The sequence below is a fragment of the Perna viridis genome, chromosome 4, assembly GCF_037379345.1.
Source record: "Perna viridis isolate PV_CMFRI_1.1 ecotype Kerala chromosome 4, ASM3737934v1, whole genome shotgun sequence".
NCBI lineage: Eukaryota > Metazoa > Mollusca > Bivalvia > Mytilida > Mytilidae > Perna > Perna viridis.
Window position 1 is genome coordinate 50,217,533 of NC_142448.1, and position 139,606 is coordinate 50,357,138.

Sequence of the window (139,606 nt, forward strand, 5' to 3'; positions counted from 1 at the left end):
ACGTATTAACTTTATCAACACCCCCTTTTCTTTGAAAGAACAAAATGTGTGTGTTTTTTTTTTCATTAAACTTAAAATAAACGATCAGATTAATTTTTAGCCACAAAGTAAATATGTAAAAAAAAATTTGTCCGCTAGTCAGTAAAAATATAGAACAGGTTTTGTTTAATAGAGGAGTATGCCCCTGACTTCCAAATGTACACATGTATTTTCACCAGATGTGAATAAAGTTGTATATAGTGAACTGGGACTTTGCAATTATTGCATCTCATACCGTCAACCGTCAATTATAGACCATATGCATAAAGACTGTGTAACCCGCCAATTTAAAGGGTTATACATGTACACAACTGTATGTGTATGCAATAACTGTGATATATTTGTAATTTGTAATACAATAATTATAATATATATTTGTCTTCTTTCAAAAGAAAAAAAAAAGTCAGATATAAAACAAAAAATAATAATATTACTGTGATCAAACAAACAAAAAATCGATAAAGTATTTTACTTAGTTAAAAAAGGTAAAATGCAGGTAAATTTAAACTATCAAACCCTTTTGAGGACCCCCATAATCCCTAATCTTAATTGAAGATGTTTTTGTCTACTAATTAAATGTTGGAGAAACATAAATAAACCGGACTTCGTCCTCTGTAATTGATACATTGTCATGACTTGTCAAAATAAATATCCATTTCTAATCAATGAAATACTGAATTATGCAAAATACAACGTCGGGCGCAAAGTGAAAAAGTATAAATGAACGAACTGTGGAGAGCAGAAATGAAATTTACATTTAACTCATAATTTTCAAATCCATTTTAATTTGAGAACTTCGATTACTATATAGCATTTGACTTTTAACCAGTTTGTCCTATCTTAGAGAGTACATTTTACTGTTACAGTAGTTAAAATCTACTTAACGCCCTCGGGTCGATTCCTTTTAAAAATTACATTTTCTGAACTCATTATATACCTAACTGTAAATGAGTGTCAATGACCGATTCGTAAAACAACTGCCAGCCCCACCCCCATCTCACCCATCAGAATCAAATAGTCGTCCCCTGCAACTTTTTTTCCAAGATCAACATCACAGCTACATGAACTTTGTACTGAATAATATGATTTCTCCTTTTCTCGATAATACTTATACATTTTGTCCTCAAGTGGCTCATAATAAGACAGTTTGTCAATAATAACGATATTTTCTATAGATACGCACAATCGATCGAAACTCGGAGAATCCTGAAGAAACACAATAAAAAATAAAGGTTTGAACACTATGCAACTGTACAATCGTTATAACTAGTTAAACAACACCTATAGGTGTAGAACCACTATTAAAATCCCCATTACTTTCTATAGCACTTTGAAAATCCACAACTTTTTTATTGTTTGATAAAATGAAATGATAGTGGTATCATTGTAAAGAGCAACATTTTCAGAAACTCTGCTAAAAATATCATCTTACCCGCAATGGCTTCTAAGAGATAACGCAAAGTAAAAGTAGAATGGGGCTGAAAAGTCACTCCCTTAACAAAATTATGCCAAATCATGGTGCCCCATAGTATGGTCAATTTTGTATTTTTGTTCTATACATCAAATACGTGTGATCAAGAAATATTCCTTAGACATTAAGCTTTCAGATGATACCGAACATTTTGCCATAGGTCAGTTCTCAACAAAAATACAACTCCTCAAATAGGAACTGTTTTGTTATTACGGACGATTTTCTGAGGCTAGGTTTCTGAGCACTATTTAGTCGCCTTTTACGACAAGCTTAGCGCTGCTGCAGGCTTATTCTTTTGACACCCGGACCTGCACGGGACTTTGTGCTCTAAGTTTGTCGATTTAATCGATCGAAGAACACACATAGGTTAATGTGACTAACATTGAAATTCACGCTCTATTTCATCTTGAACAATCTTGATCAACCGAAAAGGTTAAATATTGGGCTCTACAATTATTAATCTCCTTTAGTACGTAAATATATTCGCAATGTCGTGGTAGAAAAAGAAAGTGGTTAAAAGAAGTTTACAAAAGGGGATTGTTTAAACTGGTTATTGGAATAAATTCAATAAAGTCAGGTAAGGCCTACTGAGAATACTTTCAATGTGACCAGTTCGTGTGTAGTTAAATGAAATTTTAAATGCACATGTGAGAACAAATTAAAATGAAGGATTTTTGCCGTTATTCAGGTTTGGGTGAAAACTGTACTCGCATTATCTAGATTGGTTTTTTTATTATTATTATTGGTTCAAAACTTGAACAAATGAATAAGTTCAAAAACCAAATGCCAGACATTGTAGCGTCACTGTTTGTACCACCAGAAAATGAATAACTGTCATATCACTCAATTAAATCAGTAATGAATTAATTTAAATACTGTATATTGCCAATTTTGACTTCTTTTTACTTTAACACTATCAAATGGCATGGTTGTTGAAGCTACATTGTAAGTTACAAAAAAACATAGATACGGTTCTATTTTTCATTTTTAAGATTAAAGCAATTTTACTTCATCAAAGAAATATTTTAATCACGCTCTGGTAACTTTCACAAATTCCATTTCTCACAAAATTTTAGCATTTTGATTATTAAGTGGTTTGGGGGTGTTTTCAACATGGTTTGCCTATTCAACCTCCAAGTTTTGGGGGAAAATCCAGAAATTAAGCGTTGAATACGAACTTAGATTTAGCCCTTATTTCGTTATACTTGCTAAATAAAATGTTTGCCTGCGTTTTCCATTCTTGAAACTCACAAATTGATAAACTTTCTTAAATTTGTACAAAATTTGGTAAAAAAATGGCATCCTGGAACCCACTTTTGTAATTTCCTCGTTTCTGTGATAGAAGCGAAGAATCCGATAAGAACACTCATTTTAAGCTAGACGGTGAAGCGATACGTTTATATTTTCTTCCGAGAAGTAGAGTGATTTCATTAAATAATTACCCATACCTAGACAATGGGATTTACAAACATGACTACCCATCTTGAAAAAAATGTCTACTAATTCTTTTGGGTTATTTTTTGTAATATATTCAAGTTAGGTTCGAATGCTGGGGTCTAATGCTGTTCGAGTTAGGCAATAAGAGCGCACTATGGTGGACATTCAAATTTTATAATGATTAAAACCTCTCCATTAATTTCCACATGGACAGTAAATCGCTTAAATAAACGTGTCAGAGCGAATGAAATTTCACAACTATTTTGACATTTTATCAGGCGCGTAGCTGAGGCCAAATTGAAGTGTAGGCAAAATTACGGCAGGGGGTCTAGGGGGCGAAGCTACCCCCCGAAACTCCGCGGAGATAGCGTTTTTGAGCATCATTTATGCCTCTCCTGGATGTATTTTATCTATAAAAAAAAGGCAAAATTAAGTGCAGGCAAAAGCTTTCTTGCCTAACGGCAGCTACGCGCCTGTTTATTATTTCTCTTTAAAGATAGCTGTATCTATTGGATCGTTTAAAAACAGAGAGGTTATCAAATGTTTATTTGGTCATGGTACTGTTTGTATAATACTAAATGTCTTTATTTACTCATGCTTAGTTTAAGATCTATTATTACTTAAAAAACCGAATCTTCATTACAGTAATCAATACGAATTTAACACGTAAAACCAAGGATTCTGGATTCTTCTGTTCTCGGAGAGTTTGATTTTGGTCAACTTGGAAGTAAATGTTGTCTGCGCATTCGCAACGATAAAAAAAAAAATAGAAAAAAAGAACAGGTGTCTATATATAGGACTTAGAATATTTATTTAATGTAAAAAAAGTGGAAGTCATCCTCCATAATCCAACGAGAGCACCAAGCCAGACAACCTCTAACATTGCTGGAGTAGTACTGGAGCTGTTTCGTCATCTCATGCAGGAGTAGAAAATTGTGCCTTGGTAACCAGGGTACAGCATGATTTGACCATGATTACTCTCTGTCGAAATTTAATAGATTTTCCATCTGGACAAACAAATAAGAAAAGAAACAAAATGGTCTTCGAATTAATATCGATTTTCACGGTCTCTGAAAACGTAAGATATTAAAAAAACTGTTTTGTTCACAGAATCTGGAACTTATTCCTGTGTTTTTTATTTAGTCCTTTGTGAACATATCGAGGGTACTAATATACCACAAATCCTTTTTTTAATTTACAACGTATCTCTAAAAGCTGTAGGGTGAGTAATCAAGGAACCAAGATTCTATCGGAAATCAAAAGAATGTAACCCAGAGACAAAGACCAGACAGGAAAAACAGACACACACAACAATGTACATAAAATAACAAAAATAAAACATACAAAGCAACTAAAAAGTCCAATAACGACACGAAGACACAATGACCAACATTGACATTAAAGTGAAATCATTCATTTCTAACCAAGTATTATGCTGCAAGCGCAGCAGACGTCTTGTAAATATATTGAAGTTGATTGTAAGGTCATCCGACCCTAAAAAAAAAAGGTTTTTTTTGTTTGTTTGTTTTTGCGTCCTTCATTTATTTATCTGTTTAAATATGTTTTTACATATTTTGTGCGATCAGTCTTACAATGTAAGTCGTAGGAGAATGTAAAAAAAAATGGGTTTTTTTTTGTAAAAAAGTGGATGTTGTTGCCATTATTTTTTTGCAAATTTAACTGTTGTTCCCTCCCTTCCACTGCCCTTCATTCTGACGTTTCTCCCCAGAACACCATAATTTCTTTTGACATGTATAGCCAGCACTCCACAGTTTAGTTTAGTTTCGCACTTTTGTCTAGGATGAAAAATGACATAAATGGAAACCGGTGGTTGCTATAGTGATTAAAAATGAAGAATCTATTGTTGATAAAACATTTTCTGAAAAAGGGGACTTTTAAAAGTATTTTGCAAAGTTTTATATTTTTTCAATGTTGAAGGGGCTTTTTTTCAATGACAATTTGACTTCATTGTGAAAGTGAAAGTTAGTCAATTTTTTACCATGCTAAATTTAATAAGTGGATCACAAAGTGAAATAGCTCAAAATCTAACCGGCGATGCCCATATTAGGAAGGGGTTTTCGAAGGAAAAAGTTTGAACAGTTTCAGGGGATGAAATAAAAATTTAAGATATTTTGCGATAAATTTGATATTTTTAAACCTGATTTTATGAATTTTTGTTTTTGCAAATTTTCGCTTATTTTTGCATGGTTTCTATGGTAACCCTATATGCTGTGCGTAATTTTTTTTCCAGAAAATTTTTACTGCACCCTGAAGGCCTTGGCTTGAGCTATTTCTAGGTATATAGATTTACAGGTGCTTGGCAATTTTTAAAGTGATAAATGTTACAAAGCATCAGATTACAAGACCAAAATTAGGCAGTTCTACAATACTGTGGAGTGCTGACTATACTTTTCTTTATCATCAGATGCCCTCTTTTTCTTTTAAACCTTTATTTAATTCTGAAGAATTTAAGTTGTTCAGATATGCTAAGATTTGCCATGCAGAGCTTATTAATCAATAAATCCACCAAAAGACACTTTTATTCTGGATACTATCTTGACCATTTTAGCCATATGGTAAACCATTTTAGCACTATAATAATCCGTTGTTGTTGCATCCACGTGAAGAATGTTAATTGTTATTTTCAAAAAGCCTTTACATGCCTTTTCACTACGACATATACGAACTTGACATTGAATGCTACGCTCTGTTTCCTAAGTGTATCGAACAAAGCAAAAATTAAATGCAAGGTGAAAAACTATATACGGGATTGTGCAAAACTCATATTTCGTAAAAGATGCAAATTTTTTATAAGAGGATTGTCGTAATTTTGCATGTGACAGTATTAGATATATTTCAAACCTGATAGAAATATCAGTTTTGTTGGATTATTATAAAAAAAAATCACCTGAAAGGTAAGACAAATAATATCAAAATATATAGATTTGAATTTATGACTTTATATGCAATATACATTTTGTAAACCAAAAAACTATTTGATCAAATGAACACAGTAAAAGATCCAGAGGACCACCTAAGGGGGCCGGGGGGGGGGGACACAAAATATTTTGTTTAACACAAGATGTGTTATTTTCATAAATTTTCAAATTTATAACCCCTCTCCCCAATGGGATCCGCCTATGGAAACAATAAATTGCCATGTTACCAAATTAATTCTACGCTGTCAGTTCCTACCCTTAAACAAATACATTTTAACGAAGCACAGTTTTCAATTCTATTCCATTTTTAATGCATATATTACTCAAAGCTTTAGCAAGAAAATAACATAAACAATGCCAATAAGTATAGGGTGTACATCTGTATAAGGCATACAGTTCTTTAAGAGTTTATCGTTAGGCAAAGAAAAAATTGAAAATACCTCTGTTTCTGCTATATCTTGTTCTTAAAGCCTAGGGTTGGTAGGTAGGAAAAACTTAATTGTTTTTTTTTGGGTTTATTGTTTTGTTTTGTTTTGTTTTTGGACCCACACTTTAAAAATTGCCAAAACATGTTAAGGAGAGGCACAAAACATTATGGTCAGTAGTTTAAGCGGAATTGCAGGTAATTTTTAGGTCTAATATCAAAAATATAAGTACATATACGTTAATGTGACACATCTGCTCTACAAAATAGCTTACTAAGGCTTAAACCCCAAAATTGTTAAAAAAATCTGCAATCCTGTACTTGTACTAGCTGATACATGATAATTTGTTCAGTAATGTTTTAGTTGTAGTTTTTTGTTGTTTGTTTGTATGTTTTGCTTTTGTTTTGTTTTTGTTTTTTGTTTTGTTGCTGTTGGGTTGTTTTCTTTGGTGTTGGAAGTAGTTTGTATGGATAAAGTTGAGAAAGACCTTGAAATTTTGAATTAACTTAAACCATCGGACCTGTCAGAAAACGTCTAAATACAGATTTTTTTAGGAATTAATATAAGGAATTACCAAAATCATACTTCACTTGTACAAAACTTAATTATTTTATACTTATTAGCCATCGTATTGTGACAACCTATATTACCATTAGGATGGTGGTTGTATACATGATAATGCCGCTTTTGAATTTTAAATCTGTAGCCTAAGGATTTCTCCATAGAAACCGATGATTTCTATTCTACCAGTTTTACCACTCGTGCACTAGACCGTTACCAGGAGAAACACGCACCGTGACACACACTTTGATTTCCCAAGGACAGATCTGAGGAGATATATCTGGATCTGTATGTAAAATGCGTATTTTATGCTATGAAATTGGTCCGTATCGTTAGGGACTTTTGTTTTGATTATGTTGAAGGTTAACAATGAATCTTTATGAACTGAAATAATCAGATTTTCTAAAATATGTTTTGCACAGGATTTTTTACTTTTTTAATTGTTTTTTTTAATTGTTTTTTTGTTTTTTGTTTTGTCTTTTGTTGTTATTTTTATTTATCTTTTAAAAGTTAGTTCATGCCGGAAATTCCATATGTTTAATCGAGGTCCCTACACTCCCTTCCATTTTAAAAAAGATTTTTAGCTGCATACCTGAATTTCATAAAATGATAAAACACTGTAATGCAAAACTAACGAACTGACAAAAAGTGCGAGTTATAATATTAGAAAGAAGTTCACTTTCATTCCCTTGAAAGACGTGTACTTTAAAACGCAATTCTTAATCCATACACATTTGCTCTTCTTTCATAAACATCGTATAAAGGTTTATTTATTCGTATATTAGTACTTATTACAGTTAGTTTCGCACAGAGTTCAGCCAGCCTTAAACATTCCCAAGTAACCGTTCTTTCATTATGATCGACCAAGTAAAATCTTTTGATCAATAAAAGGAGTATAGGTGTGTTATCCGTTAGGTGTAAATACTGATGAGGATAAAAACTTGTTACATGCATATACAATGTGGTCGAGTTAAGTAAGGGCTTTCAATGTCCGATGTTTATAAACGTATGACATGGATGATCCAGACACATACTTCATGACAACAAAACATTGACCAGTAAAAACATGCTTGCCAACATATAAATAATGAAAATCCTGATAAAATCAGCGAGGGGTCTAGGGACTGTTCAAGGTCCTCTATGGGTCCAAAGCAGTGCCTTGGCGGGGAGACCGGGGCACCCCACCAGGCTGAAAACGATAATTAAGAATTTGGAGGAGAAAAGATTTTGTTTCCAAGGATCTGGGCAACCATTTTTTCTGTTAGTTAGCCTCTTATTGGGGAAAGGGATGGAATATTTTTCCCTGACAATTTCTAAAAACCCTGAAAATATTTTTCTTACCCCTGAACCCTGAAATATGGCCAAAATCCCTGAGGATCAAAGCGTTGGCATGTATGTAAAAAAGCAATCCAAAATACATGAACACCTCATAGAACAACAATATTGGTACCTTTATCGTACAAAACAGTCCATACAAATTCTACTTAGCGATCAGCGAAGGTCCACGTGTAATTCTGGGAGTCTGTGTTTGTTCATTTTCATCTTGCAGTATATTGTACTAATACAGTGATGAGAAGGAGTAATCAAGGGAACCAAGGTTATAGCGGTAATCAAAAGAATGTAATCCAGGGACAAAGACCAGACATGGAAAACAGACATATACAACAAAGAACATAAAGTAACTAAAATCATATATACAAAGTAACAAAAGCAAATGAACAACTCGGACTCCACTAAAAACTGGGAGCATGGACCAGGTGCATCGGTAGGGTAAGTATCCTTGGCTTTTCTAGAAGCACCCGCCCTGTTGCTCATAAAAAGTCAAGTCCGGGGTAGACAAACGAGGAAAGGAAAACTATGACCCGTTGAATAAATCAGTTTTCATGGTGCAGATGGATTCACCATAACGATCCACGAGTTCATGATGACGACCGAGAACAGAGGAACATGACACAAAAAAATTCAAAAGGGAGCTATCCTGGAGCTCAAGTATTTTCCCTCTTGCCTTGAACAATTTAGTCGTATTGTTTTTGCACATCTACTTTTTTAATCATTGTAATCATTGTATATTTTTTCTATCCACGAGAGTCCACAATTGGTGAATAAAACTGTCTTGTCTCATCTGATCTTAAAACCTAGTTTACTTTGTGAAAGGACACAACTAAAACTCAAACATTAAAAAAAGTACCAACTGAGCAGTCGTTTTAGAAGCTACTAGATTATCCCCCTGGATTATTTATAGTAACTACGTACGTCTCTCGGTTTAATATTATTTTTTTTACTTAAGAAATATTGTAATAGAAGACTATAAAAATCCTTGATAAAAATTCTTTATTCAAACTTTTCTTGTTTTCTTTTTCTAATTTTGATGATGAGAACACGCTTCAAATGCCTAAAAGGGATTTTGTACCTGCACAATCATTTTTTTTTATTAAAAAAAAATATATTGTTCTGTCTTTTTGTCATCAAGTAAACTGAATATACCCCCCATCCTTGATCCTTTGTTTCTATGTGGCAAATATGCTGTACTAGTTAACTACGGAAGCCGATTAGTGTCAAGTGGAGAATTTGTTTTACTGAGGTAACTGGTTAAATCCACTTACTAACTGGCTATATCGACTTAGCTAACTAGTTCTATTGACTTAGCCAAGTGGCTATAACCAGTAACTGGATATAACCAGCTAGCTAGCTGGATATAACCAGTTAGGAAGTGGATATAACCGGTAAGTAGTTGTATATAACCAGTTAGCTAAGTGGATATAACCAGAAACCAGTTAGCTCAGTAAAAAAACTAGAAGGCCTGTTTATTACAGGAGACCCCGCCTCATTTGTTACTAGTGATTTTGTTTTAGTAAATCAAATGTGTCCGTAAGACACTAATGATGCCCCCGCTCGCTAGATTTCCCAAATTATGAACATGTTTATGTTTGTATAAAGACATGGTTTGCAGATTCAGAAATCCTTCCAAGACTTGTGTTACTCATGGCCTGGGGATCAGAAATTCCTAAATATATGCATATCTACATATTGTATCCTGGCCACATAGTGTTATGAAATTCTGTTTGTTAGTGTCAGTTGCGATGAGAAAAAGAGGACCGATGGACGTATTAATGGACACATAAAAAATGTTAATACCCTCCATAACAAATCCCTAACTTTGTTGCTTGGGGTATATTTCTGACAACAATAACAAAGTCTATCACCCAGTTCCGTAATATTTCATAAAAATCAAGATCCTATGACCTTGCACACCATCATTATGTGTAGAAACATCTTGCAAAAATATTTTAGATGTAGTTCAAAAACTACAGAAAGAGATAGCCATACAAGTTATATAGCCCTATTTTTGACCAAAAAAGTAAGTTTAACTTTCACCAATTTCTGTAATATTTCACGAAAATCAAAATCCTATGGCCCTGCACACCTTCATCATGTGTAGAAATATTCTGTATAATATCTTAGATGTAGTTCAAAAACTGTACGAGGAGATAGCTGGACAAGCCATGATCATGTGTAATCCGAACGGACAGACGAACGGACGGACAGGGGTAAATTAATATGCCCCCCGACAGTTTGTCGCGTGGGCATAAAATATTCTCCACCTGACACTAATTGGCTTCCGTAGTCAACAACTTCGGTTTAGATATGGAGTACACACCTGATGGTGTCCTTAGATTAAGACTCTCAATGAGAATTTAAAAAGAAGTTTGGAAAGTTAATGGAAGATCTTTCAATCAAACCTCGAATACATTGATATTATGCATTAATATTGTTACGTTTATAGACAGACATACAAGGTCACATAGGATACTATAATTATGTAGTGCGTGAATTGAATATGTAATGAGATAAATACATGCACTAAAAGTCCGTGTGATACCCAACCCCTTTTCAGCTCACCTGGCCCGCTATTGCAATCCCTTGGTGTCCACCGTCGTGGTCATCGCATGTCGTCTTCGTCTGAAAGGCCATGTGAGCTGTTATCATCATTTGTCGTCCGTCGTTAATTTTTCTTTATAAACTTCTCCTCAGAAACCAATGAAAAGAATTTGATGGAACTTGCTGACAATCATCCTTGGCATGGCTACTCCCCATATTGTCCCCATTATAAACTAAATAAACGTGGCCGCTGTTACTGAAAAAAAACATAGGAGAATCACCATATATTTTTGTATATATCTCAAAAACTATAACAGATTGGAGAAATCTGAGACATCTCAAGCTTTTCGGCTCTTCCCTGACTATCGATTTACCGATCCTTTTATGCGGGTTTTACCTTATTGGCAGGTTTTGGTCCTTTATTTGAAAAGGGAAACAGCTAGCTTCACAAATAAAACCGTACTATCAACATAAAGACAAGATCCATCAATGGTGCAAATTAAAAAAAAACAAAACAGTAGCTTATTCTTGGAGTTAAGGCCCCTGAAATTGTCATTTTTGAGGATTTTTCCAGTTTTGCCTATCACTTGGAAAACAGTTAACGTTAATTGATAAAATGTCCAGTACAATGTATATCAATATCTATTTTGGGGCAAATTTCACAAAAATGTGTTGACCTTTCTTGGAGTTACGGCTCTTGAAAGTGTTATTTTGACGTTTTTATCAGTTTTTGCTTATTATTTAGAAAACGAAAGCAGATTGATGGTTAATGTAAATTGATCAAATGTTCACTATTGCAATATCTACTTTTTTTTCAAATTTAAAAAAAAATGGGGAGCGATTCAGGCTCTTGAGAAGCTCTTGTTCAAAACTCTTCACCTCTGACACTACTGGACTAATAAGAACCAAACTTGGTATGTTTCTAGAATGTGGCTTATCAAGCCAGGCGAGAATTCAAGCTCTTCTGAGCAAGTTCAATAATTACGAAAAGAATTGAAATATGAAAGAGAGTATCATTTTATAACTACCTGCATTATTCCGGAAAACGACACTACTGAAATCCACTGATTCGTTTTCAGTTATTGTAGGACATGTGGACGGATAGACAGACGACAGACAGCTTTCATGATACTGCATCAAACGGTATAGAAATGTAAAAAGTAAATAGAAGCAATAATTTTCAGTAACTTTTCAGCTAAGGCTTGTAAATTATAGCTGTAATTCGAAAGCTTTATATGTAAACATGTTGTTATTTGTTTTCAGGGAAATTATTTTTAATAGTTTCTGTGATATACACCATCATTTATCATTGTAAACATTGCCGTATTCTATGTATTGTGAAAGTATTTCGTACGTGTAAACACACTGTATTAAATGTATTTAAGGTAAAAACATTATTGTATGCTCTATTTCAACATTAAGTGTTAACTATCCTATGTGACAAGCAAATATCAAATGAAATATTTATTACTTAGGCGGACCCGGAAGGGGAGGGTTTCGGGGCTTTGATCCCCTTTGTTATTATGCAATTTAGGAACAATGAGTAAGCCAATTTATTTTCTTGAATCACTCCCCCGTTTCAAAATTTCTGGACCAGCCATTGTATAGATATAGAATTTGAACTTTTCATCAAACTGGGCGAATGCAACCAGAAATTGCTTTTATTCTGCAGAATATCGTCTCGCGCTTTATAAGGGTAGAGATTTTGAAAAGGGGGAGTCCAGAGTGTTCTGTAAAAAGGTGGGTTCAGGCTATTATTTGCTCATGTTTGTCCAAATTTTGCGATATTTAACAAAATTTTCAAGTAAAACGGGATGATTTCGACAACTAGAATCCACCATTATCCGTGTATATGTTACTTACTGGTACGTGTATGCTTTAGATGTATTTATGTCCGCAAGCTTGTTCTATAACACCTGTGGGTCGATAGTTGGGAAATTATTAAGTATCTTTTTTTTCTTCTTTTTCTGGTCTTCTGTCGCTCATGCTTAAAAGCAAATGAGCAACTCAAAATCTGGGAGCAGGTGCACCGGTACGATAAGTGTCCTTAGACGTTGGTTAATGCACAGACCTTTTTTTTTTATCCTGGGATTTTATGTTGAGTAAGATTTGTTTTCGCACAAGCGCGAAAATGATATTTTTCACCATCAACCGGAGTTATTAATTTTGTTTGAAAATCTACATTGTAAAAAAGTAATGGAGAGGATTTTTTTCTGTCCATGACTGAGTGAAAAACATTTTGGGCTCAAATTTGGAAAAAACATTTTTTTAATAAATCCCAGCACACGCCCAATCCTCAGCTATAAAATGGTTGGTACATAAAGATAAAAAAAGAATAGCTATGAGGGGCCTTAACAGTTCGATATCTAAGTTCAATGACAATCGCTCTCTTAAGTGAACGATGCGTGTTTATTTTTATTTTAAACAAATATTTGTTTGGTAATCTGTTCGCTTTTCAGATAAACCTACTTTTACCAAATGAACTACATGTTATTCTTGTATCTTTTTTTAAATTAGTGTTTAAAGTATGAATGCTTAATCAACATAATTATCTTTATTTTTGTACCTTTTCATTAATCATTATATTGTAACCAACGTACAATGTATATGGGCTTACATGTAGCTGGTTGTAAACAATAGAATATTTGGTTTGTTTATTAGAGTCCCTCCCACCGAGTCCTTGTCCACGGGAAAATAAAATACGCGAAAGCGACCATACTTAAGAGTATAAACAGGAGTTGAAATTATTAAATGTAGACGCGAATCAATGCATTATACACAAACATGATCCATAATATATAAAATTAGACGATTTATTATGCATCCATATGGACCAGTACAAGTTCGCTCATCCAGGTAGATTTACAAACCAATAAACTACTGTAGGCGGTTTCTCATAACAAAAATGTTTCGCAATACATCGAACCCGTGATTTTGATTTCACCTCGATATGTGTCTATATATTCACCCTCAATTTCTCCCTCCATCAGTCCGGCATTGAATTCCAAAGTAAGAAGACAATATTTTTATTTCACAGTAAAATATGTCACTATGATGACGCGACCGAATTCGCACTAGAGCAAGTAATTAAGGGGGATATTCATGAGACAACCGCCGCTGTTCACTTTCGTGCTTTTTTTGCAACAAAAAGCAGATGTCATTTCCGCTTCTGTTATTGAATGGAGTTTAGAAAGTGTAGCTATGATAATTGTATTTACCAGTGAATAATTATTTTGCAAATCGATATGTTTAGAAGGTAGACACTACCTTGAATAACTTGTATTTATTTTCTTATTCTTTTAGCAGCTTAGAAGTAACATCGTGATACATATACAAAGATGGGAATTTTGAGACAGATTGGGCAGTTGTTTTGGAAGAATTTATTACTCAGAAAACGAGAACCTGTAAGTTCAAGTTATATATTAAAGCTGCTTAATTAGCTGTCAAATTTGTTCAGTTTTGATTCTACTGAATTTTGCAGATTCAATGAAATAAGTTTGTAGTATTGCAATTGAAGCAATCAATGTCGATAATACCTACAGAATATTGTGAAAATAACGTTTTTTTTTAATCCGAGAAGATCGATAGCTCTGATCTGATTATTTTTTGCCATTACTTCCGAAGATTGCCGACAGGACATACACGTGGGTTAAAAATACTTTAACCTTGGTTAAAAAAACCATTTCATTTCATCTATTTCTTGATTAGTTTTCAAATGAATAATGACAATATTTGAGCCACATTATATCACAATACATAAATTTCAAAAGGATCCTTGCATTATTTTCTAACCTTTTTCTTATAAGGCTTGAGTCCGTCGGTCTTCCTTACCGTTGAATAACCACTTTCGCTTCACAATCAGATTTGTTGCTAAAGAAGCGACCGTTACAGCACATGCGCAGATTAAGGTCACCAGAAGTCACATGCATACGAGGTTATCTAGGTCGATAATAATAGACAATAGATAATAGACAATAAATATATAGACACCTATTTCATGTATTTAATGCATTTTATGTGTGGATATCAAATGAAATTATACAGGAAAAGTACAAATTATAGTCGGCGTCACGTAAATAACATACTGTTAAAATTTGAATAAAAATATTTTCTACGACTTTATTGACACCTACCGTCGTTTAAATTGTCTTAAATGACTTGCTCATTCGTTTAGCCAAACGGCTTCTCCCTAAACATTGAATCGTTAAATTCCGGTCAGATTTTAATTCTAGGTGGCAATATTTACATTGTAAAAAGTCGGCCATGTTTACAGTGATCGGGTTGCTAGGAGATGTTGTTTACGTTTAAATGGTTTGTCCAAAAACCGAAGAACCCAGAATGCAATTCGGCGTTATTTCGGATATCTCGGATTTATTTTACGCGAACAACGTATAATACCGAGAAGTTGATCAAGCAGACGATTGTCACCGGAGTTCGACGGGAACTTACGCACTTCCGTTTGTAAACAAATCGTCCCGTAAAAACCAACATGGCGGATATTAGTATGGGATTTTCCCGTAAGGATTTGTTACGCATGATTTAAGCTAATAAGCGACTTGTTTTTGAGAAGCTGTTTGGCTAAACGAATGAGCAAGTCATTTAAGACAATTTAAACGATGGTTGGTGTCAATAAAGTCGTAGAAAATATTTTTATTCAAATTTTAACAGTATGTTATTTATGTGACGCCGAGTATAGTAGAAATAATTCAAAGTTAAGGTATATTTAAGGTAGTTTTATGGTCGTCATCATGAAATCGTAGATCGTTATGGTGTATCCATCTGCAGCATGAAAACTGATTTATTCAACGGGTCATAGTTTTTCTTTCCTCGTTTGTCTACCCTGGTCTTGACTTTTTATGAGCAACTCGGCGGGTGTTTCTAGAAAAGGAGAGGACGCTTACCCTACCGGTGCACCTGGTCCATGCTCCCAGTTTTTAGTGGAGTCCGAGTTGCTCATTTACTTTTGTTACTTTGTATGTATGATTTTAGTTACTTCATGTTGTTTGTTGTGTATGTCTGTTTTTCATGTCTGGTCTTTGTCCCTGGATTGCATTCTTTTGATTACCTCTATAACCTTGGTTCCCTTAATTACTCTTTCAACAGAAAACAAAATACGAATTTGACAGCTAATGCGGCTTTAAAGTTACCAAGATGTTTGTCAAAAAATATCAAACAAATGAAGAAATACGGTATACTGGAAACTGTATAACAATTGTAATTTGTTTTTCATTATGTTTTTTTATAATTATATACTTAGTACATGTGTTTGGTACTGTAAATTGGAATTTTATTGCGATCTTTTATAATTGCGAAAATTTCCGACTGGAATGAGTTCGCAATAATTGAAGTTGATTTTTTTTATTTTCATCAAATACTATAAACTAAGGGTGTTTTTTTTTAATTATTGTTTGTACAGTATTTAAAAAATATACATAATTACATCACTGAATGTTAATTTGACTTTTTTATTGCCACATAGATAGAAAGAACTGTATTGCTACGATAACTTATAAAACATAGCTATCTAATTAAGTCAAATAATTTTTGCAGACTGAACAAATCGAATATGCTTTTTTACAAATGTAAGACAAATTAGTATAATCTTCGATACAACCGTATGCGTATTCGGTCAGGGTTCAATGTTCTTGACCTTACAATTACGTGCATCTAGCCCATATACATGTATTTTGATCTTTTCTACAATTGTCTCCAAGTAACTTACTACTGAATACAATTTTTCTTTGTTATTTGAAATAAAGACATCTACTGAAAAGTGTAAGTATTTGTAAGAATCAGGCAAAATGGGAAAAATCAGAAACATGCAGGTCAAAACCCCACCGATCTAACAATCTAACACCACTCAAGGGTACATTCTCTATTTAAAAACACGATTATTTGATCTCTGCATCATTGGATTTGCTCGTAAATTTTTCAATAGAATGTTAAAAAATGAGGTTTTTGACAGAGTTTTCTGCCCTTTAAATGTTCATTTATAGTGCATTTTAATGAAACGATGTCTCAATTCACCAACATGATGTGGAAAATCTTGATTCTGATGATGCACATAGTCAAACTGGTGGGTTTTTTTTTCATACCATGTTTCACCCACTGCCTGATTCTTACAGAGACTGGCACTAATTGCGAAATAAAAATACAATACTCTGTAGTTTTGTTATTTAGAGTTGTATATAGCAATGAGAGCAAAACCCTTGGTGTTTAAAACCCAATGATATCTCGAGAAAATGTCATCTTCATTCTGTCGAAAGAAAATAGTTATATAGATTGTACATGTATATTAAATCCTGTTTTAAGTACCGTTCTGTGTACGAATCGACTATGTGTGGCACATCATTTTTCTCAGTTTGGGTTTTTTTTGCCTCAAATATTTACAATACACCTAGAAAACAACCGAAAAGCTATTTAAATTCACCCTGAAGCATCTGTGATGTAAATATTTTTTACCGCATATATAGGGAAATAGTGTGGGAAAATTCTCCCGCTATGTTATAATAGTGCATATCAACTAAATTTGAACTACCAATATCTTTAAGTAAAAAGGCAAACTTTACTAACAGTTTGGTGGTTATTTCTAGAGGTTATGTGGTATAAATACTTGGATAATTTAATAATATTTTAGCGTTTATTATCTTCATGTACCAAACATTATACACAATTTGCCAGATTCTTAGACAGAGAAGTCATCAAACCAACTTTCACAATTTTCGTAAGAACGGCTGGTTATGTTTCCGGGAATCGGTATGGCATTTCGAGGAAAATTATGTTTCCGGGATTTACGTTTCAAGAAAAAAATTTCCTATGTTTCCGAAAAATGAAAGGTTTTCCGGGAATAAAAAAAATAAGGTCATTCAATAATAATGTATGTTTAAAGTTACAAGAAATGCCTCCTCCTTTCATCAAACTGCTCACCAAAGGGTATTAATTATTTTATTAAATTTAAAAGTTTCAAACACCTCGAATATGATAAAATAAATTATAACTTAATATATTTAAAACTGTTCGTAAATACCAGTCCTAGCAAAGTTTTCGAATTGGACGCGCCATACAAAAATCAAAAGTCATCCAGGCGTGGTTCCTAGGAGGGACATGCCGGGCGAAGGTCCCCTAAAATTGTAATAAAAAAACTTAAAAATTAATAACTGATTATATTTTGTAAATTTTACTTAAAATGATAGGTATGTCCAAATGCAGAAAGGTCCTGGGAACAATATTACACATCTTTTAGAGTTCACAATATCGAGTTCACCGCCCGTAATCCTCACTAGAATTTTTAAGTATGACAAAACAAATATTTAATTAACTATTCAAAATTTCAAAAATTAAGTATAGAACTTGGCTGTGATTCTAGCCAAGAAAAATTCGATATTTTTTTGTTTAAAACATCGTGATATTTTGAATGGGATATATTTGTCTTTTTTCTCGCCTAAGTTTGCTAAGGGTTTTCGAAAGATAAATAATATTGATATCAAGTCTTGCGATGTTTACCTTTGAAAATATAAGTACATGTATTTGTATATAGCAACCTTAAGCTTGTATAATATAAAGTACAAGCAAAAACATATTAAAAAAAACACTATTTTGAGACTTAGAAATGTGCAAACGAATTATAATTGCTTTTTTAGATGTGTTGTATATCTGTCCGGCGTCTGTTTGAAATACTTTTAAAACATCTATAGGATCAACATCATTCAACCGAGTTTGCTAAAACTTGATATAAAGCAATCCTATTTGTAATCCTTATCATTTTCATAAAGCACTCTATACTATGGAATAGCAATATAGTGGTCCACGTCGGTCAAGAATTCTCCGCTACATCTAGACGTGTAGTGTTATCTCCTTTGCAATTTCTATTTGGTTTTTAAAGATCTTTCCCGCATGGAAAATATCTTATTGTTTTTCGTGTGTTTATTTCATTTTTTGCCCCTTGGTCATTCCTAAATATATCATTACCTAATGGCCACATTAAGAACTTTTACAGGATGAGGCTGCCATCATTCCTTATAAATGTTATATCTCCCTTTTATGGACAGTTTTCCAAGACAGTCCCCTTCTTCATTTTTCAAGATGTTCTGACCTTACGTTGTCAACATGTATAGGTCATCATATACTGTATTCATTTTTTATCGCCATTTGCATGACCCATATGGGTGTAATTTTACAAAAATATAAATAAATTTATTAATGCCGAAGTGAGTGTATCATTGACCTATGTTGACGTTTATTTTATTTAATTTCAGTACATTCTACTGTTGGAACTAGTATGGCCTGTATTTATTTTCGTCATAGTCGCCGTTATCCGCACAGCCGTCCCTCCATCAGACAAACCGACATGTAAGTTCAAAATCTTATACAACTGTAATCGGTTATCTTTACATATAAACGCAAAATACTACCGGTACATTTAGATCAGTAACATATCCACTGTGACAGATCCTACCGCGGGATACCAATTTTTTTTCTCGCAAAAGTATGCGAAAAATATGCATCATATTCTATTTTTATAATACATGTCAAATTTCCAGATAACGAATTTATTTGCTTGTTTATTGAACTATATTGCTTCCTCAGTATATTTCAATGTTTCAACTTAAAATGAATAACATTCAAACACATTTTCAAATCCATTAGGGATCAGGGACACACTCCCGACTTGGATCCGCATTTGGCGATTCACTTTTTGTACGCAGTTTGTGCGAATCAGGATAAAATATATCTGCACATGGTTAAAGATTTGTTGCTCTCTACGTAGTAAATCTTTGCTAGAATTAGATTCTCCTCTTTTTAAAAAAAGATGTGTATTTTCAACCTTCAAAAAGGAGAGGAATTGTATATGTACAGCAAAGGCGTAGCATTTTTTTTTTAATTTTAAAATCGTATGATACGTTTTGCTCTATGAGTGGGGATACTAAATAGCGGGGTAGTTCTCGGGTGTATGTAGACGATAAGATAAGGCAAGTGTCTCATTTTACTGTAATAACAAAACAGTGGGGTACAGTCGAGGGTGTACCAATTCATTAGTTCCAGGTGCTTCGACGGAGTACAGGAATGCCTGTGACAACAGAGACGTTGCTCATTACAAGGGTAGGTTTCAATGGATGCAATGACAACATCAAAAGTATAGGAAACCTTTCAAGCCAATATAACAATAGCGTAAATGGGATGAATTTATTTGACAAAAATCCAAGACGGGAAAGGAGTCATGGCCATCGCCACTATACGTCACCTAAGTTACATGATGTTTCCATAGACGGTCTCCTTCCTTTCATACAAAAATCTCTTGGACTTCATCACATTAGAACCAAACTTTATTCTATACCTCTTACTCTTCTACACTCCCTTTACAAAAAAAGTCTTGACACTCCTGTTTCTGACCCCACCTCATCATTATACAGACTTGTTACCATCATTTTGGATATTGGTTTCGACAGACTCTTTAAACCAGTTTGTGTGAAAAATCAAGATGAAGAAAAACAATCATTTCTTCCACTACCTTTGTCAACAAAGGTATAGATGCAATTAATTTGGCTAACATCCTCCATCACAAAAACGTTACCAACAAAATTCCCCTATATTTCAAGGACAAATCCATACCAATTATTTCATATTCCTATACTTCACCCATTGCATCCAAAATTTTCAATTATTAAAGGCTATTCCAGAACCTCCAGATTGAGGACTTCAAGCCAAAACAACCTGACTGTTCTTGCAAAAACTCTCCATTCAAATATGGTCCTTCTAGTCACGTCGTTACGAGAGATTTAACCATCATCGAAAACGAATCTTTGCGTAATATCCTTTCTAAAGGTCCCAAGTACCGTTAACCACGCTCCATAAATTGGAATTATAACTTTAAAGTTCTTATGGATGCCGTCGAGGACTATGCAAGAGTAATCAAGGGAACCAAGGTTATAGCGGTAGTCAAAAGAATGTTATCCAGGGACAAAGACCAGACATGGAAAACAGACACACACAACAAATAACATAAAGTAACTAAAATAATACATACAAAGTAACAAAAGCAAATGAGCAAATGGATAAAACGAGAACAAGAAGACGTTGATTCTCTGTCAGAGTGGTTAAAGGCCGTGAGGTCTTTAATTTTGAAACGAATGAAAGTTGTATATAGGTCAATGAGTGCCAAGGCTACATCAATTTTCAAAGATCACGATGTAGCAAAAACATTTTCTACAATACATGACAAATATGTTGTCGTACAGCAGACAAAGCCCAAAACAACATTGTTTTTGTCTGCAAAACGTTTTACATCCAATGTTTATTATCAGAGGTAGACGTAGAAAATAATGGCAATGATAAGACCTATACTGCTACCACACTCTCCAAAGAAGAGATTGTGGAAAACCATAATTCTGTGCTATCCTCTTTTGGTCTCTCTACCAAGGACGATGATTGTGATTTACCGTCTATGTACTGGATTCCTAAACTCCACAAGAATCCATCGCTCGATCTGCAAAATGTACCACCAAACCTTTTTCAAAACGTTTAACTTCTACACTCACAACTGTCAAAGAGGGTCTGCACTCCTACCACAACACTTGTTACTCCCGTAGTGGTATTAATTCAATGTGGATCCTGAAAAATTCGAAAGATCTTTTGGAGGCAATCAGTTCAAGACATACCTGAATATAATCGCATTAAAACCTATGATTTTTCAACACTGTATACTTTTATTCCCCATACTCAGTTAAAATTCCGTGAAAACTGACTTATTCAACGGTTCATATCTTTCCTTTCCTCGTTTGTCTTCCCCGGACTTGACTTTTTATGAGCAACTCGGCGGGTGTTTCTAGAAAAGGAGAGGACGCTTACCCTGCCGGTGCACCTGGTCCATGCTCCCAGTTTTTAGTGGAGTCCGAGTTGCTCATTTACTTTTGTTACTTTGTATGTATCATTTTAGTTACTTTATGTTCTTTGTTGTGTGTGTCTGTTTTCCATGTCTGGTCTTTGTCCCTGGATTACATTCTTTTGATTACCGCTATAACCTTGGTTCCCTTGATTACTCTTCCATGTCTGGTCTTTGTCCCTGGATTACATTCTTTTGATTACTCTTTCACTGATGCAAGTAAATGATTACAAAGATTTTTTAAAGAGGCGTCTCGTGGGCGGGATCCTGAAACTAAAAAAAGGAGTTGCGGGATATTATTAAATAATTTTGCTCAAATTTTACCTAAGTATATCTGGGTTATGTGTACAATATTATTCTATCCGAAATAAAGGGACTTAAGAACATGGTTATCGTTTACCGATGAATTTCAATTTAAAATGTAGCTGAAATCGACATTGACATTGTCTCTTAGTACATGTATATCACAATGATTATATACATGACTTCAAATAGTAAGTATTGATATATACAATTGCAACTCCATTAAAACGTCCATTAGATACATTTCTTGCTTTGAGATTGTACAATAACATATGGTCGTACGTATTTACGAAATTGTTTGAAAATTTATCTTTTTAACTAGATTTTTGTAATGTGACACCGTTCACACACCTTTGAATGGATCAAGACGTCATTGTGCATGCTATACGTTTCACTTTGTCATTGTCGAAAATACGTATAAATTGTGTCCCAACTTAAAAAGATTAAATTGTTATCTAATATCTCTTGGTGTATTTTTGACTTCTAAACATATATGTCTTGAGTCATTGTCCCAGGTTTGCGTAATTTCTTCATAAGAATGTCTTGAAATTAGAACAAAACTAAAGAAGATGGTAGAAATTGTATTACACCGAGTATTACACTCACAATGTTCGTAGTTTTTTTTTTTTTTTATTGAAATGCTTATAATCAGGTTTGAAAATTACACTTGAATTGGAAATCTAAATATTTTACCATATGATTTCAAAGGGCAGCAAATTTAATATGCACATTTGTATATAACTGTTATTTTTGCAGAAAGGGAGAAAAAACTACTCTTAATTGCCTCGACCAGTCTCGCACATACTACATAGTCTAACGTGTATCTTCTTCTCCACATATATATGCCCTAACTGCACATGTATATGCTTTGTAAAATGTGCTTAGTGGCCACTCGTTATAACATTTTTGTTTTTTAGGTTCATATGCTCCCCACGCCATGCCAAGTGCCGGACTGGTGCCATTTTTACAGTCTTCCATATGTAATATAGATAACAAATGTGAAGCCAAAGATTCTATAGACGAAAGGCTTTCAAAGGCTAATAAGTAAGTACGAAAGCAAACGAAAAATGGGGGAGAATAAATGTAGAACTTTAATTTTCATTGTTAATGTTTTAATTATAAAGATCACTTGTCTTGAAAATTAAAGAAAGATAAAAGCTGGACTTACAAAGAAAATGTTGAAACATTTCTATATTTCTTTTTCAACTTGTATTATTTTGTGCTCTTTATCACGGGTGTTCAATTTTAAAAGCGCCTTGGAATTTGTTACTGTTATGTAAATTCAGGCTCATGCATATATACCGCCTCCTCTTTTGTTTGAACCCAGGCAGAACTGATATCATATGATCAATTTTGGTGGATGATTCTATATACATGTAATATGCTGAGGACGCTTACCATACTGGTGTAACGGGCCAAATGGTCCTGACCAAGAAAACTTTCTGTACTTCATTCTAAACATTGTCTCTATCGTTATCTAAATTTTGTCAGACGATACTAGTATATGTTTTTACAAACGATTCTTCACTATGAAAATAATTTCAGTTTCTATTTTAATTTCTTCTTTTATTCAGACTATCGAAATTAGTATCAGATGTTGAACCATTCATTAAACAGGAGAGTACTCTGAAAGCACTTAGTTCTATAGAAACAGCTAAAGATCTAGCCAATGCTCTTGTCGATCCAGCAAATAACATTTCAACTTCAAGTTTTCTTGGTAAGTAACTTTAGTTTTAGATATAATTTATCATAAATATACATGTATAGTATGACAAATTCATGTTATAATTAGGAGGTGTTTGTGGTTCATATCCAAAAAGACAGTCAAATTCTGTTATTTAAAGATTTATTTAATATATTGGTCATAAAGTAGATCTCGCCATTTTCAAGATAGAAGTACTTCTCGCTAATCTGCTCACCAAAATTATACCTCATCAAAAATCGTTGTATGATAGCGCAGAAAGAAAAATATCAGCAATCTGTTAAGCGTTTTGTCTATAAATTTCGGACATGAACTTGTTTCACAGTAGAGGAAGAAAAATCGGTAGACCAGTATCTTCGCTTTTTAGGACGAAAATTATGATTTTGTTTAAAGTTCCCACTGCCCAGTTTCTCATTGCATTTATGTATTTCTTTACGTATACGGTACAATTTTGTTTTAGTATTTGAAAGTATTGAAAAATTCTGTATTTTTCAGGAAATGATACTTTAAAACTTAGAAGCTTTTTCAAAGACCCGGGAAAAGTGAAACAGATATTGGTGGATGGTTTAAGTGTCATGAGTTCAGATGTCGCTGATTCATTTTTAGATTCGACTGTAAATGTTTTAGAAGTAAGTTGCAGAGACCATACTGGTATAAATGATAACTATGAAAGTCATAATATAGTGTTCCACGAATCCGTATTTCATTGTTATAATATATAAGAAATCAAATAAATAAAACACTTCAAAAATTCAATTTCAAAAGTGGAGCATGTTGTGTTTGTACATTTAACAAAAAACAAACAAACAAACAAACAAAAAACAAACAAAAACAAACAACAAAAAACAAACGAAAAACAAACGAAAAAAACACACAAAAAAACAAAAGAAAAACCAAAAACAATGAAACAAAACCAAAAAAATGGGACGATACGAAAATGTGGACAAGTTTCTTTGAAACCTAAAATTAAAATTTCTCCTTTTCAGTTGTTGAGTTCATTAACAACGGGTTACATTGATTTCCGTGGAATAGTATGTGATCCAACAAAGTTGAAAAGCTATATGTTTTTCCCAAAAAGTACAAACGTCTCAGTGGTTTCCAAAGAACTTTGTGATATCCCTGATAGTGCCATTCCTGGAATCACGGAACTTGTTCAACAGCAGATAGACATTGCTTCGATTTTAAGAGTGGTGAGTTATGCCATGAAGCTTTTATTCTTAAAAGGGTTTTTAGACCTATAACTTAAAATTATTGATAGAAGCAAGTTTTTTTAGTATACTATACAGGTTTTTACCCTCTTGATACATTTAATCAATGAGTTAAATATAGTCTACTAGAAAAATCCTAAATTTAATAGAGGGTCAAAGTATAAGTCACAGTAAAAAGCCTACATTCCATTCTGATTTTTTCGAGATAACTTGACAATTGCTGTCTTATTCTTCTTCTATCAATCTTATGCAAAATGAAAATTACTTTTAAAGACATGGTATTATCGGAAACTGTTGACCCGACAGACAATTTTAACTGATGAACGGCATTAGTATATTTTTATTTGATTTTCTATCTTTATTTTATTATGTTATACGCATATATTATTTACTTCAATATTAATATTGATAGATCATATTTAATTTTGTTTCACGTTAATTCACTGATGCGCGGTTATTTGAATGTGACATCGGGATTGCATCACGCTTTTAGAGAAATTAGCTCGGGATATACTTCATTATTTTTTTTTCAAGAAAAACCCGCGATCTTTCAAACTGCAGACGATTTTATCATATGATTTAAAACTTGTCAAATATGACTGGTTAATTTTTTTGTTATATTAATTCCAGGCTAAGTCCTTCACAACTTTGACAAATGATTACGTTCTGAACGATGCGATAGACGATATTGCTACAATGATTGATTTGTTATCCGGGACGTCGAGTCTTGGTGGATTGTTTGGTGCCGATATTGAAGGGATAAAAGCAATGCTTAACAATATCCCAATGTATTTGAATACCTTGAACACATTGAACAAGGTGGACACGAAAAGGTGAGACAAAAATGGGGAAGTTAACCGATGAGTGATGTAGTCTCAACAACACTACAACATAGCTGTGAAACGTAGCTCTAACAATTTTTTTGTATTTTGTTAATGTTAGATCGCAGAATCCAAAAAAAAAAAAAGGATCAAGAGCTACGATTTCGCAGCTACACTACAACAGGACAATGCTTACATGTATATTTGCTTGATTGACTACTACATTCAATATGGATTAGGCAATGCCTAAATCAGCAAGCACCGTGAGCTTTACCACACATGTACCGTCTGTGCTAGACATGACAAAGGAGGGTGGGGGGGTCGACACGGATGTAAATTTTTGCTTCACATGTGTAATGTTTTTATTTGTATTCAAGCAGCAACCGAAATCAATATTTTATTTGAAAATCTGCCTTGTTAATTAAGGGGGAGTTTTTTTCATTAAATGAATAACTTTAATTCCCCCCCCCCCCAAAAAAAAAAAAAAAAAAAATTCCAACCCTATACTCCCCTTTTCCCTTGCTTTCAAAATTTAACTTTATATAGCACTTTATATTTTCTATCCCTTAAGGGCATCTCTAGCAACATCCATTTCAGTTTTGCAAAGAAAATGATTGCCTTTCCTATCTTAGAAAAGCTATGCTTCGATTTGGATAATACAAACAGAGTTTAATTTTTTCCAAGGCGGGTTAAGTTCTTGACAACAGCAACAGTGGAACAGCGGAGATACATGTACGTACATCCATGTGTTTCCTGAAGTTTTTAAAAACATCACAGCTGCTTCTTTAAATAAGTAAAACAAATGGAAAAAGACTTGAAAAGTATCAGAAATTTATTTTTACTGAAATGTAACCTATATTTTTTTATTAGTTTGATTGAAGGAAATGATGAATTTTCTCCGTAAGGACAGTCACTTTTTTGTTACTTCTGGGATATGACTTTTTTTGTTAGTATATTTGGGAACCTTAAGGGAAATTTAGAAAGTACATGTAATAACCGTAGAGTTCACAGCGCTTTGCGGGGCTCGCTATTATTAATTATCATGCTGAGCAACGCAATTCAGTATCCGGAGCTGTTTTCTGATTTGACCGCCTACTGGGATGGCCAAATGGGAAAACAGCTCCAAACACTGAATCCCAAAAGGGATTAAGAGTAGACCTGTTACCTGCAGGGTAATTACCAAGCATGTGTGACATTGAATAATGCAAGGTAAAGGGGTTAGAGTAGAGCAAAAGAAGAGTACATGTTTTTAGCTCTAAGCATGCTTTTTGACTATGCCACAGTTTCATTATGGTTCTTGATAAGGCACGTACACGCGTCCTGGATGCAAAAAAAAACTTGCAGGACACGTCTTCACAATATCAGCTGTGTCCTAACATCAGTAATTCATTTAAAAATCATTAAAACTATTTTAAAAATCGTTGAAAAAGTCTTGCTTTTTGACAACCCGGACAACCGGAAGTTTACAAAGTTAATTACACATGATGTTCATCCTACGATTTTTTTACAAAACAAAATTAAGTTATGTAGTATATGTTAAAAAAATGTGACAAATAATTTCAATCTTGTTTCTTTAATTGGAAGAATCATAAATCTAACAAAAGGTGTTAATTGCTGTCTTAACAGGTAAGGGTAGGTTTTATGATGGGTAAATAATCTCTGAGGAGCAATCACCTGACTAGGGTTTGACAATTAGAAAATGAATCATGATTGGATATACCTCTATTATATGAACATTCAATCATTTTCTAAAGATTAATTTCTACTCCACAATTAATTTGACAATACTGTCATTTTAACAGGTCTCAAATTTGTAGAACCACACATGTAAACAAATTTAAAAATATCACTATTAATTCCAAATGAGTTACTTCCCCTGCAGTTTTCACATTTCCTGTAATTTCAACAGCACATTATTTTTCCTTGAAGTTTTATTTGCAATAATTTAAAGAAGTCCTATTCATTTGAAATGGTGATGAATTAAGAAATTCATTGTCAATATTCTTGAATATTTATTACAATTCCTCATATACTGCACCTCATGGTTTGCTTTTTAATGCAAAGTAAGAGTTGCTCAGGTTTCCTTCTATCTATCCTCTAAAAACTACATGTATACAGCATAACACTGTCACATAATCTGAGTTAAGCTTACATGTATACATACAATAAACTTGCTGAACTGTAATTCTTGGATGTCAAAACTTGAATACTAACCCCCTTTCAACTGACATCAAGGGGAAGAAGGAAGTGTTTGCTCAAGCTTCAATGTATTCTCAAATAGTAGAAATTAACTTGAATATAAATAAAAGTTTTCTCATATTTTTTTAATTTGATAAAACTTAGGAATTTTAATTCGGTTTGGAGGAATCCAACACAAAAAGGGGGCTTACAAACTTCAATCTATTATTAATTAGTGCATGCACTTGTAGTTCAACTGAAAAAGGCACTATAATGCTATAGTGATTGTCTCATTCAAACATTACTGCAGTAAAACCCATGCAATTTGCAAAACATTCCTGGTGAGAACCCTGGTTAATGTATCACAAATGGGACAGTTGTAATTTTGAACTCTTTCTCCATTAAATTTTCATCTGAAGGAGAATTTGATCAACATTTAAACATTAAGAAAATGTTTGACTGACATTTCAAAAAGAACTTTTTTTTACAGTTACTGTAATTTACCTATTGGTCTAAGAGTAACTTTTTCCTGAGCCTATGTTAAAATGTTAATATTTATTGTTGAAATTGTTGTTGCCACAACTAAATACTCTCAATCATTTTTATTATTGAACTTTTACTTGGGAACATGAATAAAAGGAAAACACTTACATATAAAGACAATTATGCTCTTGTTTAGGAACAGTATTAAAGTAATTTATTATTGTCAAGCACAATTTGTTATCAAGCACTGTTCTGGGGGTTCTAGCAGGTTCCTATTAATAACATCTTAAATTAAAATTAAGTTTGTTTCCCTTTTGCCAACCTGAAAAAAGCCACCAGGTCAAAAAATTATTTTGGGAGAATCTGTCTATTCAATCAGGGGATTTTTTCCTTGTGTTCCAGCAATAAATATGGAGGTGTTACCATTTTGTACAGATAGAGACATACCAAGTCAGGTCACTCTGATAGACTAGATTTTTCAATGATTTGAACTTGTCTCTTTTTTTTTTACTTTTTCTTGGCTTTCCACATTTTCGGCCGCAGGTTGAACCTGATGAAGGTCAATCCAGAAAAGTGCTTCAGACGCAGTCAAATTTAGAGGCATCTGTTTTTTTATTTATTTATTCCCTCTGTTATAAATATTGAAAAAAGTTTTTAGAATAGGAGTAATAGATAGAAAGCTGTAAACCTGAAGTAGCATGTTATGTCTTTCAATTGCCAGTCATGATATGTCTCTATTTGTACTGTCAGAACATCACATTTTCAAAACCACAAAAAAAAAAAAAAACACCTGCATGCCTGGTCTGTCTCAAAATCATGACCGGGACAAAGGGAAAACAAAGATTCTTTTAATAGTGGCATTACCCCAACTTCCTGATTTTACAGCAGCACAATTAATCATTTTGAAAATAAATCCATGCATACATATAGCCCAGCTTAGGTTTTTTTTCACATGTGACTACATATTCATTGCAAACGTACATGTAGATTTTTATATTTTCAGTTTTGATGATGTATTAAACTGGGTTGACCCACTTGTTACAAGATACACTGATGACAAAGCAGCTTGGAATGAAACAAAGGCATTGTTTTCTTACCTGAAAGACATGACTGATGCAGTAGGCTCTGGTAAGGTCACTCTTTAAAACATCTTTGTTTACCAATGCCTATCCTACTTGGGGTAATTTTATGTTAGGTAGGTACATACATGTACATGTCCTGTATTCTTCTATGTATAGTAAGCACAGGGTTCTCAATTAGTTTTAAAGTAGGTGGGAGAAAATCATTTTGCTTAAAAATTTGAAAATTTATGTGATTTTTTTATGTGAAGCAAGAGTTCAGCCTGATCACACCTAAAAAATGATGTAAAGTCATGGAAAGATGTTGGCATTTGTTTATACACACCATCTATCGCTTTTTTAGTAAAAATAAGATGATATTTTTCTGTACTTGCACTGTGACATGCTTTGGTCAATGATGGCCGGAACTGTTGAATTGATTCTAAAACTTCCCACATACGGAATCCGTGATATGGAATCAGGACTGTGTTTGAAAAAAAAGGATCATGTACATTATAAAAGCGCCGAATTAACCACAATTAAATTTGTTTATTCATTCGTACTGTAGTGATCAAAGGTTTCTGACACATTTTTTTTTATGTATGAAATGTGAAATAACCAAACATTTTTTTTTCAATTTTATTTTTTTTTTTGAGCAACAAAATAGCCGGTGCCAATGTCAAAGAAGACGGCAAAATTGCCAGTCGCCGGTTCTTATTGAGAACTCTGCAAGCATACATTTTTGTATGTAAATGTACTTATTTAAAGTGTATTTATTTATATTGATACTCCCCTTTTCTTGGGAAAGGAAATTAGCAAAAAAAAGAAATATAGAAAATGATGACCATTGCTCAGGTGGAGACCAATACATGAACAGGATCAGAATACATTCCATGAAAATTGAAATATGTACATGTTCATGTACAGTGTATTACTTTACATTGAAAATGTTATCACAAGTACTTGTAATGCAGTGTACTTGTACATGATTCACTGCACACATACAGAAAGTAATATAGAATTGTTGCATGTGTATCAAAAACAAAAATGCAGGAGGTCAAAATTTTCATAGAAATTATTTGACATGGAAAGACGCTGAAACCTAGTTTTGATGTACAGCTGGTACCCCCATCTGGAACTTGGAAAATAGTTGACAGAATATGCATTGAAATCCCTTAGATAGTTTCCATTTCAAGATCTCAGAAGATGTGTGAGAGGTTGGACAAATGGTGCGGTAGACAGTAGTTTACTAAAATGAGATGCAAGACAGTAAGCATACCCAAGAGACTTTTTATTACTATGGTATATGCAAATGTACTCTAGTAAGTTCAGTTTCTTCTGCTTTACAAGAAAAAAATATACATACATGCTTTGTTTTTGAAAATTTCACTTTTTTATTAATACAGGTACCACAGCTAACTGGACTGCCCTTTTAAAATCCACCTCATCATTACTGAGTATAGTGGGTACCAACATGTCATTCCTGGAAAGTCTTAAAGAAATTCCTATTACCGATATTACAAACATGACCATGGAGTTGATACAGGGAGACATGTCATCTCTAGAGAGATTGTAAGTTAACAGGGTCTAAATCACTCTGAGGAATCTCTGTAACAACATTCCATGTTATTGAAAACTGAATTACACAGGGAATGTTAGTTGACTCCATGTAGTAACTAGCTTAGCCAAAGATCAAGGATTAAGTTTCTGATGCAGGTGACACTAAGAGTTAAGATATAGAAAACCTACATATAAACTAGTAAAAGTCTTTTTTGTCACTTCGAATTGATATGGACTTAATCATTTAGGTCATTAGTTTTTACTTTATTTTTGAAGGTTTACAAATGTATGTTTTAATTTCTTGTATCATATAACAAGAATAGGTATGGTGTATATGTCAAAGAGATAACAACCCCAAAGGGATGAAAATGTCAGCCCAAGGCCGCCATTGGTCTTCAATGAGTACTTAGGAAACACTCATACAACGTGGCAGGTTACAGCTGGCCCAAAAACATCATTACAGATAGGTACAGCGAAAGAGTTGTGCCTATATACTCAAATAACATAAAAAAAGGAAATAAAGATGAAAATGAAATAAGAATTACTGAGGTCACCTTGTTTTAAAAAATTCAATGCATCAGTATTTTCATGTTTATACAGTCTCATCACTGATGTAGAAAAAGGAAAACTTTATTTTTAAAAATTTGCTACCTTTTGCCATGATTTATTCTTAGATCCAGCCTGTCCTCTATGGAGATGCTCCAGAACATGCTAAATCAAATCTTTGGTGTACCGACAACACAGATGATGCTTGGTCTGGCTGACACATTTGCAGACATGGCTATGTTGGCCATGCAGTATGTACAAGGTACGACTACAAAGTAGTAGCCTCCATCTTTACAAGGGAGACATCAGTCTTGTCTCATCAATTTGTCTGTCAAAAACACAAAAATATCTTCATAAATAATTTACATGAATGGATTGATATTCAATACAGTACTCCCATTAATGTTCAAGAAAGATCTGTATTTTTTATATTTTGGGTATTTATTACAGCAAATAAGGGTAACAACAAAATTACTGAAACACTAATCAGATGCATAATTAATTCAAGTCCAAAATTAATCTCACACAATAGGTATGACACCACCGGATTAGCTGGCACCACAATGGTCCTGACTTGGTACAGGCATTTCAAACAAAATGGTGGGTTAAATCTAGGTTTTATAGCATGCCAAATCTCCCTCTTCTACAGGTGGTGCTTAAAGAGCATTTGCATGCTATGTTGTCATAATTGGTAAATCAGTGGTCAAATCTGCACAGATAAGAATTTGCAACCATTAATTTACTCATAGTTTAAGAAGAAAAAATTTGAAAAGAGTATTTTCAGCCAAGGACTGATATCTGTAAAAAAAAAAAACATTGACATGTACTCAAGTTTGAAAATAATATTTTGTGTTAGATTTTTATTTTTTATCTTGGGAACCTTCTTTATGTAGATTGTTGTTTAGACTTTCTTTTTCTTTTGTATTTTGTGTTTTCAAATTTGAACTCAGTCTGGTGCAGTCTTTAAAGGAAGGGGGAAAACATAGACTCAACCATTTAACTGGTGTTTAGTTGCATGGGAAATCACTAGAGTAGCATTTACTGACACAAACTTGGCCATAGATTTACTGGTGATAGGGGTTTCATTATAATTAGAATCTCTATTTCATATGTATTGACAATTGTTTCCCTATCTACATGAAATTTGGGTGTGGATCCCTGAGGATGAGCATGTTGGGTGTATGCCCCTGAAATTGTGAAGGAAAAACATTTTTTGCAGAAAATCTTGACTTTTCACAAATTTATTATCCAAAATTTTCTTGCCTTGCTACATTATTTTAATTTTATTTACATCCCCCATTAACCTGAAATCCTGTTATCTCCCCTGAAATTAGCCTCTACTATGCCATTCTGTATACAATACGTGCTTGTATTGTAGGTATGGAAACGAGCAATTAATATGTACTTAGAAATGATATTAATCTTGTCCTTATCTTCTTACAATTAGATACTCTTACCTCAATGGAAACTATGATGAAGAGTGACTCTGCAGTTTTGAATGCAATGAATAAGCTGGTTAACTATGGACCTAATGTTACCATGGAGGTCCTTGTGAGATTGCTTCATGTTGAAAATATCATGGTGAGATGTTTAGTTTGATATATATAAAAATGTCTAAATATGTTTCACATCACCAGAAGATGGTAAAATTTACATTGAATATTACGGAAAACTGATATCCTTCTTCAGCATAAAACTCGTAAAACCTTATGAGCATAAAACTCACAAAGTTCAAGATCAAAAAGGATTCAGTTGAATCACGTACGCTGTGGGTGATTGTATCTTTATCAAGGGCACACATAAGCAAATGATAAGGAGCCTGAATGAAAAAGCGGCATACCACATCCGCATACATTTACTAGGCAATCAGTAGGGGGTCCAAAATATCTCGTGATTCTCAAGCTTCTCTGCAGGCTTGTATACCATCATCATGTGGGATATTAGTATAGAGTGAAGTGACATTAATGGAGACCAGAAGTGTTTCAGGAGATAAAGGATTCATTGATTCCATTTTCCTCAGATAGTCTGTGGTGTCTTTTAAATATGACGGGAGCTTTTGAACAAGGGGTCGGAGATGGTAATCAACAAATTCAGAAATTTTTTTCGGTGGGGTGACTATTAGCAGAAACTATGGGCTGTCCAGGGATATTTTTTTGTGAATTGTAGACAGAAGGTAAAAACGTCCGGGTCTTGGATCATCTGGTTTTAAGTATTCTGTAACTGTTCTTCAGAAATGCTGTCATCCTTGAACATTTTGGTTCAATTCTGAAGTGATTTTTTCACTAAAAGATTTAGTAGGGTCGCTGGGTAGCTTTTTGTAAAATCTTTCATCTGAAAGTTGACGCATTGCTTCTGAGATGTAGTTATTTTTATCCATAACTACTATGGCACTGCCTTTGTCTGCTGGTTTTATAACTATATCATCATGGTTTTTTAACGACTGTATTGGTTTTTTCTCATCGGGCGTGATGTTGAAGAAAGATAGAATGTAGTTGTTGGATAAGTGTTTGACATCTGATTTTATTTTGTCATTGGCATTTTCTAGCGTGCAACATTTATTCGATTTAGGAGCCCATGGATTTTTCTTTTTTTTTTAGGCGTAGTTTTGTCCTGTGACAAATGTTATGTGTTCTGTATTGTCCGAGGTGTTTACACTGTCCCGTGTGCATTTGTGAAGTTGTTTACTTCTTAATTTCTTGGATTTAATAGCTTGGTGCTCTCATAATGTATTTTAACTACATTTATATCAGAATTTAAAGTAATTTTTTAACAGTAGACCAAAACCATATCCATATGCTTTTAAGTACTGTTTTATCATGGAGATTTGAATATGAATAATCCTTTAATTATATGAATCTTGACTTTAAAGCTTTTAAATGCATGATTAATTGGTACACTTAATTTTTCATTGACCTGTTTCAGTTTAAAAAAAAACACCCAAAAAATGTATTGTGCAATGTAAAAAATAAACATGCAATCCTTCTGCACAAAGCAAAAGAACTGTTTTTAGTCTTATTTTTAAGGTGGTTACTTTTTTACAGACTCTGTACAATAACACTAACAGTTATGTCACTGTATGTCATGGTGCAATAGCTAAAGTAAAAGATATAGACCCTACAACAAGGTCAACACTAGAAGGTGCTCTGTGCATTGAAACTGTTACCACTGCTGTCAATCAGATGGTGGCCACCATTGGTACTCAAGACTCTCAGAAAAAGGTATTTCATGTTAAAATAGTTTGTTGTCAATGTGTCTTATATTTACATACATTGCAAATATTGTTCTTGGTCAATTGATTAAAATGAGTTTCGTGTGAAATTCACATCAGCTTGTCACAAATGTATTGGCTTAATTCAGCTGAAAATCATGTGAAGGAATTTTGTCTGCATAAAGATGAATGGACAATTTAAAAAAAAAGAAACAAAAATCCTTTCTCTTGATAATTGCTATTGTAGCAATTTTTTAGTGGTTGATTTTACAAGAAAAAAAACTCCAATAGTAATAGGGAAGATGTTCAAAGGTGGAGAAATCACTAATAATTATTCCTACATAAAGAACCATCTTGTAGCGTTGGGTAAAGAAGTTTTGTTTTACGTTTTATACTTTATCTAAGAACTAAGTCAGGAATAATCTTCCAAGATTCTTCCACAATTTTGCTTAAAGTAAAAAGCCAGTATACAGAGGAATATATTTGAAAACAAAAACTGACCTCAAAAACCAGTGGCAACAGCTTCTAAGTGAAGGAGTATTATTAAGTATCAGTCTTTGTAAGAATCATACATATTCTGTAATATGTGATACATCCCCAAAAAGGCTACACATATTTATTGTTTTTATTAAGTTGCTTTATATGTCTATATGAGGAAATGTACACTCATTAATTCCAATCTGCCTGCTCTTTGGAGACAATTAACAATGGTTTATAGTTAGTGTCATTTACAGTAATCTCCCTTAATTTTGAATTCTACAGTACATTTTATGTGTTTATCTCCGACAAACAAAGGTTAATTGAAAAACCACATGTTAATTTATGTTTACTATGACATTTTAAACAAAATATGTAGGCTTTCCAACCATGAATCACATTTTGCATGATTCTTATCTGGAGTGCTACTGAACTTGATTCATAGTTATCATACTATTTGTTATATGCTTGTTTGAAATAATTATGTAAAAAGTTATAGGTGTGTACAAATGAAGTAAATATGTCGGTATTAATGCAATATATTTCAACTGTAGGTAACAAGACAAGCTAATAAAAGGTACAACTGCTACAATGTATTGCCAACCATAACTTGACTTTAGACTGTCTTGGGAATATTTACCTATAGTAATAGAAAATTATATTGGTGGGCAATAGCTCCTTAAGCATATCATGGGTAAATAATGATGCCAGAAGTTAATTCTTGCAGTACCTAGAACACAGCTTAATGTGGTGCAGTACTTGGAACATGGCTAAATGTTATTGTTCTTTTTGTAGATGGAGTCATACTTGACGCAGATGGACAAGATTCTAAGTTCTACTACAGTTCCTACTGATATGAAACTTAGTGATGTTTACCTAAAAGTTATGAATGTGACAATAATTTTTCAATCTATGATCAATTCTTCATGGTTTGGAAATGTTGCATCAGCTACAGGAATAGACACCCATGCTTCTGAGTGGACAAAGATTGCTATTGCAGTGTCTAACATGATGAACACACAAGTCAGGTACTATGAAAAAAATATTGTTTGTGTGGTAATACTTTATTTTTCTTACCCCAGAGGCCAAAATAGTAAAGGAAACTTGTTAGACTTTTTGTTCAAATAGATTTCTACAGAAAAATGTTTTTCTCAAGATGTCCTAATGGTGCCTTGAACGACCTTTTTTCAGAACCACCATCTGATAAGTCTTTGTCAGAGCCTGATTTTTTTTCAGTTTGCCTGTTGTCATAGTAACATTTGGCCCAGTTTTAGAAGAAACAGTGATGTGGAAGAGTATACAACCTATGTTGGTGTCTGCCAGTCTGTACATGGACTCCATGGTGAAACAGGTGGAACAGCTACAGTGTAAGAATTTTTGAACTTTTGAAAAGGTTAAGAGCTTTAGTGAATGTATTTTGTCAATTTAATGCATTGTTACCAAGTTTTACAGGTATGTTCGATTGATGATGCTGTCAAGATCTTTTAAATGAATAATTATAATAGACTGAATCAAAAAGTTCTTAATTTGCCATATCATTGTTGTATATATCTTTTGTATCATAGATTTCCTGAAACCAAGAGAACATTGAAAAAATAATGTTTACGTTTCTTACGAATTATACATGTAACAAAGTGACTGAATAATGTGAATTTGAATGTTCTGATAGACAAATTTTCATATAAAAAACCAATTAAAATTGTTCCCATCTTTAGATGCCCAATTTTTTTGTTAATAAAAGTGTCTTTCCCCAAATTATGCAAGGCTCAAAACATGGTTTTTGCTTAAAAATTGAAAGATCAAAATAAGATTTTATATTTTATCCAGCACCAACAAGTTCTATGGTTAAAATGAATGAGATGTTGAAATCTGTGACCCAGTATTCACCAGAACTAGTACAAGGTGTGTTTAACATGATGAAGGATGGACAAATGGTAAGTATTCAGTTCCTTGAAGTACTCTTGAAATGCTTAAATCTAAATATTGTTTGCTATTTTTTTAGAAATAAATTTTATAGTGCATTTGTGTATTAAAATTTTTATGGTTCTCTTCTACCAATCAGCACTGTAGTTAAAACTTTAATTATTTCAATATTAATTATGAGCAAAAAATGCCTTATAAGTACTGTAAGTGTATACATTTTTTTGGATTCTGTCACATGAACATACCAGTCCATTGTGAAAATAGTTAAAATGAGTTTACTGTGAAAATTGGTAACTTTTACATTTTTATGTGTGCTCTCACCATGACTTCTTGTTTAAAAAGCTAAATCCATAGTGCAAGTATGTACTACTGTGAAGGTGCTATTGTTGGTTTAGTACCAATTTCGTGGTTTTGGCAAGTAGGCCAAACCACGAAATTTGGTTCCCAATGAAAAGAAGATTTTTATTGGTGTGTATACTGAAAACCTCAAAACCACAAATTCAAGAATCGACAAACTTGTGTTTCTTCCCTAATCCACGAAAATTGATATTTACGAATTTAAGATCTTTCATAGTAATCAGTTGTGATATAGTCACTTAAGAGGTTTTAATCACATCTTCTTTCAGATGAAGGATGCCTTTTCCAGTAAAGACTTAGATGATTTTTGTCAGCAGAAATTTCTTTTGAATATGTCTGTACCTTCCTATGTTCCCATGTATGAGATAAATGGCATAGTATGTGATACAGACTGGGACAAAATGATAACTGAAATGACCTCTGTCTATGACATGTCTGGTGCTTTTGAGATGGTAAGTCTATTTAAAATTTCAAATGTAATAATGTGGAAAACCTTCCTTCTTGAATCACAGTAAGAGAAAATGTTTCGAAGTTCAAATACTGTAAACTTTTGATTTTCATGGTGTGTCATATTTGTAAATTACTCTAAAAGTATTAATTATTGTGTCAAATATGATTAAAAGCATTGTAGTTTTGAAATTTTTCTTGCTTTTCTGTCCTCTGGGAAAAAAGTGAAAACTAGTATACAGTGAACATTGCAGTGTGTCAAGTTTCAGAGTTTATTCACATGTATCAGTACAAGATTTTAAGAGTATAAAAAAATAGTTCGTGGTTAATATTTTTCTTGTTTATTAATTGCAAATAAGGATATTTTTTTACGGAAGTGAAGACAAAGAAAAGACCTATTTAGAACTCAAAAGATAAAACATAAAAATCTTTTTGAAAATGATCAAATATAATAATACTGAAATTTTTATGCGGCGACCAGGTGCACCATTTTAGTCAGCAGACTTGAATTTCTAATGCTTTGAAGCAATATGATTCCTTTTTACTTCTGCTTATTTATTGACCTCCTGGTGTGTGATCAGGTATTAAGCATCCCTTTTTTCAGGTCACTTTTTTGTAAAGTAGTTTTTATACTATTATCAGTAAACAAACACCTACATTTAGATTTATTTTGACCATTTGGTAGTAACCATGGAACAGCAAAACAAATAAATTTTATCATTTATGGGTTCCATCCGAAAGCTTATAAATTAAAACATTAGGCTCTTCTCCTCTTGGGTGCTGGTGCACAGCATTACAGCTTATTATGTACAAATATTTTTGCAATAAAAAAAATTACAATCTGTATGAAAATTTGTTAAATGTAAGTTGGCAATATAATTGGCAGAATAGAAGAACTGATCTTTTTACCTTTCAGGCCATGAAAGCAATGACAGCCAACTATACAGAATCGTCTCCCTTTGATTGGGCTGGGATGATGAAAAACATGAACATGATGATGACACTTTACAACGACCCTGAATCAATGACTACAGATAACCCCATTGTTACCCTTCTCTCTATGAATATGTCTCTTCTGGATGAAACTATGAAAGTGGTCATGTACAACGTGCAACAAATGACTGTTCAAAATGTCACAGAGTAAGTTTTTATTGTCCACCAAGCTAATATATAATAATGGACATGTAAATTTTCACACCTTTTTTTTTAAACCATGAAGGTGGTCAAGAACAACTTGTAACAAATGACTGTTTAGTTTTGTGTCCATACTCGACAAGAGTTAGGAGTATACAGTTTACTCATGTCCATCATCAGTTTGTTCATCTATCAGTCCTATTTTTGGATTTCATATAGTATTTACACCAATAAATCTAATCTTTTTAAACTTTAACACACTGCTTTAAACATTTAACAAAGGTCAAGTTTGATATATGTGTATCTCACATTTACCACTCAGGCTAACAGTCCTTTTTCTGGTAGCAATTAGGGACTTTTTAGTTTTCAAAAAGATCGAACTCAATGGCAACTTTCTCTAAATATAGCCCACACTACAAACCTGCATTGCATTTTTTATACTTGTTAGTTCTGATTTTGTTGCTAGTTGTCTTCATATAAGTCCAGTCAATCTAGCAAACACTTACCTAAAATTTATCTCAACAAAGTTTTGAATGTATTTTGCTGGAATTTATCCTAAATATACATAGAAAAAAAAATCTACCAAAATGTTTTGATGGAGGCAGTTGGTGGGGTACTTCAAAAGTAGACTTTTAAATTTCCTAAATAAACAGCAAAAATTTGATTCAGAGCTGGTTACATTTTTTAATGTAAAATTCCAACCCTGTGTTGGAGAATTATTTTCTTCATTACATTGCATTATATACATTGCAAGAGGTAGATGGTATATTACAGAATGACAACCAGCACTATGTCCTTGATGAAACAACTAGATAATTCTTTGTCCAACGATACAACATGGAGAACAATCAAAGTTTATCTAGATGTCTGGAATAGCTATGTCTTACTGGCCAATAAACAGATGGAAAATTCTCAATGTATGTACTTTTAAGTTTTGTGATATTTTATTGTCTGATTGCAAGTACAATTTGGAGCTTGTATCTATCAATTTAAAAGGATCTATATTTTCTGTAGCTTGGCAACAGAGGCACATGTTTCTAGTTTGGAAACATGAATTTTCTGCATTATAAATTTACCTCAATCTGAAGGATGTCAAGAAGTTATTGACAAACAGCTTCAAGTGTATTTACATTATAAAGACAGGTTCATGATGTTTACAGGTTGAATTTCTAGTGTTGAATGTTTTAATAGGTAAGTGTAGTGTAAATAAAAAGCCACGAAATATACAGTAAACAAATGTTTCAAATGTATGTAGTTCTTCTTGTTTATAAAGTGGTTACACTGATATATTGGACTATAAGATATTGACATTACCTTTAGCAGGGGATTCATTAATTTTTTGCAATGCAGGTACCTTTGGTTTTGTATGAGGTACTTTTTATCATTTTCATTTATAAAAATGTATGAAATTTAAAAACTCAGGAGGTACCTTTCACATTTCTGTAGCTTAGAAGGGTAAAAATACCTTGTACTGCCTCTAACTGAAAAAGGCCATACATGTACATGCTTTGTGAGTCCTCAAATGTTATAAATGATATACATTTCATCTTATGCAGTTGATTTGCTGGGTTTTGACAGTCTTCTCAGTATGTCATCAACTTTGGCTGATTTTGTGACAACATCTGCTGGTGCAGTACCAGGACTCCTAGATGCTCTTAAAAACACCACTATTGACTCTTCACAGGTATATTTACATGTAACTTTGATGTGTTCAATAGAGTTCAATAGAAAAAATGTCTGGAAGATAAACATTTTGTCTAGAGGACATTTTCAAGCCTTCACTGCCAATATGAAATTGCCATTTAGTGTGAAATCTACACACATTCTTTATGTTAAGCTTTGATGTTGACCACTTCTTGTATTTTTGTTTTTATACCTGTTGATGGATTTGTTTTCACAAGGCATTCTTCCTACATGTAAGCCATTATGTTTGAAAAAAATATACTCTAATTAAATGCTTTTTAGACCAATTTTTAAAATATTTCGAAGCACCTACTTTTTAAAAAGAAATATCAAATTTCAATTTATGAACAAAGTGGTTTTGTATGTACAATGACATCATCAAGAACTTAATTGTCTACATTGGATTAAGTAATTTTGAAATATTTTTTGCAGTTTTTCAAAGTTTTACTGAATGGAGATTGGACAAAGATATGCCAAGGGAAAAGTATCATGGCCCTTTTGTCCAGCAGTGAAGACCTTCTGCAGTTTGAGAAACAGCTGTGTAAACTAAACTGGACCAAAATTGCCATGGAACTAGGAGAAGGTCAGGACCCACTTATACAGAATTATATGAAAAAGGTAAAGGTTATTGAGAATATACCTACTTGTATTACCTTTTTAATGAGTCTCCCTATTATTAACCTAATACCCTTTTTAATATTTAATTTCATCAGATATTGAAGACAGATTTTGTGTAGTTTACAGTAATTAATAATAACATTAGTATATTTTATCAGCTTGAAAAGTTCAGTCACACTATATTGCCCCCTTAGAGGAGTGTCTCCCATTTGTGGCCAAAATGGTTAACAAGTTAGGGAAATAGTTATTGCAAATGTTTTTATTGTATAGGATGGGATCTGGATTTTTTTTAAGCACATAGCCAGCTAGCAAAATCAGAGAACTCTAGATTGTATTTAAGTAAACATTTTTTGCTTGAAGCCTCTTTTACAGTCTGTGCCAGAAATGTTTTCAGCTACTTTTAAAAAATCATAGATTAAAAGAACTTTCCTTTACATTTAGCAGATTTCCACTAGAAAATCTTCTGCAAGAATTCATTATCATTGCTCTATTACAGGTTACAAATTTGGCAATGATGGACTTCAACAATGTCCCAAATATTGACCTAGACTGGGACATAGTTATCAGTAATACACAAAAGATGTTTGACCTGCTGATGAAAGTTGATATGACAAAAATGATGGAAGCTTTCTCATGGGATAGTCTGCTTACGAGGTTTGACCTTCACAAATCAAACACGTCATGGAGTAATTTTGTTAAAGTGTTCACCATGGCTAAGGACCTGGATGTGGAAAAGTAAGTGTTGTGAAAGTGATAATACTAGCTCCTTACATTTATAATTTGGGTATATATAATGTACAATGTAGGATTTCTATAGTCTAATTATTTAATCCCTCCATCAGTTCATAACATTTTGTTATCTTGATGAAATATAAAGTACCTTTCAAACAAATCTTTCTGAACACAGTATCTGGTGCCATTAATACAGGTCTAGGTGTAATTTTAGGTTATTGTATATTTTACAATTCATTGCCATTAACAACATTCATTAACTGTCTGAGACTCAAGATGTTGAAAGCGCTCACAGTGAACAATGTGATTTTATGTGGTCGTCAATTGTTATTTATATTTATATTTAAACTGTACCAATGAGCTCCTTGTTTTAAGTCATAAAGAAATGTTTATTGTGTTGCTTTATTTTTCAGTTTGATACAAATTTTGGATGGTTTGAATTCTGTTGGATCAGTTCTACTAGAATCAAACAGTAATAATACCCTATCATCCATGGAAGCTAGTATTTTGCAATCCCAGCTATACCAGCAGTTACAGATTTATAACTTTCTAGTTAAACAGCTGCAGTATTTTAATGGTAAGTGAAGTAACATGTTAAAGAGGAAAGGAAGTGAAAAACCGAAGGTTAGAGTGTTAAAAGTACTGTCAAGTATTAATTTTCATGGATTCTGTCAGGTGAACATATTTGAAGGTATCAATTTTAGTGTTTTCCAAAATCAGTGTTAAAAAGCAATTTTGTAAGTAGTATTTTCGTGCTTTTCTGTCCAATGTGAAAATGGGGAAAGTTAGTGTCACTGGAAGGATTTCAAATCTGCAGATCCCAATAAGACTTAATATAAAGACTTTGAGACCAGAAGCATGACAAACCATCTGATACATTTATCATGTTTATGGTTCATATATAAAATCTATTTCAATTTAACTCCATGGGAATTATTGATCCAATGACAATTAAAGGTCACTTGATTCTGATGTTCAGTTTACACTATTTTTCATATAATGTGGTTGAAAAAAAGAATCATTGCTATGTCAGTGTTTATTGTCTTCCGGGCCAAGTGCAGTGTTTGTGTAGGAGAGTTGTTTATTATGCCCCACTTTCCCTTTGGCAAGTAGAAAGCTTGAAAATTTTTAAGGATTTGTTAAGTTTGGAAAGCAACTTTAAAGTTTAGAGTTTTCCTGTGGAAACCTGAAATTTTTAAAAATTCTAGAGCACTTATTGTATATGTTGTTTGCCTGATTAACCCATTGACATGAATTGTTAAAATCTCACACACTTGTGCACTCTGCTGATGAACATCATTGCCAAACATTCTTTTTCCACCATGCTAAATCATTATTAATTGGTTGCAGATACAAAACATGTCGACCTAAGACGGTATTTCAAGTCAGAGGAAATGAATAAGTTGTTTAGTGTTGTGTCCATGTCACCAGAAATCAGTACTGTGGCTCTATTGACTATGATAGAAACTTTACAGAAACCCACAAAGGTAGGTTGCAAACTTCTACATAGTTTACATAATTAAGATCTATATAGAATTTTGAAAGAAAAAAAGACAATGCTTCATTACTGTGTGAAGTAAGCCTTGTAAGCATGTAAATTGTGAGTACTTTAGGCTTAAGAGATGTAGTAGTACAGCAATTCCTCAGTACTTTCCTAGTTGCTTTTAAAAGAGCATTTTCTTGATACTCAGAAAAATCAAATATCTTTCCAGGTAAGCCATATTTGTTGATTGTGTGCTGGTAAAAAATGTAACAAATAGAAACAAAACCATATATAAAACTTTGAATTTTCTAGAAAAAGAATAGTTTCTAATGCTTTTAATCTTTTGGTTAAACTCAAATTGTTTATATTACTGTTCTCCTTTGTAAATTGTAAGAGTTTTGTACAGTTGGACTTTCATACACTAATGAGTTTGGCTGAAAAGGGAAGATTTCTTAGATTTTTTTTCATTATGTGGTTTCAGGTCAATCAGCTGATGACATCCTGGGAGAAAATGTGTTCAGACCTGTCAACATTCAAGTCTATAATCTCCATACCAGCTAATGTCACAGTTGACCCAGCAGACTTACAAACTAAGATTTGTGGTGTAAACATCAACTATACTAAACTGTTTGAGGAGTTGATGGCTGGAGTTGATGGATTACAGGAGTTGGTACAAGCTGTAAGTGGTTTGATTTAATAATATATGTTTGTATATACTTTTGAGAGTTTTTGCATTCTCATTTGTCATATCTATACTGTTCTAAGGATTTAACAAAACTTTCTTACAATGCCATTGTTCACTGTCTAGTATTTGTAATGGGCGCAAAACATATTTTATTAATGGTATCTGTTAAGTATATGTTAAATTGTGACATAAAGGAATACTCTTTAGCAAATTTGCTTTCAGTCACTAGCTCTATGCCTGAGGCAAGTAAGCATTGATGAGGGCTAGTTTGAGTTGAATCAACGAAAAAAGATAAAGGTATTTCTATTTTTGAGCAGATGACACAGATCAATGGTACTGCAACACCTAAAGAAATATGGAAAACTTATGAAACATTTAACCAGCTTTTGACAGATCTTATCAAGCATCCTCCAAACCTTACCATTAGTAACGACAACTCATGGTTGTCTGAGGCAGAGTACGTGAGGGCATGGGAGGACTTTGTCAGTAGAATCAGTGAAGGAATAAAACCTGAAAACTATATGAAGTGAGTAACTTGTTTTGATATGCTTCATTTCTATGCATTAGTCTTTTGTTGTACACATTATGGTATTAAGCTGTCTGTCAGTCTGTCCCCATTTGATACTATGAATCAAAAAGGCTTTTAGAAATTTTCATATTTTTTTTTGTATAACTTTTGCCTACAGTAAAGTAAGCTCTATTTTAAAATGGAATGGAATTTGAAGTGAAAATTTAAAAATAGATGAATATGACTTTTGTAATAACACAGATATAATCTTAATCAAATTAAAGTATGCTTGTATAGTTTTTATACCTTGCTGCTTCGTATTATGTTATACACTTTGAAAAGTAAGGTGTCTGTCTGTGCCCCGAAGGTTTTCAGATATTGAAGATTTTTTCAAACTTTGTATTGTTATTGAATATCATGAAATACAGATCCAGTTCAAATTTGGTTTGATCGGATCATTTTAAATTGTTTTTGCAATGTGGCAGGATATCATTTAATGTCCCATTAGATGCTGCATTTTGTATATACAGGTGAAGTAAGATATGTGGAGTGTGTAAATCCAAAACACAATGGACCCAGAAAATAATGGAAGATAAAACAGACTAATTTAATACATACTGGGAGACTTACAATCAATTAGTAAAATGTTTCTCTATCAATATAGCCAGCTTTTCTCAGCTCTTAGCATTCATTTGTAAAAAAAATGAGCTTTATTATGAGTTGTTTGCATTTCAGTACTTTGACTTCATTGTCACAACAATTGACTGCGGCAACATTACAAAACCTGGCTGCCATCCCTGAAGTCAACACTATTTTACAACAGCTCAGTGTTTACATGAAGGTGGTCATGGCAAGATTAAACCAGAGCTCTTGTAAGTTTAAGTTTATATTTTATGACAGTTTAAATTCTGCCATTGTCAGATACATGTACATGAAACAATTGTTCAGTTAAGATTGATGTAAAGGTATTGTCTAGCTATGACAGGGTACCTGTTGATTGTCTTTGGTTTAGCCCGGTTTCACTGTATTAAGCTTAGTACAACTAGGTGAATGATGAACAATGTAAACCAATTCAGCTGAAGTAAATCTGAATAGAGAATAGCATGCAACTCTCATGGACTTGAAAAAAAAAAGATGTACCTGGTATTTTATACTTATGCACTGACACAAAAAAATTCAATGATTGAGCAATGAGTTTTGGGATGGTCCATTTGCAGCATTTTCAAACAAACTTAAATAATTAAGGTGTCATATTATATATGGTAGCAGAAGAATTTTTCACATCTTGAGAAACTAGCTTGGGTCCCTAAGACCAAGTCTTGTTAGCTGGATTTACTTCAAGATCTGCATGAAAAATGTGTGTCAACTGTATGTTCAAGCCATGTGAAACAGAGGAGATGTCGTTAATTCTTTGAAGACATGACTAGAACATTAAATGACAATCAACATAGTTACTCTAACATGATTGATATATTTATTTTTAGCGGTTACTGACATTAGAAATATGTTTGATGGATACCCTGAGATGGAGAAGGTTTTAGATCTGATGGAAGATTTACCTCAGTTGTATCAAGTGTGGGTGTTCAACAGTATCTACAGCTCTAATAAGGTATCCATATTATTCTTGGTTTTATACTGAAATATCATTAGTCTGTATTTCTTCTATTATTTTAACAAGGCATTGCTCATAAAATGTCTCCAAAAATTACAACACAGTTCCCATAGTACATTTTAGCCAAAAGATATTTAGATAGCAAAATGCTAAAATATTATATTGCTGCAAAGCACAGTGCTTGTGGGCATGTTAAAGAACACTAGTATAGTCATGCTTAAAGAGATTTTAAGAGATATTTTCAGTCGGACAACAACACCATTTTCATTTATAAACCTATTTTAATGAATGTTTCACTTTGTGTCTTCTGATTGGAAGCTAAGTTGACCCTTTGGTTAGGATTAAGACATGTATAAGGTTTTTAAGGCATCAATGTCTTCAAAAAAGCTTATATGATAAAACTAGTTCTTCTAGAAGTTAATTACTATTTACTTTCCTTAATGTAAATTTTAAAGTCATTGTTAATAACTGTATTTCCAGATTAGTAACCTTTTAGCCAACACTCAGTCATGGGACCAGTTCTGTGGAATGACTGATATCCTGTCTGATCTGCCTGGTTCCAACTTTAGTGTGTCTGGCTTCCATACTGCTCTCTGTAAACTTAACTTGACTTCGCTATTAGAAGAGAGTACCAGATATAATGCAGTTCCAGAAATAGAACAGTTGGTAAGTAGAGTGGTAATGGGCTGATTTTGCTCAAATGAAACATCACCTTTGTGTTCAGTGTGTTTAATGGTCCCTCTTTGTTATACCCCCTGATTTTGTGGGAGATCTGTAGTAATCATGGTGTCTGTCAGTCTATTCATCAATTTGTTTGTTTTATTACAGTTTTTACTGCAAGTAGTTATCATTTTGACAACAGCTTTTTATAGGTATGCCATATCCTGTGATTTGATTTCAGATTGGAGCGACATCAACTTTATATTGACCATTTTTATAAGTGTTTTGTTTTGTAAACGTGGTAAAGTTGTGTTCTCTTTTGATGAGAATCCTACAGGAACTTTTTATTAAATGTGACTCATAATCCATGTTTAAGGCTGGACAGAGCCATTATGTATTTTACATATTTTATCTCTTTTTTTTTTTCATTAATAAGGTCAAGAAAAAAAAAATCTGTTTCAGCTTACATGCTCTATAATACTAAGTTTGGTAGGTAGGCAACTTTTTCCAAAGTTTTTGACTAGTTTGTGTTGTAGGCACATTCGGACTTGAATAATGCTTGCCAAAGAAAACTTAGGATAGGCACAGAAAATTAGGTTCGGGAGGGTTAGACAAAACACTGGTAATTTCTTTTTTTTAGGCCTAATGCAGTTTTTGTCTCATTTATATACTGGACTATTTAATGAATATTTGTTTTTTTTCTCAGTTTTCCAACACCACAACAACAACAACTATGAACACCACAGAACTTGTTGAACAGTTTAATGCATTCTCCAAATTCTTAATGAGTTACATAGAAAAGACATCCACTTCAGATATGGGTAAATTCACTCTGCCAACTTTCCTGGACATGCAGAGATGGACAGACACTATTAACCAGCTAAACTTGATAATAGGTGATCCTACACGACTAGCACAGTAAGTTCCAAATGAAAAGGTCACATATGAACTCGTATAGAAATATGATGATCTAAAGGTTATGCCTCACTCAAAGAGTGGATGGTATATTAGCATTACATTTCAGGCTGCATATCATTTTGTTCATTTGAGTTTTTTTGCTATTATTCTGGCTCCCAATTTGTAGTATAAAGCTTTGTAAAAATAAGGCATACCTATGATCTGTTTTGGTTGCTATCCCATATCAGATTTTATTTTCATGGGACTCTATTTTTCTCTATCTGGAATCTGGGCAATTACATATTTTGCCTGTCTATGATGGAATAATTCTTTTTATTGTTAATTAGGAATAAAGACAGAATTCAAGACCTGATCAGTTTTGGCAGTTTCACTCATGATTTATTTAAGCCATGTTTCACTGCAGTTGCATATTGTTGTTTTTAAGGTTAGCCACATCACTGCCTGGTGCCTTACAGTCCACCAACAATGCCACAGGTTTAGAAGATATGTTACAGTTTTTGATAGATAGTGATGCCACATTCAGACAGTTAGTGCAGACCACCAGAGCTATATACCATGTTGTAGAATATTTCCTGGACAAAATGACCAATAGTATGTTTTTGACATATTCATGTGGTGTTAGATCATACACCTGGTTAATGTAAAAGCAGGTATACTGAAGTTGTGAAATTGGGGTGGCGGTAATCTGTAGGAAAAAAAACATAACTTGCAACATCTTATGAAAACTTAAAGAACATCTACTCATGGGAATAAAATATAAGGCACTTATATTTATAGCACAGGCTCCTCTTTAAACTTAGGAGTCAACAAAGATAATCTTGAAAACTGGGCATTCTAATGTGTTGCTTATCAAAGTAGGGATGAAAGTGTTTTGCAGATCCACTAACTCGCTTTTTTTGGGAGCTGTTTTTGGTCATTTTGAATATTTGTGGGTGGGGGTGAGTCCTGAATTTGGTGATTTTTTTTTCTAAAGCTTGGTTATATATCTGATCATCCAATGATATTATGTCTGTAAAATCTACCCGTTTTCAGGATGATTCTTGTTTGACCGCTCTAACATGACTTTCGTGAACATTATAAACTTGGTCAGTAGCGTATACCTGAATCGGATTGTGTGAAGAAATGATCGTAAACCAGTCTGGACTGGTTTGAAACAAAAGTAGTTAGGTCGATGGTGAAAAAGTGAAAGTGAAAAATTTGATGTATAAGTCTGTGAAAATTAAAAAAAAATAGATATTCCTGGCAAAGCATTGTGTGTTCTCTGTAAATATGTTGTAAGCTTTGGAATTGTAGGTTGTAGTGTTCAAATGCCCAAGGACTGATCTAATACAAAAACAAAGACATGAGACAACTTCATCTTTTTTATTTCAAAATCACATGTTAGGAGTACAATTACAAGCAATGATTAAACCACTGGTCTTAATGACAGAGTCAGTAATCTAGAGAGTATGGTCCTTTGTACAATAGCAGAGCACAAACTACCTTTTACAATGTCCCCAGATCTGGTTGATCAACTTAGAATTGCATTCATATGTCTAGTACACATTTGCATATACCTGATCTTGTTTTGCAAAATTATTCGCTGCTCAGGTATGAATCAGAAGCCCAAGAAAATGCAAAGGTTAATGCTTTAGATTTCTTAATTTTTTCAGTAGATTCTGTGAAATTTATTGAATAATCAGTATTTTGCATCTTCTCAAAATGAATATAAACTAAGGTAAAACAATACTCAGGACATGCCAGAAATAGGTTCGAAAACCTGAAGTCGCTGGATTTTCCGGGACTGTGCCCCTGTACCCTGCTTGGGGGCTTCAGGCAGCTCCAAACCCCCAAGCCAAGTTTTCTGATTTTTTACCCAAAAGTCACTTTCATCTCTGTCAAAGGTACACAAAACGAATTTTTTTAAATGTTTACTGTAAACTTATGATACTGCTGAATTCATTTTATGAAGAAAAAAAATAACATTGGGACATACTGACATACTGTGAAAGTACTATAGTTCATGGGGTACCAATTTTCATGTATTTTGTGGGTAAGGTAAACCACATAATTTGATTCCCAATGGTAAGGATTATGTACTTTAGGTTGTATTAGCACAGGATCATCAAAACCACAAATTCAAGAATCCACAATATTGTGCTTTTCCTCAAAACCAGGAACATTGATACCTAGGAATATAAGTACTTTCACAGTAAGTATGATTCTGTTTAAAAAATATGAAAAGGATGATAAATCATTTATTTTATTATTCCTATTGGTTGTTTTCCTGTTAAAGGATGCTGTATGTTGTGGGGTAAATATTGACTCATAATATGGTAAAAATAAATTGCGGAAAATTATAGAAATGTAGTATAGAATTCATAAAATATAAGTAAAATTTCATGGTATACAATATATATATACCGTAAGACTTTATGCTGCGAATGATGTCTAGAATGGCTACTGATAGGTTTATCTAAATATGTATCATTGTATGCTGTTTTGTTCGATAATGAAAGATCTACCACTCGTGCATTTTTTTTACATTTTCCCTTGCCACTCTCAAAACAATTTTTTAAGATTAATATAAAAAATAATCAATATGTGAAGCATTGTGAGAACCTATTAACCTTACAACATTAATCTATCACATCTCAAAGTCTTTAATAATTTTTTTCAAGCATACAACTACTGCATTTGTTAACTAACTCATCACAATACTTTCTGCCATCAAGATAAATTTTAGGTTCTTTTGATATAAATACAGTGAATTCTACGTGGTTGTATACCTTTTAATTAAAAAAGACCTTTCCCATCAAAAACTGCTGTTATGTACATAACATACCACCAAAAATTAGTAAACTCCTCTTAATGGCATTAATATTTTTCAAAATAAAAAAAAGTATGTAATGGAAAAAAAAACAATATATTGTTATTGAAATTTGTATATACAAAATAAAAACCTGTTAAATTTTTTTTTACAAAGAAACACCTTCATTTCATTTCAGAGACTACTATTAGTATAGATGACATATTTGGTAATGCTACAGAAACAATGATACTTTGGGATTTGTTTGTCCAGCCAGGTGTATTAGAAACACTGCTCAACTCTGTAAACTCACCAAAGGTAGGTGAAAAAACTGGTTAGTAATTCTACAGAAACAATGAAACTTTGGGATTTGGTTATCCAGCTTGGTGTCTTATAGACACATCTGAACTCTGTGAACTCTCCAAAGGTAAATGAGAAACTGTTTAATAATTCTACAGAAACAATAACACTTTGAGTTAGGTATCTCATAGTCATTTTTCAACTCTGTAAACTCACCATAATTAGTCAAACTCTGTTTTGATTTTATCTAAGTATCCTTATGCTTGAAAAAAAAAGGAAACTCAAGCCCAGAGAGTTTCCCTCAACTTGTTACATCACTATAGCAAACACTTAAATAGCCTGATGAATAGAGACACTCCACAATACACAAAAGATACTTTCATACTCTACCTTTTTTTCAACAAAACATTACACCACAGAAAGTTTGAAGCAGTTATGAAAATTTCTTCTTGAATTAGATATTGTAGTTCTTTAAAAACCCCATGATATCCCCCAAACAACCATTGTTTGTTTGCTGCCACTTACTACAAGGGAAATGCTTAGCCTGCTAAGTTGTTTTGGTGACCAACAATAGATGCAAATGTTCACTCAACTATGAGCAAAGCTCACTTTGTGTTACCCTCCCTTGAAAAACAAAACTGTATGTGCTTAATGGTATCATATGTTTAAGAATTTTAACATTACTTGTGGATACATGTAATACAAAAGACACAAACAAAATTAGAATTATTGGATTGTAATTTAGTCTTAATTTCATTTTGAAAAGCTTGATTTATCCAAAAACATATAAAATGAAAAGTTTTCAAATTAATAATGTGTCTTCTATTGTTGATAAGGGTACCCTTACAGTAAGTGTATCAACAAACATAATGAATTTACCGAGGATTGATTAAAGCTTTGAAACTAAATTTTATAATTGGTTGCAAGTTGCCTAAATTAAAAAGATATTTACTTGTCTTACCCAAACTTCAATTTATGGAGTTTAGCTCGTTGTGATTTCTCTTTTGTCCATGTATTACAACCAACCCATAGAAATCCATTAATGTCAGTGGCCAGAGAACAAGGAAGCTCTATACCTAAGTCACTGATGTGATGACAGTAGATTAAATCTCCTGTCTGATTCAATACATGGACACAATGGTTGTTTTTACCTATAACCAGAATAAGACAACTGGTGGTCACTGTTATGTCTGATGGGTAAAACTTATCACTACCAGACTGCTGTTTATTACCACCAGTGTAGACCCATTTAACCTGACCCCTATAATCTAAGACTACCACCCTTCCCTAGTAGGCACTGTTCAGTAAAACAATAATATGGATAGTGTCTTTACTGGAATTAATACTCTGTGGCCATGTAAATAGTCTTTGATTGTCTCTTTCATATTCATATGTATGGATTATCTCTCCATTCCAATTCATTAAAACAAATTCTCTGATGCTGTTTGCTTTGATATCAATAGATTCTGGTTCTGTAAGACCTACTAGAATTTCTTTGTGTTCATTGACATGTACTGCCACTGTAATTAATGGAGAGAAATCTTTGTATGATTTGATTTTTTCTTCTGTTTTATATAGTCTTAGTTCTGTATCCTGTGATGATATAAGAACATCTCCATTGTACATCCTGGCCATGTCATAGGCCTTGATATCTTCTTCCTTTAATATTGTCATCTCGCCATCGTCAATCTTCACTTTCTGTAGTTTGTCACTTGCGAAGCTTCCAATAAGTTTGACATTGTCATCAACATGTTGAACACTAATTATATTTTTTATGTCACTTTCATAGGTATGAACCAATGTTAGAGCATCAATTTTATATAAATCACCAAAGATTTTGTTAAGGACTGTATCGTTATTTTGACCATGCATAAACTCAGCTCTAGGTACAGATATCTTGTTTTTAGTCTTTTCAGCTAACTTGGTATCAGTTGTTTTGCTTTTATCAAAGACATCGGAAGCTTTCCTTGACAGCAGAATACTATTTATATCATCTTTTCTTTTCATCAAATCTTCTTCACTTTTCTGAGTGTTTATAAGATCATTCTTTAGTTTGTCTTCTGTTGGTTTGTAAATTGAGTCACATTTTTGTATCAAATCTTGAGCATATTTTGTCACTGCATCCTTTATTACTCTTTCTTGGCCCTGAATTTGGTTAATTATGGTGCTGTGATCTTTAGTAGTATTTGTCAATAATTGTAGTAGTTTTGTATTTTCTGCTTGGAAAACAGGAGATGGTTGTTCAATTTCTGTCCAAGATCTTCCATTTGGGAATTTTTGTTCTCATAGATTTCATAGATGTCATGTATGTGGTGTTCCAAGTGTGTACTTCTTGAACATTTGAAACAAATTGTGATTTCACAATCACTGCAATAGGGAATACATCTCTTACCTTCATGGCTGCTGCATGTCATGTTTTCAAGGTCAGCCTGATGATGTGATGTGAGCTTCTTGACTTCCATAATCATACAGTTTGATGACTTGATGAGTTTTGTTAGATTGTATTTTGGTATGAATCTTTACAGAACAAAAATTGCAGAAAAATACATTGCATGTAATACAGTTCCATTGATTATCTGCTGACTCTTCACAGAACTGGCATTTGGCTGGAGTCTGTGGTGTTTCCTCAGGCTGGGCTGAAGCCATTATTATTTGGTTTGGCTTTTCACAACTGAAAAATGGAAATAAAAAAAATTGTGATATAGCTTTATTTGAAGGTTCGTTTACATTTGCGGATGTGGGTGACGTACAAATGTATTAAAATTGGAAGGTGGATGTGGGTAAAGCAAGATAATAACTGCTTAATGTTTTGAAATCAAGGTAACTTATCCTAACATGACAGTATTCTAAGCATTAAATTAAAGAAATGAAACAAGTTATTTTGAGCAAACAAAATTATAGCCAGTCTCAATCCAGTGGGGTGGTTAGTTGTTATAATATCCTCAATCTGTATCTACTTTCTGAACTGTACAAGTCCTTTCAGGAGTAAGTTCACTTGCCAAACAGGAAGTTGAACATTATAAAAAACTTTCCCTTACCAAAACTTCGCTTGCCACAGTTTCTAATAGGAATGTAATAAATGTTTTCTTACCTTCTTGATGATCAAATTCAAAGGTAAATCCTAATTTTGCTCATGTTCTATACCTATATTATTATACCATACCCAGAATTGTTCAAAGTTTCTGTGTTTGACTTCCTGATTTAAAAATAGGTCATGTACTTCAAAAGTATATATAGGCTATTTGACGACTTTTAATTGTCTAGTTCAAAAAGATTTTTTCATGACATGATTTAGCATGAATGATTCTCTATAGCCTTCAAACACTAGGAACAGTGTAACAAATGGGCATTAAAATGTTTGTCTGTCTGTTTCTAATATTGCTTAACAAATTGAATACATACCTGCTACTTTACTTTGTTTATCTGGTAATCTTGAAGATTAATCCTCATTAAATAAATAGTTGAATTGGATTTTTGTATCAATACCCGTATATGATTTAAGGCTTTTTAATGGATTGGTTGGTATCTTTTGTGAGACTGACATGCCATGTGTAGTTTAGGAAAGAAAACAATGAGATTAGTATTTGTTAAGGGTTATGTTTCAAGTTTTTTTTCATGTACAATTTTTCTCTTAGAACTTAAAAATTGATTTACAATCTTGTTTCAATTGCTTTGAAAATATTGTAGTTTCAATTGATTTCAAATATACATGTATTACATAGAAATATAAAATTGCTGATAAATGCTTAATTAAAACAAAATATCTTTTTTTCATTCATTAGACATCAAAGTAACCGCTATTTATGGCCTGGAATTTTATTTTGAGTTAGAAATTTTTTTATGCGCAAGCACAAAAAGAGTTAAGTTTTTTCAGCAGTTAAAATTTTTATTTTAAAATCTACGATGTGGGTACATTGAATCCTATTTTTTAGGTCTAATGCTGATTAAAAAAATTGTTTGGCTCCAATTTGGAATAACATTACTTTTTCCAAAAAATCCCAGACCCCTTTCTGTGCTTAAGTACAAGTAGAAGCATGTTAGTAACAAATTCTTTGTTCAATTCAGATGTCAGCTTTATTTACCAATGACAACATAACCTCTGTCATCCTAACTCTCTGCTATACTGGAAACTTTTCTGAGTACTTCATTGTTCCAAGTCATGCCAGTATTGATGTCAGCAAGTTAAAGACTGATTTCTGTGCCATTGACTTGATGAAAGTGATAAGTGAATTAATGGAGGAGAGTGAAATATTGAGTTCTATCATCACTGAGGTAAGAAATTGTCATTCACTTTAATGGCAAAAATGTTGAAGTTAAATGTCATTGCCAAAGCTAATTTATGAAACATTGATAATTTCAGCTGTAATTTTTTAAACCAGCATTAAAGAATTAAGTAATAAGATTGAAGTGTGATGCATATTATTTCATGGAAATCTTTTCAGCTTTGAATCATGCCCTACATGAATGCAGATTCTTAATACATTGTAAAATATTTTTTTCATTTGCAGTGCTTAATATTTGTTGTTGTTTACCTTTGTTAAACCATTTGAAAAAAAAGGAGAAAGTCATTTTCTGAAAGAAGACCTTGAGAAGAGTTGGAAGTTACTGAAATAGTTTTCACTTCTTTCCCTTCACAGAAATTGTTCTGTATTTTTCAGACATAAATTGATGGCTATATGTTATTTTCATCATTTTTGCAGTCTTTTAGCAACTCCACTTCAGCCTCTGACCTCATGTCAATCATTATGGGTGTAGAGAAGTTGACCACACCCCTCACCTCGCTGTTGACCAATCCACCATCACTTGATCTGCCTGTCAATTGGATGAATGCTTCCTATTGGCTGAATATGTTGGCACAGTACACAGAAAGTAGACAAGATCAACGAAATGTAGTTAAAGAGTAAGTGGACTTTTTAATGAGGTTATATCTACACAGGATTAATGAAATCAAACATTGTTGAACATTGTAGAGTTATAGGTTCAAGTGGAGAATCACTTCAGATTTCTGAAAATTTGCTGTCCAGCACAAGTTTTTGCATTAGTATTCCCATATGTTCTTACTCAATTGTCAATTTTCATTTTGTTTACCCCTCTCTTTTGTGCAAATAGGGGGATACGCAGCCAAATGTGCCATATAGGATAATCATATGGTTTTGAAATATGATAATTCTATGAATTGAGCATGATATGATAATCATTTGTTTCAGACCAAAATTACCATATGAGAATCAATTGATTAACATATGACTTTCATATGTAATTGACCATATGATTTTCATATGTTGCACATTTGGCTGTGTAAAGGAATAATTTCTTCTCAGTACATCTGTTCGTCCATAACTAGTTTGTAGAAATGTTCTTATGTTTGAAGAAAAATCCTTAAAAAAAATTTAATGACTTTCATATAGTGCTTTGGTATCCTAGGTAAATGTACATCAAGGAAAAGAATTTTCATTTGATGTTTGTAAGGAGAGTTAATACAACCTATGGGTTTACTTAATCAATGTCCACGTACAACCTATTGATCTACTTAATTATTGTCCAAGTGGTAGTTGGGGTTTTCTCATTAAAGAGACAAGAAAATTTGTTTTTATACGTCCATCAAAGATGGGACAGATTATGGTATACCATTGTCCGTCTGTTGTCCAAACTTTGGACAATAACTCAAAAACGCTTCCACCAACTTTTATGAAACTTTTGTGAATTGTTCATATCTATTGAAGTAAGCTCCCTTCCGATTTGTGTAAATGTCAAATTTTACGTTTCCTTGTTACGAAGTTTTACTCTTTGAAAAAAGCCAGCAACGGCCAAGGAAATTTTCTTCGTTGAAAAATCATTCAAAACATACCATTTGTTATGATGATCGACCAATAACTATAAAAGGTACTTGGTAATCTTGTCAGAAAAGTGCGTTTTAAACAAAATAGAAATGTATGGGTGAAAAATCAAGACAATGAACTTAGTTAAAATTGAGGTAGCTTTGATAGTGCCAAATTATTTGTGCTTTTTTTATTTACATTTTTTTTTTGGGATGGAGGGTATTCACAGTATTTCTAGTTGATCATATAAATTCATTAAAAGCATAAGGACAAGTTAAAAGGGCAACGGGCTTATCATGCGCTTAAAGTGCAGCTGTTTATTAGCTGTGCAAGATTTCATGATCTCACTATGGGTTGAGACATAACATGTGATTTAAATTACCATAAAAAAATGGAACAGTTTAAAAAAAAGAATTAGTGAATGATCATATCTTACCTATATGAGTTTGAAAATTCTTTTGGAATGATAATTTATCAAGAATAACTGTAGATTGAGTATTTCTTGCAGTTCGTTTACCGGTATACCCAGTGTTTTGAAGTGACCTATTTTCTACACCTGGTCGTGATGTATTGTGATGAGGTCGATATGTCATGATCAGCTGTTAAATGTAGGTAATTTTAATTCAAACATTTAATCAGAAAAACTCAAAAGTGAGAAAAAGAATCAAACACCAGCGTTTCTCATGCGAGATTTGGAAATCTCAGACACCCTTTGGTAAGATATGATAGTTCTCTCATTTGGATGCCAGCCTTGTTAGAGAACGATTTAATCTTTCCTTTGGGTGTCTAAGATTTCCTTATCTTGCACTCATACAAGTGTTAGATTCTTAAAATATCATGTATAAACTTGCTTGCAATATTTCCAAATCTGTTTACCTTTCCATATATAATGTTGTTGTTTTTTTGGTTTTTTTCAGACTGATGACCTTTATGACATCTGTTCAACCCTTGTTAACAGACGAATCTTTCAGGTCAATAGGTCATATCATGGATACATATCTAAAATTACTGATAGACAATTTGCAGTCAATGAATTCTACAACTCTGTCCTTAGATAACCTTTTTAGGTCTGTTCCAAGTTTGTCCACCATTTATACAACTTTACAGATTAATGACAGTGCTTTAATTGAACTGTTGCAATCTCCGATAAAAAATCCTGAAGAATTTGTAAAGCTGATGTCCATGTCAGATCCATATAAATATTTCTGTGAAGATGAAAAGTATTGGCATGTTATATTTGTTGTGAGTGCTGACACACCTGACAAAATCTGTTCTGGAAATATGACAGACATTTTAGAAAAGCTAATGACAGAATTGAAAGTAGCAGACTACTTGAGTGCTGTTCAGAATGCTTCTGCTTTACCTGATTGGAAAAATATAATAATGAATTCCATGAAACTGTCCGAAGTTTTGACAGGATTAATGACATCTGATAGTGTAAAATTTGATGCTTCAAAAACTTTACGTGCATTGTCTCAATATAATAGTACCGATTATCTTTGGAACTTTTTGTCATACTTTCAGTCATTAAATACTCTGAGTAATGATACCAGCACTTCTATTTTGAATGAATTATTATCATCATTCAAAACAACACAAATGGGAATGCATTTAACTAATGTTATTTTGGATAAACTTTTACAACCAGGAAGTAAATTAGATTTTGGCGCCTTCCTGAAAAATGGAAGTAGTGTATCAGCCTTGCTGAACTCACTTGGTATCAGTGGAGAATCTGTAAACCAGTTATTTAGTGGATTTTTAAAACCAGGAAAGGTATTAGACTTTTAAATGATGAAAAAAATTGATGATCTATGTTTTCTCTAGAGCTGTTTTGGAGGGAGTTCCCCTAAGAACAACCATTGTCCCTCTAAGGTGGTTGATCCCCGTGCAGGTCCGGGTGTTAAAAGAATAGGCTCGCAGCAGCGCTAAGCTTGTCGTAAAAGGCGACTAAATGGTGCTCAGAACCCTAGCCGGGGGCTAGGGTGCTCTGCCCACAGAGCAACTGGGATGTGTGCCCCAGGTGGTGGAATGGGGTACCCCTGGTGTGTTACATGCTGGGGTTGTCAGGCTATAATACGGAAAACCATAATGGTGCACTGTGTTGAGAAAGATGCCACGTTCCTCGCACTTGAAAGAACCCTACTGTGGTATTCTCCCGGAGTAGGAACCATAGGGCTCTGCCACAGGAGGCTAAATTGCCCGACCCTACCCACCTCTCCCTATTTCCAGTGGCAATCAAAATTTATCGACCCCATTGTCCTTGTGTCCCATCCCTTTTCCATTTCATCATCATTTCATGTTCATTTTATCATCAATTTCACGTTCATTGTCTGAATATAGCTGAAATATTGCTGCTCGGACGTTAAACCCCAACAAACAAACAACAAACTAAGGTGGTTGATTCCTGAATATAAGTTAATAATCAAGGGGGACTCTCTGAAGCAAGTGCCTTGAGAAAATTCTTTGAAGTGATTAATCCATTTATTTAATAATTTAATTCATAGTACTTAGTAAGAAAAAAAAGCTCATTAGGTAAACTTATTTCTAGTTGTAAAGTAATTTTAATCTTAATATTGGACTTCAGGCAAATATCCTAGTAAAAAATGTGCATTATTTTCCATTTTTATTTTAAAACAAACTGCTTTGTTGCATGTTTCTTAATTTACATATCAGGTGTCAGAGTTTATATCTGTTCTTGGAGACAGTTCTGCTTTAGAGTCATTCCTGTGTGATGCCAATCAGTGGAATGAAATGTTCCAGCTCTCTATAAATGTTACAGACATAGTGGGATCTCTGTGTAGAACTAATACATCTAATGTTCTGATGATGTTAATGGAGCAGTTTCATTTAGATGATGTTATACACATTGTAAGTCTTATTATGCCACTGCCCTAAGTTTAAAGTGTATCATAAAAACTAATTTTTGTTCTTTTGTTTTCAATTTTTATTCCCCTACTGGTGACTTGCACCGAAAGGGACTTAAGGTTTTTACTCTTTTTGTCCCTCATTCTGGCAAATTAATTTTCCAAACATTTATTTTGTCATACTTGCAGATATCCATTTGATACATTACTCTACCATGACAAGTTTGAACTTTGTTCCTGCTCATTGATATTTTGCTGAGTTATGGCCCTTGGACTTTCAAAACTCTGCACTTTTCTCGTTAACAAGTTACGCATTAAGTTTGCCCTCTGTTCTTTATAATAGACTTTTCATCTGCTAGGATTTTGTATTTCCATGCGATACTCACAGATTGCTTGTTTTTCTTGACCAATGTATGCTGAAATAATACATCATATTTTCAGAATGTAGGGAAATGTAAACCTAATTAGGAGAAAAAGAAGCATTTCAATAAAAGTCAGTTTATCTCAGACTCCTTAAAAGACCTGTTTTCACAATAGGCTAAATGTCTCATTTTTTTCTCCAGATAACCAACCAAAATAGTACCTTTGATATCAAGACCATGGTAGCTGAGGTTGAGAAACTGACTGCTAATGTTTTGAAGTTATTTAACATAACAATGGTGGATTTGAGCGGTATTGACCTCAGTGGTATCTCGCAGCTGAATGTAACAGCTCTGGAGTCAGCCATAATGAAGGAGACGGAAAAACTGGAGGGACTTTATCCTGATATGTATGCTAAATTGTAAGTGATCTTTGGTGCTCGTTTTTTTTTATGTTGAGAATTAAAGCAAGTAAGGTTGAAAACAAGACCAAATGAAATTAACATTCAGTTTTTTTTTCAATCTCATTGAAGTAATTGATTAGGGCCATGGTACAAAAAAATGGCTGACACCCTATAGTAAGTCCTGTAACAAATTATGTTTGGGCTGCAAGTTTTTTTTCCCCACCTTTTTGTGTGTAGGTGATTAATATTGGCCTGAAGGTAGTTCAGCTGAAGACAATATGTAATATACCATTTGTATTATGATTGATAGTACTTTGGCTGAGATAACCCCTGTGCACTCCCCACACATCAATCACAATGTAATTTTCAGGTACTATCATACCTTCCATTTACCTTGAACTTTGACCTCATGGCCAAATAATGGTTTGGCATGACAGGTTTGTGTCTGGGCTGTAACTATTTTGTCCTTTGGCTATTTAATATTCAGCATGAAGATAGGTCTGTTCAAAACAATGTGTCATGCACCAATGTTGGTGACCTTTGATCTTGAACTTTGACCTTGAGGTCAAATAAATGATTTTTAGATACATATTTGTGTCCAGACTTTTTCTTCTTTTGGTGTGGATTTTTTTAAATATAAAATGAGGATAAATCAGGTCAAGGAGTGTGTTGCATACCATGGTTGTTGACCTTTGTTTGTGGTCAAATTATATATTTAATACAGGCTGATGTACAGCCTTTCCTGCACAGTGGGGCCCTCAGAGATGGATTTCATTTAGTTGATAGTCATCCATTGTATTGTGGATATCAAAACATAGTGGTGTTTGTGGATTAAGCACCAATTGATTCATTTTTAGGCTGCAGATTAAAAAAAAATATTGTTAGTAACATTTTGTTCTTATAAACAAACCATGGCAATGTGTTTTGTTGTATACTTTTCTTTGTTTTTTTGTTTTTTGTTTTTTTTTTTTTAGATTAGAGAATATTTTGATGAGTTCAGTTAACACCAGTGACCCTATAAGCAGTGCCTCAGCAACTGTCTTAGCTGCAGCTAATCTCTGGTTGTCCATCTTCAACAAACAGATCAAAGATATGAACTGTAGGTATCAAGCCAACTGATAGAAAAAGTTATTGATGTTTTTGTCTTCTGTTAGATCACATCAATCAGAAACAACTTCAGAGATAGACTGCCTTTGTCGAAATTTTGTAGGGTACTTAATCTTATCTCTTATTTGCACTCATTCAATAATATTCAAGTTGTTAAATCCATTAAATTCTTTCTTTATATAAGATATGCTCAGAGTTGATTTTAATAATTAAAGACTGAACATTATTAGAAGTTTAAGAGTAAATTTGTACTATAAATGAATGAAAACCTAGTTGATAGAATGAATTAAAAATGAGATCTAAAAGGCAAGTTTTTAATTCAGTCCATTAAATTGAATCTTATCCTTGTTCAATCTGTTTCAGACCAACCAATGAATGTGTCTATGTTGCTGCATGGTTCTAATGTGGGTAAAGCTATAGATATGGTCCTGCAGAATCCAGAATGGATGGAAGAACTGATTCATGCACAGATAGATGCTGAAAAGGTGAGAAGTCAATTTTTTTATGGTTTCTTTTCTTTTGAAATTTTCTGCTATATCAGTCTGAAGGAATTTTTACCATCAACATTGTTTTAGTTTTCAGAATGTATACTGTCTTTGAGCCCTTGTAATGTTATATATAACTATTAGAAGCCTTCAAATGTACATGTACGGAAAAAAAAGCTAGAGAATTTAACTCCATTACTTGGTAATATGCAGAATGACAAACATCTGGTGTTTTTTTTAACCAATATCTTAAAAAAAAACCATTCAACTTAAGTCAGTCAAGGAATTGAAATGGTATTAAAAAAAGGCAGATCTTTTAATAACAGGAAGATAAAGTAGTGTTTTTAAGGTTCTAACTTGCTTTTTGCAGCTTTCTTTGTACCTGATGAGTAATTTCACAGCCATTTGCAGTGATAAATTCTGGGCTGATGTGGTAACCAATGGCAACCTGACAGCTGTACATAAAGTATGGCAGACTGTTTGTGCCTTAAATGAAACAACAATTACACAAGAAGCTATGTCAGGATTTGTCAACAACTATCTGTTTCAACAGCAGGTGAGAAAAAATATACAAGGACTACTTTAGTAGGAGACTTTAGAGCTGTAGGAATATTCTTCTTGTGTATTAATGATCTTTTTATCAAAATTGTCTTTCTAGACTGGGCATATTCACTGTTGATTGGGTTTAAAAGGTCACATTGTCCTTCAAAGATGCCTCATAAAGTTTTAAACCAATGAAAAATGGTGCATAAAAGTCATAATTAATGTTATAATTACAAGATGGCGCTTCCTGATATTAAATGATTTGACAAATGGGATTTTTAATAATAAAAAATATTCATCTCTTGCATTGAGCTTGTAGTAAAGTTTTTGTCTGGTTGATTGAAAAAAATTTTCCTTAATCACTAAAAAAAGTTTTTTTCTTGATCTGAAATTTAATAAATAAATATTTTACACATGAAAGGTTAAAACAATTTATATATATATATTTGATGTATATTCCTATTCATTTGCATTTTCATTCTTATTTGTGGTCTGTTTACATATGAATAATGTTGTTGTATTCAATATAATTATATTGTGTATGGTTATTATACCCCCACTCAACAAGTAGGTGGTATATTGGAATCACCTTGTCCATCCATCATTCCATCTGTCTGTCCAATTTTTTGTCATAATTATCGCTGATCCCAATGGATGAATTGATTTCAAATTTGGTGTGTGTCTTCATATAAATGGGGCATATGTTGCAAGAAAGTTTGATTGCTTACTAATATCAACTTCCTATCTTGTGGGACTTTGCCATTTTTCACTATATGGATGACAGAGAAAGTTTTTGTCACAAAAATCTCGGATCCAGATAGATGGATTGATTTTCAAATTTGGTGTGTGGCTACATGTAGATGGGGCAAATGTTGTAAGTAATTTTGGTTGCTCTCTAATATCAACTTCCTGTACGAATGATGGTATGCATACCACAATAATGTGTGCAACTTCATGTTAAGTTATGTGCATACTTTTTTAAACAGTTAGCTGTTCTAATGGAAGAGTTAAATAAAGGAGTAATCAACATGTCAACACTTTATCCAAACATCATGGAATTCTCAAACATCTTAAGTACCATGATGCAGAAAACCGATTTTGCCAAAGTATTTAATGTTACCTCCTTGGTAAATGTGTTGGAAAGGTTAAGAAACAGCTTGATGAAGAACCTTGACAGACAGATTCCTCAATGGTAAGTAAGAAATTAACATTAACTGCATCGTCAGTTGTAAGTCAAATTCTATGGTATTTAATTAATCCAAGGAAAAAAAATAATGAAGCACAAAATATGAGAAAACTAAAAGTAAGTTAAAATAAAAGTAGACTTAAAAAAATGTGTGGAACCCATTGAAAGATAGGGTAGACATCTGCTTTTCTACATGAGGCAAAATATGTATTCTTGAAGACTGCTATCTGACAGTTTGAATTCTATTATTTTTACTGCAGGTCCTCGATGTTGACTTCTCTGTTACCTCAGGATGATACTTTAGTCAAATCAGTGCAGACATTTAACCTTATAATGCAGGAAATCAACAACAGACTGACTGTTTTACAAGGTATGTTTAATTAGTCTTTTAAAATAGGTATGTAATTGTATTTGCATTCTGACATTTTATGAGTTTTTTATAACATAGTCTCCAAGTGGGATAAGTGCTCTATTTTATTTATTATTTTTTTATTTATATTTGTTCTCTTATTCAAATTAAATTAAAAAAGATTTTGTATTTAATTAAATTTTGCTGTTAACTCATAATGCCTACTTCATTTAATTTTTATTTATTCATTGAGTTAAAAATAATTTCACAGCCTCACAAAGTTAAAAAACGAGCTTGTGATAAACAAAATTTGTTCTCTTTCAATTCTTTGTATTGATAATTTAAGTTTTTTAAAGAGCCTGACCTTAAAATGATTTGTAATTAATTTGTATTCTACAGGAACCTCTGGTACATCCATGCTTATCCAGAATTCTACAGAATTGATTTCTATCTTAAACTCAATATTCAGGAAAACACAGAATGAAACAGTCATATCAAATGAAATTAATGTGTCCAAGGTAACTGGACTGTGTATGATATATGCTCACCTCCTTTAAACAAAATATTTTATCATTTCATATAATGTTTGGTAAAAACTTTCAATAGTCTGTGGATTCAATTGGAAATTTCAAGCAAAATATGAATTTTATTTCAAGAGTAAAAATTTTCTGTTGGCTATGTAATTAGGTTAAATTCATTTACATATTTAAATAAATCTGGCCAAGTAAAAAAAACTGGCACCACAAGTTAAAGTTCTGTGGAATTAATTTAATTTTTCTTCTAAGGTTTTATTTTTTTATTTTCTTAGCTCTCTGAGGTGATTGGATCAACAGACTTATTTACAAGTCTGTGTAAATCTAAGAAATTAGGCGATTACATCACCCCTGATGGTGTTTTATCTCAGCTGGCAAAGGATCTGGGAAGTGTCATGTGTATTTACCCAGAGGCCTTACAACAAGTTCTGATGGACCAGTCTAAATCAGAGTTGCTCCAGAAACAGGTGAGGATGGAGTTTCTGTCCCTATTTCACCTGTTGCTATATTCTCTGTTATATATAACTTAAAAAATCAAATTAAGTATGCAATAGTTGTATCATTCATCCAAGCAGTATAAGAACTTTAAATCATTCTGTAGTCCTCTGCTTAGCTCTGTTAACCAGGCTTAAAACTATTGTACGATGTATAGCAAACTATAGTTCGGCAGGTTATTTTGGCAGGTGTAAAATTTTGTGATTTTGACACAAAAATGTACATGAAAAACTTTGGTGGATGCTAATATAACTCCAGAGTAAATATTTTCTGAATTTATATTGGTGTTTTGTAAAAAAAAATTACTCACTTTACTGTATTATACAAAGCATTTAGATTTGCTTTAAGAAAGTCTTGTGTTGTAGGACTGTCATAACATATATTGTATCATTTAATCATGAATCCCATTAACATTAAATTTGGCTCATAAAAGGTAATTATGTAAAGTATTAATTTTCAGATTGAAATGATTTGGAACAGTACCACACCAGGGGCTGCAGACTGGAATGGTTTACAACAGAGTGTTACCAACTTTACAACATTATTGACGGCATTGTTTGAACGACCTCCATTAGTTGACAATGGAGTCACAGATATGCTGGATTGGTCTTTGGTGCTAAGATCCCTGGAAGGAATGTTCACTTCGCCACAAATGTAAATGTTCCTTTGATACAAGTTGCAGTTAGAAGGATTTGTAGATTTTCTTTGAAACACCCCTAATCCGTTTGAAGAGGGGTGTACATTTTGTTAGATATTGCTTTTCATAAATGTCAATGTCGTTGGAGTCTTCTGGTTTGTCTTATTAAATTGTTGTGATGCTTCCTTGTGTACATGTAGTATAGGAGACATGAAATTAACTCATTATTATTTTAAGTGAGTGATAACTTCAGCTTGCCATAGCTAGAAGTATGAAGTGCAATATATTCTGAAACTTCATAGTAGGTTTATGTGTTATTGCTATTACTATGACCTATCTTTAGGATGTTTGCCATGACAAACTCATTCATTTCAGTGTTGGGGAGTTAAGCTATAGATCCATTTCACATGTATATTTCTCAGACTTTTTTATATAGTATCAGGATGTTTATTATGTCCAATTATTGTTACAATTTTAGGGAATGTAGCCATAGGTCTAATTTTTTTTTTTTTTTTTGTAATTTCAGGATGTTTGCATTGACCAAATCCTTTAGTTCAATGTTGAATGGTGTAGCAGTAGATCCAGCTGTGTATCCATACTACCTTTCATGGCAGGAGGTTTACAAACAGTTGCACCAAGTAATCAACAGCCTGGAAGGTAAAGAAATGTAATTAACTATGTAATTCAGTTTACCCTTATAGCCACAAGGTAAAATAAACTGTCAAACATCAAGTGAATGTAGGTGAAATGGAACTGACTTGATTAATGAGACCTTATTTTTAAAATCCCAATTTCACAGTTATTATTATTTTCTTAGTGAATATTTACTTTTGATGTTGTCAATTTCCTCTTTGTTCGTTGACCTTGTAAAGTCTAGTCCAAGCGCTACAAAACTTGAAAAATTAGTCTGTGAAAATTCTTAACTGTTTGTGACATCAACAGTTTTAAAGACATTGATTAGAGTTACCATGGAAGATATGCATATTCTCTGACTTAATATAACGAGAATGGATACAGGGAATATGTTAAAGAGACAGCAATCCCACTGGTATGAAAAATGTCATCTAAAGGCCACCCATGGGTCCTCTAATGAATGATGAGAACCCTCACACCACTGGGCAGGCTGCAGTTAGCTCCAAAACAACATTATACACATACAGCAAAATAGTTGCCACCATTTACTCCAGCAACATAAAGGTTAAGTATTTTTTCCCTTTATTTGGCGTCAGGGCCTGGTCTGGTAAATTTACTCAAATTTTTTGTCATTTACTAGGGAGTTATTTCAACAACAATTTAAATTGAAAATCATTGTTTTTTCAGGTTCATCAGCAAACAGTCAAGGAGCCATACAGAGTCTGTGGAATTCCATGTCCTCGCTCAATTCTCACCTGGACCTAATCAAACAGAATGCTACATATTCTGATCTAGTAAGTACTGATAATGAAGAGGCTTTCCAGTGATAGTGCATTCCTTAAATTTGGCATTGGTCTTATGGCTTATTCTCTGTCAAATATATGGAGCATAAACATGGCTTGAAGTGAAAATTAAAGTTAGGGTAATTGTCTTGGAGACGTTATCCCCACTTCACTGTTTTCCATAAAATCTTTGTTCTGGCCAATTACAGTCCTTGAACCGATCCACACAACGATTTGACAGATTGATGACCGTTGACTGATTGATCGCTGACGGATCGATGACCGGTGACTGGTCTGATCGCAGTTTTGTTACGTAAGATGACGTTGGTCTGATTTAAACAAAAGAAATGTAAAATAAAAGTATGAATTGATGTTTAAATCTATTACATTATATAAATATGTGTAAAATTGACAATGAAAACAACGAAAACCGTAAAATGCATTGACCACGCTGTGGTCACGTGATGCGATCATCAATTAAATGGATCGGTTGACGGATTGATGAGTGATCGATGACCGATCGCAATTTTTGTTGCACGGATCGGTTCAGGTACTGTATCAAGCCATGTTATGTGTAAATGATGCTAATTTTCTGTTTACAGGTAGCTGATCTTGGTACTGATCCTATGGTACAAGCTGGTGTATGTTATTTGGCAAATATTGAGGCTGCAGGGTCTACTCTCCCATTGAAGGTCCGTGAAGCTCTTTGTGGACAGGATCCTAAGATCTGGAACCAGAGATTGGTAGATGCTGGTTTCCCTGAGTATTATGGATATTTCTTGCTCACAAATATGGTAAGATGATACGATTTTATTCATTTCTGAAGAGATAAACTGGTCTTTCAGTCTACAAGTTAGTCTGCTTGTTTTTACAGATGCTTCTGTGTTTGATGATATTCATTTTTGATTTCTATAAATAAGAACAATTGGAGCTAAATGTAGATTAGTTATCTCCATGTTGCTACAATGTAAGAAGTAAGATCAATAACAGAAATGCCTATTTTTAATAGACTGGACCTTCTTATAATTTGTCAAATATTAAATGACCATCCAAAATTAGAGCTGTACATATCCATGCATTGTTAAGGTGTTTGTACCTCCACTGCAGACACATATTTCTAAAAACTACTAATGAACATAATTTTTTATTTGTAGAAAGCAGACAGTTCATCAACTAAGAGCATGGCAGAACTCCTGAACAGATTTATGACACAGATTCAGAACCTCACTGAAACTCTGAGTAAAATGAGTTCTACAGATCTAAGTAAACTACAGAAAGTACTCATTGGAGACTGGATGAACCCAACAATCAGTCCAGAGTTCTATCAGTGAGTAAACAATGAAAGAATATCAGTGCAAATTTTGTTCAAATTGTACTATGTGCATGATGTGTTTTACTTACAACTTCAGGGGCTTATCTGGGTGATTTGGAAAATGCCTTATTCAGGCATTTTTGGGGAAAAAAATATCAACAAATTTGCCGTTTGGAATTCTAAATTAGGGGGCAAAGTAAAATTTTTGGGAATATTGCATGACTTTGATACAATTTTCTTTGGGAAAGTTTTTTTACAGGACCCTGCTTAATGCTAGAAAAATCCGTAAACTTGATCACACATCTAATTCCTGTCAGCATGTTAGTTGTACCATGGGTACAACTTTTGGTCTATTTCTTCTTTGCATAATTGGTTGATTAAGTTCCATGTTGTCCATGAACTTGAGATGTAGGGGATGTGGGGGTATCTGTAAAAGTATTATGTGGAGGTTACTAATTTTTCATGGCTTTTGTAACCTACAAAATTTGGTTCCCAACAAAAAAGGAAATTTCCCATTTGTTTGTTTGATAGAGTTTCAAATTCATGAACTGGTATTTTTTCTTTAACAACAAAAAATGGTACCCATGAATGAAAGTGCCTTCACAATATCTGTATTTGGAGACATTTTTCTGTGAATGTTTAACTTACCTTTCTTATTTGTTTAAGGTCCTTTAACTGGTTGAACTTGAATGACAATAGTACAAAGACTTGGTTGTTAGGGATGCTCAACTTCGTCACAGAAATTAATGCTTATGTTGAAAGGCAGTATTCTGTCCTGAAAGGTACGTAATCATAGTAATGTTAAGTTTATTTCACTATGTTTCCCTGTAAATTATATAATTTGTTGAAGAATAATTAATTTCTAAAAAAAAATTCTGATTTTTCAGAATGTTTTTATAATGTTGATTTTACCATGGCTTATGGTGGTTTATTTATGTTTCAATGAGTTGACATGTACCAGCAAAAAACCCAAACATGACTTTGGATTGTGTCGGCAGGGATCAACACTAACAGTAGTCCGGTATTCCTGTACCATCCTAATTTTGGAGAGGACAACCTGAAAAATTTTGATGTTAGTTCTGTGGGCTATCTTGCCTTATTTTTCATGAGATCTAAGACCAGAACCGTCATGTCCATCTGGGGACAACCTGTTTTACCTCTGAAGTAGTCCTGTTGACTACTAAACAAATCAAATTAGTGTCAAACCCTGGTTGGTTGCAGTTTTTTTTGCTTTTTTTCCCCAAGTCTTTTATGTGTAATTTATATTGTATAATTCAGTTAAATTCCTAAATGATTGTTGTATATTACAGGTATGGGTTCTGATGTACCATTTACCATTCTGTTACCAAACAATACTGGTATAGCTGAGTTGCTGGTGACTGCCCTGGGATCACAAACGGCTGCTGTTACTATGGCTTTCTATTTAGCTCCTGATAAGGTAAATGTGTCACATTGGTTTGGAATCAATTTGATGATTAGAAGTTTCTGTGCAGGATTAAATTGACATCTTCAGTCAAATTCTTTAATAGAAATATTCCTTAATTGTATCATTTCGGCCTGGATTGATAACAGAAGCACAGATCTGGACATGTATTGGTCATTTGTTTATTTCAGTTTATGGAAATAGCCTTTAGTAATTCTTGGCAAGAAAAGATTTGCAATGATACAACAACTTTTGCTGAAACATTCAGAATACCTTTGAACAGTGGTGTCAATATTACAGCCCTTCAGCATGACCTCTGTGCTGATCTTTCTAGGCAAGACTCTGCCATCAGAGATATTCTCAACAGGCTGAATATGAAGGATGTCTTCAAAGCGGTATGTATGAAAATGGATTCAATGTATGTATTATGTTATGTCTGGTATTTGCTTCATTTAAACACTGTTTACTTTCACACTTAATTTTCATTGTCTAAATTTGAATTTTAAGTACATCATACCACAGTGACAAAATAGAAATTGATACTGTCTTTCAAGGGAAGAAAGGTTGGTTGAAGTGTTGCAATTTAAATCACAAAGTGTAACACAACTGTGGAGTCCAGCAAGTGTCAAGTTTTAATAGACTTGCTGAGGGCTTCACCAAATTTTCTTCTGCATGGAACTTCATGCTTATCTAGGGACAGTTGGAGGCATGAACTGGTCGCCATTATAATCAAATTTAACATTGGTATACATTTTTGTATCAATGATGACATGTTTTCTCATTAATTAATTTTTTGCAGTTTGATGACTGGATGGCAGGAAAGATAAGCAGCATGGAGACCAGTAACACCACCAAAGTATACAAAGCAATTCAGAAGAAGATAGAGGAATTTGTTACCATGGTTACTAAAATTGAAAATACGACTTTGACCCAAGATGGGTTGGATGCATGGTTAAACCCAATATGGAATGCCATGGGAAAGTTAAACAAGCCTCAAGACAGGTAATTGGAAGGAAACTTTATAAAATATTACTGTTATTAAACAATGTAAAATGATTGTTTTAAAGAAAAAAAGCTCCTTTTTAATTTGTTTACTATTTTTTCCCATTTTTTTGTTGAAGAGATGTAAGACTTCACAAAAAATGACAGACATATCATCTGCTTTAAAAAGCAGAGCTATTTTTTTACTTATTTCGGTGATCAACCCAGCTCAATCTGAGTTCTGTGACAAAAAACATAAGACATGCAATTAGACTAACTTGGATTTAAGCATCATACCCTAAGTAAAATTCTTTATTACCCATATATTTTCATGATTTGGAAAGGAAGGGGCAATGAGATATCAGCATGTTAAAAGCTGAAAATGATTGATTTAAGGGAAGAATGTTACTTAAAAATGACCCTTTCTAAAAAAAAAATATGAAAAATGCCTCATTCACCAATGTTGATATTTTGGCTTTGCTTTTGAGTCAGAATGATGTGTCTGACTGTAATGACACACTTTCCTGTGGGCTGTTTTGTCTGTTAGCACAATAAAATTCCAGGATATATGGTGTGTTCGATTGATCAAACGTTTTTTGAAAGCAGTCATAGGACTCTATACTACGATGTATTAATCAGTTAATCTTTTCACTTAAGCATTGGAGAGACATGTGATGCTGCCTTTTTCTACATTGAAAACACAGCCATGTACAGAGATGAAATCCGACCTATTTTAGTGGGTGTCTATCAAAATATGGAAGGAACAATCAACCAGATGAAGCTCCAAACAGGTTAATACTGTAGTTGTTAAAGTAGTTGACCTTTGGCCTTAAAGCTGTAAAAATTATACATGTTGTAAAGCTTCTATGAATCCATTTCAATATTCTTATGAACACTTCTTAAGGAAGTAGACTTTGGGTAAGCATGGTAAGGGACACAACTACTAAAAATCATTGGAACATTTGTATTCAGCAATTTACATCAATCTCATGTAAGCATCAAAGAAACATGGATTGATTTCATTCTGATTCAAATGAAAGCTTGATAGGCTTTGGTGAATTGAATATGATTCAAACATATCATTGATTTCATTAGTTATGTCCCCTACCCTGGGTCTACCTCCTTAAATGGATTTTAACCAACTGTAAAACTTACAAACATTTTTTATATGTCTATCATCTTATGCATTTGTTAATGTATCTGAAGACAATGATTGTAAGCTTAGGGATTTACATGGAATTGCTGAAAAGTTATGAAAATACAGAGTACAATACGCAATTTACAGAATTTCATATCTTTTTCCTCGTGAGGAATAGGGATTACACATTTGCCAGTTGTATTTTACCATTATTTTTTTTTCAGCTGTTGAAGAGATATTGTGTGCAGAGGCCAAGAATTCATCAGATTTCCTTCAAAATCTCTTCTCATCACATATAACCAGAATGCTACAGAAGGTAACAGTCTTTAATATAAATTTCATACCCACCCACATACCAACATTTCACTTACATTGAACTCTGCAATCTTCAGATTGGACTTCGATGCAGAAGTCATGAAAATGATGCAAGTACATAGAATGGAAAAAATATAATCGGAATTAGTTGTTATATATCATGAAACACCCCCATTTATAAATCCATAAATTTCTGAATGTTTTTTTTTGTCTTTTCAGATTCTGAATCCAAATATGAATGTTAGTGGTGACTTTCAGTGCAGTGACATGGTCAAGCTGTCTAACCATTTGAGCGGCATGCTGAATGAATCAATGTTGAGTGCTGCTGGTGGGATGGCCCAATGTGGAGATAACATACAAAAGAACATAATGATGGTCTTAGCAGATACATCAGCGTAAGATTTTTTGTCAACTTTAAATTTACAGCTTTGAAAGTTTGCTATCTTAAAGTTCTTATAGTCATTTATCTAAATGTTATTGTGTTGACATTTAACTTATTTTAATCTTCTTCTTGATTTCTTCTGCACTTAAAAAGTTATGCATGGTGGTCAAAAGGTCATTAATAAGGTAATTGATAAAATGTTCTTGTTTCTGTGTAAAGACCTTTGATTCATGTAAAATTTAAGGAGGTAGACCTAGGGTAAGGGACATAACTCTTGAAATCAGTGAATAGTTTGTATCATATTCAATTTCACTAAAGGATATCAAGCTTTCATTTGAAACAGAATGAAATCAATCCAAGTTACTTTGATGCATACATCAGATTGATGTAAAATGCTGAATACAAATGTTCCAATGATTTCTAAGAGTTGTGTCCCTTACCCTAGGTCTACCTCCTTAATCTAGTTTTCATTTGCAACTTGGAAATATACATTAGGAATCCAAGATCTTAAGAATTATAGATAAGATTTCATTACGCAGGCATTCTCTTTTGATTTCAAGGACATAGATTATACATGATGAGATTTATCTGTAGTGAAATTTGCATGTAAATCTGTTGGGAGTTATTGCCCTTTTTTTGACATAATGTTATTACTTAGAAAAAATTCCTTCTCAAAAACTACTGGACATAATTTAATGAATATTGATATTATTTTTCCTAATAGTATGAGCGTAAGGAATTTCCCAACCCTCCCCCCCCCCAAAAAAAAAAAAAAAAAAAACCAACAAAAAAACAAAAACAAACATGGTAGCTTTTACAAAAATAAAATATTGCTTATTATTCTGGCTCTGTAGAGCCTCTACAGTGTCATTTTTTAATGTGTCCAAGTATTGTAAGGTACTTCTACTAGTAGAGATACTTATTTTGTATATGTCTGTTTTACTTAAAGATCATTCCAGTTAATGCAGGAGCTACTTAAAATGATGTCTGATCCAGGGATCAAGACCCTCTTGAACCTTGACCCTGAGGTCATTCCCCTACTGGAAATGATCATGGACAGCTACAACAAACAGCAAGCAGGTAAGTATCTAATTACTTGCATTCTGCAGTAGGAAATTTGCTGTACCCTTATCCATCTGTTGGCCTGTCCACCCATCCACATTTTATTTTATGGCACGCCATTTTTATATTTAATCCATGTTCAAGATATCTCTTATACTTTATAAGATATCTCATTAAATATATGAGATATCTTATATAGTATATCAGATATCTCATAAAATTTATAAGATATCATATTAACATTTTTAATATTTTTAATATAAGATAACTCGTGAACTTTATAAGATATCTTATATACTTTATTGGATATCTCATATATTTGATGATATATCTTGTTAACTGTACGTCATATGAGATAACTTATAAAAAAATAGAAAATATCTCATAAATTATATACGATATCTCTGAAATGAAATAAATATAAATATGGTGTGCCATTCTATTTATGGATCATAATTTTAAGTACCAAACCATTTAAAATTCAGAGTTCCAGTTGTAGAGGTGATTCATTTTACAGGGAGAAACACTGTTCAGATAATGCCTTGTTGACCTACATGCACAGTATTTTTATGCAACCATAGTCCTCTCTGTATTTTGATATGTGTTTCAGAGAAATCCATGTATTATCAAGAACAAAAAGACTCTCCCAACATACCAACTTCATGTAAATGATGTGGATTCTATTGAATACCTTTCTAAAATGTGCAACAATCAAATGACAAAATGGTCAGTAACCGTTTCTGAAAAAGATTTACAGTGAATTTTTTTTGTTTTCACCTGTTCTGATTTTTGTCTTGTCTGCCATTAACTTTGTGGAAGAGGAAATTAAGGTATTTCTTTTCCGTGGTTGGCATCCAGGTCAGTTAATCATGAATCAATTGTACTAGGTCAATTGTTTTAGGTATGTAGTTGCATAAGCATCACTTTTTAGCAGTTCCATATGTGTAGAAGGTGGGACTAAGGGCAACTAATATACTCCCAAACTAGAGTTCGATTTTTATTACCAGATATTAATAAATCTGTAACAACAAATAATACAATTTAGTGAATTATGATCTAACTTCAAATTACACACATGCGAACTCAATATGAAATAATATCACAATCTACGCATACATGTTATTTATAATATGAAATATTTCATTAGTGCTTAATAGTAGAGCTACATGTATATCAATTAAATCTATAAAGCAATGCTTCCTTTTAACTTAAAAGTTGCACTTTCAACACAGTGTAAATATGCAGTTTGAATATTAAAGTAACATTATCGCAGATATACATTTTATATATATTTATTTGAAAATAGTCCGTAATGTACTTACCTAGTTTCATGTGCTATTTACTCATGACCATATACATGTATAAATAACGGAGATAACTCCATTATGAAATTCTATATACGATAATCTACAAACAATATAAAAGAACCTACCAATTGTGAATTGAAAAACATCTGGTTTACATGACACCAGTTTTATGGTAATTTTTTCAATACCCTAAAACAAATACAAGTACATATTCTGCACTAAGCTTTGTGTGTATTGCTGATAAAATACAAATAATGTAGAATTCACAATTACGAGCCATCATAACCAGTATCTGAAAATATCGTACGTAACTTGATGCAATACTTGTAAAAAATATTTACGTACCAAAAATCTTCTTTACTGGTAATTATAAAATAATAATTAACCTTTATCGTGGCTTGGATTGTCCCTATCACACTCATAAAAATAGGTCACACAGGCGTTAGGAATCGAACATGCCATAGTGCAATCAAGTGCAGAGGTTTAGCCAAGAAAGTGTACTTTAATATTATCCTGTTAATTATATTGTTAATTGTAAAAATGGAATAGAAAAGAATAGTGCAACTTGCGTCTTCTGTCAAAGGTCAGTGTTTACTGGGAATACATGAATAAGACTGCATGGGATTTTTTTTTTTATTTTTGGGATGGACAGAAAACTGAAAAATAGTGCCCACAAAATGGATTTTTAACACCATATATCACTAACCATTTTTAGAAACTTCTAAAATTGATACACGTGAACATGTTCACTAACAGAATCAGTGAAAATTAATACTTTTACAGTAGTTGTATTGATACTATAGATTGCCTATAATATATGAAATTAATAACGAAGTAACTATCAATTCATTTTATTAAAAGCTTTCATATGCAACAGTTAAGACATATTTTTGTGATAACAATTTATTATAATGAGTTCTACTTAATGATTGTTTGTCAAATGCCAATTTAATAGCAGAATGCCCCATTTTATATACGACTTTAAACATAAACGAAAAGAAGTTGGCATAACATATGCTTTGGAACATTAAGTTTTTTATTTCTAGAAATATCTTGAAGAGCAAGAATAAGTTTTTGAGGAACAGAAATTGATATTGTAACTATTGTGTTGTTTTTCAGTTTCCATTAAAGTCCAGGATCTGATTACCTCGCCTGGAGACTTTAACACCAAAATACAACAAGCAGTCAAACTAGCACCAGAAATCATCAATACTTTCTTACAGTCTACAGTCAATGCAGATGCAGTGAGTGTTTAATACAATTAAGAGGCCAACTTTGGGGGTTTAAAAACTTGGAAGATCTTTTTGAATCTAGCTGTAAATACTTATGTTGATTGATTTTTAAAATTTTGCCATAGAAAATTTATTATTGACTGAAATTTGAATTGTTTTACTTGGACTGTTTTAAACATTTTCTTTCTTATTTTTTCAGAAACTTCTATCTAACATTTCATCTGTGGATCTGAAGAACCTATTGTGCAATTCCACAGCTCTGGGTGAAGCCTTGACCTTACCATCCTTTGGTAACCTTTCCACCTCGGATCTTACAAATGCCCTATGTTTCAACTCTACTGATGTTGTTTTTGATATAATAAGATCAGTTTTAAATTTAGAACTGCTTGAGTCACTGGTATGTTTTAACATATAATTTATCCAATAGTAAATTCTTTCAGAGAAAGGTCTACAACAAGTGTAAACATACCTTTAATAAGTGTAAACACAATTTCAAGTAAGCTCTAAAAAGTCTCGACAACAAAAGTAATAAAATCAGAATGATGACACTTCTTCAAAAAAGTCAAATAATGACACAAAGACATTATAATGACCAGTATCTCTTGCATGTTGACAGGAGCATGCCTGTACTAGGGTTAAACTAGTTTAATAAGAGACGCAACAAATGCACCATCGTATAACCTCACAAAAATAATAAATACTTACAGATATCACCGAAAGGTCTTATGTAAGGTAAAAAAAGAACTGAAACAACAAAAAGAAAAACACACCATAAAACTCACTCAATAATAATAGTATACATAATAGTAGGTGTGTAATTTTTTTTAATCCTTTTTGTCCTATGAAAATAATTATGATTACATTGAATTCAGTTCAGAGTTGTCAGAATGATTGAATAAATGTCTTTCCTTTTATATTGTCAGATTGTCTATACATATCTTTCGATTGATCTATAATTTGTTAAGTGACTTTCATAATTTGATAGAATATTGTTATGATGGAAGAAACCTGGTTTGCTTTTCCATGTTTTTCCTGCTCTCAGAGTTGTACCCCTTTCCTTGTTTTTCCTGCTTTCAGAGTTGTACCCCTTTGAAAACTTGGAACTTTTTAATGTAATTTTTCATTGAGTACCAATATTTTGTAGTTTTTGTTAGTTTGTGTAATCACAAATTTTAATGTAAACCCAGGGCAATATTATGTAGAAAACAAATCTTTGAATTAAAATTTTCCAAAACAAAATGTGACTTTATGGGAGTTCAACATTTATTATCAAAATCAAAAATGTGAATGTGTCATGAATATATTAGAACTTATGTTTTGCAGGGTAAAGTTGACACAACTGACTTGACTTGGTGGGCTGTCACTCTCAGCCATCTAGGTGATGTTTTGGGTCATTTGAACACTCTTAGTTCTCTACCGGATTTAGATTTCAACAATCTGCAAGCAGATTTGCTGATTTACATGCAGAAATTCTTGTTTGATAATGGACCTGAAGTCATTGCAAAAAGGTATTTAAAAGCTTTTATATCTTAATGATATTTGGATATAAAGATTATTATAGATGGATGTATTTGATATCAGTATGTCCAACCTGATCTTACAATTATAATGATATCCTCGGATTGCTTTTAGAATGTATTAATTTTTATGTAAAATGTACATCTTGATGAAAGAATGCTCAATTTTGTATTTATTTGACAGTTGTTTTCCCCCACACATTTCGGAATGTGTACAGTGATCATGGTGTATGTCTGTCTATTTCTCCACAAGGTGTACAGTGATCATGGTTTGTCTATTTCTCTATAAGGTGTACAGTGATCATGGTGTATGTCTGTCTCAATACACATTGTTTTTTGTTTTCTCCAGTGTGGGAAACCATTTTTTTCCCAACTTATTCTGGCCAGTGGAATATTGATCTAGCCAAAATTTTTGGGTTTTTTTTCTGTACTATCATCTGTTTTCTCTTCGATTTGATTATCTTCTGTCTTTCTTCTTCTTTCTTCAGCTATCTTTTCATTTGTTTTTAAATTTATCAAAAACTTTCCATTTTCGAATATTCCCTCCCTTTGAAGTTTTTCATGTACTTTACAGTAACAAAATAAGTACTCCATTTCTGAACTCATATGTTAATAATAAAATTATATTTCAACAGATTCATCATCATGAAACAAGAAAATGTTTATCATTTGCTTCTTGTTCATTTTTATTTTGATTTTAAACAACTAATTTGCAAGGCATGCCGTAAGTTGGATTTGATTTCTGACTGAATTGACATAAACTTTTTGCTTGACAACTCTGTCATTTTTACCATATGGTTACTGGGATAGAGGCATCCTTTAGTGGGCTTTGGTTTTGTTTTTCTATATTTTTTTTCTACTTTGGGCTTTACTTGTGAACAAAAACTGGGTTGGGCATATGGGCATATCTTGTGTTAGCTTTGCTTTTTTTATATTGACCAAGACCACAGAGCAGAGTGCTATTAAAAGCATAGGGTATGCACTGGATTTGTAGTATGATTTGTTTCATAAATTTTATTTTTATCTTTTAGTTTGAATCTGTTGATAGAAGATTTTGCCAGGTTAGACCCAAAAGTAATGACCAGTACTATTGTTAAGGATATACAGACTGTAACACTAGGATTGACCTCTCTAAAGGTCATCAGGAACTTCATTCCTCCTAATGGTAAGGTTTTTTGTTAGAAATTGTTTAGATCTGTTTTCCATGTCTGATCTTTGTCCCTAGATTACATTCTTTTGATTTCTGCTTTAATCTTGGTTCCCTTGATTACTCTTTTAAAGGAGTTTGATTTAGACATTTTTTTTTTTCTATTTTAAAACTGAATTCTACTATTTTTTCAGTAAGTATGTCACTATTACAACTCATATTTGTATAGTGTATTCAACACTTTCCTTCACATTTTTGCTAGTTGTTTTTTGTCAACTGAGTGAAATCGTGTTTGTTGTTTGTGTTTTAATGTCTTTTCTTCAATAAGTATTAAAGCAAATAAATCAACCAGGAAACTTCTGAACAAGTCATTAGAAGCATTGTCTCATATTTTTAAAACTTTTAAACTGAAAACCTTTTTTGTATAATTTTGCAGTTTTGATTAGAGATGTGCTATCTGACAGAGCAGGATTTGTTAACTACCTGACACACCAGTTGAATATGTCTACTGAAGTGGCTAATGCTCTTATAAGCAGTACTATACAGTATGCTACAGTAAGTTACAATGATACAGGTATTTCACACCGCTGTTGTCAGTACGCTACAGTAAGTTACAATGATACAGGTATTTCACACTGCTGTTGTCAGTACTATACAGTACGCTACAGTAAGTTATAATGATACAGATATTTCACACCGCTGTTGTCAGTACTATACAGTACGCTACAGTAAGTTACAATCATACAGGTATTTCACATCGCTGTTGTCAGTACTATACAGTACGCTACAGTAAGTTATAATGATACAGATATTTCACACCACTGTTGTCAGTACTATACAGTACGTTACAGTAAGCTACAATGATACAGGTATTTCACACCGCTGTTGTCAGTACTATACAGTACGTTACAGTAAGCTACAATGATACAGATATTTCACACCGCTGTTGTCAGTACTATACAGTATGTTACAGTAAGCTAGAATGATACAGATATTTCACACCGCTGTTGTCAGTACTATACAGTGTGTTACAGTAAGCTACAATGATACAGGTATTTCACACCACTGTTGTTAGTCCTAAGAATAATACAGTTTTTGCCTTGCTTGCAACAAATGTCATGAAAGGGGAGACTGTGATATTTCTTCTCCTGCATTACTTTATCACAATTCTCTGTTTCATGCATATGCTCCTGCAGCCATGGTCTATTGACTTTGAAATGTTTCGTTACTGAAGCATCACTTCATCACAGTTCCATATATGCAAACATAAACTATACTTGAGGAGTCTGTTCACTTTGGTTGTGTCAAATAGTTGTATTGATATTATAAATTGACCATATATGTGATAACGAGTAAGTCACAAAATGAAATTTTTCCTAAGAAAATTACAAAAATTCTTTCTACTGTCATGTACCTGCAGCTTTCAGTAATATACAGCACATTGTATAATATATATTCTCTTTTCTATGAAATTCATGTTTATAGTTATCTGTATTTTTAATATACATGTGTTTACTATTTTTTTCAGTTGTTGAAGTATGAAGAAAAGGATATGCAGGGGCTCATTTGTAATGCCACTAGACTGAAGACATTGTTGGAATTTCCACCAGAATCCAATATGACAGCAGAACATGTTGTTTCTTCCCTTTGTTCACTGTCAGAAGAGAAGGCAATTAACTTAACACAGTCACTCCTCAGAGAATTAGATATTGGCGATATGGTGAAAATGGTATGTGAGAAGAATAATTGATATCAAACCTACCTTTTTTCCCCTCTGAAGTGGAATTCTGCATTTTTCAATTTTTTTTTTTTTTACATGTATTTTTACTTCAATACTCAATGAGTTTATTTTTCTTCGTTTGAATTTTTTTACTGTTATAATTTTTAAAAAGTTTTTGTTGTATTTTTATTACCAAAATTTCAAGTAAAAGTTATCCTTTGGTCTGTTCTAATAATTCTGTGCTTTTTAAAATTAATGTATATTGTTTCATTATATTTGAAATTTTGGCACAGTGCTTGTCTCTATATTATGGTCCCTGATCTCTTATAATAAAATTATAGTTAGAATTATTTATGCTTTTCAATATTTTGGACAAATGAGTAATTGACGAATCTTCTGAAAGAGAGAATATAGTAAGTAAACTATTTGTGTATTACAGCATCTGTGAATTGTGGGTTGTTAGACTTGATATTTACCCTATTTATATTATTTAATGTCTTTTTAACAGTACGTATCATCCGGCTTGGATAACTTCTTCAAATCTCTGAACAGATCCCAGGAAGATGTGCGTTCAGCAGTGACTTCACTAACGTCAGCCCAGGATGAATTTCAGCAGACACTTGATGCTTTCCAGAAAAGTACTGAAGAACTTGATCTCAACATATTCTTAGAACCAGAGTATCTGACAGGTATAATAGCTTTATCTTTTCTCATATCTATGTTTTATGGAGATATATATCAATCTATCAAGTTACAAAACTTTTTCTACCAGATGGAAGACTATGAGTACTTTTCTTGTTTTGACACTGTCAATGATTGTTTCAAGTTTTTAAGTTTCAAAGCTTCCTTTGTATACACCTTTCACTAATATAAACTATAAATTGGGATATTGTTCATCCCATCTTTTTTACCACAATTTTCCATTCATATTACTGTGGCTCAGTCATTAATTGATCATCATTTGTCAAACTGTAAAAAATATAAGTCATAGTTTTATTTTGATGTCACAGGTCTTATTGGGGAAAATAAAAGTAACACAAACATCTGGTTTTCCAGCAATGGAGTCAAAGTATTCATTCTTTTTTTTTACAGGAGACCAAAGTAAACAGACATTCGGGGATCTCCTCTGTGGCTATGATATTTCCAAAGTAGAGAATTCTGATGGAGGAAAGGATTTAACAGGGGCATCTTCACAATTGAAAGGGTTCACTGAAATGCTGAAAAGGCAGGAGCAGGAGTTGGCTGAAATGCCTGGTTAGTTTTATTTGGTAGTCATTAAATGGCTGTTGTTTCTAGTATAGCAAATCAATATACAAATGTATAGGAGTTAAAACTTACATTTAAATCTGTGGATATTTGAAATTAATTTTGAGATTTCAACAGTTTTGTCTTTAAGTAACAATGACTAAAACTATAACATATTTGATTCATTGTTGACATTAAAAATGTGTGTTAAATGCTTGTAAAGCTTAAAGAAACTGAAATTGACCTCAGCAATTTGGTTTCAAAAAGCAAACTTTTCTTAAGAAGAATATAGGTTAGGGCACTTAGTATAGGGTATAAACAAATCACTGTTTTAATTTGTAAAGGCATTTATTATATTGATTTTATAATCTACAGCATCCTGCAAGAATGTGTATGATCTTGTCAAAGAAATGGGTAATGGTCCTGTCTTGTGGGAGTATCTCAAGCCATTGTTGTGGGGAAAACTATTATATACACCCGACACAATAGCCAGCAGGCTTATAGCTGAAAAGGTAACAGAAAGAAAGGAATGGTAAAGCATAATAAGGGGAAGGCGTACATTTCAAAATGTTTTACTAAATAAAGGAAAATATGTCAAATTGTACATGTGCATATTTTCAAGTTCAGAATCAATTTCAATGCAGCTATTCTGAAAGGACATTTTTCACATGTGATTTTTGCCCTATTAAAAAGAATTCTAGTTTTTTCATTTAGGATTGTACCATTATGACTCATGTTTTTATAGTGTATTCAACACTTTAAATTGTGAGTTCTTTTTATCAGCTGAGTAATATCATTTCTGATTTATGCAACCTATTTGAGTGAACTGATCAGAGTTAATGAATTCAGAGTAAGTTGTGTTCAAAATCACAAATACCAAATTTCTGACATAGTCAAGATTTGATGCATAGCCTCCAATGGTTCCCATGGAATTTTTTATCATTAAGTTGACCACACAAGGAGCTATTTGAAGATGTTGTATTTCACAGCCACTTGACCTGTTAGAATGTCAGAAAATCAATTATATAGATGAAATTGGAATTACTTGGATTGGTTTAGTTAATAAAAGGTTTTATTGTTTTTTTTTCCCCAATCATGCTGTTTACCGGTAGCAAATATTTTTTTATAGGTATATAATTTGTCAGTATTAAATATTTTAATTTTTTTTTATAGGTGTATGATTCCTCCTTCCAAGCTCTGGCTGATGTACAGAGAATAACATCCACATGGGCCAAAGGTACAAAGAATTTAATGGACCTAATTAAGGATGAAAACATGAAGTCAAAACTAGAGGTAACAATTGTATATGTTTAGGGCCTTGAAACAAGCCCCATCATAAGCATAATCCAGTTCATATATCTGATTGACCTCCTTTTGTAAAATTTAGATTTACATAAAGAATTGAATGTAAGGCAGCAGCTGTCTAAACGTTTAGAGCTAAGAATAGAGACTTGATTTAGCAAAACTACCATAAAAAACTGAATACTAAAATGTGATGAAATAAAGCAGTTGTGTAGGTACACTATTTTAATGGGATATGAAAAAGTATGTAGAGTTGATATCTTATATGCTGCTAAATATTTTAGAATTGAACAAAATATTCCCTGTAATGGAATGATATTAGAAAACTAACCATTAACAATCTATCTTTGTCTTTGTCTCTACAGTCTGTACTTGGAAATGAGGTGATGAGTTCAATGATGACCACACTATTTGGAGTTTCCGCATCCGATTTCCTTGATGGCTTCTACTCGCTGGATTCTGTCAACACTTCACAGATTGATGCCATGACTTTGATTGCCCAGACAATGGATGAATATCTGAGCTGTGTTGTAACATCTAAAGACAGATTTGTAGGTGTTGGAACAGAGCAGCAATTGGAAATTAGGGCTGGTGAATTGAATAAGAAGAAACAGTTTTTTGCAGGTAAAATTCAATTTACTACTTTGACTTTTTGCGAGCGGATGTTTCTAGAAAAGCAGATGACGCTTACCCTACCAGTGCACCTGGTAAGTGCTCCCAGTTTTAGTGGAGTCCGAGTTGCTCATTTATTTTTGCTACTTTGTATGTATTATTTTGGTTATATTATGTTCTTTGTTGTGTGTGTCTGATTTTCATGTCTGGTCTTTGTCCCTGGATTACATTCTTTGATTTCAGCTAAAATCTTGGTTTCCTTGATTACTCTTTGATATTTTGATCTTTGTATATTTCTTGAACCATTTTTTTCTGTAATACTATTTTCTTTTTGTAAGCAGTTTTTGTTTGTTTTTATGTTGTTAATGTTCTTTTGGGTCTATGTACATATATCTTTGTATTTTATATAATATTTGAAATTATGCTTGACAGAGAAGCAAACAATCAGCTTTTTGATATAGTGAAACCTGTGTAAACTAAATCCTGAATGAACTGGAAACCAGTATTTTAACCAGATATTTTCAAAAGATTTTTCATTTTTGTGTACTTTCAATGTATTTTGAATCTGTATAATCCAAACAACTGTCTACAAAGGAACAAATCCTTCAGTGCAAGATTGTACAGTTAACACAGCTTTTACTGAATTACAAAGATTGCCTTGATATAACCATACTTACCTTAAAGGATTGGTGTTTAATAACCTTGGTGGCAGCAGTGGAACCAGGAAGAAGAGAGCAACAACAGCCTCAATGCCTAAACATGTGTCTTACACAATTAGAATGGATATTGATAATGTGGCATACACAAGAGTCATTAAGGAACAGTGAGTTTATTGTATTTCATTTATAAATAAAAATAAGTGGTGTTCCATCCATTGTAGGAATTTTTTACAGGGATTGTCCTTATATTTCATAAAAGTAAAATATAGGGAAATATGATAAAAGCAATATCTTAAATTTGAAAGTTAAGGGAGGAAGGAGAATCAAACAACGGACATAACAATAACAGAAATTGAGTGATGATAACACATTAAAAAAACTGAAATTGAAAATGAGGGGAAGACACTTGAAAATTAAATTTGAATAAGCAAATTAAAATCCACATTAAATTTATATACAATCTGTGTGCTTCTGTAGGATGTAAGCTAACCATTTTCCTTTCTAGAAACACCAGTCACTAAGGTAGGGTAAAAAAAGTTGGGTTGGGATGATAAAAATTTGCATTACAGTTGTACGTAACAGAAATCGATATTGCTCTGCTGAGTTGTTCGTTTATTGTTTTAGGTCATTTGTTTATTTCAAACCATGAATTAATAGATAATTTCTAAAAGTTTATAGATTTGGTTTGATTGAATCAAGTTCAAATTATTAATTTTTCTTTGATTTCAGATACTGGCAACCGAAGCCAGAAGATAGTTTTATGTCTGAGTTGAGATATTTCCGAGGATTTATCCAGCTTCAGGATTTGTTGGATCGCAGTATTATCTCCTTGCAGACTGGTACAGAACCTATTAATCCTGTCTACATGCAACAGTTTCCTAGTACTTGCTACAGAAAAGACATGTAAGTTTACATGTAGGGACATTGTGACTGAGTGGGTTTGAGTCTAGAAAGATTAATAACAAGGTATCCTTGAACCTTTCCACCAATCAGATTTTAGCAACAATGCATCACAATCACAGAACAACCAATCAAAATGGGAAATTTTCATATAACTAGTTCATATTGCATTCTTCCACATGATGTGATATGGCATAGAATAATATCTAATCATCCAAGAAGTAGATGAAACTACCAAATCATAAAACTCTTGTTGATATATAGTTTATTGTCATGAATCATCAATTTATCAATAATTCTTATCACACATGCAGTAACTTTTTAATCTTTTATACATAAATCACTGCAAACTTGTACTTAGCTTAAATATTTATGAAAATAATGTTAATGATTTCTCTTTAAATGTTGCAAACAATCAAAAACCAACTTTTAATTTCAGGAAAGGATGCTTTTGTGACATGAAATGGATGAAAATATTTTGAAAACAAAATTTTAAATGAAGAAACAGACTTCACAAGTTGTTTTGTTATATTGCTATATATTATTGATATTTTCTTCTTTTATTAGGTATTTGTTTACACTTAGTACTTTCTTGTTGCCAATTTTGATGACAGTTGCCTGGCTTGTATCTGTTGCCATAGCAACAAGGAATCTTTTGAAGGACCGAGAGAAAGGGCAAGAAGAGGTGAGTGAGATGTATAATATGATTGTTTTAAAGATTTGGATATAAGTTTGGCAGTATGTTGAGATGGAATAAACTTACTATAAAAATAGGATTATAATATGTCAACTATTTGTACAGTATTAGAGCAGAAAATATCTTTATCCAATTTTCTTGTTAAGTAAAAAATCTTATCATTTTCTTATACTGTTGTCCAGCCACTAAAATGTTGGATGGTATTTCAAAAACATTTTTATGGCTTCAAGAAATTTTGTTATACATATTGTATACTAATATTTGTTTATGTTGTTCATTTCCATAGAAAGATTAACACAATACTGTCTAAGGTTTTCATTTTTTCAAGTGCAAGGACCGCTTACTTAAGTTTTGGGCAAAAATCTTTGTTCTTTGAAATTTTGTTAGTGTTTGTCCTCATGGAAAGAAGCTTACATTTGTAATTTGTTGGTTAGTTTCAAAGTAATGAACTTTATACATTAAATATTAGAGAAAGGATGTATCAAGCTCTAAAGATGATCCATATTTTTTTTTAAATTGAGAGAGAAAAGTTCATTCCTTGGGTTATGTAATATATTTCAGATCTTGAAGATTATGGGAATGTCGAGTGCTATAAATTGGTGGGTGTGGTTTATTTGTACGATGATTGTAATGTCAATCGTAGCAGCTCTGTGTATCCTGACCCTCCGTCTTGGTGACATGTACACATTCTCTAACATTGGCATTCTATTTTTGTACTTCCTGACGTTCTGTTTCTCAAGTATAATGATGTGGTGAGTTTTTAAGAAAGAATTCTTGTTAGTCATATTACATTAAATTGTAACCATGGGTTAACACAATAGTGGTGGGTATAAAAATGATAATGATAATAATTCAAACAAAACACAATGTATCATGACTAAAATGCCAACCTTTTACAAAGTTGTAGCTAGTGAGGTACTCAACTTGGGGACCATAATAAAGCAGATATCTTTTTTTGACTTCAGGAAAACACGTGTAAGGGCATTGCTAATATTACAGTTGAGATGATATCTTGGTTATGGTAATTGGTAGTTATATCATTTGCTCATTATATAAGAATGATATATAGAATCTTTTAATTATTGTACTGCTACAGTAAAACTTTGAAAAAAAAAAGCCCAAAGTGGTAGTTGATGAACATAGGTACCCTGCCTGGGAAGGGGACATAGAAATACCAGTGTTTCTGTATATGTCTGGTTACACTCAAGAAACCATTGAACGGATTTTGTTCATATTTGATAGAATTGTTGGTTAACAAATAAAGTTGATCATAGTTTACTGCAATTTTGCTTTGACTAATTTTAGAAGAGTTAGAAGACTTTTGCACGTCGACATTTTTTTGTGGAGGCAGGGACATATCGATACAGGTTGCACATTAAATTTGTATGTTTTTGTTTACAGCTATATGGTCAGTGCATTCTTCACACAGACAACACTAGCCTTATTGACAGTGGTGATAGTATATTTGATGTCATATCTTCCATACATTCTGTTGGTCTCCTTGAATGCAGAAATGGTCTACTGGGAAAAGACTTTGGCAGTAAGTAGCCTACTTTTCATTTTTAAATATTATTGCGGTAAATATTTACCGATGAATGCCATAGACTATTTTACTGTTTCAGTAAAAGCAGCCTAAGCCAAACCCTTAAACTGAATTTTATCCTATTTTTAGTGTCTCTCATCGACCACAGCCTTTGGTTTTGCTGCTCTTCACTTGGCTAGGTACGAGACATTGATGGAAGGCATACAGTGGTCCAACATTGCCAACAGTCCTATCCCTGGGGACGAAACCAGTTTCTCATGGACTTGCATCATGATGCTCATTGACGGAGCCATATATTTGGTGATTGGTTGGTATGTCAGGAATGTCAAACCAGGTCAGTTACAGCACTAAGCTTTCTAAAAACTTCTTAATTTGACCGTTTGTAATATGAAAATATTTTAATTATGTTTTTGAATTCCTGGATGTGCCTGTTGCAGTTTTAATAGTGTGAGTTAATACTTTAAGAGGAAAAAATATAAAAAGACTGTCTTTACCAGCTATGGTCTTAAATCCTCCAACGTGCATGTTAAGCTTTTGCTTGGGTGAATTTTTAAAATAGTAAAGGAGGGCCAGAAAGATCAGTCTGTTAGCTAAGTTGATGATTTGGCACTATTTTACATTAAACGTTCATGAGTTTTAGAGTGCTTTTACTGTATTGCGGGTTATTTTGGCACATGTAAAATTTGGGAATATTGAGGCAAAAAGGTATTCTGAAGCTTTTGCTGAATCTTATTTTGGCAAATAATAAGTGTTGCACTAAGTACATAAGCTCAGAGTAATTCATTTGTGGCGATTTAGACAGACTGCTTAAATGCGCTAACATTAGCTCCCTGCGAAACTTACCTGCTATACAATATTAACATAAGCTCTCTATAACAACACATTTACAAGTTTAAACTGTGTTGCCTCTTTTGACTTGCCACAAAAGCAGCATTTAGTAAACCAGTAGTTAAAAAAAATATTATCAATGTTACTTAAGAAAAGTTAGAATGCAAAGACCTGATAGTCATTAGTGGTCTTAACAATTATGTTCTAGTCACTAAATCAGTTTCATCAGAAATAACATTGTTCCATGCTGTTACCATGGATTTTAATACATTTTTTGTTGTGACCTTTCAGAGCTTTCTTAAAGGTGTATTCACACTTGTTGAAGATCTTTTGATGATCTCTGAAAATATAAGCTATTTTTTATTTAGGTTATACTTTGGTGCATTGGTTGTGTCTCATCATATCTGTTCTTTTATCTATTGAAGTTTTTTCCATAATAATTGTAAGAATTCAACTGGTTTAACTTTTAGGTAAATATGGAGTTGCCCAGCCCTGGTATTTCTTTGTCTCACCATATTACTGGGGAAGATCATCCAATTCCGGTAGTAGTGCTGATAAGTATAGAAAAGATACAGGTAAATATTGAAAGGTTGAATTAAATGCTAAATAGAAATCCTTGGTTCTAAATACGTGTTTTTGGTAAAATAAATACTGTCAAATGAAGGTTGAATTAAATGCTGAGGGCTATTCTAGAATGAATTAATTGTGAAGGCAGTAGGGTAGGAAGGCACATTTATTAAAATTTGATGGGTGATGGTTATTTAAGATAGATTGCCTTTGTCAAGCCAATGAAAGAAATAATCAATAAAATTTGTATGCTATGTGGGGTCAAATAAAAACAACTCACCCCATTGCAATTTTTGGAACAGCCCTAAATGAAGATCTTAGGTTTTACATATTTTTTTTCTTTTAAATTTCTTAAGAAAATAAGAATCAGAAAATTTGTCTGCTGAATGTATTTTAAAGTTAGTTTTTCGTTATCATGAGTCTAAGTTTGATGGTCAAATTTATGATTACTGATAGTGTAAATATCATTATTGACATAGGTCCTTTTAGAATCATTTGTCAGCACTTGTATAACCCTTATATCTATTACAGAGGGATTGAATGAACAAATGGATAAGAAAATGGTCGCAGGAGTCAGTATCAATAACCTAACTAAGAAGTTTGGCAGTACAAAGGCTGTAGACAATATCAATGCTGAATTCTACGAACATCAAGTCACAATACTTCTTGGACATAATGGTGCTGCTAAAACTACTACACTGTAAGATCATTTTTATTATTCTTTTGAGAGCAAAGTCTTTAACAAAGTAAACCTGTATACTATCAATTTTAGCAATGGTTCTGAGAAAGGACTTTGCCCTTAAGATTTTCATAGAAATACATGGACACAACTTCACCATTTGTAGTACTGTAAGTGCATTAATTTTTGCTTTTTATAGTGATGGACAGAAAACTGCAAAAAAAAGTACCAGCAAAATTGCATTTAACACTATGTAAGGCTGATCATTTTCTTTAACCGTTAGTAGTCTCACGAATAGGTTCACTTGACAGCATCTGCGAAAATTAGCAACCACAAAAATTGATACATTTACAGTAATGGATAAAACTCCTTTTTGTAAGTAATATCTAGAATGTAAGTCAATTTGTTTTACCAATCTTTCTTTATTTAATTATAAATGTAATAAGTTTAACTAATTCCAAGCTTTGTATAATTGTTCCACAGTAAAACACAAGTCTAATTTATTTCTAAATAATTTTTCTTTTAGTAAAAGTGCTTGCATTTTATTATTATTATTCACAGTTTGAAATTTAATGATTTTTGTTCTGTTGTAGTAACATGATAACTGGTGTACTCCAGCCTTCATCTGGGAGTGTGAAGATTCATGGCAAGTCTCCATCCAGAGCTAAACATATAGGAATCTGTCCACAACATAATGCTTTGTTTGACTAGTAAGTTTGAAGGATTGGAGTTCCATTTGGGGTAATACTTTAAATGTGAAACCCCTGGGAAACCAAGTTTTTGGGGCATATACAGAATAATATCAGTTTTGAAGCCAAGACAGAAAATATCACAGTGAGCCTGAAAGGGCTTGTGATGTTCTGTTGATACATACAAAACAGACATTATTCTGTTTATCCCTGATATATAAGGAATGTAACTAATTTCTGAATATATTATCTTGTATAAAGAACTTCAATTCGATTTATACAGAATAAACCGTGAAATATCTATTCTCACAGTAAAATGGTCATATTAAATTATGTGGATTTGACATAATGTTTCATAAGATATTGCTGTTATTTTTAGTATCATGGCAGTAGCCCTTTATGGAAAATGTCAGGCAGAAAGAATATTGGAAAAAAATGATGAAGTTGCAGATAAATTGATTTTAATTTTCAGCCTGTTTGTTAATTTGTCACATGTCACATTGTCTTCAATGTTGAATATAATATCAAGAACCTATGAAATCAAATTCGAACATTTAAAGTCTGCATAAGACTGGATTGCTGTTACTAATATAATGCCAGGTATATGCCTACAAAACCTGCTAATTTCTATAATGTCCATAAATTTCCCACTTTTGTTCTCTTATTTGCGATTTTTATACACACTCAACAAGTGGGGGTTTATTTGGAATCACCTTTGTCCATCTGTCCAAACTTTGTTGCAATTATTTTGACATTATAAATAGATGGGTCATATCATGTAAGCGATCATGGTTGCTGATCCACATCAACTTCCTGTACACATTTGTGTTTACTTAGTAAAGCAACACGTGCAACTTCTTGTTTGTTTAATTCAGCAATTTTTGTAATTTAGAATGTATTTTGTATACAAGGTTGTATTGACCTATATAGATGAACTTATTATAAGCTGTAGTGCCATGTCTTAGATAAAAATGTATTAAGTTTTTCTTGTATTTAAGGACTGTTTTCAATTGGATTTATTGGATGAGCAACTTGGGGTTGGTTTACACTGAATAAATCCTGGGGCAGTTCATGTTGTGGTGTCATATGAATTTTACATGCATGTTTTTAGTGTATTTGGATATCCCATTGAAGAAGTTCCATAGTTAGGGGGGTGGCTAAAATACCAAGTTAGGTTATACAAAATGGACAATATTGCTTGATAATGTTAAACTATTAAGAATTTCACAAAAATTAATTTTTTAATTTTCATTACAGTATGACTGTAGAAGAACACATGAAGTTTTATGGTACAGTTAAATCTAATATGTCCAAACTGGAACTAGAAGATAATACATTCCAGTAAGTTGTTATTAATATATATGGACCTGTACACTTAATCAACTGCTGCACAATCAAGTGTACACCTGATTGGCTGATATTTATATAGCTTTATTTATTATACTTTAAATGTATGACTTTTTGTGGTGTACTAATTTTTTGCTATTTCTGCAGTGAACACAGAAGTATTAATTTTAATTTTAATTTTAATGTCAAATTAATTTTTAACACTATATTAAGCTGTTCAATCTGTGAAACCGTGAAAATTGATACCCACAGATTTGTTCTCTGTATGTTAACCTTACGTTCATATGATAATGTGATTTAATTAGTATTATTACTTATAAGTTGAAGTACTTTTATAGTGAGTTGCTATATAGCATCTTTAATTGTACCGCCCTACTTTTGGTTGGAGTATTTAGTGATAGGGTGTTTTTCTATTTGTCCTACCCTCTATCTTTACTTAATTAATTTTTTCCTTCCATTACTCATCTCTCATCCGTTACTCCTCCTATACCTCTGAATGGTATTTAATTAGGACTTTCATAGAATCTTTATCACATATGCTCATTGTGTACTTCCTATTTAAGATTGTGATCCAAATTAGTTTGGAGATCAAAAGATGCTTGCTGGTAAATGGGGGAGTGGGGTATCAAGTTAAAACACTGTTTTTCTAGTTTTCTTTGACATTTCAGATTGTTAAAGGAAGTAGGACTGTTACATGTTCATGATACAAAAGTCTCTCAGCTGTCAGGAGGTATGCAGAAGAGGTTAGGGGTAGCCCTGGCCTTTGTTGGAGGATCTGAGGTTGTGATATTAGATGAACCCTCCTCTGGAGTAGATCCAAGTGCCAGGAGAGCTATGTGGAACCTTATTATGAAGAGAAAAACTAGTAAGTTTATCGCTTTCAAATTGTAGTATACTGTCGAACTTCACTCGCTCGAACTCGGATGGCTCGAACACCCGGGATTTCTCGAACACAATTCAAAGCACCAAAATTTTTTCCTATATAATCAATATAAATAACCATGGATTTCTCGGACATTGATTTCTCGAACACTCAAACTGACTAGTCAGTCCGTTCGGTAGTAAATCTTAGAGATTAACCTTCACGAACTCAAACTCGTCATTTTGTCAGCTTGGGTAATAAAAGGTGTGAAAAACTGAAACCCTATCATTAGTCAGTGTCATTAGATAATTACTGGTAATACTTGAGTCATCACTAATTAGGTAGTTTTGATCTTAACATAGTACTGATTAAAGTTCGAGAATGTTCTGAAGTCGGTATGATGAAAGCATGAAAGATTATCAGATAAAAACAAATTATTGACCAAGGAACTCTAACTCTGAACGTTTTTAAAAGCGAACAGAGCATTTTTAATGTCCACAAATCACCATAATCTTCTGAAAGCGAATGAAAAGGATCAACAAACTAACACAACTTTGTAAGAAGTAATCAACTTCTAACGATGAAGTCGAACTCGGACCCGCACCGAAAAAAAATCCGGAAATATTCGAACTTCAATTTCTCGAACTCCTGATAACTCGAACACATTTCAATGGTCCCTTGGAGTTCGAGCTACCGAGGTTTGACTGTATTATATACTCTGGTTCTATCGTGTTTCTCTGGTGATGTTGACATTTAGCATTATTTTTTGTTTATCCTGAATTAGCTTTGACCTTGTTGTAGGTTAAATTAGTTCTTTTACTAGTCATTACTGAATGATGTTTTAAAATTTAGAAAAACTCTGGCCTCTTTTGAAAATTTCAGGATTGCCTATAAAAGCCCAAATTTGGCCCCTGCACAAAAAGATAAAAAAAAATACTTACTGTATTCTAGTTTCCATGGTAACTTTAATCAAAAAGTCTTTTAAAATGACACCACAAACATGTTATAATTTTCTCAGAATTGAGTATTTTCAAGTATTGTGGCACTTAGTTTTAGAAAGTATATTACCTAGTTTTTTGAGAATTTTAAGAACTTCATCCTTAATTTAAATGACAGTTTGCCTTCACATGTTATTTTGTCTCCTTATGTATATTTTTTCTGTACAAAGTGGTACATGGAGCTAAATATTTTGTATTTATTAATAGATTGTACTATTTTGTTGTCAACACACTTCCTGGACGAGGCAGACATGATTGGAGATAGAATTGCTATCATGCATAACGGAAGGATTATGTGCTCTGGTTCGCCACATTACCTTAAGGCTTATCTTGGAAGTGGGTACCATCTCAAGATAGCAAAGGGAGGTAAGAAATGTCATTGGTAAATGTGAGATTGTTACTTCTCGTGATTTAAGGACAGGAGCACTTCAATGTATTGTTATTGTGTAAAAAAGAATCAAATGAGAAGTTAGGCAGATTAATTTGAAGCTTATCATGGTAGGAACTAAATATAAATCTAAGTCTTCCTTAGGAAGCATGCAATGTTTTTCACTATCTGTCATAATTATTTTCAATTTTAAAATGGAATTCAGCTTTTTATACCCTCTCACATTAATGGCAAGCTACAAAGTGATATCCTACAAGTATTTGTGTGTCTGTCTGTCTGCCCATCCTTCAATGGTTTCCATATGATGGCTTTAGAAGATATTGAAGGATCTCTTTCAGACCATGAATAGTTATTGAGTATTTTAGAATACAGAACAGGTTTTAATATCAATTTTATCGGATTATTCATTTTAACATCCCATTAGATGCCCATTCTTTCTTCTGGACCTTACCCTTACAATTCTTGTCTTTATCATGTTTTCAACACTTCCTCTTGAGGATTTTCCTTTTTTCAGCTGAGTTAAGTCATGTATCCCTGCAGAATTTTTGGAAAAGTCAAAATGGCAGCAAAAAGTTCAAATTCTCGCAATTGTTTCACCATATTAAAATATTCCCACTTTCTTTTCAGAATCATGTGACCAGATGAGTGTCATGGGATTGATAACATCACTCCTACCAAAGGCAGACCTTGTTGAGGACATTGGTGCCGAAATGACTGTATCCCTGTCTGCTACTCTAGCTAATGTAGAAAATTTACAGAAATGTTTGTATGAACTGGACCACAAAGGGAATGAACTTGGCATTGCTAGCTATGGATTGTATGACACTACATTAGAAGAGGTTAGTATTAGCTGTGTATTAGGTCTGAGAGGGATGTACAGTACTTGAAACCGATCTGTGCAACTCTAATTATGATTGGTCATAGATCACTGATCAGTTTCTGATCAGTCATTGATACGTCAAACAGATCTGTTAAACCATTGAGATCACTGATCAGTTTCTGGTCAGTCATTGATACGTCAAACAGTTCAGTTAAACCAATGATCGCTTCGCATGACCACTAAATAAATTTTAGGGATTGTGTACTTTTGAATGCAAATTTTTACACATATTCACTAAAGGCAATAGATTGAAACATCAACTAATTACTTTTATTTTATATTTGTTTTATTTTTTACAAAATACAATATATGGATTTAATATGATAAATTAAAGATAAATTTAATTTGGTATTATAATCAATTCTTCCAATGGAAATTCTAAAATTTACATGAACCGATCATCTGTCATTTTTCATAATAAAACTGTGATCAGATCGATCATCAGTTTTTGATCTGTAATCATTTATTCAGCCAGTGGCCATCAATCAGTCAAATAGTGCTGATCGGTCCAGGGACTATATATTTCTATGTATCTTTGGTATCCAATTAAATGGGTTTTGATGTATACTTAATAGAATAATAACTCATTTAGATGAAGCTAGATGCTTGAATAGGGAGCCAAGGGATTTTAATATTATCTTATAGGATGATTAGACATATGTAGATGTATTTGAAGGATTCCTCCAAATTTAGATCATTCAACGTATGTTTAACATTTAATTTCATTTGAAGTTGGTGAAATGGCTTTGAGAGAATGCTCACAGTATTTATAATTTCTTTTATTTTAGTGTAATTATGACATTTATATGTATACTTAAACTGAAAATTATACCCATATTTTAACAGGTTAGGGTAAAACTCGCTTTGTATTGGAATGTGATGGGATGCCACACTATGTGTTTTACCTTTTGCAGGTATTCCTGAAAGTATGTGATGTATGTGAAAAAGGACAACAGCTCACAGACCAAGTCATGCATGACTTACGCAAACAAACAAAAATAAAATCATTGAAAAATACTGACCCAAACCAACATGATCACGAAGGAGGTATTAAGTCTTAGTAAGAATTCGGTAAAATATGAAAAACTGAAAGATTTGACAAGATAAGTTTTCTCCAGTTGATATGGCCAGTATTTAATCTTTGTAGCACTAGAGATTTATTGAAAAAATTGTCTTTAGAATGTAAGAGTTTTTTGGCAAAGTTATCTGCCCCTAAAACATTCAATTGACCTTGTAAAGATTATTTCTAGCTTAGTTGTTTGTGACACTAGTCACTGATTTGTAATATTGCAGATTCTAGAGAAGTTCCATATGCAGATCCTAGAAAACGTGTGAGTACTATTAGCCAGAGTTTCCAACAAATTGGAGCACTCCTTGTCAAGCGATTCCATCATTATCGAAGAGACTGGAGAATGTTGATTGGTCTTGTAATACTACCACTTATCTTCGTTGCTGCTGGGCTTGGATTCTACACACTGAAGCCTACAGTTTCAGCTCCCAAGATACTTCTGACTCCTGCTCTGTATGGTCCAGATGCTTATGTTTTTAGTCAGTAAGTGTTGTTATTTTTGCCTAGATATCAGTCTATGTAAATGAAATGGAATGGTTTAGTAACCCATGCTATTTCATTTTTTTTTGTCTTACCACAAAACAAGAAGCATATTGCTTGAATATTTTTACAAATTAAAGCATTCCTGAATTATACTGGAACAATTTTTAATTTTTAGAATTCTTAAATGAAGTTGTAAAATCATCATGTGGATATGAATGGCCAATTGAAATTTGCAAGGAATTTCTTAAGAGACATGATATTTCACAAAGAAATTACATTCTATTTATAATGAATTTAGAAGTCTACTAAACCTTGTCATAACTCAATGAAAGCTGAATTAACCCATTTTACTACTACTTAACATTTGTTTGATTAACTTTTCAGAGACAATGCAAAATCTCCTATGTCAATGAAGATGAAATACCAGTTATATGCAAACCCTGGACCAGGAACCAGTTGTATGGCAGGGATGGATCTAAGGTTAGTGACAATTCCAACTTAATATATGCAATATACACAGGTTTTATTTAAATTAATTTGTAAACATAGAAATCCATCTCAGATGAATATTAACTAGTCAAAAATGTGTATTTGATTTCAGATGGAAGATTTTGTTTAAGAAATGGTGAATTAGGGTGTCCTTGTGAATGCCTTTTGTACAACAAAAACATATAATTTACAATTGGAAGCTACAACAACACCTGTCAATCCTGGCAATAGTTCATGTGGAAGGTCCTCCCCCAATTACGTATATTTGTGTGGGAGATTCTCCCCCTTTTACACTTTCTCACATGGGAGATTTTTACATAAAAGCTAATTTGTTGATGTTAAAACTCAATTACCTAGTATTTTTCACAGACAACATAGTAATGTTAATAAGCGACCTTTCACAAACCTTACATTTTTATGTGGGAGATTTACAATTGTTCATTGATGTTGTGAGAGTATCCCCCAAATGTGGGAGGTTTAACAGGTATAACAACAACATAGTTTTTTTTTACCTGATCTAGCTAAACTGGCGTTGGATTTTTTTTTTGGCAGTAACCCTTTTACGTGTGTAGCAGCTGAGACAACCTTCCACACACCTTCATCTCCCACTGGTACACCCAAATGCTCTTGTGTAGATTCCAAGTATACCTGTAATGATGCAGCTAAAAATCAAAAGGCTCCATGGATTACAACAAATACCACAGACAGATTATTTGATCTTGAAGGCCATGACATCACTGACTATCTTCTAATGACAAGATCAGAATTCATAGAAAAGAGGTAAAGGATTAAAGGTTATATATACAAGATTATAAATTACATCAGTGACTTTTTTCTGATAACCAAATAAGAGTTTATATAAAAGAGGTAAATTATTAAAGGTCATACAAGATCAAGGGCATGAAAACCTTATAATGACCAGATCACTGTTCATCTCGTTCATAGAAAAAAGTTTGAATGTTAAAAGGTCTTACTAGGTCAAGCAGCGATGAAAGCAGGCAAAACATTTTAGCTAGTTTCTGAAGAAAGACTATAAAGTTCAGTCTGTTTGACTGAAGTGTTCCATTGTTGTTTATTATATCCCCACTCTGTCAGTTGGTGGTACACTTGAATCACCTGTTTTTTTTCCTTCATTCTGTCTATCTAAAATGACCAGATGGTTTTATTTCAAATTTGGTGTGCAACTTTAAATAGATGAGGCATTAATTGTAAATAATTTTTGGTGTAGTTTGATATCAACTTCCTGTACAGGTGGGGAATGTCTGCACAAAAATGTGTGCAACTTCATGTTAACATGTCTTAAACCAAAACAGGAATGTTATGCTTAAATGTGATCTCTTTTTATTGCAAAGAAACTAGATAATAGTTAATGTTTTATTTTTAGATATGGTGGTTGGTCTTTTGATACTCAGGATTCTACATTCAGAAGTACTGTATGGTTTAATAACAAGGGACATCATGCGTTACCTTCCTTCTATAATACTCTTAGTAATACAATGCTGAGAAGTTCAGTTCTGTCAGAACCACAAAAATATGGTATGTTAGATTCAAATCTTTAATTACATAAAATTCAAAGCATTTAAAAAAAAAGAAGGATTCATGTACAATAATGAAAAAAATATGTTATTCAAAAAAAAGAAATCATAAATGTTATTCCCTCTAAAAAAGAGAAGAAGAAAAAAAACAAAACAAAAAGAAAATTTACACAAAAAAAAACATTAATAACAACAGTAACAAAGCATCTTTTTTAAATTGTATGTTATATTTGACAGGAATATCTGTTTACTCCCATCCTCTGATGTTAACTAATGGTCAATTAGATGAAGATTCTTTGTAAGTACAGTTTTATACTACAGTGTAAAGACCAAATTATCTTATTTACCAGGAAATTATGTTTAAATTCATTTGGAAATAAAATTTTAAGGGCCCAACAGCAAATTGTACTGCGGACTATTCCAGGAAAAAGTATTTTGGAGGGTTGGATGGCACATTCTATTATGCCTTACAACCCATAGAATTAAAATTTTCATAATGAAGCATTACTATGTACACTTTGAAAAAAAACCAAAAAAAAAACATCCATACATTTGTAAAAGATGCTGTCCACCCCCCTACATTAAAAGTGCCTTGAGTGGGTTATATCATCTTTTGTTGCTAAATTGTAAATTTTTAATTTATGATGTATTTCTAGGTTACAAAAGGCAGCTGATTTTGGTATAGGTGCCATATTCCTTATAGCCTTTACCTTCATACCAGCTGGTCTGGCTGTCTACGCTGTTAATGAGTATGTCAACAAAGAAAAACAGCTACAATTTCTTAGTGGTGTAGGACCTTTCATGTATTGGACTACTTCTCTGCTTTGGGACATGGTATGTTATATAAATTTTTATGCTTCACATTAATTATTCCCTTGGAAAAGTAAGTGCAAATGGTTGAACTTAGTTTTAAACAAATTTAAAAATCTTTATGATTTTCAAGGTCATAGGTCAAGGTCCAAGTTTAATCCACAGCTGAGTCAAAGCCAAAGATATTAAAAGTAGTAGTCTGTGGTAGTCTGATTTTCTCCTAGCACATGGTATATAAGAGATAGAGTGATGATTTGTTTGAATGTAGTTTAAAGTGTCTTTTGGAAATACAAAGTTCATTCATATAAAGGTAGCCAATGGCATTTTCTAAAACTCTTCACTTGAGATTCCGTAAAAATTCATGTAACAGTTTAGAAATGTGGTGTTTGGATTCGAAATTTGCTTTCCTGAGGGATGCTGCCGAAATGAGGTAGCACATTTAAGATTTGGCTCAATGAAAAGCAGGTCCTATTTGATTGATGAAATGTTCTTTTTTTATAATGCATGACATATTTGCCAACCTGTACGATTTTCCCTATAATTTTACGAATATCGTTTTTTACAATTAACACTCTTAATATTTACTGAATTCCAATAGTTTCTAGTATCGCAAGTGGCCTTCCTCCAATTGCGTATTGTTTTGTTGGGCAAAATACTGCAATATATTGTTGTATGTTCTTGTACTTCTAGTATCAATGACTGAAGCCTACATTTTATTGTAGTTTGTGTATTGTGTCATGCTGGGATTGTTGTACTTCTAGTATCAATGACTAAAGCCTACATTTTATTGTAGTTTGTGTATTGTGTCATGCTGGGATTGTTGTACTTCTAGTATCAATGACTGAAGCCTACATTTTATTGTAGTTTGTGTATTGTGTCATGCTGGGATTGTTGTACTTCTAGTATCAATGACTGAAGCCTACATTTTATTGTAGTTTGTGTATTGTGTCATGCTGGGATTGTTGTACTTCTAGTATCAATGACTGAAGCCTACATTTTATTGTAGTTTGTGTATTGTGTCATGCTGGGATTGTTGTACTTCTAGTATCAATGACTAAAGCCTACATTTTATTGTAGTTTGTGTATTGTATCATGCTGGGACTAAGTGTAGCTGTTATGGCTGCCTTCAGAGGTGATGTCTACTGGGATAGAGACAATCTGATAGCTTCTGTTGCCCTCATTATATTGTATGGGTAAGTATGCTAAGCTTTCACAAGATTTGTGGTTCCATGTTATTATTATTATTATTATTTATTATTATTATTATTTATTTATTTTTGTTCTGTTTTAGTCAAACTTGTATTTTATTTAATTGACAGTAATTAAATAAATAAAGAAGATAAAAGAGAAGGTTAGAAATATATAGTGTTACTTTTTGTAGGTATCAGGAAAATAAGAAAAATCAGAAACATGCATGTCAAAAAGTCAGAGATCTGACAATATAATTTTGCTCAATGATTATATAACCTTGGTTCCCTTGATTACTCTTTCTTTATTTGAAACAAAGTGATTAAGAAATTCTTGTTTTTTTTTTCATAAATTCTGAATGTACAAATTGTCAAATTAAACTTTCAAAATGATGTTTCACTCACTGCCTGATTCTTACAGAGACTGACATTTAAGTTGGTAATTGAGTAATATGATGGTAACATGTGGAAGGGACTGTTTCTTGGTTATTTATTTTTGTGGTGTGTGTGTTTTTTTTTTTCACTTGCTGAATTTGTGTAATTAGCAAAATAAAATAGTTTACAATATATCTAAATTATTATCTTTTGTCTTCTTTTTCATGTTAACATGCAGCCTTAGTGCTGTTGAATCTAAATTTATGACTGAGTTTTTGCCATTCATCTATCAGCCCATGCATGTAAAAATATACTCAAATTCGTTATTGTCATGTCTAATTATTTTCCAGATGGGCCACCTTACCACAGATGTACATGACTGTCAAATGTTTTAAAGATTCTACCACATCCTACATGGTCATGTTCTGTTTAAATGTCTTCACTGGAATCCTGTCTATGACAGTTGTTTTTGCCTTACAGTTCTTTTCTAATGTAGAGGTAAATTATCAAGTATATATTGGGATGTCAAAAGATAATGAAATGATGTTTAAACAAATTTACTCAATATACTAAGTCACACCTGTTTCTTCAAGACTGTATCTTCATAGGCTTCCCATTATCAATTTCTATTGCCATATCAATAAAAAAAATATCTGCCCTCATCTTTTTATCTGGTTGCAAACAATGTGCAAATCTTTCTTTCCTTTTCTGGACAGTAAAAGGTTAAAGAAATCTCCTTCACTTTTTTTCATTAAGAATGACCATAAAAGCAAGAAATTTTAATGGTCTTATGAACCTTGTTATCCCTTAAAACTTTCTATGTATGTAGAATGAAATATGTCTAAACTGAATTCTTACATGATTGAACTGAAGGACTTGTTCGTTATTATACCTCCGCCTTTTTTTTTAATCCCATTTTTAACCTGGAAATCCTCTAAAACAGCTGAGTGGAATTTTCTGAAACTTTCAAACATAGTCTTTTGACCACACAATTCCACTGGGTACCTTTTATTTTGTTTTTTTCATCTGAATGACTTTTGGGGTTTCATGTGTGAAACATGGACTTTGTCATTGGTCGACCATCTTCTAATCTGCAACTTTTTTTAAACCACAGAATTTAATTTGATGAAATTCAAACATTATCTATCACAGAATGGCAATCTGCGTGTCCTGTATTTTTTTTCCACCTGAATGACATTTTTGGTTTCTTATATGATTTTAAGGGAGAGGAGCAGAAGTGCCACAAAGTGAGCTTTTGCTAGCATTTTTTCAAGACATTTTAAACTTTTAGGTTTACACATGTCAAATGGTATTTAAACCTGTCAAGGTCTGGTTTTGACATGTTTCCAGTTTATTGAAGGTGCATTTTTTGCTTGTTTTACTGGAGTTCAAAAGGATAAAGAAAAAAAAAACAGTCAATAACAAAAACAAAAAAGCAACTTATTTAATTAATTTATTGAATTCAATTTTAGAGTATTAAAGATGCTTACTTAGTAATGAGACATGTCTTCAAGATTTTCCCTCCATATAACTTGGTCAATGGATTTGTTGAACTCATAACCAACCATTTGATGGCTGACGTCCTTAGCCGATTTGGTGATGACCCTTATATTTGGCCTTTCAAATTTGATGTGATTGGCTGGCATTTGGTTGCCATGGGAATAGCAGGATTTGTGTTCTTCACAATAACACTAATATTGGAATGTAGTTGTAGTTGCTCATCAAGGTAAGAACATTTAGAGGACATCGTACAGTTATGTCCTGATAAGGCCCCTTGTAAATCATTTAGTAACACTGATTTAGTGTGCATCAAAAACTTTTGTAAACCTTTTTATTGCTGAAATACATGCAGTGCATTTTACCATATGCACTTTCCACATTTTTTTTAATGTTTAGGGCATTCTATATTTAGAACATATGGAAAATGTATTTATAGCAAATGTTTTGATTATGTTATTACAGAACATGTTAAATATAAGGAAATTTCTGTTTTTCATCTCTCTTCTATAAAACTTCATTTGTTTTACCATAGGCTTTTTTTTTCTCATTAAAACTGCTAAAATTTTAATCAAGGGCATTATAATAAATGACATTTGTCCGTTGAACAGTTGGAGACGTCCCGAAGAGGAACTTGATGGTTTAGATGAAGCTGTCATTAATGAGAAGAAGCGTGTCATGTCTGGATATGCTAGTGATGACCTACTTGTGGTGAAAAATTTGACAAAAGAGTTTAAACGTGGACGTCGAGAATTCTACGCTGTAGACCACATCAGTGTTGGTGTTCCACGTGGAGAGGTAGGTTGTCCAACTCTGATGTACTTTTTATATGCCTGTCTTTTTCTGAACATATTCTCAGTCTAGTTTACAACTGTCAGTAGTCTGTCTGTATTGTATGATAATTCAATTTTTTTTTGAATATGTTAAAGGATTTTTATAATTTTTTGAAAAGAATGTTTGTATCATTCTGTTTCAGAGTTTTCTTATTTTCGTCAGAGTTTTAGAACTGTTTTCATAGAAACAAATGAAGAAGGAAAGCATTTTTTACTGCTTGTATGCCCTCCCTGAAAAATAATGAGGATTCATCTTAGTTTAAATTGATTTTATAATAATAGCAATTCATGATAGATTTTGCTTTTTCAATTATAGTGTTTTGGACTTTTGGGAGAGAATGGAGCTGGAAAGACAACAAGCTTTAAAATGTTAACTGGAGATCTTATACCCACAGCTGGGGGGGCTTTAATTAAAGGTGAAAGGTAAGTTGTACTCTTATGTAAGAAAAGATATTGTCCAGAACTTTTTAAAATACAAAGATTTTTACTTGCACAACATACTCTCCTTTTAACCATTATATTCTACTTGTTCTTTTACCATACTTTGTGATAATTTGTTAAATAATAATTTGTTCGAGCTTAAATGAAGAATTGTGGATTTTTTCTGTGTTTTAGAGTCACCCAGGGTAATTTAAATATTGGACAGGAAGTTGGATACTGTCCACAGGAAGATGCTTTGGATGGTCGTTTGACAGGAAGAGAAATGTTACATTGTTATGCTAAACTTAGAGGGCTACCAGCTAAAAGTAGGAATTATGTAAGTTATTCAAATGAGTTTTGAACAAGGGTTAAAGGTCATAGTCCCTTTATTTACTCAATGAACCTTTTATTCTGTCATTATAATTGGACTAAACATTTGAATGTCTAAAACAGAAGATTTAATTGCATTGTTGAAAACAAGCTTAATAATGGTAAGTAACTATTTAAGTTTGAAAACTTGTCCAAATAAACCTTTTTTACAATTGGCCTTTGAGTAGTAATGTGCAATTTTCCCTATTTTCTAAATGCACTGAAATCTTTGTAAAAAGTTGTTTATTTTACTAGTACTTTTAAAAAACCTATATCAATTACGTGTATTATTGCAAAATATTAATTATATCACCACTCAGCATTTGGGATGGTATATTGGAATCACATTGTCCATCGGTCATTCTGTCAGTCTGTCCGATAAAATTTTTGTCAGAATTATATCAGTTCTGAGTGGGTTGAAAGATTTCAAATTTGTAAAGTGGCTTCATATAGATGGGGTGTTTGTTAAAAGCAAATTTTGGTTGCTGTACAATTCAACTTCCTGTACCAACGGTGGTATTCCTAGCATGACCAATGGGTGCAACCTCATGTTACTCCTACACCTGACACAATGTAAATATAGAAAGTTAAACTGATTCTGTTTTTTTCCAGGTTGTAGATACCTTGATTAAACAGTTTGGTATGAAGGAGGCAGATAAAATTGTCCATACTTACAGTGGTGGTATGAAGAGGAAGTTATCTGTTGCCATGGCAATGCTTGGAGAACCACCTGTTGTCCTTTTGGTGTGTATTAAGCATAACTATGAAAACTGAAAAGTGGTTTTAAAAGTGAATTTCAAGGAATGAAAATTGATGAATCTTAAAAAAAAAATTAAAAAGAAAGAAGAATAGTCACAAATTTACTGCCTCAACTGATTTAAAAAAAAAAAAAACCCTGTTTTTACTTCTATAAGATTTAGTTTTACACGTACAAAAATAAAATGCTAGAAAATCCATGCAACTTCTGCATGTTGACTTCAAATTTTTTAAATTGTTATTCAAGAAGCTTTCAGATAAACGAATCTTGTTCATGCTTCATATTTTGAGTCAAGGTCTCGTGAATATTAGCACATTTTGTATTTGTGTTTAAGGATGAGCCAACCACTGGAATGGACCCCAACACACGTAGACATGTATGGAACTTGATACTGGCTGCCATTAAAAATCAACAATCTGTGGTACTTAGCTCACATAGGTAAGGTTTAGCTTTCACTTACTCTATTTAATTCTTGTTTACCATATTAAAAAAAGATTCATAAATGAGATGATTTAGTTTTGTTACCTGCATAAGGCCTAAATTTTTTGATGAATTTCCTTCAAAATTTTGTGAATGTAAAGCTTGGATGGGATTGATTTTCGCAGAAATGGTAAGATCTCTTCTTTGTTAAAAATGATTGATATAGGCTTCTTGTTTAGATAGTGCCTTCAGAACTGGACAGATTTACTTCAAACTTAAGTGAATGGTTAGTAGCCGTATAAGCTGAAGGAGATTTATTTTCACAGAAATTTGTTAAGAGGACCACTTTTAGTTCACGAGGACTGGACTTTTGTTAAGAGTGCAAATGTAGGTGTGTGGGGTATATTGAGCTTGCTCTCACCAAGGTGCTTTAAATTTACATTCAAAGTTTCATTATTAACAGCATGGAAGAATGTGATGCTTTATGTACACGGGCAACCATCATGGTGAATGGAGAATTCAGGTGTCTTGGAAGCCCACAGCAACTAAAACATCAGTAAGTTTAAACAGACAGTGTCTGAACTAAAATGACCTTATTAAGTTCTTCTGCCAAGGTATAGTCAAACTGAATTTTCTAAATTAAAAGGAACACGACACAGAAATCCTTGAAGTAAAATCAAATAGCAAGCTTCTTCATACAATTACTTGATCAAAGGAGACAAAAAAAACCCCAAAAAAACGAATGTTTGGCTCCCATGTCAATTTTATTTTTGATGTGATACATTTTCTTTTTTTAATTATAAAACTGATTTCAATGAAACTTACCCTAGCCACACCTGACTCACTTCAGTTGTGCATGATAACTATTTTCTCTCTATTTTTTAATGAGATCAGATAAAACCATTGACATTGATATATTTTTTCAGTTATGGTAATGGATATATTGTTACCATCTACTTGTCTGGGTTATCCACAGGAAAGGTCAGGGTGAGGGACTCCTTCATCAACATGTTCCATGGAGCTCGTACTCAGGTAAATAATACCCTGAAAAATAATGATTGTTTAGTGCACAAATGTAGTCTTCTACTTCTCAAAAGGCTGAATGTACTGCTAATGTTACTGCAGATAAGCTTTAAAGATTTTATACCTACTCCAACAAGGCAACATATGAATCAGCCTGTCTTTCTGTCTGTGTTAACATTCCATGAAAGTTCTACTGAACTGACATTAAAGGAATTTTGATGAATTTCGATAGGAAGGTTGGGCGTTAGTTGTAGATGTGCTAGAAAAATTATAATAGCTATCACTGGACTCCAAAGGGACAAGATCTAACTATACTCGATGTCACATACAGCCCATTTTTGAATTGAAGCTCTACTTTTTAAACTGTCTGGACTTACCGCTAAAGTTGTCTCTTTTTATTTAATCTGAAAATAGTTCGCATATATGCATTACGTGTTAGTACCAACGAGTCGCTTATTGGCTTTAATCATGCGTAACAAATCCTTATGGGAAAATTTCATACTAATATACATCATGTTGGTATCTATGGGACGATTTGTTTACAAATGAAGTTCATAAGTTCCTGTCAAATTCTGGTGAGAATCATCTGCTTGATCAACTTATCGGTATTGTACGTTGACAACTTACGCCGAAATGCATCCTGGGTTCTTCTGTTTTTGGACAAACCATTTAACGTAAACAACATCTCCTAGCAACCCGATTACTGTAAGCATGGCCGATTTTTGACAATGTAAATATTGGGACCGAGAATTAAAATCTCACCAGAATTTAACAATTCAATGCTTAGGGAGAAGCCGTTTGGCTAAACAAATGAGCAAGTCATTTAAGACAATTTAAACGACGGTAGGTGTCAATAAAGACGCAGAAAATATTTTTATTCAAATTTTAACAGTATCTTATGTGATGTCGAGTTTAAAAGGTTTTTAATACAACTGTTAAGTCCATTTCAAGTAAGGGTGTTCTTTTTTTGAGAATGTTCACAGTATTTTAAGTTCTGCCTAATAAGAGTTTAAGACTGTAGGTAGTAATGCATTATTTGGATGTAGACTATCTCCAATGGAAAACATTTTTTTCATTTGTTTCTCAATCGTCCTCTACACATCTTCCAAGTACAGTTGAACTTCACTCCCATGAAATAGGATGGTTTGAACACATGGAATTTCTCAAACACTATTCAAAGTACCAAAATTTTCTCCTATATAATTTGTATGAATTACCTTGGATTTCTTGAACTTTGATTTCTCAAACACTCAAACTTACTAGTTTGTCTGATGGAGTTTGTGCTACCAAGGTTTGACTGTAACTTTTTTCCTCTCAAAGAGCCTTTATACCAGTATCAATTTGTACACTGCCAAAAGTGCCATGTATGATTATCTGTCTTAAATGATTGGCATTTTATAGGATTTCATATTCTTATTACTTTTGCTATGGATACATTTGATACTGTCTTAGCTGAACTAGACATTTATGACTTTTTATAGTTTATTACACATTGAATATGTAATCAGTTAAAGGTTTTGTAAGGATTGAGGTTTTAAATGGTTAATCTTTTAAAATAAATATTGCTTTAATATTTACTTTTAAAAAAAAGTTTCCAGTTTATAATATTAAAAATATTTTTTGTTAGGATGCAATAGTTTCATTTGTAAGTATTTGTTGTGTTAGTGTACTGATCCTACATATACTTTGTGTACAATTATTAAACTCATTCAGTTTTTCATGCGCTTTTCACTTCCCTGCTACTTTGTAAAGTTAAATTCTTTTTAATGCACAGCTTTTTTTTTATATAAAAGTCAACTACTCATCTTTTAAAGCTCTAATGTTAAATAATTGCTGACAGAAACTGCTAAAAATAATAATGGTTAGAAATGCTTGTTGTAGAAATATTAATACTTTTACTTAGATTTCATGCACATTTGACTTGTAAATTCAAATGTATCTTTTTTTTTTCAACAATGGTACTGAAGATTTTACACGTGTTTTATATGATATTTTTTTTTAACCTTACATACTCTATTTTGTTTATCACTCACTGTTTACGAAAGAGTTCATATTTCATTTAAATTATTTTCTCATTATTCCACAACACAATTCTATCCCTGAAAATTCACCATACCTACAATAGTCAAGTAAGTGTGCTAAAGAACTTTTGTTTTTGTTTTAAGTTACACCCTAATCCTAATCCTATATCTTTAAAAAGTATGCAGTTATTTCAATTTGTTTTTTTTTCTCTCGCCACTACATGGAAAGGGACATAGAAATTCAGATGTCTGTCTGTCCATATTGTCATATTCGCAGACGCAATTTCCTCAGAAACGCTTGGACGGGTTTATTCAAATTTCTGTAGGATTGTTAGTTATCATTTTTAGTTCATCACATTGCACCTCCATTTTGATTCAACAAATTTTACAGGAGTTATGGGACTTGGTTGAATTTGTATATGCTACACGAAAGGAGCACTTTGTGGACACAACTTCACAGATACCTCTCAATGGATTTTGTTTGAATTTTGCAGGATTGTTAGTCACCATATATAGTTTATCATTTTTATGCTGCCACAGTGATTGAAAAAATTAACAGGAGTAATGAGGCTTTTGAACTTTTTTTGTGGCGTTGGGTCACTTTTAGCTACGAGTTGCTTGTTATACAAAGAAATGCTTATTTTCTAAAATACTCATAGCTGCACCTATAAGATTTCATTCATACAAGACCTGCATATAATTTAATTTTATCTTTCTTTTTTTTTTAAATTAATACTGCAAGAAAATCAGGAAATGTGTTTTATAGAGTGTTTCTTATTTTCTTGCATTCACAACACACTGTCAAAATGCTATTAAATTTTCTTTTACCCATGACAAAACATGGTTGCTTTTACAAAAAAAAATGTAGCTTAACAAGCCTGATGATGGATCTGTATAGTCTTTTCTTCAGAACTATCAAAAGTATGAATATTATAGCTTTCATTTTCTTATATTATTCCAGACTTCTATTCTTTATAGAAAAGTAGAATCAATTATTACTAAGTATAGTTAGACTAAGCAAAAGTCTTATGAGGTATTTCCAGATTTATTTTTTGTCTTTTAATATTTTCAGTTTTTTAAGTTCCAATTCTCCTTTTCCAGGAATTACAGATTTTATATTTATTTCTCCTTGATAGTAAACATTGGTAGTGCTTTAATATGTGCCTGAATTTAACATGTTTAAGAAAAAAAAATTTGAGGATTGAAAATGGATCTACAAGAATGAATTTCTTTTAAACCAACTATAATGGCACATGGTCCAGTTTTTTTTATTGGAGATCAGGATTTTCAGGAGTAATTCAAATTCACAATTCTCATAAAATAAATCATACTAAATTCTTGATTTATCTATTAACTTCTTGAAAACAATAGTATTTTCTTTTTGTTTTGTTTTGTTTTTTTTTGTTGTTGAAACAATCCACCACTAACCTGTACTCTGCTGTAAAAATTTACAATAAATAATGTGTGACAAATGCATCATGAAATTACCAACTCTATAACAGCTTTATGCAATAAATAGTTTGGTCCAGGAGTAAGTGTTCATCAAAAGTTTTTGAGAACTGTTGTTAACTTTATTCTCCTTTTATTTTCATTTTAGGACGACCATCAAGGGGTAATACAGATTGAAGTGCCAAAGGGGAAAACTTCAGTGGCAGATATTTTTGGACACTTGGAGAGAGTGAAGCATGAATTTGATATTATCCACTATTCTGTGTCTCAGACAACACTGGATAATGTAAGTTGTTAAACCTCTACTTTTAAGGATAAATTGCTGTCACCATAAAAAACACGTCAACTAATTCTATTAAGCAACTGAACATTTAAACAAAGTCAGTTAAAGAAAATCCTGAAGCTTGTAATTATCCATAGTTATATGTTGTCATGGTTAAATATTATGCCTGTGTGTTGCCTTTTTTTGCAGATGCATGAATGTATACAGATATCAGACCTTCCATTAACTAACAAAAAATGCTTTGATTATATTTTTGTATGATTTCTTTTTAAAGACTTTCCATATGTTATTCTGATGTTTTCTCATTTTTTGTTTCTGAGTTCTGGGACTTTAAACACTGGAAAAAGTTTTAGATATCTTTTTGTTATAAATGGAGTGAAGCATTTCTCTATTATTATCTTTTTATTACAATTTCTGGAAGATTTAGAAAAAAACCAGTTCTTTGATGAGCTTCAAAATACTTTTCGTCTTGAAACTTGATACCTAAACTAAATGCTCTAAAGAGCCTGATTTGCTCACCTCATTGATTTGATAAAGGCAACCATATCATTTCTTGGGTAAAAATTCCTAACACTCATACCAAAGGAACAATCATATCAACCGTCATCAAATTCAATCTTGTTTCTGAGGAGAAAAAAATTAATGTAATAACATTAAAAATAGCAAAAGATTTCCAAGAAGGAAATTAACTCCCAACATGGCTAAACAGATTTACATGATTTCGACCACAGATTGATCTCATTATGCTAAACATTTTCGTCCGCCAGAATTTGGCTTAACCTAACAGTTTTGGAGATATATGTGGGAAAACTTCTGTCTGACCACTATGTTCTATTTTTAACAATGGCGGCCATGTGTTTCAAAGGATAAAAAGTCCCCACATCAGTTCAATGCAGAACACCATAAGAAAGATTCATACCAAGTTTGGTTTTAAAGTCACCTGGTAGTGTCAGAGGAGAAGATTTTTGAAAGAAATAATATTAAAAATAGGGAAAAAACGTAGAAAAAGGGCAATGACTCTTAACATTGCTAAAGAGATTTATAAGAAAATTTGACCACTAATAGATCTTATCATTCTGAAAAATCCCCCCATCAGTTCTATGTAGAATACCCTAAGGAACATTCATAAGTTGGTGATTCAAAATTTACTGGATCATTTTAGCGGACTTGTCTGTCAGTCTGACGATATTTCGTTTCACTGAGTTGATGGTTCAAATTGGCTCAATTATTTCAGGAAGAAGGGTTTTGAAAAATTGTTAACGATGTTGACGGACACCGAGAAATAGCTCACATGACCCTTTGGGTCAGGTGAACTAAAAAGCACAGAAATGTTTCTATTACTTCTTTTTTCAGGTATTTTTGTACCTTACCAAAGATCAAAATGATGGTATTGCTTCTTCAGAGGTCTATGATAGTAGCAGCGAAGGAAGCCATTTGGCAGATACATGGGGTGAAGGGTCAAGTGATGCATTCTCTAACCCTGCTTACTCTTACACAAACACTGGGTTCACCCCTGACAAAGACTCCCTGCAAGCAAGATACATGGGTGACTGGGAACTGTCAACTAAAATGTAATTTTTGAAGAAATGTGATATCAAAAATTTAAACATCTCCATAGACTTAACTTGTTCATTGACATGCGAGAATTTGCATCAATGTGATATCTTCTTACATACTTGATTCTTGATAAAAATATATATTTGGACTATATGCACCAAAATTTGAACCATTAAAGTGTTTAGTTACTCCTGTTTTTACAGAGATCTGAGTATTCTGACTTTTTTTAATCCTTATTATTCTTTTAATTGTTTTTATACATTAGAAGTCTCATTATTTTCTTTAAAGCTAAACTCGTGGCATTATACTCATAATTATGATTATTTGTTTGTTGAAAAAAAAAAAAACACTTTATATGATATGTTGAGTTTTTCTGTAATTTTGTAAATGAGTGCTCTCATTTTCATACCTTTTGTACTTATATTTTTAATGATACTTGTTCATGGGTTGGTCCCATTTTCTGTATTACATATCAGATGTTACATTGTATTGAGATACTCTAATTTTTGTGGTTTATGATCTGCATTTGAAATGAATTCTAAAATATGTTTTGAATGTATTCAAACTTCAGTATTGCTTTATTGAATTTCAGTTAGTCATGAGGACTTCTCTAAGTAGTGGAAATAACTTCAAATCTGAAAAGACATTGAACTGCAAACATTTCTTAAAAAAAGAGTTATCTACAAATTTTTGTTTAACTTGTTTATTTATCCTCACATGTAAATGAAAGTTCTCCCTGTTAGTGAAATATTAACAAAGTTGTTCACAAGAAGTGAAAAAAATATATTCATGTTTTGTTGTCTTAATTATAATTTATATGAGAAAAAAAGTGTTTTGTTAGTGCAAGGTGAGAAGTTGAGCAGTCCATGTTGAATCTTATATTTTTATGAAAGGAAGAAGGTATTATGGTACTACAGAGTTGAAGGTCATTCTCACAAATACTTAAATAAGTCATTTTCAAGAGAAACTTGATTGTATTATTCAATTTATTCACTTTGATACATGATTGTAGAAGGTACAAGAACATATGGAAATAATTATCTTTTGTTGAAATCCAAAGGGATTCGTTGATGAAACATTTTAAAATATCTAAATTTTATAATCTTAGTTAGCAATAGTTCAACTGTATGTTAGGCCATACAAAAAATTTAGTAGTTCTCAGGCCACTTAAATAAAAGTATGCTGGAGGGAGGTTTTTTTTTCTGGGTTAGATGCTAATATATGAATTTTTTTGTAACATATGTCATGATATGTACTGCTCAAGTTGATAAATATTTATTATACAGTTCAGAAAATATCCATATGGAAAGTTGTGAATGATACTCCATGGCATCAAAATAATGATAAACTAAACAATTTGGCACTTTCTTGAACGAAAACCAAATTAAAAAAAAGTAAATTTAAAAGGATTTTTTTTATGCTGCAGAATAAAAATGGCCTACATGCAAGTCTTTTAGGGGGGCTGCAGTTCTTGAGAACATAGACTATTTTTTGTCAGCCTGTAGTAGAAATTTAAGAATTTATATACTGCACATGTACTAATTGTAAGTGTGGAATTTTATTTTGTACTTGCTTGATATTATCATATACATGTAAGGAATTCAGAAAAGCCATTAATATTTTGACATTAGAAATTGATTAAATGAATACTTTTGTTAAATTCTATAGAGCCAAAACTGTTTATAAGAGTTGTAGGTATTGGCTCAGATCGTTTTGTTGTAGAGAAGATTGTTTTTTTTTCTGTCTCAAAAACTGACAGGAACAGATAAACTTTTCAAAATTCAAAATTTTTAAATTTCCTTAGGTCCATGCAAGTAGAATGAAGGTTGCCAAGTGATATTATTAAAACTTAAATTTGGAGAAATATAAAAAAGTAAAATTGTGGAAAATTTGTGAATTTTAGCAACCAAGAAAATTACTAACAATATAATTTGACAGTAGATGTATATACATGTTGTGAATTCTTATTAGTAAACTATCAATGCAATCCATCATCTTTCAATGCAAAAATGTTTGTTTATAAAGAAGTTGTGAATATTTGTTTAAGTTTTGAACAATGCAAATTCATTATGAATTGTTAGTGACTTGTTACATGCTTTTTATATTTGTATTTTGATACTTACTATATACATGTGTTGTCATTCATTTGTTGTTAATCGGATAATACTTTTATTAGAAACTTCTATTTTAGTGGTACATTCCTTAAGTTGATGTCATTAACATCCACATGTTTTATTAGTGCTGAAATTTTTTATATAGTAGCAAAAACAACATACATCATTGAAAACTCAAACTTATTGTCTTTTATTTTTTGTAACCTTAAAATAATCTAGAACACATTTAGGGGACATCCATGCAAAATCAGGCAATGGGTGGCACATGACAAATTTTGTTCTAAAACAAAATTTCATCTATTTCGTATTGCAAATGCATCCTTTCTCAAAATTGAATGTTGGTTTCTGATTAACTGCAACGGTTTAAGAGAAGTAAGTTACAAAGAAAGCATTGAAATTAAATGAAAAAATCTGAGCAAAATTTAGTTGCTTTCTTAGGGAGCTGTAAAATCATTTTCTGAGCCATCTATTGTCCATTTAAAAAAATCTTTGCACTGATGGACATATATATGATGTGAGTATTCGACTGGGAAAAAAAATTCTGTGGCATAAAATTTACAATGTGCAACCCATACCATAGGAACTGCCTGGTTTCTAAAGAGACTATATGCATCAAATTTGAAATTGACTGCAGTTTTTATCAAGAAAAATTAAATTTGGAATGAAACGTACACTTCAGTGAACGTTAAGCGAAGTTAAAAATCTTAGGCTTTTTTAGTGTAGCATATGTGATGCTGATTTTCATAAGTCAGGAGATCTAGTGCTTTATGCTTTTTGTTTTTGATTGTTTATCTCGAACATAATATTTTTAGAAATTTTTGTTATTGAGATACTTTTTATATATTTGCAATTAATAATAAGTATATACATGTATTTTTTGTTTTAACAAGCACATGTTTACTTCACAACTACAAAGAAAGACTTAAAGTAAAACACTGCAGGTGCTGAGAGTTGTCTTTACTTTTTTGGCATATTATAAAGATATATAAAGAAGGAAGACTCTTGACTCAGTATCAACCAAAAATACCAGTGCATCAATTAGAAGGACAATAATGTCATTAGAATCAATGTGCATTCCCTAAAAATAAAAAAAAAAAGAAACAGCGGTAATCTTCAATCACAATTTTAGTGGTTCATGAACATCTTAATCCCAAATATCTTTTGATTGGGAAATTTTTCAATAGGCCTCATTGAAGATATTAACACTTACAGTTGGGTTACGTTCTTCTATAGAAAAGTACTTGAAATTTTCCCAACTAAATTTGCAATATAAACAGATAAAATTATATCTAGATATAGAACAGAACCAAGAAAATGAACGCAGGAAGAGTTATTTTTAGGGCATAACAAATGTGTTTTAGCTGTTTCACTGATTACATTTAGATGTGACTAATCACCCCACCTGATTTTCAGACAGACCCATTCTTAAATAGTAATTTTCTAGTTAAACAACCGACATTTCTACCAAGTCAAATCTCAACAAAGAACCTTGAATATTTTATGTAAAAACACACCACATTAATAACAGTTCAAAAAGAAAACAAATAAATTATTAAACGTATTTACTACAAATACCTGTGTACACATCTATATAACTATGATAAAAATGCAATGTGAAGAAAAATAATCCTGCAATTAATCTACTATGTTTGAAATGAACATCGTTTTCCTCCTGGGAACCAATATATCATTCTATAAATATAACCCTATATATATAATTGCTTTAATTTTCTCTAGTGTGTGCAGTAATGGTTGATGTCCAATTGTGATCAGTCATGATAATTGAAATTGTAATGACAGATCTGTTATATTGTAACGAACAGATAAGTACTGCTTGTAAAACAATGAACGTTTGACGTTTATGTCACTTGGAATACAAATGCCTGTAGAGTAACATCATGGGTATACTATTTGACCATAAAAACTTCGATAGTTCGATCAAACTTTGATGTATTGTGTCTAGAAATCGCAGACGAGATTTAACCACTTCTTTCTTAAAACATTTCTAGACTTCTATCTTTTTGTTTTTTGTTTTTTTTTTTTTTACAATCAAAGACTGTTTTAGTTTGGGTATTAAATAAGTCAAGTAGCTATAGCGGGCCTTCGTATTATATCGTGTTTGGTACTATGACATCGCAGTTTGGTATGAGTCACACCCACATATTAATACCCTATAAGCAGAGTTCTTCGTGATGTCATCACTGACCAGTGATTTGGTTTTGGTTGGCAAAAAATCCATTGAGTGGCATAGGGTATCAACTTTAAATCATAACTGTTTCATTTTTTGAAGATAATTGAAAAATTCTTTTGGTTCCAACAGTAATCCGGTTTTTACCTTCATTTTCAGGAGCTGAAAAACAGCATCATGGCAGCTTCATTTGCGTATACTTTTTAAATGAGAATGAGAACCAAACCAGTCCCGGAAAATATTCGCGAGTTTCGATGATAAAATACAAATCTAATCATAGCTTTTCCATTTTTCACTTTTTGTATCGCTACGACTCTTACAGGTTTCTGGAACAGGGTTATGTTGCTATAAGTCACCACTACAGAAGTTTTTTGGTCGTCAACATGAATTCGTGGATCGTAATGGTGTATCCATGTGCACCATGAAAACTGATTTGTTCATCGTGTCATAGTTTTCCTTTCCTCTTTCGTCTAACCCGGATTTGACCTTTTATGAGCAACTCGGCGGGTGTTTCTAGAAGGCAGACGACACTTACCCTACCGATGCACCTGGTCCATGCTCCAAGTTTTTAGTGGAGTCCGAGTTGCTCATTTGCTTTTGTTACTTTGTATGATTTTAGTGACTTAATCTTCTTTGTTGTGTTTGTCTGTTTTCATTGTTCAGTCTGCGTCCCTTGATTCCATTCTTTTAATTTCCGCTAGAACATTGGTTCCCTTAATTACTTTTTCCAAGATAGGGTTAGCCATAACAGCCTGCAGTATGGCGTCCAGATGTTTACGAAAATTACGTAATCAATATTACCCATATTTCTTGGGTACTTTAAAATTGCGAAATGATAACGAAACAAAACGAAACGAGAAGAATCGATACAAAAAAGATCGCAACAAAACAATATACAACTGGAAACAATATGAAACGATACTAAATGTAATAAAATTAATCTGTTATGACGTATCGCAGTTTATAGGAACCATAATATTTACCTATGCCGGACAATTCGACTCAAAGCATTTCGGTCAATTACAACCCATAATTCCTTTAGAATGCCGGAAATTTCGGCCAATAGGCATTTTAGATCATGAACATTAGGATAATGCTTAAGGACGAACTCTTACCACTGTGACAACACCGCCTGCACTAAGTACAGCGCCCTAGACCACTCGGCCAGCTAGGCTATATAAAAATATAGCTTTCGCTGGCCGGGTCATTCCTCCTCGTAGGATTAATCTAGGGCTGTAACTTAGTACACGATGTATGGTAGAACGGGACAGTTCATCCAGGTGTTATTATATAGGATAGATGATCAAATTAATGATGCATGTCACAACAAATCAATATTTATAACATATGTCAGTAAGTTAAAAATTGGTTTTGATCTTTCTTCTAAATACTGCACATGCTTATTCCATGTAAGACGTTTGTCAAAAAATGGGACCTAAAAATTTGACGTGTTTTAAATGAGATTGGTTTACAAGCTGACAAAGGTCTCTTTTTTTATCGCCCAAAATAATTCCAACTGTTTTGCTTTGTGATATTCTAAAGCCCCATTTTTACCACTTACTAAAATGCTGTTAAGCGTTAGCTGCATTTTTCGAGTAAGAGCTTTAAGATCATTATCCCTTAACCACATGGCACTGTCGTCTACAAATTGTGATAAAGTGGCGTTTTGAGATTGGGAAACCAAGTCATCTATCACGAAATTGAAAAGTGTGGGGCTTATAACGCCACCTTGAGGAATACCATTATCAAATTGATCTGATTCTCCTTGATTAACTTTTCCTTCACTTTTTCTATCTTTGAAAAATCAGCTATGAAGTTAAATATATGCCCATTGATGCCATATAATTTGCATTTATATAACAATCCTGGTTTCCAAACTAGATCAAATGCTTTTTCGATATCTAGGAAAACTGCTAAAAGATGTTGTTTTTTAACTTTAGTCTTTTTGATATCACCCTCAAGCGTTAACAAATGGTATAGAGTAGACCGACCCTGCCTAAAGCCGCTTTGCGTATCTTTAATAATATTTTTCTCTTCGAGAAGAAATTTGAGTCTTTCATTAACCTACCTTTCTGAGTTTACATAGATAAGAAGTTAAAGAAATAGGGCGATATGATTTTGGATCAGATTTATTTTTGTTCGGCTTAGGAATAGGAATAATGTTGCTTGCTTCCATGAATCTGGTAATTTACCTCTTTCTCAAATTTTATTTATCAAATCTAGAAGCAAATTTAGCGTATTATCGGGCATATGTTTAAACATTTCATATGATATTCTGTCGTCACCTGGTGCTGACGCTTTTTTATTTCTAATTATTTTACACATCTCCTCTATTGTAAAATGTAAATTGTATTTTGATTGATTGTTAGTATGACAGTTATCCTTATGAATTGGATTTGAAGCTTCAAAATTGTTTTTGTGAACTTTGAATTCTGGATCAAGGTTTTGGTCACTTGATGCGGTAGCAAATGTATGAGCCAAAAGATTTGCTTTGTCCTTAGTGGAAACTGCTTGAAAATCATCAACAGAAAGTGTAGGAATATTGCTATTCCTGTTACCTTTTAAGCCCTTAACCACAGTCCATACTTGTTTTACGTTGGACTTGTGGTTCAATTTGGAACAAAACATTTGCTAATAGTCTTTTCTAACATTTTCTTAAGTTTTTTGAAATGACTTAATAAATTCTTTTTTTTTTTGTATTCTTGGTGATCATTTCCGGATTTTGACTTATCGAAAATAGTTCTTTATTACGTTTTTTTTCTTTTTTAGCGTCAGTGCATTGTTGAGTCCACCACGGACAATATCCCCTTTCTTGAACAGTGCCGTTGGTTTTTGGTACTGCAACATCTGCTATATTTGTAATTGCATGACATAATTCAAGAAATCAAAGTTTTGACTAATTATGTCATTAGGATCGACATCTTGACATAAAGATGAAAAAAGTTGCCAATCTGCTTAATGAAATTGCCAACGTTTGGCTGTACAGATATTTGTCTTGAAAGGTTTAGCATTTAAAATGGTCAAAATAGGAAAATGGTCTGAACCTAAGGAGTCAGAATGCACAGAAAAAAATGATTTTTTTTTTGCCAAAAGAGGAAATGTTAAGCTCAAATAAATATTGTAGAATGAACCATCATGGCAGCGATGTGTGCCTGTACCGTCATTCAAAACTATAAAATTATTGTGTTCAATAAAATGTCCTAAAAGTTTACCATTTTTATCGGTTGGTGTTGACCCCCATAGCGAGGATTTGGAATTAAAATCTCCAACAATGACAATATTATCTTTAACCTTATCAATACCATTTGCATTATCTTCTAATTCAGATCTTTGATCTGGGAGTCTGTAAATATTAATGATATTGATAGTTTTATCTTGACAGTTAACTGCAATACAGGTATGGCTTCGAGGACGCACGAGCCGAGTGATCCACCGCCTAGAGTAGTTTTAAGTAGGGGGTGGGGCCAAAAAATTCTTTGACAGGATCATCGGTGAGGATCACAAAGTGAGTGTTGTTCATGATTTAACACACACAATTTTTTTTCAACATTTTTTTCTAAGGTGCCGGATCCTGGGTTTTAGGTAAGGGGGGGCCTAAAAAAAGTTCTTCTCAGTTTCTTCATGTTTGTTAATATCCATTACTGTTTTCGAGGAGTATGGATAACAAGGCTGAAGGTGAAAGTCTTATGTTTCTACGCCTTACGATTTTCAAAATAAAAAAATGACGGAAACGGATTTCGGTTAAAGTAAGATAACTTATACAAGGAATATTTTGATCGCTTTGACCGAATTTTATTAAATACTTATGATGGTCTCACTGATGTATGTGATATTTCTCATTTAATGTGCTGCCACCACCTGCGTTTGAAGGTACACAGGGACCTCATAGTACAAGATAAGCTAGTACTCACAGAAGAAACGATCACGGTTTCTCAGATTTGTAACAGAGTGAATCTGTTCAGTTTTTAATGTGTAATTTAATAGGGAAATGATTGTATTATTTATAAATGATACTCTGTTTAACTACAAAAGAACGTAAAGGGGATTTGCTTGCGGTTTGGATCTCTTTACTAGTAAGACTCTCGTGTAAGTGTTAATTCACCGATATATACGTGTGTTTTGTAACGCACTACATTCACGAGGGGGCTAAATATGTATTAGAATCCATCTCACCAGCAAATGACTGTTATTGTCAGACGATCAAATAGATTTTGTGTTCGGTTTGGGATGGTATTCTCTCGTGTGAATATTCCTAGGATTAACAACCATGGAACGACAAAGCCAGACCAACCAGACAACTGTATAAGGTAATATAAAATCTACACAAATATGGAGCAGAATATATTTACTAATTTGAGATCAATATTCAATAACAGAACAATACATTTTTCTACTATGTCTTCAATATATAAATGGTAACAACACAATCAATTGTCAAAGTACATGTACCATAGTGCCATGTGTTCAACCAGCCAACTTAACGGTAAAAACTTATAATGATTATCTAGTCATTTAATATTGAGTTACTCTTAATTGATTATAATAAGAAATGAATAGTGATGAAATCAGTACTTCCTAGATTATCTTAGGTAATACAACTTTGCCTTATTTGGGATATGATTAATTTATCCCTAATATATCGGAGTTGGAATTCCTTATTTAAATGCACCTTCAATACTGTCAAGAGACAAATATCATCCAAGGTCACACAGTTGAACAACCCTTACTAGGACTGGATGGGATAATTGTAATTTATTTCAAGAGAATGAAAATGAGCAAGTTAAGCATTCTACAACATGGAAACCCAATGTAATAGCATTAGCTAAACAAAGTTTGAGTTCAGAATCACCGGAAACGTTTTATTTATGTTCTTTACTGCAAGTATAGTCAAGAAACATCACAGTTCTAAACGTTGCAATTAATTTGAAAAATATCTAGAAGACAACTGTGTCTACTGAATAGAAAACACTGCAAAAGCAAGTGTAATTAAGTACATCTGAATATAAATTAATAGCCAAAATTCCATTGTGTATGGAAAATCACTTCAAAAGCCAAGTTTAAACTAACCGAAAATTTTAACTTCAGCACATCTAACCAAGAACTTCCACACTCAAAAGAAAAAAAACCGGAATTCAGTCTGCGTTCAGTTATATACTATGATATCGGGACAACTACCGATTTCCGATAGACCTACCGGGGAAACCTTATAAAGTGGAAAAATAATCCCCGATAGTCATAAATTATCGGTAAAAGCTTCACAAAAATATGTCCACGGAACTCTAAAATATCTTAGTAGTGCAGTGAAATAATAATATCTGATATTTTAATACAATAATAAAGAGAAAATCTGTCTGTAAAATTAGTATGTCATTCATACGCGCGTTCTCTATTTTTCTTTAATAATTCTTTATGAATGCCGGACATATCGGCCAATAGACATATCAGACCATGACAATTAGTATAATGCTTAGGGCAAATATATATCATTACAAAATGTACCATACTTGAAGGTATAACATATCAAATAAGAGCTGACAGGAGCATTAGAAGGTTTCACCATCATCATATTATCTATATTTGACTACAACAAAGTCAAGGTGACTCACTATAAATTCTTTATTCTTTATTCTTTATTGACACAAACACAATTACAATAATTGGCAAAGACCCATATAATTGATACATAAAAGTGTAACATTTATAGTAGCAGTATACATGTAAATAAAATATTAATCAAATGTTATGAGAAGAGATTTGTTATGAAATAAATTTTTTCTGATAGAAAAAATAATATCTAAAAAATTAGTGATAATCTTTAGTATAGTATACGAATCACTAAGTACACATTGTTTCAGTGTGTAGTAATTAATTGAATCGATATTTTTTTTTGAGGATATTTGATGATTTGGATATAAATTGACTTCGAACTCTCGAGTATTTTTCACATTTTAGCAAAAAAATGTAATTCATCTTCAACCTCCCCAGAGTTGCAAACTTTACATAATCTCTCGTTTTCAGGAATTGATAGATGACGGCCTTTTTTTTATTTCCAAATTATGGCTACTGATTCTAATATTACAAAGAGAGGATCTTTCTGATCTTTTTTGTAAAATATCAACAAAGCTTGCTCGTTTGTATCCAATGTGTAAATTTCGATAAAATGTTAGTTTATTTGAATTTTGGATTTGGGAATGTTGCTCTTGCATAAATTAATCGGTTATTCGTTGTTTTATATTTGATAAAATAGGTTTAAAGCTACATTTTTGATAGATTATGTGTGAAAAACCAAGTTTATTGATAATAGAATATATTTTCTTTGTCCAAGTGTTATTGTTTTCTGTAGCTTGAAATATTTTAAAAGCTAAAGTGTTTTCTGAGGAAAGAAGACGATTTAAAAATTTGACACAGGAAAACATAATTTTTGAGTGAAGTGGGAGTCGTTCAAGTTCAGAACGACATGCAGCGTTTGTAGCTTTGCAGTGTGCGCCTAGAATTTCCTTGATGAATTTTAAATGAAAATTTTTCTACAACTGAGTTATTAAAAGTACATGTATCAATATCTATACCCCAGACTTCACTACAGTACAAAAGAATGGGGCTAATTAAAGTATCAAACAGCTTTTCTAAAAAATGACATGAATGATCTAGCCCTACTGACTCTTTTATCTTGAATAAAGCCTTTCTAGCTTTTTCCATCAGCAAAGATACAGCTGAATTAAATTTACCATTATAATGTAACATGACACCAGGATAACCAAGATATTTTGGTACTGTTTGAATGATATCATTATTGTATATAAACTTATTAATATAAGATCTACCATTTGAATTAAATACAATAACTGTAGACTTGGACACGTTAACATATAATTTCCAATTACAGCAATATTCATGAACAATATTTAAACTAGTTTGTAAACCTTGTTTACTTTCAGATAATATAACTAAGTCATCAGCATATAAAAGACACTTTACTGATATATCCCCAATTTTTACAGGATTGCAATTATTTGACTTAAATACCTTTACAATGTCATCTAAAAAAATATTAAATAATAAAGGTCTCAAAACATCACCTTGTTTGACACCACATTCTGATTTGAATTTGGAACTTAGTCCATTTGAAAATTTGATTCTATTTGTAGTATTATGATACATAGAAAATATTTTTTGAAATAGTTTTGGAGGAACATTTGCTATTCATAATGTTTACGCCGTCAAAACAAAGGCGGCGCCACAATAGCTAAATTACACACAGATAAAATGAAAGTGAACATGTGGTTTAACAACACGAGAAAACTACGGCTGGTTGAACCATGCTACGATGATTTTAGTATTCGGTAAACACTGGACACAGTACCATGACTTTAAATAAAAGGGTAAATAATCTGAAAAGATAATTCCAAGCGGAAAAACAACTTTGTTTCCCTTTTCTGAACCGAGAGGTGGCAGTAAAATTCTAAAATTAAGAGACATTTTGTCTGGGGTGACCGTTACAGTATAACATGTTATATACACTTGATGATGATGATGTGTAACATTCTTAACGGCTATTATGTATATGAAGATATTTTAAATTAATGTTCTGATGGTAATTACTGGTATGACCAATTTGTGCTAAGAATGTAAATCTGTCTAAAAATGTGTTTAGCAGTTTCTTCATGAAAAATTTGTTGAGGATTGGAACACACAAATATTTGATTCACCTAAGTGTGTAAATTATAGAAGTAATAAATATGATGTTAGTTTTGAAAAATATCTTGTTGTGCTTCCATCAGATTTGATAATATAGATGTAGCAGTCATAAATTGCCGATTGAGGCTGGTAGATTTTTTCAGTATCAATAGAGCTGAAAGAAATTTTTTTTATCTTTGTAATAAACAAGAAATGGGTGGTGTGTTCCACCATATTTTTAACTGTAACTTTTTTAGTCAAGAAAGACACAAATTTATACCTGTTCATATCTAAAATAACAGAATTATAGTCTGTCATATTTCATGAATAGTCACGATAAATATGTACTTGGGTTGGCGAAATTTTGGAAAATTGTGAAGTCTGTATTTAAATGATGTATTAAATATATTACTCTTTCATCTGCATACAAATACTTCATGTGTATATATTTTAGTACATGCATTATTATTGTTTGTTAAATTAATTGTACTATTATGCCTCATGAAATAAAAAGTTTAAAAGTTTCACCCACAGGACATTTTGTTGGCCAAGTACAAGACAAACATTATGCACTTTTCAATTTATCTCTATATAAGTTTTTCTTAGAGTGGCAAAAATGACAAATCAATGTTAGGGGAGATAATTGAAGGCGCGTTAACGTTTTTTCCCGCAAGTCCATAATGCATAAACCTAGTGATTTAGATTTTACAGCCTGAAGTGTCGTAACAATGTGTCAAATACGTTCCTTGCGAAATCCATTTAAAAAAGTTATGGAAGAAAAAAAAAATAAAAAGAAGAATTACAGTAAGGTGCTCTCCCTGTGGGGAAATACCTTAATTAACATTTGATTTTTTATTCCGGATAAATTTATATATATATATATTATGTATTTTTCATTTTTATGTTACTTATCTTTAATTTATTCATTTCTAACTCATTTTCTTTACCTTATGATCGTTTTACTTTAGATTTTTACATTTTTAAGTCGCTTATATTGTTTGCGACTTGCACTCGTAATTTCAGTACTTAATATTCGCATAAATGTGTAGTTATACGCCTCGTATTGCGGCAGATTTACGTGTTTACCGCCATAGCGTATTAGTTCTAGGTTCATACGAGATAAAAATGTACCTTTTAAGTGTCAAAAACGTGTGTTCTGCGTGGGTTTATTGCTTGTACGAGAACGGGAAGTTTACATGAAATGATTGGTTAGCTTTGAACATTACCCAGTTTCCGATTCAGGCACTGAGGCTCGTTACAAGACTATACAGGTCATATACATTAGCACGCCCCAATATTTATGAATGTTCATTGTCAGCTGCTTAATCTGGTTCCCTGGTCAATATCATAAGAGACCCAAAGATCGATACAATGTACCTTCTTTAAAACTTTATCAATTTAAATTTTTCCGCCAATTTTACTTGGTTAAAATCACTGCTCTTCACTTCACTTCCTGTTTATAAATAGTAAAATAGTAATGATAGGATGGATAATTTGACTTATAAGTGTGTTAAAATGAAAATATTTAATAACTTCATTGCTTAGTATTTACTGCAGACATGTAGGGCAAGAGTCATATTTACAAGGGATTTTTACATTCTGTAATTTTATGTGGAAGTTGTGATTTGGTCCTATGGAAGAAGGTCAAAATTTAGGACATTTGGCAGTGGTCACTTTTCATGTCTACGGGGATTCCGAAGTTAATTTGCTAAAAATAAAAAAAATAATGGTGAATTTTTCTGGCACTTCTACAGAAATTTGCTTTTATACATATTTTCATATTGGTGAAGCTTTATTAAGTTCGAAGCGGCGGAATTTTTTATATATCAAAATGTATGGCAAGCCAAAGTGGACAAAAATTAGGATTTTCTAATATTAAAAAATGAAATGTGTTTTTTTAATATTACAAATTCATTTTCTAATATTACAAAGTAGATTTGTTTTATCACAAAACACTTTCTTAATATTAAAAGATCATTTAAATATTAAAAATTCAATTAAATATCTAATATTAAAAAACTAATTTTGAATATTTGAAATTGATTTTCTAATATTAGAAAATGGATTTGTCGTATTCAAGGACGATTTTTTAATATTAGAAAATCATTTTGTGATATCAAAAAATGTGACTGATTTTCTAATATTACAAATTCAATTTGTAATATAACAAAATGTGTGATATTTTATAATATTACTAAATCAGGAATTTGTAATGTTAGAAAATGAATTTGTAATATTAGAAAGTAAGTGTTTCCTAATATTTAAAAATGATTTTTTTAATATTACAAATTCATTTTCTAATATTACAAATTAGATTTGTAATAGGCTTCTGGAACAGGGTTATGTTGCTACAAGATTGAAGTCATCACTACAGATATTTTATGGTCGTTATCATGAACACGTGGATCGTTATGGTGTTTCCATCAGCACCATGGAAACTGATTTATTCAACGGGTCGTAGTTTTCCTTCCCTCGTTTGTCTACCCCGGACTTGACTTTTTTATGAGCAACTCAACGGGTGTTTCTAGAAAAGCAGAGGACGCTTACCCTACCGGTGCACCTGGTCCATGCTCCCAGTTTTTAGTGGAGTCCGAGTTGCTCATTTACTTTTGTTACTTTGTATATATGATTTTAGTTACTTAATGTTCTTTGTTGTGTATGTCTGTTTTCCATGTCTGGTCTTTGTCCCTGGATTACATTCTTTTGATTAACCTATAACCTTGGTTTCCTTGATTACTCTATCACAAAAAACTTTTTTAATATTAAAAATGTTTCTTAGAAAATGGGTTTGTCGTATTCAGTTGCGATTTTTTAAATATTAGAAAATCATTTTGTAATATTAAAAAATGTGACTGATTTTCTAATATTACAAATTCATTTCCTAATATTACAAATTCATTTTCTTATATTACAAATTCAATTTGTAATATTACAAAATGTGTGATATTTTATAATATTACTAAATCAGGAATTTGTAATATTAGAAAATGAATTTTTAATATTACAAAAATGATTTTGTAATATTAAAAATTCATTTTCTAATATTACAAAATATTTATTTTTGTCCACTTTGGCTTGCCATAAAAAAGCCTATTTATTAATATTTATAATTCAATTATAAATATTTATAAATCATTTATTAATTTTAATAAATGAATTATAAATATTAATAAATGAATTATAATGTTACTGGGATGTTATTAAAATCTTTCAGAGGAATGAGACCAGTAAAAAAATATAAGAAAGTGTACTATTTTAACTATGCCTGACACAAATGAAAATATGCTAATCCATGGTGACTGTTAAACAAAAATGATATTTGAAAAGACAAATGAAATACCATTAACAGATCACAATCAAACAATTATCATTCACATTGGAATGAATTAATTGACAGAGAGTTTAAAAAAATAATGTAGAGAATGATATATGAAACCTAACAAATTTCTATATTATAAACATAAAAGAGCACATTGTCCATCTTATTACCTTTTCTTGTGTCGTCTCCAGTTAACGTCAATTTAAACATTTAATTTCAGTAGAGCTTTTCAAAGACATATCTTCTACACTCAGTCAACAGACCAGGAGGGAGGACAATAAAATATACTGTGTGTACAAAATAATCATATAGGATAGTAATGAACCATTGCCATCATATTTGTCATTTTCTTCTTTGTTTTAAGTTCTGCATTTTCATTAAGATATTCCTACAATAAAATATTAACAGAGCAGTAAATATTCAATCAAAGGGGCATTAATGTTTTATTTGTCTATTGATCATTGTATGAATGTCATATTAAATCTGGTTGCACATTTGAGCAATACAGTGTTTAATTCCGTTACAAATATTCACATACAAAATTGACACTGATCATCTACCCAAAATATACATAATGTGTATATATACTACTGGATTAGTATCATACATGTCATTAAACGAAAAAACAATCCCAATAAACTCAATTTCCACATAAATAAAAAAAATGTTGCATTTCTAATTAAAAAAAATCTTCCTCTTACAATTGCATAGGTGATAATTCAAACTGCATGCACCATCAAGTATTATCAGAAAGAAATCTTTAAAAACTTTTTTGTCTAAATTAAATGTAAACCTGAAACATGCCTCCCCTCTTGCATTCCACTTTCAAAAGAGAACTGTGAGAAAAGAACACACACATATTCAAACAAATAAAATCAATAAAAAAAAATCAAAATGACTTTTTGCCACCTACAAATCAACCAAACTGCACTTGCATTTACCTTTTTCACGATTCTATATATATATATATATATATATTTAAGCAAGGTACATTAAATTCAATTTACTTTAAAGAGAATGCTGATGTATTCCTACACTTTATCAATTATTATATACATTATTATTATGGTCATATTTCAATGAGAAAATTGACCTGAAAATATATTTTGTGTAAGCTATACAGTCACATTAACCTTCAAGATGATAACAGCTAAGTCATTATAAGTCAAATAATTTATATTATATAATCTAATAGGGCTAAATGAAGGAAAACAAATCATAAAAAAAATCAGTCTGCATTTACTATAAACAAACTACAATACTGAAATTTTATTTAAGAATAACTTTATAATTTAATATATGGAAATAATTCAGTGAAACTAGGCTATAATTTCTGTTTTATTCAACTCATTTTCATTGTTACACTGCCAGAACAATGTTTGAATTGAAAATAGCTGAAGTGTCACAGGATGGTACACTATCGAAACTTTGAGAGACTCTCCAGTAATTTCAGCTAAAAGTGATTTTATAAATCATAAATAGGTATAGATAAATAGGTTTAGACACAAAGTAGCTCTTAAGAAAGAATGGTACTACATGTTTTGTGATACATTTACTTCCACTGAAATGGTTCATTTGAAAATTCAACTGCAATATGCACTGCCAATTTTCCATCATTAAGAGCTGATTGAACATGCAGTTACATTGTCATACAAAACATACCCCACTCTTACAGAAAGTTAATATTGGACAGCATCTAAAATTGCTTACAACATATGCTCCATCATACAGTAAAACACAAAATTTGAAACCTGTTTTTTCATTAAAATTATAAAGTATATTCATTTAGGGTCATGGTTGAGAAAAACTATGAAAATTTATCTACCAGAAACATTAGGTATGATCTATCTTAAACATGGTCAGTTATCTGGTTACTATCCATGGACTATGTTTATTTTATAATAGTACCTTATAGTAACTAGTTTACAATACAGGGTTAACATCAGCTACATAGCATATTGTTTCTCTTCAGTATGAGAGCAGACAAATTACATGTATATGTCATGTAAGAATGCAGAAAATCTTAATCGGCCTTTAGAAAAGTATACGGTATTGATTTATTATATTTTTTCTGGATAAATGTTTATGACAGTATATGTATCATATTTATTTTGGATTTGTTTATAGTAACATTTAGAAGTACGAATTTGTCCATTATTGCAAATGTCATAGTAATACATAATTTCATTGGTCTCCTCAAATCAAAGTGGTTTTTTATTCTTGTGAAAATTGTAGCATGAACAAATTTCGAAGATTATTTGATGTTAAATAAAATTGCGAACATACATTGCATTTAAAATACTATTAAGAACTGTCCTTTTTTAATATGTATAAACTGAAAGTCAATCTATACTACTGGTCCAACTTCACACACATTTACAAATTTTTGTTCCATTTCACCTTTCTCCCCAATTTTAAATAGATCAAAAAGTTAATGAGCATTGGCAAACAAAAGCTATATTAACCGAGTATTTATCCTACAGAACAATTATACTTAAAATAAAACCAATATCAGCTTAAGAAAATGATTTCCTTAACACAAGATTTTCAAAAACTGGACACTTTTATCTATTTGAATTTTCCCGCCAATTTTACTTGGTTAAAATCACTGCTCTTCACTTCCTGTTTATAATGGTAAAATATTAATGATAGGATAGAAATTTTTTAACATATTTTATCCTTCCACACACATATTACTGCAAGAAATTAATTCCCTAAATGTAAATTTATTACTGAATATCTTTCAATGCAAAAAAGGAGTCCCTCAAATCTTGAGTTGATACACAGACTAGATCTTAATTTTATTTGCATAAATAATAGAATATTATTGAGCAGATAAATTGCAAGAAACATATTAACTTGTTATAAAAGAGGTACTGAATGAATTTAAAGGAATTACATTTGGACTATATTTTTGTGTAGTATTAAAAAATAGTAGGGAAGTTCCAGTGATAGACCAGCGACATAAGGTATTTTGATCCTGAAGGATCAAAAACCGAAAAAGGGATCCTTACATGGGTAATTGGTGCATGCTTATTGCAAACTGATGCAATAATTTCTGGTATCAAGTCAGTTTGCAGATCAAAGTATTATTAGCAAGTACACATCAAAGGGAATTTTGCTCAAATTATCTATAATGATGCATACTATTCAGACATTCTTGTGATTAGAATAATACGTAACACTGTTTTTCTTGAAATTACTGAGTGTAGAATTTGACTGTTCACCGGCTAACTTGAACGAAAAAGCCAATTTGACTTTTAAGTACCATTCTGTACCATTTGAAGAGATCGAGGTATAACATGTAAGCAAATGTCAGACAATATTGACGAACAAAAGGACTTGCAGCCAGAAGACTAGTATGTCAGAGGAAAATCTAATGGTTACTTCCAAAGAATATTCGTGTTGCCGGTCAAAAAACTTTTAGAATATTTCTCTTCTCATTAGTACAATCGTAAGCTTGACAAGACAACATGTTTTGGTGATTAGATAAACAGGATCGTAGAAATATTTACGGAATACGCTTTCGTTTACATATTATTTGCAGTACCTGTATCAGTACCAAACCGACTTAGTAACGTCACAAGCCAATCGGAAGCTATCGGTAAAAATCAATAAAGTCTGCTTATGATCTTCCCTCAGATAGGAGAGTTCTGCAATATGGCTATCAACTTATATCTCAAAGATTTCGAACTTTGCATAGCCTTGAGCATTTTATAAAAGTGCATTTTGCATTAAAGGTTATTTATTTTTTTTACATGGGTATGATTTATCATAAGAGCCTACTTTAATGCAAAGGTGGTCTTTCCCTTTAAAAAAGCAAACATTACAAACACTTAGACAGTAATTTCTTGATATGATGACGTATAAATACATGGATAATGCAACAAAAAATCTCTGTGTAATTTTTCTTCATGTGCCACACCTTAAACACATTTTGCATGATTCTTAGACGGATAAGTACGTAATAACTGTGAATGATTCTCTTTAACACATTAATTCACTTAGAAAATTAGTGTTCGATTCTACTTCTTTTTAGCTAACATTCCAAATCACATCAAGAAAATCCCCACACATGAAACAAATTGACATAACTTTACTTAAATATGGCATAAAGTATAAGATCTTGTTTTATATTTAAAAAAAAAGTAAATACTTACGTAGCACTCCAGCTAAGAATCATGCAAAATGTGATTCATGGGTGAAAAGTCTACATATTTTTATTTTTTTATATTTTGTTTACATTGTCATAGTAAATAGAAATTAACATTTGGTTTTCCATATAACCCGTGTTCTTAGGAGATAAAAATTATATAAAATGCACTGTAGATTTCAAAATTAAGGGAGATAACTCTCTAAATAACACTCAAATACAATGGAATGTATTGGATTTTCAGTGTTGATTATCTTCTAAGAGCAGATAGATTGGAATGAATATTTACACATTTCATAATATAGACCAATAAGACATCTTAAGTAGCATTCCAGCTAAGAATCATGCAAAATGTGATACATGGTTTGAAAGCCTACATATTCTTATTTTTGATATTTTGTTTAAATTGCTTCAGTAAACAGAAATTAACATTTGGTTTTTCGTATAACCCGTGCTCATATGGGATAAAAATTGTATAGGATGCACTGTAGAATTCAAAATTAAAGGAGATAACTCTGTAAATGGCACTCAAATACAATAGAATCTATTGGATTTTCAATGTTGATTATCTCCTAAGAGCGGGCAGATTTGAATGAATTATTACACATTTCATAATACAGACCCATAAAACAACTTGATTACAAAAATAAAAAAATATGTGGCCTTTTTTGGGGTGTATCATATTTTTCAGATTTTGCAGGATTCTTACATACAGTAATCTGAAGAAAAAAACAGGGCTACTATTGCTTGACTAATCCATTTTAAACAACTATAAGTAGTTTTGTTCCCTAATACTAAACAATATCAAGCAAGACTATTAGTGGTTAACATAACTTGAAAAGAACATTTTGAAGACAGTTAACAGAAAAGTTAAATGCAAAACCATTTCAAATAAATATACAACAAAAACAAACAATAACTTGTAAGTGTACATAATACAATTAAAATTCTTCTGAAATTATATACATTAATTCACAATAAATAAGTTAAGGACATCAGTTCAATACAATAAAAAAAATATCATTTCAGTTAATTATTTTCGTTTTAAAATTGTTTACTTTTATTCATATCTCTCCAATATCAATGAGGTTTGTAGTTTGGCTACAGGTATCGTCTAAGGCTATCAAATAGAGTGAAATAAAATTATATTAAAATTTGTTCTGTAGAAATGAATAGAGTGGTGAAGGACACTAGCATGTAAAGGAAATCAAAGTATCAATGCCCATTTCAGAATATGACATGGATATGTATGTAGTATTGGATCCATTTATAGTACACTCAAAAACATGGTCCAGGCTTCAAATCCTTTTATACCTTTGATGGAAAAGCTTGGAGAAAGACATTCAACTTCACAATATCACAGATCACTTACTCTCCTTATGTATTTACAAAAGGTACTTACATGCCATCTCTTTTAAATTAAGATACTTTCTCACAAGATCCTGAAACATTACTTTCCCAATTGCAACATCATTCCAGAAAGAATGTGATAACACAGATACAATACGCAAATAATGAATAATTTATTTAAATGTGTTCTCAGTTGGTTTTGTATCCAGTGTACAACTATGACTAAATGGTATCACATATCAAGGAATACTGTGTGTATTATCACAACAGATTGCATAAAGGTGGCTAGTCCTAGCAGATGGCATGATGCATCTAGCAGACACTTAATCGTCCTTCAGAAGAAGACAAAAGCACATTATTGTTTACATAATTTCTCCTTGGCTGTCATATTTTTGCTAAGATTTTTCTCTTCTTGTATTTCTTTTCTAAATCCAGCCACGTTTTCTAAAAATAAAATTACAATGATTTTATAATGGAAGGGATCAATAAGGGTATAAAATGTATAGCCAAAAAGCATCAAGAAAATTAATACATCTAATATATATGTATATATAAGTACATGACAAGTATGCTAGAACTTACTCCCAATAATATGTAATAATATCAATTTCTAGTGTGCATGTGTATATTTATCTTACTGTCATTTTAGTTTTATTACATTAAGGTGTAATATTATCTTACCCCGCATCTGTGTAATATTATCTTACCCCCGTAGCTGTGTAATATTATCTTACCCCATAGTTGTGAAATATTATCTAACCCCGTAGCTGTGTAATATTATCTTACCCCGTAGCTGTGTTAGTGCTTGGATTTTTAACATGATTTCCCGCCATATTTCTGGTTCCCTGCTAATTTATTACTTTATGTGGTTAGACTCTTATTAAGTACCAGTTGTAACATTTTCATTCGGAACTTCTGGTTTTGTCTTTTACTAAAGATAAAGAGCAGAAATATGGCGGGAAATCATGGTATTTCAGCTCTTCAATTGTGAGATAATAGGGAACATTTCAAAATATCCATAGAAACAAGATGGCGGATAAACAATACATTCAATGCAAAATTCTCGTAGGAAAAATAAATTTTGAATTTTTTCAATCTCGGAGGTAAGAACGAAAAATAATTGTAAGGGAATCGTAGTACATAACGACATGAATAAAATGGCAAGTTTTTGAAAGGAACCGTCGAGTAATTACAAAAATACACGCAAAAAACCACAAACAATCTGAGGTGACTTGGACTATAGGGTTGATATGACATGTGGTATATATTTTAACATGTCATGTTCATTATATCATATAATGTTAATATAATTCAAGTGTGTTTCAAGTAGGGTGTGGGATATAGGTTCAGCTTCGAAATATAAGGCCCCTCTGTGGATCGCTATCCTTGTCGTGGTAGGGGGGCTTGCGTGCTTCAGTGATCCTAAGAGCTATGCCAGCTGGAGTTTTTTCTCCTGGTAGGGTTACACATGCTGGAAAGGTCAAAGGTTAGAGGCCAGACTAAAGCGATCCGAACATCGACCGTCGGCCCGGTGTTTAAAATAAAAAGTGGGTTCACCTACTTGTTTGCCGTGAGTTGCAACCCGTGAGTTATTGGTGGGCGAGGAGGTCCTAGTGGATGAAGGTCGTATCTAGACTCCAGTCGTGACGTAACCCCCGTGTCATCCAATGTTTCTAAGATTTTCACAAGCTTACAAATGGCAAATGAAGAAGGCGGTGGCTCATGGGTCAATCGAGTAGTACGCTGTCTATGCGCCATTGATAGATACGCTCTGTTCGAGTATGTCGTCTCTGGAATCCCTGATGCTATCTGCTGGAAATCCATAGAGTCCTAGCATCGCCCGTGTTGGCACTCGGTGGCGGGTGGGGAACAGAGACGATGAAACTTATAAAAACTTAACATGGCGACAAAAAACAACGGGGAGTCCAATGTTTCTTATTAAAAAAAAAAACGAAAAAGTGATGTCTGCAATTCTTCTGACGAAAGGGATAAAAACTGGCCAAGATTTATTGTAATTTCTGCAAAAGATAAAGACAAAAATGTTAATGACCTTTCTTCTTTTTTAATACAGAAAACTATCAAGAGTGTAGCTGGTGATGTTAAAGATACAAAGAAAATAAGATCAGGAATTTTAATTGAATGCCTCAGACCAGGCCAATCATCAAATTTGTTAAAATTAACCAGGATTGGTGACCTTGATGTGGTTTCATCTGCACACAAGTCACTAAATCAGTCACAGGGTGTCCTTAAATACCGAGGTCGAGACCTCGACGCCTTGACTGATGAAGAGATCGGTGAGGAACTGAAATCACAAGGCCTTAAGTCAGTGAAAAGGTTTACTTCTCGACGTGCAGATGCAACCACACCAATGAGAACAATCCTGTTAACATTTAGTTCCACTTCAGTGCCATCTCATGTCTACATTGGTCCATACAGGACAGCTGTCAGTCTGTATATTCCTAACCCACTTCGGTGTTTTAAATGCCAGAAGTTTGGGGATGGAAAGGGCCAGTGTAGAGGAAAACTGTTTTGTTTCCGATGCTCTGAAGAAGGACACGAGGGAATCGACTGCAAAAAAGATCTGAAATGCAGAAACTGTGAGGAAGCTCACATGTCATCATCTAAAGATTGCCCTCTTTATAAGAAAGAAAAAAATATTTTAAAGATAAAAACTGAAAACAAAATTTCATATAGTGAAACTCGCCAGAAGTGGTCCCTTTCCAACAATTTTCTTGCATCTGGCAAAACATCTTATGCTAGTGTTGCAAAGCGTGCTTGTCTGTCCTCGACTGTTGAGGTGCAGACGATCATGAGTTGGAAAGAGGATATCAATGGTCTTGCCAAACTGCCCACTGAGGTATCCACCAAAATAATGAAACCATCCAAAAAATGTTTAGAGGAAATTAAAAAGGCCAGAGCTAAGAAATCTCACCAATGTTCCCAGACTCAGTCATCCCAAAATTCCGGATCATCTTCAAAATCATCTCCATCATCACAACAGTCATCGTCTTCCAAATCTCAACAGAAGAATGTCCAACCCCCCAAAAAGTTGGGGAATTTCCGTGTAGAGGACTTGGAGAAATCTAAGTCTAGGCGACAGATTGTCGGATTCCGAGTCTGACATGGAAACAACAGATCATGGACTTTGTCCAGGTGAAAACTGGCTGGGTCCCGACCTTGATCAGATTGACCAAACAGATCCTGTTGCCATGAAAAAATACAAGGAGCAGCGCGCTCAGTCAATTCGAATTGACCTTAATGGTGGCACTCGTACTAGAAGGTCATCGAGTCGTGGTCGCGGATCCAAGTCAGAGAAAATATCCCCCATTCGTCACCCATAAAAATGGCCAAATTACTTCAATGGAATTGTCGAGGTTTAAAGGCTAATATTTTGGAATTAACTCTTCTTGTTCAGTCTATTTTACCAGTTGCATTATGTCTCCAGGAGACTCATTTAAAAGACACGGATCAAATTTACGTAAAAGGATATACAATGTATAGTACATTTTCTGAGGCAAATGAACGAGCTGCTGGTGGATCTACCATTTTTATTAGGGACAGAGTAATACATAATTCAGTTCCTTTAACTACCGATCTACAAGCAGTGGCCGTTCGGTTATCCCTTGATAAAACCATAACCGTTTGTTCCATTTACATTCCCCCAAATTCAATTTTGTGCAGAAATAAATTAGTTGATTTGGTTAAACAGTTGCCCAAACCATTTATTATTTTGGGTGACTTTAATGCTCATAATCCTTTATGGGGGAGTAATCATACGAATGATAAATGTAAAAAAGTTGAGGAGCTCCTTCAGCAAGAAGAGTTTTGCATATTTAATGACGGATCTTCAACGTTCCTTCATTCAGGCATAGATCGTATTCTTCTATTGATTTAAGCATTTGTGATCCTCTCGTACTTTCAGAGTTTACATGGCGAGTTCATGATGACTTGTGCGGGAGTGATCATTTTCCAATTATTTTGGAGCATTTACCTCGTTTTAAACTTGAGAAAGCAGATTGGGCTTCATTTGAAGCCCACTGTCTTGAAGAATTACGATTAGAAACGATGAAGGATGTTGAAGATCCCATTTTATTATTTAATGAAAGACTGACATCAATTGCTAATAAAACAATACCTAAAACCTCGACAAATCCGAAAAGGACTAGTAAACCATGCTTTACTGATGAGTGCGACAAAACGATCGAAGAACGCAACAAGGCCCATCGCCGGTTTGACAAAAATCCCACACCAGCAAATCTGTCAAACTTCCGAATATTTCGAGCAAAAGCTCGACGTACATGGAAACAAGCCAGACGAACCTCTTGGAAAAATTTTGTTTCTAGTATTAAATCTCACACTCCCCTCAAGAAAGTATGGAATTTTATTAGAAAAGTAAAAGGAAAAAATTCGAATTCTTCAGTGAAACACCTTAAAGTTGGTAATACCACTCTAACCACCGAAAAAGATATCGCCAATAAGCTAGCCGAAACGTTCGCTAAACATTCATCCTCAACTAACTACAAACCGGATTTTCAAAAAATTAAATCATCTGCAGAAAAGACAAAATTAAACTTCTAGTCAAATAATGCTGAATCCTACAACTCTCAATTTTCTATAGAGGAACTAAAATCGTCACTGGCTAAAGCCCACGATACAGCTAGTGGGCTAGATAATATTCACTATCAACTTTTGAAACATCTTCCTGATCCATCTCTACATACACTTCTTGCGTTAATGAACGAGATATGGACTTCTGGTAACATTCCGTCCATCTGGAAAACGGCTTCAGTTGTCACTATTCCAAAACCAGGAAAGGATTATACGGATCCTTCAAATTATCACCCGATCGCATTGACAAGCTGCGTCTGCAAGACAATGGAACGAATGGTCAATGATCGCCTTGTGTGGTTCCTTGAGAAGCACAACTTACTCACTAATTTTCAGTGTGGTTTTAGGCAAGGCAGAAGTACTCTTGACCATTTAGTCCGGTTTGAAACGCTCATCAGAAATGCTTTTGCTAAAAATGAACATGTTGTGTCGGTCTTTTTCGATTTAGAAAAAGCCTATGACACGACGTGGAAATATGGTATTTTAAAAGATATATTTGATATGGGGTTGAAAGGAAGACTTCCTCAGTTCTTGTCTAATTTTTTGTCAGATCGTCATTTTAATGTGAGGGTAAATTCGACTTTTTCTGAGGAGAAGGAACAGGAAATGGGAGTTCCTCAGGGAAATATTCTATCTGTCACTCTCTTCAGTATTAAAATTAATAGTTTAGCCCAAGTTTTGAAGGACAATATTGACGGTTCCTTGTATGTAGACGACTTTTTGATCTGCTACAGGGGACAAAATATGAGTAATATTGAAAGGCAGTTACAACTTTGCCTCAAAAGAATTGGGAAATGGGCTTTGGAGAATGAGTTTAAGTTTTCTACATCTAAAACTGTTGGTATGCACTTTTGTCGAAAGGGAAAGCTGCATCCGGACCCAGATCTCTTTCTTTATGGTAATAAAATCAAAATAGTAGGAGAAACAAAATTCCTTGGATTACTTTTTGATAGTAAACTTTCTTTTCTTCCCCATATCAAATTACTTAAATCTAGGTGTCTTAAGGCACTAGATATTTTAAAAATGGTGTCCAGTACCGATTGGAGTGCTGATACCTCAATTTTATTAAATTTATATAGATCTTTGGTTAGGTCTAAACTTGATTATGGATCTATTGTTTATGGTTCCGCCAAAAAATCTTACCTTAAAATTTTAGACGCTGTTCACCACCAGGGGTTGCGACTTTGCCTTGGTGCCTTCAGAACCTCTCCTATAGAGAGCCTTTATGCCGAGGCAACTGAACCATCCCTTGGAGACAGACGTTTGAAATTAGGTCTTCAATATGTATGTAAACTTATGGCCTACCCAGATAGCCCTGCCTACGACTGTGTCATTAATCCTATTTATGTCGACATTTATCGAAAACATGAAAGCAAAACCCCTCCTTTTGGAATTCGAATAAAACCTCATTTGGAAGCAATTCATCTGGAGACCAATGCAGTGACACCTGTTGTTACTTCGAAATGCCCTCCATGGGAGCTTCCACACCCTTCTTTCATTTTTGATCTACGTGAATATAAAAAGTCCGATACCAATCCTTTATTTTTACAACAAAACTTTTCTGAAATTAAAGCAAATTATCCAGATTTTTCGACGGTGTATACAGATGGCTCAAAAGATGGCGATAGCGTTGCATGTGCTGCTGTCCATGGTGACAGAACTGTAACTGAACGGTTGCCATGAAGCGCTTCCATATTCACAGCTGAAGCTCGAGCCATATTATTAACACTTAAATTGATTACTCAATCTAATCTGTCACAGTTTATTATTTGTCCTGACTATTTGAGCTGTCTTTTGGCAATTAAGAATCACAAACTGAAAAACACTCTTATCTTACAAATTTTATATTTTATTCATCGACTTCGGGAATTTGATATAGAGATTGTTTTTCTCTGGGTACCCAGTCATGTTGGTATTCAGGTGAATTCAGTTGTAGACAGGGTTGCCAAGAAGGCATTAAATGAAATAATAAAGGACGTTAGTTTGCCATACACCGATTTTAAACCTTTAATAAGGAAATATATTTTAAAGATGTGGCAGGACCGATGGGACGGTCTTGAACACAACAAACTCAATTCCATAAAACCCGATCTAGGCGTTCATCAATCCGGGTCGGGCAATCGCAAAGAGCAAGTGGTCATGACTAGATGCCGCATTGGACATTCTAGATTTACACATGGTCATTTGCTTGTTGGTGATCCTCCACCTGAGTGTATCCCATGTGATTGCCCTTTCTCTATCAAACATGTTCTTCTAGATTGTATGGATTTTGCCAACATCAGGCAAAATTATTTTGACTGCGCCAATATGTTTGATTTGTTCAAGACCGTTTCATCTAAAAACATCATCGATTTCTTGCGGGACATCGGTTTATTTAATAAAATCTAAATTGGATAACTTCCTTAGTTTTTCAATATTTTAAATGTTTTACCGATATATGTATTTTATGTCTTAGGTTCACCTTTTATGTACCTTTTTATATGTAAATAGCTGCTTGTTTTAATTTCATTATTTTATGAAGAGACTTTGATCTTGCTTTTAATATTTCCATTTCATTCAATGTTCTTGCCGTGATATGGCCCTAGTCGCCGAAAAGGCATTAAAAGATAACAATCAATCAATCAATCGAAATATAAGGTATGCAATATAAATAGGTGTAAGGTGTGACATAGG

At 32.6% G+C, this 139,606-nt stretch overlaps 1 protein-coding gene and 1 pseudogene across 10 annotated transcripts; one reads left to right on the forward strand and one right to left on the reverse strand.

Moving 5' to 3' along the window:
* Window positions 1-1,937: 1,937 nt before the first annotated feature.
* Window positions 1,938-114,591, forward strand: LOC148620424 (uncharacterized). Of its 9 annotated transcripts, none has more exons than XM_088581309.1 (102): window positions 5,731-5,862; window positions 11,831-11,911; window positions 14,055-14,155; window positions 19,007-19,100; window positions 22,851-22,977; window positions 23,508-23,650; window positions 24,131-24,264; window positions 24,622-24,825; window positions 25,474-25,676; window positions 29,329-29,453; window positions 30,790-30,955; window positions 31,618-31,751; window positions 32,937-33,070; window positions 34,531-34,707; window positions 35,970-36,202; window positions 36,411-36,541; window positions 37,002-37,108; window positions 37,724-37,906; window positions 38,818-39,041; window positions 39,810-39,952; window positions 40,592-40,719; window positions 41,151-41,336; window positions 41,833-42,071; window positions 42,482-42,645; window positions 43,419-43,555; window positions 44,033-44,230; window positions 44,554-44,762; window positions 45,480-45,616; window positions 46,229-46,353; window positions 46,837-47,022; window positions 47,723-47,934; window positions 48,359-48,525; window positions 50,922-51,040; window positions 55,088-55,294; window positions 55,723-55,922; window positions 57,759-58,614; window positions 59,515-59,709; window positions 60,269-60,486; window positions 61,443-61,567; window positions 61,939-62,060; window positions 62,431-62,616; window positions 63,590-63,795; window positions 64,050-64,159; window positions 64,538-64,656; window positions 64,947-65,138; window positions 65,627-65,820; window positions 66,330-66,460; window positions 67,124-67,230; window positions 67,821-68,012; window positions 68,373-68,545; window positions 69,197-69,312; window positions 69,841-69,968; window positions 70,145-70,348; window positions 70,753-70,955; window positions 71,592-71,725; window positions 72,297-72,388; window positions 72,607-72,782; window positions 73,719-73,849; window positions 76,258-76,382; window positions 76,570-76,767; window positions 77,694-77,878; window positions 78,919-79,052; window positions 79,471-79,589; window positions 80,563-80,763; window positions 81,263-81,443; window positions 81,847-82,008; window positions 82,375-82,511; window positions 83,173-83,292; window positions 83,667-83,925; window positions 84,598-84,736; window positions 85,302-85,475; window positions 86,040-86,157; window positions 86,731-86,921; window positions 87,571-87,709; window positions 87,842-88,046; window positions 89,011-89,115; window positions 89,639-89,807; window positions 90,380-90,496; window positions 91,733-91,816; window positions 92,491-92,687; window positions 93,890-94,048; window positions 94,698-94,909; window positions 95,865-95,997; window positions 96,244-96,502; window positions 96,887-96,982; window positions 97,544-97,771; window positions 98,376-98,527; window positions 98,764-98,824; window positions 99,183-99,360; window positions 100,414-100,529; window positions 101,249-101,396; window positions 102,371-102,624; window positions 103,007-103,193; window positions 103,545-103,651; window positions 103,844-103,985; window positions 104,630-104,761; window positions 105,109-105,212; window positions 105,658-105,750; window positions 106,121-106,226; window positions 107,845-107,862; window positions 109,836-109,973; window positions 111,324-114,591. In XM_088581309.1, the coding sequence occupies exons 3-102, from the start codon at window positions 14,090-14,092 to the stop codon at window positions 111,543-111,545; spliced, it is 16,356 nt and encodes a 5,451-aa protein (XP_088437435.1). In that variant the 5' UTR covers window positions 5,731-5,862; window positions 11,831-11,911; window positions 14,055-14,089; the 3' UTR covers window positions 111,546-114,591. The 9 variants fall into 9 exon arrangements, with proteins under 9 accessions (XP_088437431.1, XP_088437434.1, XP_088437430.1 ...); XM_088581310.1 differs by having other exon boundaries at window positions 11,831-11,894; XM_088581305.1 differs by lacking the exons at window positions 5,731-5,862; window positions 11,831-11,911 and adding an exon at window positions 1,938-2,087.
* LOC148620425 (uncharacterized) lies at window positions 51,034-54,217 on the reverse strand (annotated as a pseudogene). Its single transcript, XR_015921809.1, has 2 exons — window positions 54,114-54,217; window positions 51,034-53,693 (listed from the first exon to the last, which is right to left on the reverse strand). The product of XR_015921809.1 is annotated as an uncharacterized LOC148620425 (transcript).
* Window positions 114,592-139,606: the final 25,015 nt, after the last annotated feature.

Bases quoted from the DNA above. Each gene is read 5' to 3' on its own strand.
- LOC148620424 (XM_088581305.1), top strand. From the start codon at position 14,090: ATGGGAATTTTGAGACAGATTGGGCAGTTGTTTTGGAAGAATTTATTA. The intron at 94,910-95,864 runs GTTAGTATTAGC...TACCTTTTGCAG, and splicing joins ATGACACTACATTAGAAGAG to GTATTCCTGAAAGTATGTGA. The intron at 102,625-103,006 runs GTAAGAACATTT...TCCGTTGAACAG, and splicing joins AGTTGTAGTTGCTCATCAAG to TTGGAGACGTCCCGAAGAGG.